General features: G+C 52.0%; 10 protein-coding genes across 27 annotated transcripts; 9 read left to right on the top strand and 1 right to left on the bottom strand.

Annotated features, from left to right (window-relative positions):
- Window positions 1-458: 458 nt before the first annotated feature.
- On the bottom strand, window positions 459-5,053 carry LOC111940106 (acrosin-like). 5 transcript variants are annotated; one of them, XM_086864000.1, is made up of 8 exons: window positions 4,873-5,053; window positions 4,347-4,782; window positions 3,763-3,842; window positions 3,456-3,548; window positions 3,094-3,306; window positions 2,042-2,307; window positions 1,621-1,766; window positions 459-1,205 (listed from the first exon to the last, which is right to left on the bottom strand). In XM_086864000.1, the coding sequence occupies exons 4-8, from the start codon at window positions 3,539-3,541 to the stop codon at window positions 648-650; spliced, it is 1,269 nt and encodes a 422-aa protein (XP_086720126.1). In that variant the 5' UTR covers window positions 3,542-3,548; window positions 3,763-3,842; window positions 4,347-4,782; window positions 4,873-5,053; the 3' UTR covers window positions 459-647. The 5 variants fall into 5 exon arrangements, with proteins under 5 accessions (XP_086720126.1, XP_086720128.1, XP_086720125.1 ...); XM_086864002.1 differs by having other exon boundaries at window positions 4,347-4,505; window positions 4,967-5,030; XM_086863999.1 differs by lacking the exon at window positions 4,873-5,053 and adding an exon at window positions 3,948-4,110 and having other exon boundaries at window positions 4,347-4,838.
- A 1,520-nt stretch (window positions 5,054-6,573) lies between these two features.
- Window positions 6,574-13,508, top strand: LOC147649175 (ubiquitin carboxyl-terminal hydrolase 42-like). Its single transcript, XM_086863983.1, has 13 exons — window positions 6,574-6,825; window positions 7,470-7,523; window positions 8,092-8,292; window positions 8,729-8,839; window positions 8,916-9,018; window positions 9,165-9,232; window positions 9,391-9,461; window positions 10,024-10,106; window positions 10,354-10,465; window positions 10,844-10,984; window positions 11,208-11,308; window positions 11,690-11,828; window positions 12,132-13,508. The coding sequence occupies exons 2-13, from the start codon at window positions 7,499-7,501 to the stop codon at window positions 13,065-13,067; spliced, it is 2,091 nt and encodes a 696-aa protein (XP_086720109.1). The 5' UTR covers window positions 6,574-6,825; window positions 7,470-7,498; the 3' UTR covers window positions 13,068-13,508.
- LOC111942799 (ubiquitin carboxyl-terminal hydrolase 17-like protein 6) lies at window positions 13,377-18,513 on the top strand. The gene is made up of 11 exons (XM_023945882.2): window positions 13,377-13,647; window positions 14,069-14,179; window positions 14,256-14,358; window positions 14,505-14,572; window positions 14,731-14,801; window positions 15,364-15,446; window positions 15,694-15,805; window positions 16,184-16,324; window positions 16,548-16,648; window positions 17,030-17,168; window positions 17,472-18,513. The coding sequence occupies exons 1-11, from the start codon at window positions 13,377-13,379 to the stop codon at window positions 17,973-17,975; spliced, it is 1,704 nt and encodes a 567-aa protein (XP_023801650.2). The 3' UTR covers window positions 17,976-18,513.
- Window positions 18,514-21,923: 3,410 nt separating this feature from the next.
- LOC111943958 (ubiquitin carboxyl-terminal hydrolase 17-like protein 6) lies at window positions 21,924-33,897 on the top strand. 4 transcript variants are annotated; one of them, XM_086863979.1, is made up of 23 exons: window positions 21,924-22,222; window positions 22,867-22,920; window positions 23,489-23,689; window positions 24,126-24,236; window positions 24,313-24,415; window positions 24,562-24,629; window positions 24,788-24,858; window positions 25,421-25,503; window positions 25,751-25,862; window positions 26,241-26,381; window positions 26,605-26,705; window positions 27,087-27,225; window positions 27,529-29,044; window positions 29,466-29,576; window positions 29,653-29,755; window positions 29,902-29,969; window positions 30,128-30,198; window positions 30,744-30,826; window positions 31,074-31,185; window positions 31,564-31,704; window positions 31,932-32,032; window positions 32,414-32,552; window positions 32,856-33,897. In XM_086863979.1, the coding sequence occupies exons 2-13, from the start codon at window positions 22,896-22,898 to the stop codon at window positions 28,462-28,464; spliced, it is 2,091 nt and encodes a 696-aa protein (XP_086720105.1). In that variant the 5' UTR covers window positions 21,924-22,222; window positions 22,867-22,895; the 3' UTR covers window positions 28,465-29,044; window positions 29,466-29,576; window positions 29,653-29,755; window positions 29,902-29,969; window positions 30,128-30,198; window positions 30,744-30,826; window positions 31,074-31,185; window positions 31,564-31,704; window positions 31,932-32,032; window positions 32,414-32,552; window positions 32,856-33,897. The 4 variants fall into 4 exon arrangements, with proteins under 4 accessions (XP_086720105.1, XP_086720107.1, XP_086720108.1 ...); XM_086863980.1 differs by having other exon boundaries at window positions 21,948-22,222; window positions 22,784-22,920; XM_086863981.1 differs by lacking the exon at window positions 31,564-31,704 and having other exon boundaries at window positions 21,932-22,222.
- Window positions 33,898-37,321: 3,424 nt separating this feature from the next.
- Window positions 37,322-43,959, top strand: LOC147649174 (ubiquitin carboxyl-terminal hydrolase 17-like protein 6). Of its 2 annotated transcripts, XM_086863936.1 has the most exons (13): window positions 37,322-37,611; window positions 38,256-38,309; window positions 38,878-39,078; window positions 39,515-39,625; window positions 39,702-39,804; window positions 39,951-40,018; window positions 40,177-40,247; window positions 40,810-40,892; window positions 41,140-41,251; window positions 41,630-41,770; window positions 41,994-42,094; window positions 42,476-42,614; window positions 42,918-43,959. In XM_086863936.1, exons 2-13 carry the CDS (start codon window positions 38,285-38,287, stop codon window positions 43,419-43,421), a joined length of 1,659 nt encoding a protein of 552 aa, XP_086720062.1. In that variant the 5' UTR covers window positions 37,322-37,611; window positions 38,256-38,284; the 3' UTR covers window positions 43,422-43,959. The 2 variants fall into 2 exon arrangements, with proteins under 2 accessions (XP_086720062.1, XP_086720063.1); XM_086863937.1 differs by lacking the exon at window positions 37,322-37,611 and having other exon boundaries at window positions 38,173-38,309.
- A 3,458-nt stretch (window positions 43,960-47,417) lies between these two features.
- On the top strand, window positions 47,418-54,360 carry LOC147649173 (ubiquitin carboxyl-terminal hydrolase 42-like). Its single transcript, XM_086863935.1, has 13 exons — window positions 47,418-47,669; window positions 48,314-48,367; window positions 48,936-49,136; window positions 49,573-49,683; window positions 49,760-49,862; window positions 50,009-50,076; window positions 50,235-50,305; window positions 50,868-50,950; window positions 51,198-51,309; window positions 51,688-51,828; window positions 52,052-52,152; window positions 52,534-52,672; window positions 52,976-54,360. Exons 2-13 carry the CDS (start codon window positions 48,343-48,345, stop codon window positions 53,909-53,911), a joined length of 2,091 nt encoding a protein of 696 aa, XP_086720061.1. The 5' UTR covers window positions 47,418-47,669; window positions 48,314-48,342; the 3' UTR covers window positions 53,912-54,360.
- On the top strand, window positions 54,300-59,358 carry LOC111943963 (ubiquitin carboxyl-terminal hydrolase 17-like protein 6). The gene is made up of 11 exons (XM_086863939.1): window positions 54,300-54,495; window positions 54,914-55,024; window positions 55,101-55,203; window positions 55,350-55,417; window positions 55,576-55,646; window positions 56,209-56,291; window positions 56,539-56,650; window positions 57,029-57,169; window positions 57,393-57,493; window positions 57,875-58,013; window positions 58,317-59,358. Exons 1-11 carry the CDS (start codon window positions 54,393-54,395, stop codon window positions 58,818-58,820), a joined length of 1,536 nt encoding a protein of 511 aa, XP_086720065.1. The 5' UTR covers window positions 54,300-54,392; the 3' UTR covers window positions 58,821-59,358.
- Window positions 59,359-62,815: 3,457 nt separating this feature from the next.
- LOC147649172 (ubiquitin carboxyl-terminal hydrolase 17-like protein 6) lies at window positions 62,816-74,739 on the top strand. 2 transcript variants are annotated; one of them, XM_086863934.1, is made up of 23 exons: window positions 62,816-63,067; window positions 63,712-63,765; window positions 64,334-64,534; window positions 64,971-65,081; window positions 65,158-65,260; window positions 65,407-65,474; window positions 65,633-65,703; window positions 66,266-66,348; window positions 66,596-66,707; window positions 67,086-67,226; window positions 67,450-67,550; window positions 67,932-68,070; window positions 68,374-69,095; window positions 70,312-70,422; window positions 70,499-70,601; window positions 70,748-70,815; window positions 70,974-71,044; window positions 71,590-71,672; window positions 71,920-72,031; window positions 72,410-72,550; window positions 72,774-72,874; window positions 73,256-73,394; window positions 73,698-74,739. In XM_086863934.1, the coding sequence occupies exons 2-14, from the start codon at window positions 63,741-63,743 to the stop codon at window positions 70,358-70,360; spliced, it is 1,926 nt and encodes a 641-aa protein (XP_086720060.1). In that variant the 5' UTR covers window positions 62,816-63,067; window positions 63,712-63,740; the 3' UTR covers window positions 70,361-70,422; window positions 70,499-70,601; window positions 70,748-70,815; window positions 70,974-71,044; window positions 71,590-71,672; window positions 71,920-72,031; window positions 72,410-72,550; window positions 72,774-72,874; window positions 73,256-73,394; window positions 73,698-74,739. The 2 variants fall into 2 exon arrangements, with proteins under 2 accessions (XP_086720060.1, XP_086720059.1); XM_086863933.1 differs by lacking the exons at window positions 70,312-70,422; window positions 70,499-70,601; window positions 70,748-70,815; ... (5 more) ...; window positions 73,256-73,394; window positions 73,698-74,739 and having other exon boundaries at window positions 68,374-69,770.
- A 3,419-nt stretch (window positions 74,740-78,158) lies between these two features.
- LOC111946111 (ubiquitin carboxyl-terminal hydrolase 17-like protein 6) lies at window positions 78,159-90,124 on the top strand. Of its 6 annotated transcripts, XM_086863929.1 has the most exons (23): window positions 78,188-78,448; window positions 79,093-79,146; window positions 79,715-79,915; window positions 80,352-80,462; window positions 80,539-80,641; window positions 80,788-80,855; window positions 81,014-81,084; window positions 81,647-81,729; window positions 81,977-82,088; window positions 82,467-82,607; window positions 82,835-82,935; window positions 83,317-83,455; window positions 83,759-84,480; window positions 85,697-85,807; window positions 85,884-85,986; window positions 86,133-86,200; window positions 86,359-86,429; window positions 86,975-87,057; window positions 87,305-87,416; window positions 87,795-87,935; window positions 88,159-88,259; window positions 88,641-88,779; window positions 89,083-90,124. In XM_086863929.1, exons 2-14 carry the CDS (start codon window positions 79,122-79,124, stop codon window positions 85,743-85,745), a joined length of 1,926 nt encoding a protein of 641 aa, XP_086720055.1. In that variant the 5' UTR covers window positions 78,188-78,448; window positions 79,093-79,121; the 3' UTR covers window positions 85,746-85,807; window positions 85,884-85,986; window positions 86,133-86,200; window positions 86,359-86,429; window positions 86,975-87,057; window positions 87,305-87,416; window positions 87,795-87,935; window positions 88,159-88,259; window positions 88,641-88,779; window positions 89,083-90,124. The 6 variants fall into 6 exon arrangements, with proteins under 6 accessions (XP_086720056.1, XP_086720057.1, XP_086720055.1 ...); XM_086863930.1 differs by lacking the exons at window positions 82,467-82,607; window positions 82,835-82,935; window positions 83,317-83,455; ... (5 more) ...; window positions 86,975-87,057; window positions 87,305-87,416 and having other exon boundaries at window positions 78,159-78,448; XM_086863931.1 differs by lacking the exons at window positions 80,539-80,641; window positions 80,788-80,855; window positions 81,014-81,084; ... (5 more) ...; window positions 83,759-84,480; window positions 85,697-85,807 and having other exon boundaries at window positions 78,163-78,448.
- Window positions 90,125-93,543: 3,419 nt separating this feature from the next.
- LOC147649171 (ubiquitin carboxyl-terminal hydrolase 17-like protein 6) lies at window positions 93,544-105,485 on the top strand. Of its 4 annotated transcripts, XM_086863917.1 has the most exons (23): window positions 93,544-93,833; window positions 94,478-94,531; window positions 95,100-95,300; window positions 95,734-95,844; window positions 95,921-96,023; window positions 96,170-96,237; window positions 96,396-96,466; window positions 97,029-97,111; window positions 97,359-97,470; window positions 97,849-97,989; window positions 98,213-98,313; window positions 98,695-98,833; window positions 99,137-100,652; window positions 101,071-101,181; window positions 101,258-101,360; window positions 101,507-101,574; window positions 101,733-101,803; window positions 102,349-102,431; window positions 102,679-102,790; window positions 103,169-103,309; window positions 103,533-103,633; window positions 104,015-104,153; window positions 104,457-105,485. In XM_086863917.1, the coding sequence occupies exons 2-13, from the start codon at window positions 94,507-94,509 to the stop codon at window positions 100,070-100,072; spliced, it is 2,091 nt and encodes a 696-aa protein (XP_086720043.1). In that variant the 5' UTR covers window positions 93,544-93,833; window positions 94,478-94,506; the 3' UTR covers window positions 100,073-100,652; window positions 101,071-101,181; window positions 101,258-101,360; window positions 101,507-101,574; window positions 101,733-101,803; window positions 102,349-102,431; window positions 102,679-102,790; window positions 103,169-103,309; window positions 103,533-103,633; window positions 104,015-104,153; window positions 104,457-105,485. The 4 variants fall into 4 exon arrangements, with proteins under 4 accessions (XP_086720043.1, XP_086720044.1, XP_086720046.1 ...); XM_086863918.1 differs by lacking the exon at window positions 103,169-103,309; XM_086863920.1 differs by lacking the exons at window positions 97,849-97,989; window positions 103,169-103,309.
- Window positions 105,486-108,563: the final 3,078 nt, after the last annotated feature.

The raw sequence follows: 108,563 nt of genomic DNA, 5'->3' as shown, positions 1-108,563 counted from the left end.
TTTGCCAAAATATTCATTATGTGTTTGAGAGATGTGGAGTCAGTGCCAGCAGTCTCTGCGGGGAAGCTGCAGACAGTTCAGGATGGATCACAATATGGGAGGTGCCACAATGCTCTTCTGTCTCCCCACTGCTCAGAACTCCTTGCTCCTGGCTGTGGAACTCCTGCTGTGGAACTCCTCCTCAGCCTGTATCTGGCCAATCTTCAACCTTGAGTCTTTCTAGGATGGTGTCTCCTGAGTCATGAGAGAGTCCATTTTCAAGTCCCACACCTAGGGATCCCACTTACGAGTAGCATACAACAATGTTCCCAACTGTCCTCAAGAGCTGTAGCCCCCCATGACCTGTGTTCCCTTCTCCCATCATGGCTTCGTTTTGCTGGTGCCCGGCTTGGGACTCCTTGCCTTGCACAGGAGACTGAACTGGACTGCTAACACATGCTAACAGTGTTACAGGCAACTTAGTTAATAGGCAACTTTATTTCCACAACTAAATCAATTTCAGCATTTGTGTTCATGCAGAGGAGGACAATGGGCAGGACAAAGGACACCTTTGACCCTGAGATTGCCTTTGGATCAGCAGGCACTGCCCCACTATGAAATGGTCACTGTTCATTGCAGCCTGCTCTGGATCCTGTTCATCCTGCTGCTCATGGCTTTTTTCCCATGAGTTCCTGCAGCATCTGGTGCACCTGAGTTAAGAATTCCACCAGTATGTGGTATGGTCGTTGAGCAGGCAAGAGATATTGCGTTGGCATTGGCTGTTCAGAGGGGGTTGAGGTCAAGGCTGGCTCTGGTGCTGGTGTGGCTTTCACAGTTGGGTGAAGAGTGGGTGTAGAGCAGCCTGACTCTGTTGGTGTTGGCTCTGGCTGCTTAGAGGGAGTTGAGCTGAAGGTTGGCTGTGGCGTTGGAGTGGCTGTTACAGTTGTCTGTGGATGTGGAGTGGGAGTAGAGCAGCCTGAGTGTGTTGGTGTTGGCTCTGGCTGCTCCAAAGGGGTTGAGATGCAGGTTGACTCTGGTGCTGGAGTGGCTTTTACAGCTGGGCACAGGCCCATCTGGACCAGAATCCAGTTGTAGAAGTGCTGAGTGGAGGTGTAGACTCCTGGCCGTTTTGCTCTGGCACAGCCTTTTCCCCAGCTGGTCACTCCAACAAGCCAGAAGTGGCTGTCACTGTTATCTTTGCAGACCAGAGGCCCTCCACTGTCACCCTGCAGAAGAGAAAAGAGGATTAGGGTGCTGTTGAGTGGCTGCTGTCAACACAAGAGGCTTGCTTCTCTCTTGCAGCCCCTGCCACAGCTGTGTTCCTGGCACAAAACGGCTCTGCTCAGGTGCTGGAGTCTCCAGTACCTTAGCTGGGAACAGGGTGGGTGTCTATGAAGGCCCCCTCTTGTATCTGCACAGTAATCCTGGATGGGCAAAGCATGGATGATCCAGAATCTGGACCTCTGGGCTGCTGAGAGCACTGGATGGGCTTTCTGGGCAGAGGGGGAGGCCTGGGGAACATGGGCACTTGGCAAGGAAACTCCACCAGAGGAGGGTACCCAGGGGTGGAAAAGTGATTTGCCAGGAAAAGCATGTGGTGATGGGGTACCTTTACTGCTGGGCTGCTCCCAGCACTCCTACCTGGCAGGTATCCATGCCACCCCGTGGGTAGCCAGCACACAGGTTGTGGGTGTGGATGGCCCCAGCATACCAGCGGCTGCTGTTAACGAGATGGACATCCAGGAGACGGACCTTGGCTTCCTGCAGGACATCACTCACACGCTGGGCTGTGAGCACAGCAAGGAATAAGCTCCCAGCAGCTCATTTACAGTTCCACTCCCCTGTATGGGGCTGAAGTCCCTCCCTAGGACTTGGCTTTGCTTCTGGAGCAGCTGTTGAAGTGCTGTGTCCTTTCTGTCTGCCTTTGGGGAGCAGGCCAAGCCCAACTCTCCAGAGGCATACATCCTACACCTGACTTTGGCCTCTGCTGTCAGGAAGCCCAGCCCATTTCTCTGGTGTGGCCAGCTCACCCTCAGGGCACAGGCCCTTTTTGGGAACTCACCTTTAGCACTGGCAGAACCCCAGCCAGCAACATAACAGGTTTTTAGCTCTGACACTGTGAGGGAGGCATTGGGCACACAGGCAAGCTGGATGTAGTCACTGCACTCCACAGGCTCGTCCAGCTCCAGCAAGGCAATGTCGTTCTGCTGCGAATCAGCCGTGTAGTGCTGGTGAGCCAGGAGCCGCTTGACGTGGCGCACCTGGGCCTCGGGGCCCAGATGGGTCAGCTGGGTGGCTCCAATCAGCACACGCCACATGGTGACATTCCTGCAAGGCACAGAGAGAGGTGAGAGGGAGCAGAGCCCCTCTGACATCATGTGCTATTGATGCCTTAGGATTTTAGCTTTTATATTCTTCATATATTTGTAATCCTGCGATTCTTTAGTGTGTAACTCTAAACTCCATATACAATGTTAGCTGCTTATTTCCCATTTTGGTCAGACAAAACAATTCCTCTTTAGGCCTGGGAATCAAGGACACCTCACTGCCTCAGGCCCTGAGAGATGGAAACGAGTGACTTGAGTGGTAAGCAAATTTGGGGTAAATGATTTCATTACCTGAAGCTGTAAATGAAGATTAACCCCCAATATGCAACTGGACCAAACTTATAGAAGTATGAAAATCTGTGACTCATCGTCCACTTTTTGGTGTAGTCCCTGGGGGCGGGGCTTTGTCTGGCTGAAATATAACTGAAGGCCCTTCAATAAACAGAACTGCTTTTTATTCCCTTGATTTTGTCTGGCCTCTGTTTTTACATTGTCCCAAATGGCATCACTGTAGCAGCTCAGCACTTCCCTGCCCTCTGCTTCCCAAGGCAGAGAGGAAAGCAGAGCAGTGAGGATTATGACTGCCCTAGCATGCCTTAGGCTCCAGAAATGCCACATGGAGGCTGCTGGGCCGCAGTGGCATGAGCCCAGCCTTCTGAGCAGTGTCTCAGTTGGGCTCTGCAGTGCCAAGACACTGGGCACACTGCAAGGAAACAGGAGGGGAGCAGCATGTGGTGCTGAAGGCTGGGCAACTGTTTGTGTGGTGTCATTCCTTGCTCCCCCTTACCTGGCCTGGAGGAAGCAGTGGGCTGCTGTGAGGACCCACTGTGGGCTGATGAGGGACCCTCCACACGTATGGCCAGTGCCTATTTTCCTGGGATCCTGGATGCTGACAATCCAGGGCCAGGCACCCGGCTGGGCACCTGTGCCAGCCATGATTCTGTAGTCAGCAGCTATGGAGTCGTAGTCAGAAGCCATGGGCCGTTGCCCACAGGTCCCTCTGGAAGCAGAGAGTCATTACTGCCCTGCCCAACAGCTGCTGCTGCTTACACTGGCTCCTCAGCACCTGGGTGCTGGCAAGGAGGCTCCCACACGGGGTTTGGGGTGTGGAATGGGGGAAAAGCACCCTCCCTGAGCCTGGGGCCATACCGGCAGGTGTCCCAGGTGGCATGTGCAGGCCTGTACACAGCCAGCAGGATGAAGAAGTACAGCAGATTCATCACTGCCAGCAGCATCTGTCAGCTGAAAAAAACAAACTCTTGTTTCTTCCACTGTAGACACCGACCCAAGTGCCTGCAGCAGCTGCATTGCCTGTGGCATCTGCAGCCCTGGGGCTGATGTCACAGAGTGGGTGGTTCCATGTTCTGGGCATGGTGTTCTCATGTGGCAGGGAAAGCCACAGCCTCAGAGAACCCCAGAATGGTTTGGGTTGGAAGGGGCAAAAGGGGTCCCATACCTGGCACCTGCAAAACGACACCATGGGCAGACAAATCTGACACAAAGACAAAGTCACTCCAAAGGCAGTGCATGTTTTCCCTTGAATTATAAGAGACAACAAGAAAGAAATGCAAAACTAAAAAAACCAAACACATGATAGGAGAGGCAGGTGAGCATCTCTGGCTCAGGAATTACAAAACGTACTCAACTGCAGATTGTAGAAAATGATCCTGGCATGTACCAGCAGCCAGCACTGCCACCTGAACCCAGCATCCCCTACTCACTGCCCCACAAGTTTACAGGACCAAAGCACCAGTGACCAGCTATCCAACTAGCTAACTTAGAACCTACTCCTGGGTTATGCAGCCTGTGAAGAAAAATAAATTCGCTCACTAGAAAATGAACCAGATCTGAGCTGGGCTTACTCAAAGCACACTAAAGGCAGAGGTGGGTTTCTCCGTGCTCCTTGGGAAGCGGCATGTGAACCACAAGGGAACCAAAGAGAGATTCTCAATTCCAGAGGCACTGCTGAGCACAGCCCCTCATGACTCCAGCCCCCTGAGGTGACCTGTGCTTCCAACCAGAGGGGCCAGAGCCTCTGACCTGCATTGAGCAGGCCTGCCACAGCTCCGTGTCACACTGAGCACTGTAGTGTCCAGCCTTCCCCTGCTGCAGCCAGTCCCTTCCCAGGCTGTTCCAATCTCCACCTCCACCTTCCAGGAGCATCGAACGCTGCTGAGCACATCCAGTGCTCCCTCTGACCTGCAGGGAGAGGAAGACTCCCTCATTTGCTGTTGTGGCCAGTGGCTCCTGTCTGTGACAGATTTTGTGGCCTGCTCGGTGCCCCCCTGCACTGGCCAGGCTGGCTCCGTGCTGCTGGGCCTCGTGCAGTGCCTCTGAGCAAGGCTACAGGCAAGCCTTCAAAACAGCCCCAATTCCCCAAAAGAGCATCCCCTGATGCTCCTGCGTTTCCCCCGAGAGGGCTGAAGGGCCCCGGTGCCAGCCTGGACAGGTTCCCCTAAGGGGGCAGAGGGGACCCCTGGTGCCAGCCCGCGCAGGTTCCCCTGAGGGAGTAGGTGGGCCGCAGGGCCAGCCTGGCCAGATTCCCCTCAGGGGGTAGGCGGGCCGCGGTGCCAGCCTGGGCAGGTTCCCCTGATGAGGGGGCAGGCGGGCCTCTTGAGGGGCCCTGTACGCTGTTGTGTAGAGGTTTGTAAATCTCAGACTTGTTCCCTGTGGCGAGAGGGCAGCCGTGTTCCGGGCAAGAGGGCTCGGGGCCATGCAGGAGCTGGAGCCGTTCCCACAGGAGCCCCGCCTTGCAGCGCCGGCGGGCACAGCTGTGTCACAGCTGAAGTGACATTGCCCACACAGGTTTTTGGATCCTCACGTGAGGCTGCCGTGGGGCTTGCAGGGAAAAAGGGCAGTTGTTGCCTGTTTGGAAGTGAGGCTGAAAACATAATTCCTAAATTAACATCAATGCAAATGAAATAAATCGTTCCATTGCTGCCTTGGTGGTTCTGGTCCCTCCTGCCTGTGCCTCAGGCTCTCCCCAGCAGGAGAGTGTTTGGTGGGCCCTGATCTCCAAAAATCCATCTTTGCTGTTGCAGTGTATCTCTGCCTTGTGACAGAACTTGGTGAAACTTGGTGGCTCAGGCTGGGCAGGGGCCAAAGCAGCCAGTTCAAACAGGGGTGATGCCTTTTGGAACTATGTAAAAACAGAGGCCAGACAAAATCAAGGGAATACAAAACAGTTCTGTTTATTGAAGGGCCTTCAGGTCCATTTCAGGCAGACAAAGCACCCCCAGGAGCTACACCCAAAACTGCTTAATCTTCATTTATAGCTTCAGGTAATGAGGTAATTTACCCGCTGTTTGTTCTCCCCAACTCACTTTTGTTTCCATCTCTCAGGGCCTGAGGCAGTGAGGTTTCCTTGATTCCCAGGCCTAGAGAGGAATTGTTTTTTCTGACCAAAATGGGAAAGCATCAGCTGACACTGTATATGGAGTTTAGAGTTATACACTGAAGAATCTCAGGATTACAAATACACAAAAAATAGAAAAGCTAAAATCCTAAGGCATCAGGGGTGAATAGCAACCAGCTGCAACCTTGGAGCACGAGGATCACCAAGTGCCTGACTGCTCAGAGGCTGCTCAGAACTGCAGGCGTCCAGAGCATAGCCCCAAACCACGTGGGTCAGGTGCAGCAGGAACAAAACTGCCTCCAGCAACCTTGAGTGGCAATCTGGCTAAAGCTTTGTCTGCTCAAACCTAGCCTAAGCAAGGTTTAGGAGGATGAAGTAAATGTGAAGCTGCTAAAAAGCTGCCCAGGAGAGGCAGCAGCTATGTGGGGGCCTGGCAGCCGAGGTTCACCCAGCGCAGCCTTTAGAGGGTTTGTCTGGTGGTACCAGTCCAGGGTCAGCCTGTGGGTGTATCTTGAGGGCAGATAAAATTCACTGGAAATGACCCTGTGAGAGCTGGTGTGCTTTGCCACATGAGTCTCAGAGGCACAGGATTGTGCCTGGGAGGAGTGGATCAGAATTCCCCAGCAGCCTGTGTGGCAGACAGAAGTGTGAGCAGGCTTGTGACAGCTGTGGGCAGGCCTGTACTCATTGGGCTCTGTGCTTTGGGGAAGGAGTGGCAGCTCTGCAGGCAGTGAACCCCTCTTCATCAGTGGCACAGGGGGAGTTCCGGTGACTTCCACCTGTGTGAGGAGCCATGTGGGTTCCTGTGGCCAAGAGCCATGTGGTTCTGTGACCTCAAGGGGACACATAGCTGTGTGGCCCCCATGTCACAGAGGGGCAGAGATGTGGCACCTCTGCAGTGACAGTGAACTCACCCGCCCAATGCTCGGTGGGCTGAAAGCAGGCTAGGGAAGGAGCTGGTCTTCAGGATCAGTCAGCTGCTTCCTTTGCTGCTCTTTTGTGCTTGTCTTTTAGACAAGTATTTAGAACGTAGTTAGACAAGTAGTTAGATAAGTAGTTAGACTAGTATTTAGACAAGTAGTTAGACAAGTAGTTAGATAAGTAGTTAGACAAATAGTTAGACAGTATTGTATAGTGTCCTCTTCAGCTTTCATCCTCTCAGAGGTAAGGATGATTTGACTACGCCTTCCTAGTTGAAGGCTGAGCTCCTACACAGTTGTAGGCTGCCCAGATACAGGCTAGGCCAGAGTTCTTACTGGCTGATTCCCTTTCCTTTACTATAACCTGGGATACCTAAGTAGTCTGTAGAAAGTCTGTAGTAAGTAGGTAAGTAGTGACTGTAGTCTAAGGGGCTGGGCTCGGCCCAGAGTGGCAAGAAGCCCACGTTGGCTGCCACAGGAGGAAGCCAGATGGAAAAAGGAGAAAGCAAAGTCTGTAGTTAAGTTAGTGGCTGAAAGCTGGTCACTGCTGTGGAGGAGGTGGGAAAGCCAGAGAGCTCTGCTGCTGATGCAGTGACAGCAGCAGCAGCAGCAGCAGCAGGAGGGCCTCTTTATAGAAGGTACCATGGACTGGAGCACTTCAGAAGGACCTTTGACACTCCTGTGAACTGGGGCTCTGTCACTGGTCACGAAGATGGGAGCCTGCAGTTCGGCAGCACTGAAACTGTTGATGGCAAATGCTGTTCTCTAGGTTTTATTTATTTGGAGTTTTTATACTTTTGGTCAGCTAGGGTAAATTCTTTGCAATCATGTGATGGGATTGACACTGGTCTCTTTCTGGAGAATGTCCTGATGTCCTTGGTCTTCCAGAGCTTTGCCCTCTGTTCCTGAGAGACGCAATGGCCACAAGAGGGAACGATTTTTGTGAGTAACAACTTCATGTCAGGTTTGGACCTTGTGAATCCCCAGACAAGTGACATGACTGGTGGTCAGATCCCAGAATGATGTGCTCAGAACCCAGAGTGAACTCTGGGATGTTTCCTGAGAGCAGGCAGACTGACCCAGGTGTTTATGTTTAGTGACAGGAAAGCACTTTTTGTCTCTCCTTTCTTAGTACGCACAAGAAACAGGATTGTTTGTAGAGAGGTCTGACATCCTTGAGTTACCCTTTTTTTTCAGTACTTGCCTTTTTTCAACAAGTTACAATCAGTTACGACCAGGGAAAACTTGACTTGGTAAATCCAGTCTCCAGCTCTGGTGAGAAAGGAAGATACCCCGAGGCCCAGAAATCAGAGCTGGGGTCTGTTAGACTCTTGGCAAAGCAAGCAGGGGAACAGACTTTTCCAACCCAGTAAATTTCAATGGCAGCTCTAGGCACCCCCTGACACGGAGTTGAAGGTTTGAGCTGGTTGTCCTGACTGCTCATGTAGAAAACTCCAAGTTTAAATCCGCTTCTGTACCTGGTGTCTTTTCAAATGGGATTTCTCTGCAGTCATTGCTGAGGGAATAGCTGCCCCAAAAAGGATCCTCTTTCCACCGGAGAAGATCTGCATGGTCTGGCAGCAGCAGCAGAGTGCTGGAGCGGGGCTCTTCAATGTGGGCAACACGTGCTTTCTCAACGCTGTCCTGCAGTGTTTGACTTACACCCCGCCACTGGCCAACTACCTGCTGTCCCGAGAGCACAGCAAGGCCTGTGAGTGCTTTTGGGAACCCCTCCTGAATATGTGTTAATCCAATACCAAAAATTCCCAGAACCTGGAATTAGATTTAGGAGAACAGCAGCCCTTTGTCAGCCCCATGAATTGATGTTCTTTGAACACTCAAGTCTCTATAGAAGCCACTTGTCCTTGCCAGCTGTCTTACCATTCCTGAAGACACCTCTTTCTAGCTCCAAGTCTTTATTCTGGCAAGTTAAAGCCTCCTGCAATAATAAGCTCTGGCTTATTGCACAGAAAACTGTTGGTCCGGCATCCCTGTTAAGAACATTTTCCACACACTAAAATGTCCTGGGATCGTTGGGTCATTGGGAGGAGTGGAGTATTGCGCTGGAGTGGAAGAGGAGGAGGAGGAGGATCGCACTGCTGTGGATACCTGGCTAACCTAAAGACTTTCCCTGTGTCTCTGTTCAGGTCAGCAGCAAGGTTTCTGCATGATGTGCACCATGGAAGCACACGTTAACAAGGTCTTGCATTCCCCTGTCAGTGCCATCGTGCCTTGGACTGTCCTCAAGGTTTTTGGACGTAAGTCATGGCAGGTGCTTTTGACAGCTTTTCTTCCCTTTGTGTATGAGAAAAGGACAAACTTCTTCTTTCTTAGGCATAGGAGAACATTTTCAGCTTGGTATGCAGGAAGATGCCCATGACTTCTTGTGCTGTACGGTCAATGCCATGCAGAGAGCTTGTCTGAGCGCCAGCAGCGAGTAAGCACAAGGCAATCACCCTCACAAAGCTCGGAGCCCTTTGGACTGCTTGATGTGCCACCATCAAGGGAAACCTAAACCCTGGGCTTTCAGGCCAAGCAAAACTCATGGAGGAGATAACGCTGTGTCTTATCACTTGTTTCCAGCTTGGACCTCTCTTCTGAATCCACTACCATTGTCCATCAAATATTTGGGGGCTTTCTGAGATCCAGAGGTGCGTTTCCACAGCTATTACTCTCCTTGACATTGCCCGTGCCCTTCTGTCTGCCTGTGCTCGACACTTGGTCCTGGGACTAGTGGGACAGGTGCAATGTGTAAATGGGCAATGCCAGTCAGCTTGCCATTGCTGAGCATTTGGATTTTCCCTTCCAGTCACCTGCTTCAGCTGCAAAGCCATTTCTGACTCCTACGAGGCCTTCCTGGATGTTCCTTTGGATATCAATGTAAGAGGCTTTGCAGTTGTGCTACAAGACATCCCAAGGCCCTGCAGCTGCTTCCCAAAGTCAACACATTTGTCTTAAAAATATAGCCTGTGAACACAAGAGGTCTAGGTGGTGGGTGGGAAGGGCAATGGATAGCGTCCCCCTGCAGAGGCTGTGGCACTGGGCTCTCTGCAGGTGCTCTTTTTAAGCTGGACAAACAGCAATTATCCTCTCTGCACCCTTGATACATCGTCATCCTTCTTCTCTTTGCCTGCCCTCCCGTAACACCTGTCTGGCTCCCAGGCTGAAGGGTTGTTTGCTTTGTAGTTTGCACCACTGATGCCCCTGCACACTGTCATTAGTTGAACTGAGCGGGGGCACAGGGACAGAGCTTTTGACAGCTCCAGGAGCTGCTGGGAGACGGGGAGGTGTTCAGCGTCGCACTCTCTTTCTGCCTCCTTCTGGATAGGTTCATGGTGGGTCTCTTCAGCGTCAGCTATGGGGCTTTTCTGGTCAGCTTCTGGGAAATGCTTGGGTGAGGGCATTTCCTGCAGCTCAGCGTGCCCATTTCTCACTCCTCCAGGCAGCCTCGTCCCTCACTGCAGCTCTGGAAGCCTTTGTGACACCTGAGCAGCTGGATGGTGAAAACTGCTTTAAATGCAACAAGTGAGATGATTACTAAGAACATCCAGAGTAAGACGGGATGCTGTTGGAGGGGGCTGCATGTCATTGAAGAGAAGTCATCTTCCTGTGCAGGTTTACTGCACGCAGATGAGATGCAGCTTTTGGCAAATATGGCAGTGAAGAGCCTTAGAATAACAAAAGCTGTGTGAGACAGGAGAGGTTGCCTGGCCAGCTTGGGGGAAGATTGGGTGCATTTCAGCACTGGGCTGTGTCTGTGCTTGCTTTCAAGGTGTACGGAGAACGTTGCTGCCTCCAAGAGGTTCACAATCCACTGTGCACCCAAGGTTCTGACCGTGTGTCTGAAACGGTTTGACTGTTTCACCGGCGGGAAGATCAACAAGGTGTGTACACAAGTGGTGTGCAGCTTTCTTTCCCTAGAGTAGATTTCCTAGAGCTTGTCACAAGCCACTCGTTAGTGATGTTAGTTGTTGGGTAGTAGTTGTCTGTAGGTACAGGTAGTGGTATGTGGTTGGGTTCGTTGTGCTCTCTCCTTGGGAGAAATGAATTCCCATGGGAAGACAGGCCAGCGCTCTTCTCCCACAGCGCTGCTTTGGCCAAGAGCAGTTTCCTGCCACCCAAGGCATTACACCTTGCTACACGAAAAAGCAGCTGCTCATGGGCCCCAAGGATGTATTTCCACACCTCTGGACCCTGGATGTGGCAGGCTATTCTCTGTCCCAGGTCAGGGTCACCTCTGAGCCCTCCTGGTGTCTCTGTAGGCTGTGGAGTACCCCGAGTTCCTGGATCTCCGCCCGTACATGTCCGAGGGCGATGGAGAGCCCCTCTATTACTCCCTGTATGCTGTCCTGGTGCACAGTGGCTACAGCTGCCATGAAGGACACTATTTCTGCTACACAAAGGTAAACAGCAACTTCCTTCCTTCCTTCCTTCCTTCCCAACGAGGAGAAGGCGTGCTGGAGAAGAGGAACTTTCCTGTGGGTATTACCGACGGCCAAGGTTGTGGGCCAGAAGGTCTCCTTAGGGGCTGCACTGGATTTCTTTTGGCACACTCTTTGTTAGGTAGTTTTCTGCCCGTGTTTTTGGTGAGAAGCCATGCAGAGATCCTTGCCTTTTTTTTCACAGGCCAGCAACGGGCTGTGGTACCAGATGGATGATGAGTCTGTGGAGGTTCGTAGCATTGACACAGCTCTCGGGCAGCAAGCCTACCTGCTGTTTTATGCCAGGTGAGACAATGGAACAGGCTGCCCAAAGAAGCTGTGGGTGCCCCATCCCTGGAAGAGTTCAAGGCCAGGTTGGATGGGGCTTGGAGGATCCAGGTCTATTGTAAGGTATTCCTGGCCATGAGCGGGAGTGGAACAAAAGGAGCTTTAAGGTCCCTTCCAAGGCAAACAAGTGTGTGAATTTATGGAATGGAGGCTGTAGAAGGTAGAAAGATGAGGTTTTGCTGGGACAGAAGCAGGCCGGGTGGGAATACTCTGGTTGACCTTTTCATTTGTGACCTTGGCTAAGTTGCTCTGTCATAGAAACCTCTCCAAGAAAATGAATGAAGCCCAGAGGAGGCTGCAACAACAGCCCTAAAGTGAGATCACTGTTTTTTTCTGCAGATGCTCTGATCTGAGGCTTGGAGAAGAGGCTTCTTCCTCGCTGGCACCATCATATGCGCCATCCGTCCTCAGTCAGTGGGCAGCCTGCAGCAAGCAGGTGGCTTCTGTAGTCCCACAGGTTTTGCCTGACAGGACAAAGGTAACTGGGGAGGAGAGTCAGGGCACCACAGGAGCTGTGGATTTCTTTCTAGGATCTCAGCATTTCTCCCTTTTCCCCTGGCACCCTGGCAGCATTCTTCACAGCCACAATGCTGCTTCCTGTCAAAGCATGCCTCCTGCATCCATGCCATTTGTGTGCCTTTGGCCCTTTGGCCTTGGCAGCCCTCCAGAAGGGCCTTTGGGAGGCTCTGAAATGTGCCCTCCCAGAGCTTCTGGGGCTTCCCCACTGACTCTGGTCCTTTCAGGAGAGAAGGGCAGGAACTCTGCACAGCTCTTTTTCCAGGATGTGGTGCTGAGTGTGGAAGACCCTGGCCAGGACGAGGTGCAGAGCGGATCCCCACTGTGGAGCAAGGAAGCCTGCAGCTTTGTTACGGACACCACCGGCTGTGATGACGCCACAGGGCCTCCTCCAAGTTGCGGCCACGATCCCATAGATGATGCTGCTTCAGGGCCTTCCAACAGGAGCTTGGAGTTGGCCTGTGGACCTGGGGATGCTTGTCAGGAAACCCTGCTGATGCAGGAAGAGACAAGCAGTTCCGTGTGGAGCGGCTACGACCTCCGCAGCCGCTTTGTGCAGCACACAGGCTTCAACTCTTCATCAAGGAAGAGGAAAAGGGAGACAAGGAATTCTCCCTGTTGTGACAAAACTCCTGTTGATGATGCAGTTCCAGGGCCCTCCAGCACCAGCCTGAAGCAGGCTGTCATGCTTTGGGCTGGTCCAGAGCAAACCCAACTGTGGTGGAACGAGCAGAGAAGATCCCCAGAGCAGGGCTGTGACCTCCATGGCCTCTCTGTGCAGTGCACAGACCAGCAGCCCTCTGTGACCAAGAGGAGGAGAACAAATCCTCCAGGATGGGACAAAGCCCCAGTGGATAATGCAGCTTCAGGGCCCTCCAACATCAGCTTCCAGCAGGCTTGTGTGCTCAGGGCAGCTTGGGAGCAAATCCAACTGAGGCTGAGGGAGCAGAGAAGCTGCCCACAGCTGGGCTACGATTTCTGCTGCCGGTTCGTGCGTTTTTCAGCCCACCACCGTTCAGTGAGGAAAAGGAGGGTTTGTGTGCCCCAGAGACGCAGGTCAGGGAAGCACTCGAGGCACTCTAGGAGTGCTGGTGGCAGATGGTGGCGCTGGCTGAAGCAGAATGGGAAATTAGCACTGCATTTTTTAGCAGAGCTGTCCATGTTTTCTACACCCATTCCCAAAGAAGAGGGAACAATTTAGTTTTATGGCTGATGATGCCAACGACTAGTCTAGAAGGTTTTAATTAGTCTAGTCTAAAAGGCTTAGTAATTCCCAGGAGGAAGTGATCACAGAGAAAGGAGACCAGCAAAGGCAGTAGTTAAGTTAGTGGGTGAACGCTGGTCATTCCTGTGGAAGAGGTGGGAAAACTAGAGAGCTCTGCTGCTGATGCGGTGACAGCAGCAGCAGCAGGTACAGCAGAGCCTCTTCAGAGAAAGTACCATGGACTGGAGCACTTCAGAATGACCTTTGATGCTCCTGTGAACTGGGGCACTGTCACTGATCACAAAGATGGGAGACTGCAGTTCAGCAGCTGGTACAAGCAGTACCTCGACTCTTTTCAAATGGAATTTCTCTGCAGTCATTGCTGAGGGAATAGCTCCCCCAAAAAGGATCCTCTTTCCACTGGAGAAGATTTACATGGTCTGGCAGCAGCAGCAGAGTGCTGGAGCGGGGCTCTTCAATGTGGGCAACACGTGCTTCCTCAACGCTGTCCTGCAGTGTTTGACCTACACCCCGCCACTGGCCAACTACCTGCTGTCCCGAGAGCACAGCAAGGCCTGTGAGTGCTTTTGGGAACCCCTCCTGAATATGTGTTAATCCAATACCAAAGATTCCCAGAACCTGGAATTAGATTTAGGAGAACAGCAGCCCTTTATCAGCCCCATGAATTGATGTTCTTTGAACACTCAAGTCTCTATAGAAGCCACTTGTCCTTGCCAGCTGTCTTACCCTTCCTGAAGACACCTCTTTCTAGCTCCAAGTCTTTATTCCGGCAAGTTAAAGCCTCCTGGCTTATTGCACAGAAAACTGTTGGTCCGGCATCCCTGTTAAGAACATTTTCCACACACTAAAATGTCCTGGGATCGTTGGGTCATTGGGAGGAGTGGAGTATTGCGCTGGAGTGGAAGAGGAGGAGGAGGAGGATCGCACTGCTGTGGATACCTGGCTAACCTAAAGACTTTCCCTGTGTCTCTGTTCAGGTCAGCAGCAAGGTTTCTGCATGATGTGCACCATGGAAGCACACGTTAACAAGGTCTTGCATTCCCCTGTCAGTGCCATCGTGCCTTGGACTGTCCTCAAGGTTTTTGGACGTAAGTCATGGCAGGTGCTTTTGACAGCTTTTCTTCCCTTTGTGTATGAGAAAAGGACAAACTTCTTCTTTCTTAGGCATAGGAGAACATTTTCAGCTTGGTATGCAGGAAGATGCCCATGACTTCTTGTGCTGTACGGTCAATGCCATGCAGAGAGCTTGTCTGAGCGCCAGCAGCGAGTAAGCACAAGGCAATCACCCTCACAAAGCTCGGAGCCCTTTGGACTGCTTGATGTGCCACCATCAAGGGAAACCTAAACCCTGGGCTTTCAGGCCAAGCAAAACTCATGGAGGAGATAACGCTGTGTCTTATCACTTGTTTCCAGCTTGGACCTCTCTTCTGAATCCACTACCATTGTCCATCAAATATTTGGGGGCTTTCTGAGATCCAGAGGTGCGTTTCCACAGCTATTACTCTCCTTGACATTGCCCGTGCCCTTCTGTCTGCCTGTGCTCGACACTTGGTCCTGGGACTAGTGGGACAGGTGCAATGTGTAAATGGGCAATGCCAGTCAGCTTGCCATTGCTGAGCATTTGGATTTTCCCTTCCAGTCACCTGCTTCAGCTGCAAAGCCATTTCTGACTCCTACGAGGCCTTCCTGGATGTTCCTTTGGATATCAATGTAAGAGGCTTTGCAGTTGTGCTACAAGACATCCCAAGGCCCTGCAGCTGCTTCCCAAAGTCAACACATTTGTCTTAAAAATATAGCCTGTGAACACAAGAGGTCTAGGTGGTGGGTGGGAAGGGCAATGGATAGCGTCCCCCTGCAGAGGCTGTGGCACTGGGCTCTCTGCAGGTGCTCTTTTTAAGCTGGACAAACAGCAATTATCCTCTCTGCACCCTTGATACATCGTCATCCTTCTTCTCTTTGCCTGCCCTCCCGTAACACCTGTCTGGCTCCCAGGCTGAAGGGTTGTTTGCTTTGTAGTTTGCACCACTGATGCCCCTGCACACTGTCATTAGTTGAACTGAGCGGGGGCACAGGGACAGAGCTCTTGACAGCTCCAGGAGCTGCTGGGAGACGGGGAGGTGTTCAGCGTCGCACTCTCTTTCTGCCTCCTTCTGGACAGGTTCATGGTGGGTCTCTTCAGCGTCAGCTATGGGGCTTTTCTGGTCAGCTTCTGGGAAATGCTTGGGTGAGGGCATTTCCTGCAGCTCAGCGTGCCCATTTCTCACTCCTCCAGGCAGCCTCGTCCCTCACTGCAGCTCTGGAAGCCTTTGTGACACCTGAGCAGCTGGATGGTGAAAACTGCTTTAAATGCAACAAGTGAGATGATTACTAAGAACATCCAGAGTAAGACGGGATGCTGTTGGAGGGGGCTGCATGTCATTGAAGAGAAGTCATCTTCCTGTGCAGGTTTACTGCACGCAGATGAGATGCAGCTTTTGGCAAATATGGCAGTGAAGAACCTTAGAATAACAAAAGCTGTGTGAGACAGGAGAGGTTGCCTGGCCAGCTTGGGGGAAGATTGGGTGCATTTCAGCACTGGGCTGTGTCTGTGCTTGCTTTCAAGGTGTACGGAGAACGTTGCTGCCTCCAAGAGGTTCACAATCCACTGTGCACCCAAGGTTCTGACCGTGTGTCTGAAACGGTTTGACTGTTTCACCGGCGGGAAGATCAACAAGGTGTGTACACAAGTGGTGTGCAGCTTTCTTTCCCTAGAGTAGATTTCCTAGAGCTTGTCACAAGCCACTCGTTAGTGATGTTAGTTGTTGGGTAGTAGTTGTCTGTAGGTACAGGTAGTGGTATGTGGTTGGGTTCGTTGTGCTCTCTCCTTGGGAGAAATGAATTCCCATGGGAAGACAGGCCAGCGCTCTTCTCCCACAGCGCTGCTTTGGCCAAGAGCAGTTTCCTGCCACCCAAGGCATTACACCTTGCTACACGAAAAAGCAGCTGCTCATGGGCCCCAAGGATGTATTTCCACACCTCTGGACCCTGGATGTGGCAGGCTATTCTCTGTCCCAGGTCAGGGTCACCTCTGAGCCCTCCTGGTGTCTCTGTAGGCTGTGGAGTACCCCGAGTTCCTGGATCTCCGCCCGTACATGTCCGAGGGCGATGGAGAGCCCCTCTATTACTCCCTGTATGCTGTCCTGGTGCACAGTGGCTACAGCTGCCATGAAGGACACTATTTCTGCTACACAAAGGTAAACAGCAACTTCCTTCCTTCCTTCCTTCCTTCCCAACGAGGAGAAGGCGTGCTGGAGAAGAGGAACTTTCCTGTGGGTATTACCGACGGCCAAGGTTGTGGGCCAGAAGGTCTCCTTAGGGGCTGCACTGGATTTCTTTTGGCACACTCTTTGTTAGGTAGTTTTCTGCCCGTGTTTTTGGTGAGAAGCCATGCAGAGATCCTTGCCTTTTTTTTCACAGGCCAGCAACGGGCTGTGGTACCAGATGGATGATGAGTCTGTGGAGGTTCGTAGCATTGACACAGCTCTCGGGCAGCAAGCCTACCTGCTGTTTTATGCCAGGTGAGACAATGGAACAGGCTGCCCAAAGAAGCTGTGGGTGCCCCATCCCTGGAAGAGTTCAAGGCCAGGTTGGATGGGGCTTGGAGGATCCAGGTCTATTGTAAGGTATTCCTGGCCATGAGCGGGAGTGGAACAAAAGGAGCTTTAAGGTCCCTTCCAAGGCAAACAAGTGTGTGAATTTATGGAATGGAGGCTGTAGAAGGTAGAAAGATGAGGTTTTGCTGGGACAGAAGCAGGCCGGGTGGGAATACTCTGGTTGACCTTTTCATTTGTGACCTTGGCTAAGTTGCTCTGTCATAGAAACCTCTCCAAGAAAATGAATGAAGCCCAGAGGAGGCTGCAACAACAGCCCTAAAGTGAGATCACTGTTTTTTTCTGCAGATGCTCTGATCTGAGGCTTGGAGAAGAGGCTTCTTCCTCGCTGGCACCATCATATGCGCCATCCGTCCTCAGTCAGTGGGCAGCCTGCAGCAAGCAGGTGGCTTCTGTAGTCCCACAGGTTTTGCCTGACAGGACAAAGGTAACTGGGGAGGAGAGTCAGGGCACCACAGGAGCTGTGGATTTCTTTCTAGGATCTCAGCATTTCTCCCTTTTCCCCTGGCACCCTGGCAGCATTCTTCACAGCCACAATGCTGCTTCCTGTCAAAGCATGCCTCCTGCATCCATGCCATTTGTGTGCCTTTGGCCCTTTGGCCTTGGCAGCCCTCCAGAAGGGCCTTTGGGAGGCTCTGAAATGTGCCCTCCCAGAGCTTCTGGGGCTTCCCCACTGACTCTGGCCCTTTCAGGTGAGAAGGGCAGGAACTCTGCACAGCTCTCTTTCCAGGATATGGTGCTGAGTGTGGAAGACCCTGGCCAGGAGGAGGCACAGAGCGCATCCCCACTGTGGAGCAGGGACGGCTACAGCTGTTTTTTGGGCAACGCAGACTGTGATGATGCTACAGGGAGGAACACGGGCCCTCCAAGTTGTGGCCATGATGCCAAGGATGATGCAGCTTCAGGACCTTCCAACAGGAGCTTGGAGTCAGCCTGTGGACCTGGGGATGCTTGGGAGGAAACCCTGCTGAGGCAGAAAGAGACAAGCAGATCCGCGTGGAGCGGCTACGACCTCCACAGCAGAAAACAAATTCTCCCTGTTGTGACCACACCTCCTGTTGACAGTGCAGTTCGCGGGCCCTCCTGCCGCAGCTTGAAGCAGGCTCCCATGCTTAAGGCTGGTCAAGAGGAAATCCAACCACGGTGGAGAGAGCAGAGAAGATCCCCAGAGCATGGCTGTGACCTCCAGGGCCGCTCTGGGCAGTGCACAGACCATCCCCGCTCTCTGAGCTAGAGGAGGAGAACAAATCCTCCAGGATGTGACAAAGCTCCAGGGGACAGTGCAGCTTCAGGGTTGTAGTTCATTTATTTAGTTTGGTTAAGGATTTGTTGAAGCTTGTTAGGACGTTCTTGTTCCCCCTGTTGATTGTATTGGTTAGGCCCCAGTTGTCAGTTATGTAAACCCCTCCTATTTTACCTAAATGTTCCCTGCCAATCACCTTAGCCGTGCCCCTACCCTCCTATCCATCATAGTAAACCCCATCCCTTCTTCCAGAGCCTTCTGTATCAATCAATTATACCTCGAGGCCCCACTGGTTGCTGTATCTTGCTCCCTCCCTCTGTGAACCCCTATTAGTCCGGAAGGTGTGATCCTCTCCCCTTACTCCTCCTCTCAAGATTCCCCATTGGTCTATAGTTTGTACCCTCCCCTGGGGGTCGGGCCATACTTAACTCCTTGCACAGCAATGCTCAGGGCTCTCTTAGACCTGGATCCCTTCCAGCGTGGACGCCTCGTTTCCTCGACCGAATAAAACCATTGCTGGGAACTACAATCCAAGAGAGACTCCTCTGCTTTCTTGTCTCCACACCTGACGCTGTGCACCACAGAGCTTAGAGTGGCCCAAGACTCTGGAGGGGTCACTGAGGGAAAAGCCTACTCCCCAGTGATTCCCCACTCCTGGCGATCGCCGGAGCCGGAGTGCAAAGACCACCGTAGAGCCAGCCGGAGCTCCGGTGCAGTACAGCGTCACTTCAGGGCCCTCCAACACCAGCTTCCAGCAGGCTCGTGTGTTCAGGGCTGCTCGGGAGCAATTCCGACCGAGGCTGAGGGAGCAGAGAAGCTGCCCACAGCTGGGCTATGATTTCTGCTGCTGGTGGTGTGTTTCACCACCACTGAGTGAGGAAAAGGAGGGTTTGTGTGCCCCAGAGACGCACGTCAGGGAAGCACTCAGGGCACTCTAGGAGTGCTGCCGGCAGATTATGGCACTGGCTGAAGCAGAATGGAAAATTAGCATTGTGTTTTTTAGCAAAGGTGTCCTCGTTTTCTACACCCCTTCCCAAAGATGAGGGAACAATTTAGTTTAATGCCTGATTATGCTAAAGAGTAGTCTAGAAGACTTTAATTATTTTAGACTAAAAAGCTTAATAATTCTTTCTTCCTTTTTTATTATTTATTCCTTTATTCATCTTCCACAGTGTAACCAGTTGTTGCTACTATTGTAGCACAGTATTTGGAAGCCATAGTGAAGCAATTTTATTAAAGCTAGAAAGACAAAAGTTGAGACAGATATTGCTTGTCCTTGCCAAGGGCCCTGAATAAGTCTGTTTTTCTCCATCTCAAGGTAAAACCTCGCTGGGTGTCCGCAGTGAAGGGAGGAATCTCCCACCACACTCTGAGAAGGGGAATGCTAGAAGTGTGTCGTGTTAAAGAGCAGGACAGGGCTTTTACAGTCTGAAGCCATGGGCTGTGAGTCAGGGGGTGCTCAGGGAGCTGCGCCAGCTGGAGCAGAACACTGTGCCTGGGCAGGGATTGAGCAGCTCTGGCCGTGTCCTGTTTTACTCCTCACCAGGAATGGCTTGAGCAAGGAGGGTCTCCTGTTTTTAGTGTTAAAGAAAGCACACTAAAGGCAGAGGTGGCTTTCTCCGTGCTCTTTGGGAATTGGCATGTGAACCACAAGGGAACCAAAGAGAGATTCTCAATTCCAGAGGCACTGCTGAGCACAGCCTCTCGTGACTCCACCCCCTGAGGTGACCTGTGCTTCCAACCAGAGGGGCCAGAGCCTCTGACCTGCATTGAGCAGGCCTGCCACAGCTCCGTGTCACACTGAGCACTGTAGTGTCCAGCCTTCCCCTGCTGCAGCCAGTCCCTTCCCAGGCTGTTCCAATCTCCACCTCCACCTTCCAGGAGCATCGAACGCTGCTGAGCACATCCAGTGCTCCCTCTGACCTGCAGGGAGAGGAAGACTCCCTCATTTGCTGTTGTGGCCAGTGGCTCCTGTCTGTGACAGATTTTGTGGCCTGCTCGGTGCCCCCCTGCACTGGCCAGGCTGGCTCCGTGCTGCTGGGCCTCGTGCAGTGCCTCTGAGCAAGGCTACAGGCAAGCCTTCAAAACAGCCCCAATTCCCCAAAAGAGCCTGATGCTCCTGCGTTTCCCCCGAGAGGGCTGAAGGGCCCCGGTGCCAGCCTGGACAGGTTCCCCTAAGGGGGCAGAGGGGACCCCTGGTGCCAGCCCGCGCAGGTTCCCCTGAGGGAGTAGGTGGGCCGCAGGGCCAGCCTGGCCAGATTCCCCTCAGGGGGTAGGCGGGCCGCGGTGCCAGCCTGGGCAGGTTCCCCTGATGAGGGGGCAGGCGGGCCTCTTGAGGGGCCCTGTACGCTGTTGGGTAGAGGTTTGTAAATCTCAGACTTGTTCCCTGTGGCGAGAGGGCAGCCGTGTTCCGGGCAAGAGGGCTCGGGGCCATGCAGGAGCTGGAGCCGTTCCCACAGGAGCCCCGCCTTGCAGCGCCGGCGGGCACAGCTGTGTCACAGCTGAATTGACATTGCCCACACAGGTTTTTGGATCCTCACGTGAGGCTGCCGTGGGGCTTGCAGGGAAAAAGGGCAGTTGTTGCCTGTTTGGAAGTGAGGCTGAAAACATAATTCCTAAATTAACATCAATGCAAATGAAATAAATCGTTCCATTGCTGCCTTGGTGGTTCTGGTCCCTCCTGCCTGTGCCTCAGGCTCTCCCCAGCAGGAGAGTGTTTGGTGGGCCCTGATCTCCAAAAATCCATCTTTGCTGTTGCAGTGTATCTCTGCCTTGTGACAGAACTTGGTGAAACTTGGTGGCTCAGGCTGGGCAGGGGCCAAAGCAGCCAGTTCAAACAGGGGTGATGCCTTTTGGAACTATGTAAAAACAGAGGCCAGACAAAATCAAGGGAATACAAAACAGTTCTGTTTATTGAAGGGCCTTCAGGTCCATTTCAGGCAGACAAAGCACCCCCAGGAGCTACACCCAAAACTGCTTAATCTTCATTTATAGCTTCAGGTAATGAGGTAATTTACCCGCTGTTTGTTCTCCCCAACTCACTTTTGTTTCCATCTCTCAGGGCCTGAGGCAGTGAGGTTTCCTTGATTCCCAGGCCTAGAGAGGAATTGTTTTTTCTGACCAAAATGGGAAAGCATCAGCTGACACTGTATATGGAGTTTAGAGTTATACACTGAAGAATCTCAGGATTACAAATACACAAAAAATAGAAAAGCTAAAATCCTAAGGCATCAGGGGTGAATAGCAACCAGCTGCAACCTTGGAGCACGAGGATCACCAAGTGCCTGACTGCTCAGAGGCTGCTCAGAACTGCAGGCGTCCAGAGCATAGCCCCAAACCACGTGGGTCAAGTGCAGCAGGAACAAAACTGCCTCCAGCAACCTTGAGTGGCAATCTGGCTAAAGCTTTGTCTGCTCAAACCTAGCCTAAGCAAGGTTTAGGAGGATGAAGTAAATGTGAAGCTGCTAAAAAGCTGCCCAGGAGAGGCAGCAGCTATGTGGGGGCCTGGCAGCCGAGGTTCACCCAGCGCAGCCTTTAGAGGGTTTGTCTGGTGGTACCAGTCCAGGGTCAGCCTGTGGGTGTATCTTGAGGGCAGATAAAATTCACTGGAAATGACCCTGTGAGAGCTGGTGTGCTTTGCCACATGAGTCTCAGAGGCACAGGATTGTGCCTGGGAGGAGTGGATCAGAATTCCCCAGCAGCCTGTGTGGCAGACAGAAGTGTGAGCAGGCTTGTGACAGCTGTGGGCAGGCCTGTACTCATTGGGCTCTGTGCTTTGGGGAAGGAGTGGCAGCTCTGCAGGCAGTGAACCCCTCTTCATCAGTGGCACAGGGGGAGTTCCGGTGACTTCCACCTGTGTGAGGAGCCATGTGGGTTCCTGTGGCCAAGAGCCATGTGGTTCTGTGACCTCAAGGGGACACATAGCTGTGTGGCCCCCATGTCACAGAGGGGCAGAGATGTGGCACCTCTGCAGTGACAGTGAACTCACCCGCCCAATGCTCGGTGGGCTGAAAGCAGGCTAGGGAAGGAGCTGGTCTTCAGGATCAGTCAGCTGCTTCCTTTGCTGCTCTTTTGTGCTTGTCTTTTAGACAAGTATTTAGAACGTAGTTAGACAAGTAGTTAGATAAGTAGTTAGACTAGTATTTAGACAAGTAGTTAGACAAGTAGTTAGATAAGTAGTTAGACAAATAGTTAGACAGTATTGTATAGTGTCCTCTTCAGCTTTCATCCTCTCAGAGGTAAGGATGATTTGACTACGCCTTCCTAGTTGAAGGCTGAGCTCCTACACAGTTGTAGGCTGCCCAGATACAGGCTAGGCCAGAGTTCTTACTGGCTGATTCCCTTTCCTTTACTATAACCTGGGATACCTAAGTAGTCTGTAGAAAGTCTGTAGTAAGTAGGTAAGTAGTGACTGTAGTCTAAGGGGCTGGGCTCGGCCCAGAGTGGCAAGAAGCCCACGTTGGCTGCCACAGGAGGAAGCCAGATGGAAAAAGGAGAAAGCAAAGTCTGTAGTTAAGTTAGTGGCTGAAAGCTGGTCACTGCTGTGGAGGAGGTGGGAAAGCCAGAGAGCTCTGCTGCTGATGCAGTGACAGCAGCAGCAGCAGCAGCAGCAGGAGGGCCTCTTTATAGAAGGTACCATGGACTGGAGCACTTCAGAAGGACCTTTGACACTCCTGTGAACTGGGGCTCTGTCACTGGTCACGAAGATGGGAGCCTGCAGTTCGGCAGCACTGAAACTGTTGATGGCAAATGCTGTTCTCTAGGTTTTATTTATTTGGAGTTTTTATACTTTTGGTCAGCTAGGGTAAATTCTTTGCAATCATGTGATGGGATTGACACTGGTCTCTTTCTGGAGAATGTCCTGATGTCCTTGGTCTTCCAGAGCTTTGCCCTCTGTTCCTGAGAGACGCAATGGCCACAAGAGGGAACGATTTCTGTGAGTAACAACTTCATGTCAGGTTTGGACCTTGTGAATCCCCAGACAAGTGACATGACTGGTGGTCAGATCCCAGAATGATGTGCTCAGAACCCAGAGTGAACTCTGGGATGTTTCCTGAGAGCAGGCAGACTGACCCAGGTGTTTATGTTTAGTGACAGGAAAGCACTTTTTGTCTCTCCTTTCTTAGTACGCACAAGAAACAGGATTGTTTATAGAGAGGTCTGACATCCTTGAGTTACCCTTTTTTTTCAGTACTTGCCTTTTTTCAACAAGTTACAATCAGTTACGACCAGGGAAAACTTGACTTGGTAAATCCAGTCTCCAGCTCTGGTGAGAAAGGAAGATACCCCGAGGCCCAGAAATCAGAGCTGGGGTCTGTTAGACTCTTGACAAAGCAAGCAGGGGAACAGACTTTTCCAACCCAGTAAATTTCAATGGCAGCTCTAGGCACCCCCTGACACGGAGTTGAAGGTTTGAGCTGGTTGTCCTGACTGCTCATGTAGAAAACTCCAAGTTTAAATCCGCTTCTGTACCTGGTGTCTTTTCAAATGGGATTTCTCTGCAGTCATTGCTGAGGGAATAGCTGCCCCAAAAAGGATCCTCTTTCCACCGGAGAAGATCTGCATGGTCTGGCAGCAGCAGCAGAGTGCTGGAGCGGGGCTCTTCAATGTGGGCAACACGTGCTTCCTCAACGCTGTCCTGCAGTGTTTGACTTACACCCCGCCACTGGCCAACTACCTGCTGTCCCGAGAGCACAGCAAGGCCTGTGAGTGCTTTTGGGAACCCCTCCTGAATATGTGTTAATCCAATACCAAAGATTCCCAGAACCTGGAATTAGATTTAGGAGAACAGCAGCCCTTTGTCAGCCCCATGAATTGATGTTCTTTGAACACTCAAGTCTCTATAGAAGCCACTTGTCCTTGCCAGCTGTCTTACCCTTCCTGAAGACACCTCTTTCTAGCTCCAAGTCTTTATTCTGGCAAGTTAAAGCCTCCTGCAATAATAAGCTCTGGCTTATTGCACAGAAAACTGTTGGTCCGGCATCCCTGTTAAGAACATTTTCCACACACTAAAATGTCCTGGGATCGTTGGGTCATTGGGAGGAGTGGAGTATTGCGCTGGAGTGGAAGAGGAGGAGGAGGAGGATCGCACTGCTGTGGATACCTGGCTAACCTAAAGACTTTCCCTGTGTCTCTGTTCAGGTCAGCAGCAAGGTTTCTGCATGATGTGCACCATGGAAGCACACGTTAACAAGGTCTTGCATTCCCCTGTCAGTGCCATCGTGCCTTGGACTGTCCTCAAGGTTTTTGGACGTAAGTCATGGCAGGTGCTTTTGACAGCTTTTCTTCCCTTTGTGTATGAGAAAAGGACAAACTTCTTCTTTCTTAGGCATAGGAGAACATTTTCAGCTTGGTATGCAGGAAGATGCCCATGACTTCTTGTGCTGTACGGTCAATGCCATGCAGAGAGCTTGTCTGAGCGCCAGCAGCGAGTAAGCACAAGGCAATCACCCTCACAAAGCTCGGAGCCCTTTGGACTGCTTGATGTGCCACCATCAAGGGAAACCTAAACCCTGGGCTTTCAGGCCAAGCAAAACTCATGGAGGAGATAACGCTGTGTCTTATCACTTGTTTCCAGCTTGGACCTCTCTTCTGAATCCACTACCATTGTCCATCAAATATTTGGGGGCTTTCTGAGATCCAGAGGTGCGTTTCCACAGCTATTACTCTCCTTGACATTGCCCGTGCCCTTCTGTCTGCCTGTGCTCGACACTTGGTCCTGGGACTAGTGGGACAGGTGCAATGTGTAAATGGGCAATGCCAGTCAGCTTGCCATTGCTGAGCATTTGGATTTTCCCTTCCAGTCACCTGCTTCAGCTGCAAAGCCATTTCTGACTCCTACGAGGCCTTCCTGGATGTTCCTTTGGATATCAATGTAAGAGGCTTTGCAGTTGTGCTACAAGACATCCCAAGGCCCTGCAGCTGCTTCCCAAAGTCAACACATTTGTCTTAAAAATATAGCCTGTGAACACAAGAGGTCTAGGTGGTGGGTGGGAAGGGCAATGGATAGCGTCCCCCTGCAGAGGCTGTGGCACTGGGCTCTCTGCAGGTGCTCTTTTTAAGCTGGACAAACAGCAATTATCCTCTCTGCACCCTTGATACATCGTCATCCTTCTTCTCTTTGCCTGCCCTCCCGTAACACCTGTCTGGCTCCCAGGCTGAAGGGTTGTTTGCTTTGTAGTTTGCACCACTGATGCCCCTGCACACTGTCATTAGTTGAACTGAGCGGGGGCACAGGGACAGAGCTCTTGACAGCTCCAGGAGCTGCTGGGAGACGGGGAGGTGTTCAGCGTCGCACTCTCTTTCTGCCTCCTTCTGGACAGGTTCATGGTGGGTCTCTTCAGCGTCAGCTATGGGGCTTTTCTGGTCAGCTTCTGGGAAATGCTTGGGTGAGGGCATTTCCTGCAGCTCAGCGTGCCCATTTCTCACTCCTCCAGGCAGCCTCGTCCCTCACTGCAGCTCTGGAAGCCTTTGTGACACCTGAGCAGCTGGATGGTGAAAACTGCTTTAAATGCAACAAGTGAGATGATTACTAAGAACATCCAGAGTAAGACGGGATGCTGTTGGAGGGGGCTGCATGTCATTGAAGAGAAGTCATCTTCCTGTGCAGGTTTACTGCACGCAGATGAGATGCAGCTTTTGGCAAATATGGCAGTGAAGAACCTTAGAATAACAAAAGCTGTGTGAGACAGGAGAGGTTGCCTGGCCAGCTTGGGGGAAGATTGGGTGCATTTCAGCACTGGGCTGTGTCTGTGCTTGCTTTCAAGGTGTACGGAGAACGTTGCTGCCTCCAAGAGGTTCACAATCCACTGTGCACCCAAGGTTCTGACCGTGTGTCTGAAACGGTTTGACTGTTTCACCGGCGGGAAGATCAACAAGGTGTGTACACAAGTGGTGTGCAGCTTTCTTTCCCTAGAGTAGATTTCCTAGAGCTTGTCACAAGCCACTCGTTAGTGATGTTAGTTGTTGGGTAGTAGTTGTCTGTAGGTACAGGTAGTGGTATGTGGTTGGGTTCGTTGTGCTCTCTCCTTGGGAGAAATGAATTCCCATGGGAAGACAGGCCAGCGCTCTTCTCCCACAGCGCTGCTTTGGCCAAGAGCAGTTTCCTGCCACCCAAGGCATTACACCTTGCTACACGAAAAAGCAGCTGCTCATGGGCCCCAAGGATGTATTTCCACACCTCTGGACCCTGGATGTGGCAGGCTATTCTCTGTCCCAGGTCAGGGTCACCTCTGAGCCCTCCTGGTGTCTCTGTAGGCTGTGGAGTACCCCGAGTTCCTGGATCTCCGCCCGTACATGTCCGAGGGCGATGGAGAGCCCCTCTATTACTCCCTGTATGCTGTCCTGGTGCACAGTGGCTACAGCTGCCATGAAGGACACTATTTCTGCTACACAAAGGTAAACAGCAACTTCCTTCCTTCCTTCCTTCCTTCCCAACGAGGAGAAGGCGTGCTGGAGAAGAGGAACTTTCCTGTGGGTATTACCGACGGCCAAGGTTGTGGGCCAGAAGGTCTCCTTAGGGGCTGCACTGGATTTCTTTTGGCACACTCTTTGTTAGGTAGTTTTCTGCCCGTGTTTTTGGTGAGAAGCCATGCAGAGATCCTTGCCTTTTTTTTCACAGGCCAGCAACGGGCTGTGGTACCAGATGGATGATGAGTCTGTGGAGGTTCGTAGCATTGACACAGCTCTCGGGCAGCAAGCCTACCTGCTGTTTTATGCCAGGTGAGACAATGGAACAGGCTGCCCAAAGAAGCTGTGGGTGCCCCATCCCTGGAAGAGTTCAAGGCCAGGTTGGATGGGGCTTGGAGGATCCAGGTCTATTGTAAGGTATTCCTGGCCATGAGCGGGAGTGGAACAAAAGGAGCTTTAAGGTCCCTTCCAAGGCAAACAAGTGTGTGAATTTATGGAATGGAGGCTGTAGAAGGTAGAAAGATGAGGTTTTGCTGGGACAGAAGCAGGCCGGGTGGGAATACTCTAGTTGACCTTTTCATTTGTGACCTTGGCTAAGTTGCTCTGTCATAGAAACCTCTCCAAGAAAATGAATGAAGCCCAGAGGAGGCTGCAACAACAGCCCTAAAGTGAGATCACTGTTTTTTTCTGCAGATGCTCTGATCTGAGGCTTGGAGAAGAGGCTTCTTCCTCGCTGGCACCATCATATGCGCCATCCGTCCTCAGTCAGTGGGCAGCCTGCAGCAAGCAGGTGGCTTCTGTAGTCCCACAGGTTTTGCCTGACAGGACAAAGGTAACTGGGGAGGAGAGTCAGGGCACCACAGGAGCTGTGGATTTCTTTCTAGGATCTCAGCATTTCTCCCTTTTCCCCTGGCACCCTGGCAGCATTCTTCACAGCCACAATGCTGCTTCCTGTCAAAGCATGCCACCTGCATCCATGCCATTTGTGTGCCTTTGGCCCTTTGGCCTTGGCAGCCCTCCAGAAGGGCCTTTGGGAGGCTCTGAAATGTGCCCTCCCAGAGCTTCTGGGGCTTCCCCACTGACTCTGGTCCTTTCAGGAGAGAAGGGCAGGAACTCTGCACAGCTCTTTTTCCAGGATGTGGTGCTGAGTGTGGAAGACCCTGGCCAGGACGAGGTGCAGAGCGGATCCCCACTGTGGAGCAAGGAAGCCTGCAGCTTTGTTACGGACACCACCGGCTGTGATGACGCCACAGGGCCTCCTCCAAGTTGCGGCCACGATCCCATAGATGATGCTGCTTCAGGGCCTTCCAACAGGAGCTTGGAGTTGGCCTGTGGACCTGGGGATGCTTGTCAGGAAACCCTGCTGATGCAGGAAGAGACAAGCAGTTCCGTGTGGAGCGGCTACGACCTCCGCAGCCGCTTTGTGCAGCACACAGGCTTCAACTCTTCATCAAGGAAGAGGAAAAGGGAGACAAGGAATTCTCCCTGTTGTGACAAAACTCCTGTTGATGATGCAGTTCCAGGGCCCTCCAGCACCAGCCTGAAGCAGGCTGTCATGCTTTGGGCTGGTCCAGAGCAAACCCAACTGTGGTGGAACGAGCAGAGAAGATCCCCAGAGCAGGGCTGTGACCTCCATGGCCTCTCTGTGCAGTGCACAGACCAGCAGCCCTCTGTGACCAAGAGGAGGAGAACAAATCCTCCAGGATGGGACAAAGCCCCAGTGGATAATGCAGCTTCAGGGCCCTCCAACATCAGCTTCCAGCAGGCTTGTGTGCTCAGGGCAGCTTGGGAGCAAATCCAACTGAGGCTGAGGGAGCAGAGAAGCTGCCCACAGCTGGGCTACGATTTCTGCTGCCGGTTCGTGCGTTTTTCAGCCCACCACCGTTCAGTGAGGAAAAGGAGGGTTTGTGTGCCCCAGAGACGCAGGTCAGGGAAGCACTCGAGGCACTCTAGGAGTGCTGGTGGCAGATGGTGGCGCTGGCTGAAGCAGAATGGGAAATTAGCACTGCATTTTTTGGCAGAGCTGTCCATGTTTTCTACACCCATTCCCAAAGAAGAGGGAACAATTTAGTTTTATGGCTGATGATGCCAACGACTAGTCTAGAAGGTTTTAATTAGTCTAGTCTAAAAGGCTTAGTAATTCCCAGGAGGAAGTGATCACAGAGAAAGGAGACCAGCAAAGGCAGTAGTTAAGTTAGTGGGTGAACGCTGGTCATTCCTGTGGAAGAGGTGGGAAAACTAGAGAGCTCTGCTGCTGATGCGGTGACAGCAGCAGCAGCAGGTACAGCAGAGCCTCTTCAGAGAAAGTACCATGGACTGGAGCACTTCAGAATGACCTTTGATGCTCCTGTGAACTGGGGCACTGTCACTGATCACAAAGATGGGAGACTGCAGTTCAGCAGCTGGTACAAGCAGTACCTTGACTCTTTTCAAATGGAATTTCTCTGCAGTCATTGCTGAGGGAATAGCTCCCCCAAAAAGGATCCTCTTTCCACTGGAGAAGATTTACATGGTCTGGCAGCAGCAGCAGAGTGCTGGAGCGGGGCTCTTCAATGTGGGCAACACGTGCTTTCTCAACGCTGTCCTGCAGTGTTTGACCTACACCCCGCCACTGGCCAACTACCTGCTGTCCCGAGAGCACAGCAAGGCCTGTGAGTGCTTTTGGGAACCCCTCCTGAATATGTGTTAATCCAATACCAAAGATTCCCAGAACCTGGAATTAGATTTAGGAGAACAGCAGCCCTTTATCAGCCCCATGAATTGATGTTCTTTGAACACTCAAGTCTCTATAGAAGCCACTTGTCCTTGCCAGCTGTCTTACCCTTCCTGAAGACACCTCTTTCTAGCTCCAAGTCTTTATTCCGGCAAGTTAAAGCCTCCTGGCTTATTGCACAGAAAACTGTTGGTCCGGCATCCCTGTTAAGAACATTTTCCACACACTAAAATGTCCTGGGATCGTTGGGTCATTGGGAGGAGTGGAGTATTGCGCTGGAGTGGAAGAGGAGGAGGAGGAGGATCGCACTGCTGTGGATACCTGGCTAACCTAAAGACTTTCCCTGTGTCTCTGTTCAGGTCAGCAGCAAGGTTTCTGCATGATGTGCACCATGGAAGCACACGTTAACAAGGTCTTGCATTCCCCTGTCAGTGCCATCGTGCCTTGGACTGTCCTCAAGGTTTTTGGACGTAAGTCATGGCAGGTGCTTTTGACAGCTTTTCTTCCCTTTGTGTATGAGAAAAGGACAAACTTCTTCTTTCTTAGGCATAGGAGAACATTTTCAGCTTGGTATGCAGGAAGATGCCCATGACTTCTTGTGCTGTACGGTCAATGCCATGCAGAGAGCTTGTCTGAGCGCAAGCAGCGAGTAAGCACAAGGCAATCACCCTCACAAAGCTCGGAGCCCTTTGGACTGCTTGATGTGCCACCATCAAGGGAAACCTAAACCCTGGGCTTTCAGGCCAAGCAAAACTCATGGAGGAGGTAACGCTGTGTCTTATCACTTGTTTCCAGCTTGGACCTCTCTTCTGAATCCACTACCATTGTCCATCAAATATTTGGGGGCTTTCTGAGATCCAGAGGTGCGTTTCCACAGCTATTACTCTCCTTGACATTGCCCGTGCCCTTCTGTCTGCCTGTGCTTGACACTTGGTCCTGGGACTGGTGGGACAGGTGCAATGTGTAAATGGGCAATGCCAGTCAGCTTGCCATTGCTGAGCATTTGGATTTTCCCTTCCAGTCACCTGCTGCAGCTGCAAAGCCGTTTCTGACTCCTACGAGGCCTTCCTGGATGTTCCTTTGGATATCAATGTAAGAGGCTTTGCAGTTGTGCTACAAGACATCCCAAGGCCCTGCAACACATTTGTCTTAAAAATATAGCCTGTGAACACAAGAGGTCTTGGTGGTGGGTGGGAAGGGCAATGGATAGCGTCCCCCTGCAGAGGCTGTGGCACTGGGCTCTCTGCAGGTGATGTTTTTAACCTGGACAAACAGCAATTATCCTCTCTGCACCCTTGATACATCGTCATCCTTCTTCTCTTTGCCTGCCCTCCCGTAACACCTGTCTGGCTCCCAGGCTGAAGGGTTGTTTGCATTGTAGTTTGCACCACTGATGCCCCTGCACACTGTCATTAGTTGAACTGAGCGGGGGCACAGGGACAGAGCTCTTGACAGCTCCAGGAGCTGCTGGGAGACGGGGAGGTGTTCAGCGTCACACTCTCTTTCTGCCTCCTTCTGGATAGGTTCATGGTGGGTCTCTTCAGCGTCAGCTATGGGGCTTTTCTGGTCAGCTTCTGGGAAATGCTTGGGTGAGGGCATTTCCTGCAGCTCAGCGTGCCCATTTCTCACTCCTCCAGGCAGCCTCGTCCCTCACTGCAGCTCTGGAAGCCTTTGTGACACCTGAGCAGCTGGATGGTGAAAACTGCTTTAAATGCAACAAGTGAGATGATTACTAAGACATCCAGAGTAAGACGGGATGCTGTTGGAGGGGGCTGCATGTCATTGAAGAGAAGTCATCTTCCTGTGCAGATTTACTGCGCGCAGGATGAGATGCAGCTTTTGGCAAATATGGCAGTGAAGAGCCTTAGAATAACAAAAGCTGTGTGAGACAGGAGAGGTTGCCTGGCCAGCTTGGGGGAAGATTGGGTGCATTTCAGCACTGGGCTGTGTCTGTGCTTGCTTTCAAGGTGTACGGAGAATGTTGCTGCCTCCAAGAGGTTCACAATCCACTGTGCACCCAAGGTTCTGACCGTGTGTCTGAAACGGTTTGACTGTTTCACCGGCGGGAAGATCAACAAGGTGTGTACACAAGTGGTGTGCAGCTTTCTTTCCCTAGAGTAGATTTCCTAGAGCTTGTCACAAGCCACTCGTTAGTGATGTTAGTTGTTGGGTAGTAGTTGTCTGTAGGTACAGGTAGTGGTATGTGGTTGGGTTCGTTGTGCTCTCTCCTTGGGAGAAATGAATTCCCATGGGAAGACAGGCCAGCGCTCTTCTCCCACAGCGCTGCTTTGGCCAAGAGCAGTTTCCTGCCACCCAAGGCATTACACCTTGCTACACGAAAAAGCAGCTGCTCATGGGCCCCAAGGATGTATTTCCACACCTCTGGCCCCTGGATGTGGCAGGCTATTCTCTGTCCCAGGTCAGGGTCACCTCTGAGCCCTCCTGGTGTCTCTGTAGGCTGTGGAGTACCCCGAGTTCCTGGATCTCCGCCCGTACATGTCCGAGGGCGATGGAGAGCCCCTCTATTACTCCCTGTATGCTGTCCTGGTGCACAGTGGCTACAGCTGCCATGAAGGACACTATTTCTGCTACACAAAGGTAAACAGCAACTTCCTTCCTTCCTTCCTTCCTTCCTTCCCAACGAGGAGAAGGCGTGCTGGAGAAGAGGAACTTTCCTGTGGGTATTACCGACGGCCAAGGTTGTGGGCCAGAAGGTCTCCTTAGGGGCTGCACTGGATTTCTTTTGGCACACTCTTTGTTAGGTAGTTTTCTGCCCGTGTTTTTGGTGAGAAGCCATGCAGAGATCCTTGCCTTTTTTTTCACAGGCCAGCAACGGGCTGTGGTACCAGATGGATGATGAGTCTGTGGAGGTTCGTAGCATTGACACAGCTCTCGGGCAGCAAGCCTACCTGCTGTTTTATGCCAGGTGAGACAATGGAACAGGCTGCCCAAAGAAGCTGTGGGTGCCCCATCCCTGGAAGAGTTCAAGGCCAGGTTGGATGGGGCTTGGAGGATCCAGGTCTATTGTAAGGTATTCCTGGCCATGAGCGGGAGTGGAACAAAAGGAGCTTTAAGGTCCCTTCCAAGGCAAACAAGTGTGTGAATTTATGGAATGGAGGCTGTAGAAGGTAGAAAGATGAGGTTTTGCTGGGACAGAAGCAGGCCGGGTGGGAATACTCTGGTTGACCTTTTCATTTGTGACCTTGGCTAAGTTGCTCTGTCATAGAAACCTCTCCAAGAAAATGAATGAAGCCCAGAGGAGGCTGCAACAACAGCCCTAAAGTGAGATCACTGTTTTTTTCTGCAGATGCTCTGATCTGAGGCTTGGAGAAAAGGCTTCTTCCTCGCTGGCACCATCATATGCGCCATCCGTCCTCAGTCAGTGGGCAGCCTGCAGCAAGCAGGTGGCTTCTGTAGTCCCACAGGTTTTGCCTGACAGGACAAAGGTAACTGGGGAGGAGAGTCAGGGCACCACAGGAGCTGTGGATTTCTTTCTAGGATCTCAGCATTTCTCCCTTTTCCCCTGGCACCCTGGCAGCATTCTTCACAGCCACAATGCTGCTTCCTGTCAAAGCATGCCTCCTGCATCCATGCCATTTGTGTGCCTTTGGCCCTTTGGCCTTGGCAGCCCTCCAGAAGGGCCTTTGGGAGGCTCTGAAATGTGCCCTCCCAGAGCTTCTGGGGCTTCCCCACTGACTCTGGCCCTTTCAGGTGAGAAGGGCAGGAACTCTGCACAGCTCTCTTTCCAGGATATGGTGCTGAGTGTGGAAGACCCTGGCCAGGAGGAGGCACAGAGCGCATCCCCACTGTGGAGCAGGGACGGCTACAGCTGTTTTTTGGGCAACGCAGACTGTGATGATGCTACAGGGAGGAACACGGGCCCTCCAAGTTGTGGCCATGATGCCAAGGATGATGCAGCTTCAGGACCTTCCAACAGGAGCTTGGAGTCAGCCTGTGGACCTGGGGATGCTTGGGAGGAAACCCTGCTGAGGCAGAAAGAGACAAGCAGATCCGCGTGGAGCGGCTACGACCTCCACAGCAGAAAACAAATTCTCCCTGTTGTGACCACACCTCCTGTTGACAGTGCAGTTCGCGGGCCCTCCTGCCGCAGCTTGAAGCAGGCTCCCATGCTTAAGGCTGGTCAAGAGGAAATCCAACCACGGTGGAGAGAGCAGAGAAGATCCCCAGAGCATGGCTGTGACCTCCAGGGCCGCTCTGGGCAGTGCACAGACCATCCCCGCTCTCTGAGCTAGAGGAGGAGAACAAATCCTCCAGGATGTGACAAAGCTCCAGGGGACAGTGCAGCTTCAGGGTTGTAGTTCATTTATTTAGTTTGGTTAAGGATTTGTTGAAGCTTGTTAGGACGTTCTTGTTCCCCCTGTTGATTGTATTGGTTAGGCCCCAGTTGTCAGTTATGTAAACCCCTCCTATTTTACCTAAATGTTCCCTGCCAATCACCTTAGCCGTGCCCCTACCCTCCTATCCATCATAGTAAACCCCATCCCTTCTTCCAGAGCCTTCTGTATCAATCAATTATACCTCGAGGCCCCACTGGTTGCTGTATCTTGCTCCCTCCCTCTGTGAACCCCTATTAGTCCGGAAGGTGTGATCCTCTCCCCTTACTCCTCCTCTCAAGATTCCCCATTGGTCTATAGTTTGTACCCTCCCCTGGGGGTCGGGCCATACTTAACTCCTTGCACAGCAATGCTCAGGGCTCTCTTAGACCTGGATCCCTTCCAGCGTGGACGCCTCGTTTCCTCGACCGAATAAAACCATTGCTGGGAACTACAATCCAAGAGAGACTCCTCTGCTTTCTTGTCTCCACACCTGACGCTGTGCACCACAGAGCTTAGAGTGGCCCAAGACTCTGGAGGGGTCACTGAGGGAAAAGCCTACTCCCCAGTGATTCCCCACTCCTGGCGATCGCCGGAGCCGGAGTGCAAAGACCACTGTAGAGCCAGCCGGAGCTCCGGTGCAGTACAGCGTCACTTCAGGGCCCTCCAACACCAGCTTCCAGCAGGCTCGTGTGTTCAGGGCTGCTCGGGAGCAATTCCGACCGAGGCTGAGGGAGCAGAGAAGCTGCCCACAGCTGGGCTATGATTTCTGCTGCTGGTGGTGTGTTTCACCACCACTGAGTGAGGAAAAGGAGGGTTTGTGTGCCCCAGAGACGCACGTCAGGGAAGCACTCAGGGCACTCTAGGAGTGCTGCCGGCAGATTATGGCACTGGCTGAAGCAGAATGGAAAATTAGCATTGTGTTTTTTAGCAAAGGTGTCCTCGTTTTCTACACCCCTTCCCAAAGATGAGGGAACAATTTAGTTTAATGCCTGATTATGCTAAAGAGTAGTCTAGAAGACTTTAATTATTTTAGACTAAAAAGCTTAATAATTCTTTCTTCCTTTTTTATTATTTATTCCTTTATTCATCTTCCACAGTGTAACCAGTTGTTGCTACTATTGTAGCACAGTATTTGGAAGCCATAGTGAAGCAATTTTATTAAAGCTAGAAAGACAAAAGTTGAGACAGATATTGCTTGTCCTTGCCAAGGGCCCTGAATAAGTCTGTTTTTCTCCATCTCAAGGTAAAACCTCGCTGGGTGTCCGCAGTGAAGGGAGGAATCTCCCACCACACTCTGAGAAGGGGAATGCTAGAAGTGTGTCGTGTTAAAGAGCAGGACAGGGCTTTTACAGTCTGAAGCCATGGGCTGTGAGTCAGGGGGTGCTCAGGGAGCTGCGCCAGCTGGAGCAGAACACTGTGCCTGGGCAGGGATTGAGCAGCTCTGGCCGTGTCCTGTTTTACTCCTCTCCAGGAATGGCTTGAGCAAGGAGGGTCTCCTGTTTTTAGTGTTAAAGAAAGCACACTAAAGGCAGAGGTGGCTTTCTCCGTGCTCTTTGGGAATTGGCATGTGAACCACAAGGGAACCAAAGAGAGATTCTCAATTCCAGAGGCACTGCTGAGCACAGCCTCTCGTGACTCCACCCCCTGAGGTGACCTGTGCTTCCAACCAGAGGGGCCAGAGCCTCTGACCTGCATTGAGCAGGCCTGCCACAGCTCCGTGTCACACTGAGCACTGTAGTGTCCAGCCTTCCCCTGCTGCAGCCAGTCCCTTCCCAGGCTGTTCCAATCTCCACCTCCACCTTCCAGGAGCATCGAACGCTGCTGAGCACATCCAGTGCTCCCTCTGACCTGCAGGGAGAGGAAGACTCCCTCATTTGCTGTTGTGGCCAGTGGCTCCTGTCTGTGACAGATTTTGTGGCCTGCTCGGTGCCCCCCTGCACTGGCCAGGCTGGCTCCGTGCTGCTGGGCCTCGTGCAGTGCCTCTGAGCAAGGCTACAGGCAAGCCTTCAAAACAGCCCCAATTCCCCAAAAGAGCATCCCCTGATGCTCCTGCGTTTCCCCCGAGAGGGCTGAAGGGCCCCGGTGCCAGCCTGGACAGGTTCCCCTAAGGGGGCAGAGGGGACCCCTGGTGCCAGCCCGCGCAGGTTCCCCTGAGGGAGTAGGTGGGCCGCAGGGCCAGCCTGGCCAGATTCCCCTCAGGGGGTAGGCGGGCCGCGGTGCCAGCCTGGGCAGGTTCCCCTGATGAGGGGGCAGGCGGGCCTCTTGAGGGGCCCTGTACGCTGTTGTGTAGAGGTTTGTAAATCTCAGACTTGTTCCCTGTGGCGAGAGGGCAGCCGTGTTCCGGGCAAGAGGGCTCGGGGCCATGCAGGAGCTGGAGCCGTTCCCACAGGAGCCCCGCCTTGCAGCGCCGGCGGGCACAGCTGTGTCACAGCTGAAGTGACATTGCCCACACAGGTTTTTGGATCCTCACGTGAGGCTGCCGTGGGGCTTGCAGGGAAAAAGGGCAGTTGTTGCCTGTTTGGAAGTGAGGCTGAAAACATAATTCCTAAATTAACATCAATGCAAATGAAATAAATCGTTCCATTGCTGCCTTGGTGGTTCTGGTCCCTCCTGCCTGTGCCTCAGGCTCTCCCCAGCAGGAGAGTGTTTGGTGGGCCCTGATCTCCAAAAATCCATCTTTGCTGTTGCAGTGTATCTCTGCCTTGTGACAGAACTTGGTGAAACTTGGTGGCTCAGGCTGGGCAGGGGCCAAAGCAGCCAGTTCAAACAGGGGTGATGCCTTTTGGAACTATGTAAAAACAGAGGCCAGACAAAATCAAGGGAATACAAAACAGTTCTGTTTATTGAAGGGCCTTCAGGTCCATTTCAGGCAGACAAAGCACCCCCAGGAGCTACACCCAAAACTGCTTAATCTTCATTTATAGCTTCAGGTAATGAGGTAATTTACCCGCTGTTTGTTCTCCCCAACTCACTTTTGTTTCCATCTCTCAGGGCCTGAGGCAGTGAGGTTTCCTTGATTCCCAGGCCTAGAGAGGAATTGTTTTTTCTGACCAAAATGGGAAAGCATCAGCTGACACTGTATATGGAGTTTAGAGTTATACACTGAAGAATCTCAGGATTACAAATACACAAAAAATAGAAAAGCTAAAATCCTAAGGCATCAGGGGTGAATAGCAACCAGCTGCAACCTTGGAGCACGAGGATCACCAAGTGCCTGACTGCTCAGAGGCTGCTCAGAACTGCAGGCGTCCAGAGCATAGCCCCAAACCACGTGGGTCAAGTGCAGCAGGAACAAAACTGCCTCCAGCAACCTTGAGTGGCAATCTGGCTAAAGCTTTGTCTGCTCAAACCTAGCCTAAGCAAGGTTTAGGAGGATGAAGTAAATGTGAAGCTGCTAAAAAGCTGCCCAGGAGAGGCAGCAGCTATGTGGGGGCCTGGCAGCCGAGGTTCACCCAGCGCAGCCTTTAGAGGGTTTGTCTGGTGGTACCAGTCCAGGGTCAGCCTGTGGGTGTATCTTGAGGGCAGATAAAATTCACTGGAAATGACCCTGTGAGAGCTGGTGTGCTTTGCCACATGAGTCTCAGAGGCACAGGATTGTGCCTGGGAGGAGTGGATCAGAATTCCCCAGCAGCCTGTGTGGCAGACAGAAGTGTGAGCAGGCTTGTGACAGCTGTGGGCAGGCCTGTACTCATTGGGCTCTGTGCTTTGGGGAAGGAGTGGCAGCTCTGCAGGCAGTGAACCCCTCTTCATCAGTGGCACAGGGGGAGTTCCGGTGACTTCCACCTGTGTGAGGAGCCATGTGGGTTCCTGTGGCCAAGAGCCATGTGGTTCTGTGACCTCAAGGGGACACATAGCTGTGTGGCCCCCATGTCACAGAGGGGCAGAGATGTGGCACCTCTGCAGTGACAGTGAACTCACCCGCCCAATGCTCGGTGGGCTGAAAGCAGGCTAGGGAAGGAGCTGGTCTTCAGGATCAGTCAGCTGCTTCCTTTGCTGCTCTTTTGTGCTTGTCTTTTAGACAAGTATTTAGAACGTAGTTAGACAAGTAGTTAGATAAGTAGTTAGACTAGTATTTAGACAAGTAGTTAGACAAGTAGTTAGATAAGTAGTTAGACAAATAGTTAGACAGTATTGTATAGTGTCCTCTTCAGCTTTCATCCTCTCAGAGGTAAGGATGATTTGACTACGCCTTCCTAGTTGAAGGCTGAGCTCCTACACAGTTGTAGGCTGCCCAGATACAGGCTAGGCCAGAGTTCTTACTGGCTGATTCCCTTTCCTTTACTATAACCTGGGATACCTAAGTAGTCTGTAGAAAGTCTGTAGTAAGTAGGTAAGTAGTGACTGTAGTCTAAGGGGCTGGGCTCGGCCCAGAGTGGCAAGAAGCCCACGTTGGCTGCCACAGGAGGAAGCCAGATGGAAAAAGGAGAAAGCAAAGTCTGTAGTTAAGTTAGTGGCTGAAAGCTGGTCACTGCTGTGGAGGAGGTGGGAAAGCCAGAGAGCTCTGCTGCTGATGCAGTGACAGCAGCAGCAGCAGCAGCAGCAGGAGGGCCTCATTATAGAAGGTACCATGGACTGGAGCACTTCAGAAGGACCTTTGACACTCCTGTGAACTGGGGCTCTGTCACTGGTCACGAAGATGGGAGCCTGCAGTTCGGCAGCACTGAAACTGTTGATGGCAAATGCTGTTCTCTAGGTTTTATTTATTTGGAGTTTTTATACTTTTGGTCAGCTAGGGTAAATTCTTTGCAATCATGTGATGGGATTGACACTGGTCTCTTTCTGGAGAATGTCCTGATGTCCTTGGTCTTCCAGAGCTTTGCCCTCTGTTCCTGAGAGACGCAATGGCCACAAGAGGGAACGATTTCTGTGAGTAACAACTTCATGTCAGGTTTGGACCTTGTGAATCCCCAGACAAGTGACATGACTGGTGGTCAGATCCCAGAATGATGTGCTCAGAACCCAGAGTGAACTCTGGGATGTTTCCTGAGAGCAGGCAGACTGACCCAGGTGTTTATGTTTAGTGACAGGAAAGCACTTTTTGTCTCTCCTTTCTTAGTACGCACAAGAAACAGGATTGTTTATAGAGAGGTCTGACATCCTTGAGTTACCCTTTTTTTTCAGTACTTGCCTTTTTTCAACAAGTTACAATCAGTTACGACCAGGGAAAACTTGACTTGGTAAATCCAGTCTCCAGCTCTGGTGAGAAAGGAAGATACCCCGAGGCCCAGAAATCAGAGCTGGGGTCTGTTAGACTCTTGGCAAAGCAAGCAGGGGAACAGACTTTTCCAACCCAGTAAATTTCAATGGCAGCTCTAGGCACCCCCTGACACGGAGTTGAAGGTTTGAGCTGGTTGTCCTGACTGCTCATGTAGAAAACTCCAAGTTTAAATCCGCTTCTGTACCTGGTGTCTTTTCAAATGGGATTTCTCTGCAGTCATTGCTGAGGGAATAGCTGCCCCAAAAAGGATCCTCTTTCCACCGGAGAAGATCTGCATGGTCTGGCAGCAGCAGCAGAGTGCTGGAGCGGGGCTCTTCAATGTGGGCAACACGTGCTTCCTCAACGCTGTCCTGCAGTGTTTGACTTACACCCCGCCACTGGCCAACTACCTGCTGTCCCGAGAGCACAGCAAGGCCTGTGAGTGCTTTTGGGAACCCCTCCTGAATATGTGTTAATCCAATACCAAAAATTCCCAGAACCTGGAATTAGATTTAGGAGAACAGCAGCCCTTTGTCAGCCCCATGAATTGATGTTCTTTGAACACTCAAGTCTCTATAGAAGCCACTTGTCCTTGCCAGCTGTCTTACCCTTCCTGAAGACACCTCTTTCTAGCTCCAAGTCTTTATTCTGGCAAGTTAAAGCCTCCTGCAATAATAAGCTCTGGCTTATTGCACAGAAAACTGTTGGTCCGGCATCCCTGTTAAGAACATTTTCCACACACTAAAATGTCCTGGGATCGTTGGGTCATTGGGAGGAGTGGAGTATTGCGCTGGAGTGGAAGAGGAGGAGGAGGAGGATCGCACTGCTGTGGATACCTGGCTAACCTAAAGACTTTCCCTGTGTCTCTGTTCAGGTCAGCAGCAAGGTTTCTGCATGATGTGCACCATGGAAGCACACGTTAACAAGGTCTTGCATTCCCCTGTCAGTGCCATCGTGCCTTGGACTGTCCTCAAGGTTTTTGGACGTAAGTCATGGCAGGTGCTTTTGACAGCTTTTCTTCCCTTTGTGTATGAGAAAAGGACAAACTTCTTCTTTCTTAGGCATAGGAGAACATTTTCAGCTTGGTATGCAGGAAGATGCCCATGACTTCTTGTGCTGTACGGTCAATGCCATGCAGAGAGCTTGTCTGAGCGCCAGCAGCGAGTAAGCACAAGGCAATCACCCTCACAAAGCTCGGAGCCCTTTGGACTGCTTGATGTGCCACCATCAAGGGAAACCTAAACCCTGGGCTTTCAGGCCAAGCAAAACTCATGGAGGAGATAACGCTGTGTCTTATCACTTGTTTCCAGCTTGGACCTCTCTTCTGAATCCACTACCATTGTCCATCAAATATTTGGGGGCTTTCTGAGATCCAGAGGTGCATTTCCACAGCTATTACTCTCCTTGACATTGCCCGTGCCCTTCTGTCTGCCTGTGCTCGACACTTGGTCCTGGGACTAGTGGGACAGGTGCAATGTGTAAATGGGCAATGCCAGTCAGCTTGCCATTGCTGAGCATTTGGATTTTCCCTTCCAGTCACCTGCTTCAGCTGCAAAGCCATTTCTGACTCCTACGAGGCCTTCCTGGATGTTCCTTTGGATATCAATGTAAGAGGCTTTGCAGTTGTGCTACAAGACATCCCAAGGCCCTGCAGCTGCTTCCCAAAGTCAACACATTTGTCTTAAAAATATAGCCTGTGAACACAAGAGGTCTAGGTGGTGGGTGGGAAGGGCAATGGATAGCGTCCCCCTGCAGAGGCTGTGGCACTGGGCTCTCTGCAGGTGCTCTTTTTAAGCTGGACAAACAGCAATTATCCTCTCTGCACCCTTGATACATCGTCATCCTTCTTCTCTTTGCCTGCCCTCCCGTAACACCTGTCTGGCTCCCAGGCTGAAGGGTTGTTTGCTTTGTAGTTTGCACCACTGATGCCCCTGCACACTGTCATTAGTTGAACTGAGCGGGGGCACAGGGACAGAGCTCTTGACAGCTCCAGGAGCTGCTGGGAGACGGGGAGGTGTTCAGCGTCGCACTCTCTTTCTGCCTCCTTCTGGACAGGTTCATGGTGGGTCTCTTCAGCATCAGCTATGGGGCTTTTCTGGTCAGCTTCTGGGAAATGCTTGGGTGAGGGCATTTCCTGCAGCTCAGCGTGCCCATTTCTCACTCCTCCAGGCAGCCTCGTCCCTCACTGCAGCTCTGGAAGCCTTTGTGACACCTGAGCAGCTGGATGGTGAAAACTGCTTTAAATGCAACAAGTGAGATGATTACTAAGAACATCCAGAGTAAGACGGGATGCTGTTGGAGGGGGCTGCATGTCATTGAAGAGAAGTCATCTTCCTGTGCAGGTTTACTGCACGCAGATGAGATGCAGCTTTTGGCAAATATGGCAGTGAAGAGCCTTAGAATAACAAAAGCTGTGTGAGACAGGAGAGGTTGCCTGGCCAGCTTGGGGGAAGATTGGGTGCATTTCAGCACTGGGCTGTGTCTGTGCTTGCTTTCAAGGTGTACGGAGAACGTTGCTGCCTCCAAGAGGTTCACAATCCACTGTGCACCCAAGGTTCTGACCGTGTGTCTGAAACGGTTTGACTGTTTCACCGGCGGGAAGATCAACAAGGTGTGTACACAAGTGGTGTGCAGCTTTCTTTCCCTAGAGTAGATTTCCTAGAGCTTGTCACAAGCCACTCGTTAGTGATGTTAGTTGTTGGGTAGTAGTTGTCTGTAGGTACAGGTAGTGGTATGTGGTTGGGTTCGTTGTGCTCTCTCCTTGGGAGAAATGAATTCCCATGGGAAGACAGGCCAGCGCTCTTCTCCCACAGCGCTGCTTTGGCCAAGAGCAGTTTCCTGCCACCCAAGGCATTACACCTTGCTACACGAAAAAGCAGCTGCTCATGGGCCCCAAGGATGTATTTCCACACCTCTGGCCCCTGGATGTGGCAGGCTATTCTCTGTCCCAGGTCAGGGTCACCTCTGAGCCCTCCTGGTGTCTCTGTAGGCTGTGGAGTACCCCGAGTTCCTGGATCTCCGCCCGTACATGTCCGAGGGCGATGGAGAGCCCCTCTATTACTCCCTGTATGCTGTCCTGGTGCACAGTGGCTACAGCTGCCATGAAGGACACTATTTCTGCTACACAAAGGTAAACAGCAACTTCCTTCCTTCCTTCCTTCCTTCCCAACGAGGAGAAGGCGTGCTGGAGAAGAGGAACTTTCCTGTGGGTATTACCGACGGCCAAGGTTGTGGGCCAGAAGGTCTCCTTAGGGGCTGCACTGGATTTCTTTTGGCACACTCTTTGTTAGGTAGTTTTCTGCCCGTGTTTTTGGTGAGAAGCCATGCAGAGATCCTTGCCTTTTTTTTCACAGGCCAGCAACGGGCTGTGGTACCAGATGGATGATGAGTCTGTGGAGGTTCGTAGCATTGACACAGCTCTCGGGCAGCAAGCCTACCTGCTGTTTTATGCCAGGTGAGACAATGGAACAGGCTGCCCAAAGAAGCTGTGGGTGCCCCATCCCTGGAAGAGTTCAAGGCCAGGTTGGATGGGGCTTGGAGGATCCAGGTCTATTGTAAGGTATTCCTGGCCATGAGCGGGAGTGGAACAAAAGGAGCTTTAAGGTCCCTTCCAAGGCAAACAAGTGTGTGAATTTATGGAATGGAGGCTGTAGAAGGTAGAAAGATGAGGTTTTGCTGGGACAGAAGCAGGCCGGGTGGGAATACTCTGGTTGACCTTTTCATTTGTGACCTTGGCTAAGTTGCTCTGTCATAGAAACCTCTCCAAGAAAATGAATGAAGCCCAGAGGAGGCTGCAACAACAGCCCTAAAGTGAGATCACTGTTTTTTTCTGCAGATGCTCTGATCTGAGGCTTGGAGAAGAGGCTTCTTCCTCGCTGGCACCATCATATGCGCCATCCGTCCTCAGTCAGTGGGCAGCCTGCAGCAAGCAGGTGGCTTCTGTAGTCCCACAGGTTTTGCCTGACAGGACAAAGGTAACTGGGGAGGAGAGTCAGGGCACCACAGGAGCTGTGGATTTCTTTCTAGGATCTCAGCATTTCTCCCTTTTCCCCTGGCACCCTGGCAGCATTCTTCACAGCCACAATGCTGCTTCCTGTCAAAGCATGCCTCCTGCATCCATGCCATTTGTGTGCCTTTGGCCCTTTGGCCTTGGCAGCCCTCCAGAAGGGCCTTTGGGAGGCTCTGAAATGTGCCCTCCCAGAGCTTCTGGGGCTTCCCCACTGACTCTGGCCCTTTCAGGTGAGAAGGGCAGGAACTCTGCACAGCTCTCTTTCCAGGATATGGTGCTGAGTGTGGAAGACCCTGGCCAGGAGGAGGCACAGAGCGCATCCCCACTGTGGAGCAGGGACGGCTACAGCTGTTTTTTGGGCAACGCAGACTGTGATGATGCTACAGGGAGGAACACGGGCCCTCCAAGTTGTGGCCATGATGCCAAGGATGATGCAGCTTCAGGACCTTCCAACAGGAGCTTGGAGTCAGCCTGTGGACCTGGGGATGCTTGGGAGGAAACCCTGCTGAGGCAGAAAGAGACAAGCAGATCCGCGTGGAGCGGCTACGACCTCCACAGCAGAAAACAAATTCTCCCTGTTGTGACCACACCTCCTGTTGACAGTGCAGTTCGCGGGCCCTCCTGCCGCAGCTTGAAGCAGGCTCCCATGCTTAAGGCTGGTCAAGAGGAAATCCAACCACGGTGGAGAGAGCAGAGAAGATCCCCAGAGCATGGCTGTGACCTCCAGGGCCGCTCTGGGCAGTGCACAGACCATCCCCGCTCTCTGAGCTAGAGGAGGAGAACAAATCCTCCAGGATGTGACAAAGCTCCAGGGGACAGTGCAGCTTCAGGGTTGTAGTTCATTTATTTAGTTTGGTTAAGGATTTGTTGAAGCTTGTTAGGACGTTCTTGTTCCCCCTGTTGATTGTATTGGTTAGGCCCCAGTTGTCAGTTATGTAAACCCCTCCTATTTTACCTAAATGTTCCCTGCCAATCACCTTAGCCGTGCCCCTACCCTCCTATCCATCATAGTAAACCCCATCCCTTCTTCCAGAGCCTTCTGTATCAATCAATTATACCTCGAGGCCCCACTGGTTGCTGTATCTTGCTCCCTCCCTCTGTGAACCCCTATTAGTCCGGAAGGTGTGATCCTCTCCCCTTACTCCTCCTCTCAAGATTCCCCATTGGTCTATAGTTTGTACCCTCCCCTGGGGGTCGGGCCATACTTAACTCCTTGCACAGCAATGCTCAGGGCTCTCTTAGACCTGGATCCCTTCCAGCGTGGACGCCTCGTTTCCTCGACCGAATAAAACCATTGCTGGGAACTACAATCCAAGAGAGACTCCTCTGCTTTCTTGTCTCCACACCTGACGCTGTGCACCACAGAGCTTAGAGTGGCCCAAGACTCTGGAGGGGTCACTGAGGGAAAAGCCTACTCCCCAGTGATTCCCCACTCCTGGCGATCGCCGGAGCCGGAGTGCAAAGACCACCGTAGAGCCAGCCGGAGCTCCGGTGCAGTACAGCGTCACTTCAGGGCCCTCCAACACCAGCTTCCAGCAGGCTCGTGTGTTCAGGGCTGCTCGGGAGCAATTCCGACCGAGGCTGAGGGAGCAGAGAAGCTGCCCACAGCTGGGCTATGATTTCTGCTGCTGGTGGTGTGTTTCACCACCACTGAGTGAGGAAAAGGAGGGTTTGTGTGCCCCAGAGACGCACGTCAGGGAAGCACTCAGGGCACTCTAGGAGTGCTGCCGGCAGATTATGGCACTGGCTGAAGCAGAATGGAAAATTAGCATTGTGTTTTTTAGCAAAGGTGTCCTCGTTTTCTACACCCCTTCCCAAAGATGAGGGAACAATTTAGTTTAATGCCTGATTATGCTAAAGAGTAGTCTAGAAGACTTTAATTATTTTAGACTAAAAAGCTTAATAATTCTTTCTTCCTTTTTTATTATTTATTCCTTTATTCATCTTCCACAGTGTAACCAGTTGTTGCTACTATTGTAGCACAGTATTTGGAAGCCATAGTGAAGCAATTTTATTAAAGCTAGAAAGACAAAAGTTGAGACAGATATTGCTTGTCCTTGCCAAGGGCCCTGAATAAGTCTGTTTTTCTCCATCTCAAGGTAAAACCTCGCTGGGTGTCCGCAGTGAAGGGAGGAATCTCCCACCACACTCTGAGAAGGGGAATGCTAGAAGTGTGTCGTGTTAAAGAGCAGGACAGGGCTTTTACAGTCTGAAGCCATGGGCTGTGAGTCAGGGGGTGCTCAGGGAGCTGCGCCAGCTGGAGCAGAACACTGTGCCTGGGCAGGGATTGAGCAGCTCTGGCCGTGTCCTGTTTTACTCCTCACCAGGAATGGCTTGAGCAAGGAGGGTCTCCTGTTTTTAGTGTTAAAGAAAGCACACTAAAGGCAGAGGTGGCTTTCTCCGTGCTCTTTGGGAATTGGCATGTGAACCACAAGGGAACCAAAGAGAGATTCTCAATTCCAGAGGCACTGCTGAGCACAGCCCCTCATGACTCCAGCCCCCTGAGGTGACCTGTGCTTCCAACCAGAGGGGCCAGAGCCTCTGACCTGCATTGAGCAGGCCTGCCACAGCTCCGTGTCACACTGAGCACTGTAGTGTCCAGCCTTCCCCTGCTGCAGCCAGTCCCTTCCCAGGCTGTTCCAATCTCCACCTCCACCTTCCAGGAGCATCGAACGCTGCTGAGCACATCCAGTGCTCCCTCTGACCTGCAGGGAGAGGAAGACTCCCTCATTTGCTGTTGTGGCCAGTGGCTCCTGTCTGTGACAGATTTTGTGGCCTGCTCGGTGCCCCCCTGCACTGGCCAGGCTGGCTCCGTGCTGCTGGGCCTCGTGCAGTGCCTCTGAGCAAGGCTACAGGCAAGCCTTCAAAACAGCCCCAATTCCCCAAAAGAGCCTGATGCTCCTGCGTTTCCCCCGAGAGGGCTGAAGGGCCCCGGTGCCAGCCTGGACAGGTTCCCCTAAGGGGGCAGAGGGGACCCCTGGTGCCAGCCCGCGCAGGTTCCCCTGAGGGAGTAGGTGGGCCGCAGGGCCAGCCTGGCCAGATTCCCCTCAGGGGGTAGGCGGGCCGCGGTGCCAGCCTGGGCAGGTTCCCCTGATGAGGGGGCAGGCGGGCCTCTTGAGGGGCCCTGTACGCTGTTGTGTAGAGGTTTGTAAATCTCAGACTTGTTCCCTGTGGCGAGAGGGCAGCCGTGTTCCGGGCAAGAGGGCTCGGGGCCATGCAGGAGCTGGAGCCGTTCCCACAGGAGCCCCGCCTTGCAGCGCCGGCGGGCACAGCTGTGTCACAGCTGAAGTGACATTGCCCACACAGGTTTTTGGATCCTCACGTGAGGCTGCCGTGGGGCTTGCAGGGAAAAAGGGCAGTTGTTGCCTGTTTGGAAGTGAGGCTGAAAACATAATTCCTAAATTAACATCAATGCAAATGAAATAAATCGTTCCATTGCTGCCTTGGTGGTTCTGGTCCCTCCTGCCTGTGCCTCAGGCTCTCCCCAGCAGGAGAGTGTTTGGTGGGCCCTGATCTCCAAAAATCCATCTTTGCTGTTGCAGTGTATCTCTGCCTTGTGACAGAACTTGGTGAAACTTGGTGGCTCAGGCTGGGCAGGGGCCAAAGCAGCCAGTTCAAACAGGGGTGATGCCTTTTGGAACTATGTAAAAACAGAGGCCAGACAAAATCAAGGGAATACAAAACAGTTCTGTTTATTGAAGGGCCTTCAGGTCCATTTCAGGCAGACAAAGCACCCCCAGGAGCTACACCCAAAACTGCTTAATCTTCATTTATAGCTTCAGGTAATGAGGTAATTTACCCGCTGTTTGTTCTCCCCAACTCACTTTTGTTTCCATCTCTCAGGGCCTGAGGCAGTGAGGTTTCCTTGATTCCCAGGCCTAGAGAGGAATTGTTTTTTCTGACCAAAATGGGAAAGCATCAGCTGACACTGTATATGGAGTTTAGAGTTATACACTGAAGAATCTCAGGATTACAAATACACAAAAAATAGAAAAGCTAAAATCCTAAGGCATCAGGGGTGAATAGCAACCAGCTGCAACCTTGGAGCACGAGGATCACCAAGTGCCTGACTGCTCAGAGGCTGCTCAGAACTGCAGGCGTCCAGAGCATAGCCCCAAACCACGTGGGTCAAGTGCAGCAGGAACAAAACTGCCTCCAGCAACCTTGAGTGGCAATCTGGCTAAAGCTTTGTCTGCTCAAACCTAGCCTAAGCAAGGTTTAGGAGGATGAAGTAAATGTGAAGCTGCTAAAAAGCTGCCCAGGAGAGGCAGCAGCTATGTGGGGGCCTGGCAGCCGAGGTTCACCCAGCGCAGCCTTTAGAGGGTTTGTCTGGTGGTACCAGTCCAGGGTCAGCCTGTGGGTGTATCTTGAGGGCAGATAAAATTCACTGGAAATGACCCTGTGAGAGCTGGTGTGCTTTGCCACATGAGTCTCAGAGGCACAGGATTGTGCCTGGGAGGAGTGGATCAGAATTCCCCAGCAGCCTGTGTGGCAGACAGAAGTGTGAGCAGGCTTGTGACAGCTGTGGGCAGGCCTGTACTCATTGGGCTCTGTGCTTTGGGGAAGGAGTGGCAGCTCTGCAGGCAGTGAACCCCTCTTCATCAGTGGCACAGGGGGAGTTCCGGTGACTTCCACCTGTGTGAGGAGCCATGTGGGTTCCTGTGGCCAAGAGCCATGTGGTTCTGTGACCTCAAGGGGACACATAGCTGTGTGGCCCCCATGTCACAGAGGGGCAGAGATGTGGCACCTCTGCAGTGACAGTGAACTCACCCGCCCAATGCTCGGTGGGCTGAAAGCAGGCTAGGGAAGGAGCTGGTCTTCAGGATCAGTCAGCTGCTTCCTTTGCTGCTCTTTTGTGCTTGTCTTTTAGACAAGTATTTAGAACGTAGTTAGACAAGTAGTTAGATAAGTAGTTAGACTAGTATTTAGACAAGTAGTTAGACAAGTAGTTAGATAAGTAGTTAGACAAATAGTTAGACAGTATTGTATAGTGTCCTCTTCAGCTTTCATCCTCTCAGAGGTAAGGATGATTTGACTACGCCTTCCTAGTTGAAGGCTGAGCTCCTACACAGTTGTAGGCTGCCCAGATACAGGCTAGGCCAGAGTTCTTACTGGCTGATTCCCTTTCCTTTACTATAACCTGGGATACCTAAGTAGTCTGTAGAAAGTCTGTAGTAAGTAGGTAAGTAGTGACTGTAGTCTAAGGGGCTGGGCTCGGCCCAGAGTGGCAAGAAGCCCACGTTGGCTGCCACAGGAGGAAGCCAGATGGAAAAAGGAGAAAGCAAAGTCTGTAGTTAAGTTAGTGGCTGAAAGCTGGTCACTGCTGTGGAGGAGGTGGGAAAGCCAGAGAGCTCTGCTGCTGATGCAGTGACAGCAGCAGCAGCAGCAGCAGCAGGAGGGCCTCTTTATAGAAGGTACCATGGACTGGAGCACTTCAGAAGGACCTTTGACACTCCTGTGAACTGGGGCTCTGTCACTGGTCACGAAGATGGGAGCCTGCAGTTCGGCAGCACTGAAACTGTTGATGGCAAATGCTGTTCTCTAGGTTTTATTTATTTGGAGTTTTTATACTTTTGGTCAGCTAGGGTAAATTCTTTGCAATCATGTGATGGGATTGACACTGGTCTCTTTCTGGAGAATGTCCTGATGTCCTTGGTCTTCCAGAGCTTTGCCCTCTGTTCCTGAGAGACGCAATGGCCACAAGAGGGAACGATTTCTGTGAGTAACAACTTCATGTCAGGTTTGGACCTTGTGAATCCCCAGACAAGTGACATGACTGGTGGTCAGATCCCAGAATGATGTGCTCAGAACCCAGAGTGAACTCTGGGATGTTTCCTGAGAGCAGGCAGACTGACCCAGGTGTTTATGTTTAGTGACAGGAAAGCACTTTTTGTCTCTCCTTTCTTAGTACGCACAAGAAACAGGATTGTTTATAGAGAGGTCTGACATCCTTGAGTTACCCTTTTTTTTCAGTACTTGCCTTTTTTCAACAAGTTACAATCAGTTACGACCAGGGAAAACTTGACTTGGTAAATCCAGTCTCCAGCTCTGGTGAGAAAGGAAGATACCCCGAGGCCCAGAAATCAGAGCTGGGGTCTGTTAGACTCTTGGCAAAGCAAGCAGGGGAACAGACTTTTCCAACCCAGTAAATTTCAATGGCAGCTCTAGGCACCCCCTGACACGGAGTTGAAGGTTTGAGCTGGTTGTCCTGACTGCTCATGTAGAAAACTCCAAGTTTAAATCCGCTTCTGTACCTGGTGTCTTTTCAAATGGGATTTCTCTGCAGTCATTGCTGAGGGAATAGCTGCCCCAAAAAGGATCCTCTTTCCACCGGAGAAGATCTGCATGGTCTGGCAGCAGCAGCAGAGTGCTGGAGCGGGGCTCTTCAATGTGGGCAACACGTGCTTCCTCAACGCTGTCCTGCAGTGTTTGACTTACACCCCGCCACTGGCCAACTACCTGCTGTCCCGAGAGCACAGCAAGGCCTGTGAGTGCTTTTGGGAACCCCTCCTGAATATGTGTTAATCCAATACCAAAGATTCCCAGAACCTGGAATTAGATTTAGGAGAACAGCAGCCCTTTGTCAGCCCCATGAATTGATGTTCTTTGAACACTCAAGTCTCTATAGAAGCCACTTGTCCTTGCCAGCTGTCTTACCCTTCCTGAAGACACCTCTTTCTAGCTCCAAGTCTTTATTCTGGCAAGTTAAAGCCTCCTGCAATAATAAGCTCTGGCTTATTGCACAGAAAACTGTTGGTCCGGCATCCCTGTTAAGAACATTTTCCACACACTAAAATGTCCTGGGATCGTTGGGTCATTGGGAGGAGTGGAGTATTGCGCTGGAGTGGAAGAGGAGGAGGAGGAGGATCGCACTGCTGTGGATACCTGGCTAACCTAAAGACTTTCCCTGTGTCTCTGTTCAGGTCAGCAGCAAGGTTTCTGCATGATGTGCACCATGGAAGCACACGTTAACAAGGTCTTGCATTCCCCTGTCAGTGCCATCGTGCCTTGGACTGTCCTCAAGGTTTTTGGACGTAAGTCATGGCAGGTGCTTTTGACAGCTTTTCTTCCCTTTGTGTATGAGAAAAGGACAAACTTCTTCTTTCTTAGGCATAGGAGAACATTTTCAGCTTGGTATGCAGGAAGATGCCCATGACTTCTTGTGCTGTACGGTCAATGCCATGCAGAGAGCTTGTCTGAGCGCCAGCAGCGAGTAAGCACAAGGCAATCACCCTCACAAAGCTCGGAGCCCTTTGGACTGCTTGATGTGCCACCATCAAGGGAAACCTAAACCCTGGGCTTTCAGGCCAAGCAAAACTCATGGAGGAGATAACGCTGTGTCTTATCACTTGTTTCCAGCTTGGACCTCTCTTCTGAATCCACTACCATTGTCCATCAAATATTTGGGGGCTTTCTGAGATCCAGAGGTGCGTTTCCACAGCTATTACTCTCCTTGACATTGCCCGTGCCCTTCTGTCTGCCTGTGCTCGACACTTGGTCCTGGGACTAGTGGGACAGGTGCAATGTGTAAATGGGCAATGCCAGTCAGCTTGCCATTGCTGAGCATTTGGATTTTCCCTTCCAGTCACCTGCTTCAGCTGCAAAGCCATTTCTGACTCCTACGAGGCCTTCCTGGATGTTCCTTTGGATATCAATGTAAGAGGCTTTGCAGTTGTGCTACAAGACATCCCAAGGCCCTGCAGCTGCTTCCCAAAGTCAACACATTTGTCTTAAAAATATAGCCTGTGAACACAAGAGGTCTAGGTGGTGGGTGGGAAGGGCAATGGATAGCGTCCCCCTGCAGAGGCTGTGGCACTGGGCTCTCTGCAGGTGCTCTTTTTAAGCTGGACAAACAGCAATTATCCTCTCTGCACCCTTGATACATCGTCATCCTTCTTCTCTTTGCCTGCCCTCCCGTAACACCTGTCTGGCTCCCAGGCTGAAGGGTTGTTTGCTTTGTAGTTTGCACCACTGATGCCCCTGCACACTGTCATTAGTTGAACTGAGCGGGGGCACAGGGACAGAGCTCTTGACAGCTCCAGGAGCTGCTGGGAGACGGGGAGGTGTTCAGCGTCGCACTCTCTTTCTGCCTCCTTCTGGACAGGTTCATGGTGGGTCTCTTCAGCATCAGCTATGGGGCTTTTCTGGTCAGCTTCTGGGAAATGCTTGGGTGAGGGCATTTCCTGCAGCTCAGCGTGCCCATTTCTCACTCCTCCAGGCAGCCTCGTCCCTCACTGCAGCTCTGGAAGCCTTTGTGACACCTGAGCAGCTGGATGGTGAAAACTGCTTTAAATGCAACAAGTGAGATGATTACTAAGAACATCCAGAGTAAGACGGGATGCTGTTGGAGGGGGCTGCATGTCATTGAAGAGAAGTCATCTTCCTGTGCAGGTTTACTGCACGCAGATGAGATGCAGCTTTTGGCAAATATGGCAGTGAAGAGCCTTAGAATAACAAAAGCTGTGTGAGACAGGAGAGGTTGCCTGGCCAGCTTGGGGGAAGATTGGGTGCATTTCAGCACTGGGCTGTGTCTGTGCTTGCTTTCAAGGTGTACGGAGAACGTTGCTGCCTCCAAGAGGTTCACAATCCACTGTGCACCCAAGGTTCTGACCGTGTGTCTGAAACGGTTTGACTGTTTCACCGGCGGGAAGATCAACAAGGTGTGTACACAAGTGGTGTGCAGCTTTCTTTCCCTAGAGTAGATTTCCTAGAGCTTGTCACAAGCCACTCGTTAGTGATGTTAGTTGTTGGGTAGTAGTTGTCTGTAGGTACAGGTAGTGGTATGTGGTTGGGTTCGTTGTGCTCTCTCCTTGGGAGAAATGAATTCCCATGGGAAGACAGGCCAGCGCTCTTCTCCCACAGCGCTGCTTTGGCCAAGAGCAGTTTCCTGCCACCCAAGGCATTACACCTTGCTACACGAAAAAGCAGCTGCTCATGGGCCCCAAGGATGTATTTCCACACCTCTGGCCCCTGGATGTGGCAGGCTATTCTCTGTCCCAGGTCAGGGTCACCTCTGAGCCCTCCTGGTGTCTCTGTAGGCTGTGGAGTACCCCGAGTTCCTGGATCTCCGCCCGTACATGTCCGAGGGCGATGGAGAGCCCCTCTATTACTCCCTGTATGCTGTCCTGGTGCACAGTGGCTACAGCTGCCATGAAGGACACTATTTCTGCTACACAAAGGTAAACAGCAACTTCCTTCCTTCCTTCCTTCCTTCCCAACGAGGAGAAGGCGTGCTGGAGAAGAGGAACTTTCCTGTGGGTATTACCGACGGCCAAGGTTGTGGGCCAGAAGGTCTCCTTAGGGGCTGCACTGGATTTCTTTTGGCACACTCTTTGTTAGGTAGTTTTCTGCCCGTGTTTTTGGTGAGAAGCCATGCAGAGATCCTTGCCTTTTTTTTCACAGGCCAGCAACGGGCTGTGGTACCAGATGGATGATGAGTCTGTGGAGGTTCGTAGCATTGACACAGCTCTCGGGCAGCAAGCCTACCTGCTGTTTTATGCCAGGTGAGACAATGGAACAGGCTGCCCAAAGAAGCTGTGGGTGCCCCATCCCTGGAAGAGTTCAAGGCCAGGTTGGATGGGGCTTGGAGGATCCAGGTCTATTGTAAGGTATTCCTGGCCATGAGCGGGAGTGGAACAAAAGGAGCTTTAAGGTCCCTTCCAAGGCAAACAAGTGTGTGAATTTATGGAATGGAGGCTGTAGAAGGTAGAAAGATGAGGTTTTGCTGGGACAGAAGCAGGCCGGGTGGGAATACTCTGGTTGACCTTTTCATTTGTGACCTTGGCTAAGTTGCTCTGTCATAGAAACCTCTCCAAGAAAATGAATGAAGCCCAGAGGAGGCTGCAACAACAGCCCTAAAGTGAGATCACTGTTTTTTTCTGCAGATGCTCTGATCTGAGGCTTGGAGAAGAGGCTTCTTCCTCGCTGGCACCATCATATGCGCCATCCGTCCTCAGTCAGTGGGCAGCCTGCAGCAAGCAGGTGGCTTCTGTAGTCCCACAGGTTTTGCCTGACAGGACAAAGGTAACTGGGGAGGAGAGTCAGGGCACCACAGGAGCTGTGGATTTCTTTCTAGGATCTCAGCATTTCTCCCTTTTCCCCTGGCACCCTGGCAGCATTCTTCACAGCCACAATGCTGCTTCCTGTCAAAGCATGCCTCCTGCATCCATGCCATTTGTGTGCCTTTGGCCCTTTGGCCTTGGCAGCCCTCCAGAAGGGCCTTTGGGAGGCTCTGAAATGTGCCCTCCCAGAGCTTCTGGGGCTTCCCCACTGACTCTGGTCCTTTCAGGAGAGAAGGGCAGGAACTCTGCACAGCTCTTTTTCCAGGATGTGGTGCTGAGTGTGGAAGACCCTGGCCAGGAGGAGGTGCAGAGCGGATCCCCACTGTGGAGCAAGGAAGCCTGCAGCTTTGTTACGGACACCACCGGCTGTGATGACGCCACAGGGCCTCCTCCAAGTTGCGGCCACGATCCCATAGATGATGCTGCTTCAGGGCCTTCCAACAGGAGCTTGGAGTTGGCCTGTGGACCTGGGGATGCTTGTCAGGAAACCCTGCTGATGCAGGAAGAGACAAGCAGTTCCGTGTGGAGCGGCTACGACCTCCGCAGCCGCTTTGTGCAGCACACAGGCTTCAACTCTTCATCAAGGAAGAGGAAAAGGGAGACAAGGAATTCTCCCTGTTGTGACAAAACTCCTGTTGATGATGCAGTTCCAGGGCCCTCCAGCACCAGCCTGAAGCAGGCTGTCATGCTTTGGGCTGGTCCAGAGCAAACCCAACTGTGGTGGAACGAGCAGAGAAGATCCCCAGAGCAGGGCTGTGACCTCCATGGCCTCTCTGTGCAGTGCACAGACCAGCAGCCCTCTGTGACCAAGAGGAGGAGAACAAATCCTCCAGGATGGGACAAAGCCCCAGTGGATAATGCAGCTTCAGGGCCCTCCAACATCAGCTTCCAGCAGGCTTGTGTGCTCAGGGCAGCTTGGGAGCAAATCCAACTGAGGCTGAGGGAGCAGAGAAGCTGCCCACAGCTGGGCTACGATTTCTGCTGCCGGTTCGTGCGTTTTTCAGCCCACCACCGTTCAGTGAGGAAAAGGAGGGTTTGTGTGCCCCAGAGACGCAGGTCAGGGAAGCACTCGAGGCACTCTAGGAGTGCTGGTGGCAGATGGTGGCGCTGGCTGAAGCAGAATGGGAAATTAGCACTGCATTTTTTAGCAGAGCTGTCCATGTTTTCTACACCCATTCCCAAAGAAGAGGGAACAATTTAGTTTTATGGCTGATGATGCCAACGACTAGTCTAGAAGGTTTTAATTAGTCTAGTCTAAAAGGCTTAGTAATTCCCAGGAGGAAGTGATCACAGAGAAAGGAGACCAGCAAAGGCAGTAGTTAAGTTAGTGGGTGAACGCTGGTCATTCCTGTGGAAGAGGTGGGAAAACTAGAGAGCTCTGCTGCTGATGCGGTGACAGCAGCAGCAGCAGGTACAGCAGAGCCTCTTCAGAGAAAGTACCATGGACTGGAGCACTTCAGAATGACCTTTGATGCTCCTGTGAACTGGGGCACTGTCACTGATCACAAAGATGGGAGACTGCAGTTCAGCAGCTGGTACAAGCAGTACCTCGACTCTTTTCAAATGGAATTTCTCTGCAGTCATTGCTGAGGGAATAGCTCCCCCAAAAAGGATCCTCTTTCCACTGGAGAAGATTTACATGGTCTGGCAGCAGCAGCAGAGTGCTGGAGCGGGGCTCTTCAATGTGGGCAACACGTGCTTCCTCAACGCTGGAAGTCCTGCAGTGTTTGACCTACACCCCGCCACTGGCCAACTACCTGCTGTCCCGAGAGCACAGCAAGGCCTGTGAGTGCTTTTGGGAACCCCTCCTGAATATGTGTTAATCCAATACCAAAGATTCCCAGAACCTGGAATTAGATTTAGGAGAACAGCAGCCCTTTATCAGCCCCATGAATTGATGTTCTTTGAACACTCAAGTCTCTATAGAAGCCACTTGTCCTTGCCAGCTGTCTTACCCTTCCTGAAGACACCTCTTTCTAGCTCCAAGTCTTTATTCCGGCAAGTTAAAGCCTCCTGGCTTATTGCACAGAAAACTGTTGGTCCGGCATCCCTGTTAAGAACATTTTCCACACACTAAAATGTCCTGGGATCGTTGGGTCATTGGGAGGAGTGGAGTATTGCGCTGGAGTGAAAGACGAGGAGGAGGATCGCACTGCTATGGATATTTGGCTAACCTAAAGACTTTCCCTGTGTCTCTGTTCAGGTCAGCAGCAAGGTTTCTGCATGATGTGCACCATGGAAGCACACGTTAACAAGGTCTTGCATTCCCCTGTCAGTGCCATCGTGCCTTGGGCTGTCCTCAAGGTTTTTGGACGTAAGTCATGGCAGGTGCTTTTGACAGCTTTTCTTCCCTTTGTGTATGAGAAAAGGACAAACTTCTTCTTTCTTAGGCATAGGAGAACATTTTCAGCTTGGTATGCAGGAAGATGCCCATGACTTCTTGTGCTGTACGGTCAATGCCATGCAGAGAGCTTGTCTGAGCGCCAGCAGCGAGTAAGCACAAGGCAATCACCCTCACAAAGCTCGGAGCCCTTTGGACTGCTTGATGTGCCACCATCAAGGGAAACCTAAACCCTGGGCTTTCAGGCCAAGCAAAACTCATGGAGGAGGTAACGCTGTGTCTTATCACTTGTTTCCAGCTTGGACCTCTCTTCTGAATCCACTACCATTGTCCATCAAATATTTGGGGGCTTTCTGAGATCCAGAGGTGCGTTTCCACAGCTATTACTCTCCTTGACATTGCCCGTGCCCTTCTGTCTGCCTGTGCTTGACACTTGGTCCTGGGACTGGTGGGACAGGTGCAATGTGTAAATGGGCAATGCCAGTCAGCTTGCCATTGCTGAGCATTTGGATTTTCCCTTCCAGTCACCTGCTTCAGCTGCAAAGCCATTTCTGACTCCTACGAGGCCTTCCTGGATGTTCCTTTGGATATCAATGTAAGAGGCTTTGCAGTTGTGCTACAAGACATCCCAAGGCCCTGCAGCTGCTTCCCAAAGTCAACACATTTGTCTTAAAAATATAGCCTGTGAACACAAGAGGTCTAGGTGGTGGGTGGGAAGGGCAATAGATAGCGTCCCCCTGCAGAGGCTGTGGCACTGGGCTCTCTGCAGGTGCTCTTTTTAAGCTGGACAAACAGCAATTATCCTCTCTGCACCCTTGATACATCGTCATCCTTCTTCTCTTTGCCTGCCCTCCCGTAACACCTGTCTGGCTCCCAGGCTGAAGGGTTGTTTGCTTTGTAGTTTGCACCACTGATGCCCCTGCACACTGTCATTAGTTGAACTGAGCGGGGGCACAGGGACAGAGCTCTTGACAGCTCCAGGAGCTGCTGGGAGACGGGGAGGTGTTCAGCGTCGCACTCTCTTTCTGCCTCCTTCTGGACAGGTTCATGGTGGGTCTCTTCAGCGTCAGCTATGGGGCTTTTCTGGTCAGCTTCTGGGAAATGCTTGGGTGAGGGCATTTCCTGCAGCTCAGCGTGCCCATTTCTCACTCCTCCAGGCAGCCTCGTCCCTCACTGCAGCTCTGGAAGCCTTTGTGACACCTGAGCAGCTGGATGGTGAAAACTGCTTTAAATGCAACAAGTGAGATGATTACTAAGAACATCCAGAGTAAGACGGGATGCTGTTGGAGGGGGCTGCATGTCATTGAAGAGAAGTCATCTTCCTGTGCAGGTTTACTGCACGCAGATGAGATGCAGCTTTTGGCAAATATGGCAGTGAAGAGCCTTAGAATAACAAAAGCTGTGTGAGACAGGAGAGGTTGCCTGGCCAGCTTGGGGGAAGATTGGGTGCATTTCAGCACTGGGCTGTGTCTGTGCTTGCTTTCAAGGTGTACGGAGAACGTTGCTGCCTCCAAGAGGTTCACAATCCACTGTGCACCCAAGGTTCTGACCGTGTGTCTGAAACGGTTTGACTGTTTCACCGGCGGGAAGATCAACAAGGTGTGTACACAAGTGGTGTGCAGCTTTCTTTCCCTAGAGTAGATTTCCTAGAGCTTGTCACAAGCCACTCGTTAGTGATGTTAGTTGTTGGGTAGTAGTTGTCTGTAGGTACAGGTAGTGGTATGTGGTTGGGTTCGTTGTGCTCTCTCCTTGGGAGAAATGAATTCCCATGGGAAGACAGGCCAGCGCTCTTCTCCCACAGCGCTGCTTTGGCCAAGAGCAGTTTCCTGCCACCCAAGGCATTACACCTTGCTACACGAAAAAGCAGCTGCTCATGGGCCCCAAGGATGTATTTCCACACCTCTGGCCCCTGGATGTGGCAGGCTATTCTCTGTCCCAGGTCAGGGTCACCTCTGAGCCCTCCTGGTGTCTCTGTAGGCTGTGGAGTACCCCGAGTTCCTGGATCTCCGCCCGTACATGTCCGAGGGCGATGGAGAGCCCCTCTATTACTCCCTGTATGCTGTCCTGGTGCACAGTGGCTACAGCTGCCATGAAGGACACTATTTCTGCTACACAAAGGTAAACAGCAACTTCCTTCCTTCCTTCCTTCCTTCCCAACGAGGAGAAGGCGTGCTGGAGAAGAGGAACTTTCCTGTGGGTATTACCGACGGCCAAGGTTGTGGGCCAGAAGGTCTCCTTAGGGGCTGCACTGGATTTCTTTTGGCACACTCTTTGTTAGGTAGTTTTCTGCCCGTGTTTTTGGTGAGAAGCCATGCAGAGATCCTTGCCTTTTTTTTCACAGGCCAGCAACGGGCTGTGGTACCAGATGGATGATGAGTCTGTGGAGGTTCGTAGCATTGACACAGCTCTCGGGCAGCAAGCCTACCTGCTGTTTTATGCCAGGTGAGACAATGGAACAGGCTGCCCAAAGAAGCTGTGGGTGCCCCATCCCTGGAAGAGTTCAAGGCCAGGTTGGATGGGGCTTGGAGGATCCAGGTCTATTGTAAGGTATTCCTGGCCATGAGCGGGAGTGGAACAAAAGGAGCTTTAAGGTCCCTTCCAAGGCAAACAAGTGTGTGAATTTATGGAATGGAGGCTGTAGAAGGTAGAAAGATGAGGTTTTGCTGGGACAGAAGCAGGCCGGGTGGGAATACTCTGGTTGACCTTTTCATTTGTGACCTTGGCTAAGTTGCTCTGTCATAGAAACCTCTCCAAGAAAATGAATGAAGCCCAGAGGAGGCTGCAACAACAGCCCTAAAGTGAGATCACTGTTTTTTTCTGCAGATGCTCTGATCTGAGGCTTGGAGAAGAGGCTTCTTCCTCGCTGGCACCATCATATGCGCCATCCGTCCTCAGTCAGTGGGCAGCCTGCAGCAAGCAGGTGGCTTCTGTAGTCCCACAGGTTTTGCCTGACAGGACAAAGGTAACTGGGGAGGAGAGTCAGGGCACCACAGGAGCTGTGGATTTCTTTCTAGGATCTCAGCATTTCTCCCTTTTCCCCTGGCACCCTGGCAGCATTCTTCACAGCCACAATGCTGCTTCCTGTCAAAGCATGCCTCCTGCATCCATGCCATTTGTGTGCCTTTGGCCCTTTGGCCTTGGCAGCCCTCCAGAAGGGCCTTTGGGAGGCTCTGAAATGTGCCCTCCCAGAGCTTCTGGGGCTTCCCCACTGACTCTGGCCCTTTCAGGTGAGAAGGGCAGGAACTCTGCACAGCTCTCTTTCCAGGATATGGTGCTGAGTGTGGAAGACCCTGGCCAGGAGGAGGCACAGAGCGCATCCCCACTGTGGAGCAGGGACGGCTACAGCTGTTTTTTGGGCAACGCAGACTGTGATGATGCTACAGGGAGGAACACGGGCCCTCCAAGTTGTGGCCATGATGCCAAGGATGATGCAGCTTCAGGACCTTCCAACAGGAGCTTGGAGTCAGCCTGTGGACCTGGGGATGCTTGGGAGGAAACCCTGCTGAGGCAGAAAGAGACAAGCAGATCCGCGTGGAGCGGCTACGACCTCCACAGCAGAAAACAAATTCTCCCTGTTGTGACCACACCTCCTGTTGACAGTGCAGTTCGCGGGCCCTCCTGCAGCAGCTTGAAGCAGGCTCCCATGCTTAAGGCTGGTCAAGAGGAAATCCAACCACGGTGGAGAGAGCAGAGAAGATCCCCAGAGCATGGCTGTGACCTCCAGGGCCGCTCTGGGCAGTGCACAGACCATCCCCGCTCTCTGAGCTAGAGGAGGAGAACAAATCCTCCAGGATGTGACAAAGCTCCAGGGGACAGTGCAGCTTCAGGGTTGTAGTTCATTTATTTAGTTTGGTTAAGGATTTGTTGAAGCTTGTTAGGACGTTCTTGTTCCCCCTGTTGATTGTATTGGTTAGGCCCCAGTTGTCAGTTATGTAAACCCCTCCTATTTTACCTAAATGTTCCCTGCCAATCACCTTAGCCGTGCCCCTACCCTCCTATCCATCATAGTAAACCCCATCCCTTCTTCCAGAGCCTTCTGTATCAATCAATTATACCTCGAGGCCCCACTGGTTGCTGTATCTTGCTCCCTCCCTCTGTGAACCCCTATTAGTCCGGAAGGTGTGATCCTCTCCCCTTACTCCTCCTCTCAAGATTCCCCATTGGTCTATAGTTTGTACCCTCCCCTGGGGGTCGGGCCATACTTAACTCCTTGCACAGCAATGCTCAGGGCTCTCTTAGACCTGGATCCCTTCCAGCGTGGACGCCTCGTTTCCTCGACCGAATAAAACCATTGCTGGGAACTACAATCCAAGAGAGACTCCTCTGCTTTCTTGTCTCCACACCTGACGCTGTGCACCACAGAGCTTAGAGTGGCCCAAGACTCTGGAGGGGTCACTGAGGGAAAAGCCTACTCCCCAGTGATTCCCCACTCCTGGCGATCGCCGGAGCCGGAGTGCAAAGACCACCGTAGAGCCAGCCGGAGCTCCGGTGCAGTACAGCGTCACTTCAGGGCCCTCCAACACCAGCTTCCAGCAGGCTCGTGTGTTCAGGGCTGCTCGGGAGCAATTCCGACCGAGGCTGAGGGAGCAGAGAAGCTGCCCACAGCTGGGCTATGATTTCTGCTGCTGGTGGTGTGTTTCACCACCACTGAGTGAGGAAAAGGAGGGTTTGTGTGCCCCAGAGACGCACGTCAGGGAAGCACTCAGGGCACTCTAGGAGTGCTGCCGGCAGATTATGGCACTGGCTGAAGCAGAATGGAAAATTAGCATTGTGTTTTTTAGCAAAGGTGTCCTCGTTTTCTACACCCCTTCCCAAAGATGAGGGAACAATTTAGTTTAATGCCTGATTATGCTAAAGAGTAGTCTAGAAGACTTTAATTATTTTAGACTAAAAAGCTTAATAATTCTTTCTTCCTTTTTTATTATTTATTCCTTTATTCATCTTCCACAGTGTAACCAGTTGTTGCTACTATTGTAGCACAGTATTTGGAAGCCATAGTGAAGCAATTTTATTAAAGCTAGAAAGACAAAAGTTGAGACAGATATTGCTTGTCCTTGCCAAGGGCCCTGAATAAGTCTGTTTTTCTCCATCTCAAGGTAAAACCTCGCTGGGTGTCCGCAGTGAAGGGAGGAATCTCCCACCACACTCTGAGAAGGGGAATGCTAGAAGTGTGTCGTGTTAAAGAGCAGGACAGGGCTTTTACAGTCTGAAGCCATGGGCTGTGAGTCAGGGGGTGCTCAGGGAGCTGCGCCAGCTGGAGCAGAACACTGTGCCTGGGCAGGGATTGAGCAGCTCTGGCCGTGTCCTGTTTTACTCCTCACCAGGAATGGCTTGAGCAAGGAGGGTCTCCTGTTTTTAGTGTTAAAGAAAGCACACTAAAGGCAGAGGTGGCTTTCTCCGTGCTCTTTGGGAATTGGCATGTGAACCACAAGGGAACCAAAGAGAGATTCTCAATTCCAGAGGCACTGCTGAGCACAGCCCCTCCTGACTCCACCCCCTGAGGTGACCTGTGCTTCCAACCAGAGGGGCCAGAGCCTCTGACCTGCATTGAGCAGGCCTGCCACAGCTCCGTGTCACACTGAGCACTGTAGTGTCCAGCCTTCCCCTGCTGCAGCCAGTCCCTTCCCAGGCTGTTCCAATCTCCACCTCCACCTTCCAGGAGCATCGAACGCTGCTGAGCACATCCAGTGCTCCCTCTGACCTGCAGGGAGAGGAAGACTCCCTCATTTGCTGTTGTGGCCAGTGGCTCCTGTCTGTGACAGATTTTGTGGCCTGCTCGGTGCCCCCCTGCACTGGCCAGGCTGGCTCCGTGCTGCTGGGCCTCGTGCAGTGCCTCTGAGCAAGGCTACAGGCAAGCCTTCAAAACAGCCCCAATTCCCCAAAAGAGCCTGATGCTCCTGCGTTTCCCCCGAGAGGGCTGAAGGGCCCCGGTGCCAGCCTGGACAGGTTCCCCTAAGGGGGCAGAGGGGACCCCTGGTGCCAGCCCGCGCAGGTTCCCCTGAGGGAGTAGGTGGGCCGCAGGGCCAGCCTGGCCAGATTCCCCTCAGGGGGTAGGCGGGCCGCGGTGCCAGCCTGGGCAGGTTCCCCTGATGAGGGGGCAGGCGGGCCTCTTGAGGGGCCCTGTACGCTGTTGTGTAGAGGTTTGTAAATCTCAGACTTGTTCCCTGTGGCGAGAGGGCAGCCGTGTTCCGGGCAAGAGGGCTCGGGGCCATGCAGGAGCTGGAGCCGTTCCCACAGGAGCCCCGCCTTGCAGCGCCGGCGGGCACAGCTGTGTCACAGCTGAATTGACATTGCCCACACAGGTTTTTGGATCCTCACGTGAGGCTGCCGTGGGGCTTGCAGGGAAAAAGGGCAGTTGTTGCCTGTTTGGAAGTGAGGCTGAAAACATAATTCCTAAATTAACATCAATGCAAATGAAATAAATCGTTCCATTGCTGCCTTGGTGGTTCTGGTCCCTCCTGCCTGTGCCTCAGGCTCTCCCCAGCAGGAGAGTGTTTGGTGGGCCCTGATCTCCAAAAATCCATCTTTGCTGTTGCAGTGTATCTCTGCCTTGTGACAGAACTTGGTGAAACTTGGTGGCTCAGGCTGGGCAGGGGCCAAAGCAGCCAGTTCAAACAGGGGTGATGCCTTTTGGAACTATGTAAAAACAGAGGCCAGACAAAATCAAGGGAATACAAAACAGTTCTGTTTATTGAAGGGCCTTCAGGTCCATTTCAGGCAGACAAAGCACCCCCAGGAGCTACACCCAAAACTGCTTAATCTTCATTTATAGCTTCAGGTAATGAGGTAATTTACCCGCTGTTTGTTCTCCCCAACTCACTTTTGTTTCCATCTCTCAGGGCCTGAGGCAGTGAGGTTTCCTTGATTCCCAGGCCTAGAGAGGAATTGTTTTTTCTGACCAAAATGGGAAAGCATCAGCTGACACTGTATATGGAGTTTAGAGTTATACACTGAAGAATCTCAGGATTACAAATACACAAAAAATAGAAAAGCTAAAATCCTAAGGCATCAGGGGTGAATAGCAACCAGCTGCAACCTTGGAGCACGAGGATCACCAAGTGCCTGACTGCTCAGAGGCTGCTCAGAACTGCAGGCGTCCAGAGCATAGCCCCAAACCACGTGGGTCAAGTGCAGCAGGAACAAAACTGCCTCCAGCAACCTTGAGTGGCAATCTGGCTAAAGCTTTGTCTGCTCAAACCTAGCCTAAGCAAGGTTTAGGAGGATGAAGTAAATGTGAAGCTGCTAAAAAGCTGCCCAGGAGAGGCAGCAGCTATGTGGGGGCCTGGCAGCCGAGGTTCACCCAGCGCAGCCTTTAGAGGGTTTGTCTGGTGGTACCAGTCCAGGGTCAGCCTGTGGGTGTATCTTGAGGGCAGATAAAATTCACTGGAAATGACCCTGTGAGAGCTGGTGTGCTTTGCCACATGAGTCTCAGAGGCACAGGATTGTGCCTGGGAGGAGTGGATCAGAATTCCCCAGCAGCCTGTGTGGCAGACAGAAGTGTGAGCAGGCTTGTGACAGCTGTGGGCAGGCCTGTACTCATTGGGCTCTGTGCTTTGGGGAAGGAGTGGCAGCTCTGCAGGCAGTGAACCCCTCTTCATCAGTGGCACAGGGGGAGTTCCGGTGACTTCCACCTGTGTGAGGAGCCATGTGGGTTCCTGTGGCCAAGAGCCATGTGGTTCTGTGACCTCAAGGGGACACATAGCTGTGTGGCCCCCATGTCACAGAGGGGCAGAGATGTGGCACCTCTGCAGTGACAGTGAACTCACCCGCCCAATGCTCGGTGGGCTGAAAGCAGGCTAGGGAAGGAGCTGGTCTTCAGGATCAGTCAGCTGCTTCCTTTGCTGCTCTTTTGTGCTTGTCTTTTAGACAAGTATTTAGAACGTAGTTAGACAAGTAGTTAGATAAGTAGTTAGACTAGTATTTAGACAAGTAGTTAGACAAGTAGTTAGATAAGTAGTTAGACAAATAGTTAGACAGTATTGTATAGTGTCCTCTTCAGCTTTCATCCTCTCAGAGGTAAGGATGATTTGACTACGCCTTCCTAGTTGAAGGCTGAGCTCCTACACAGTTGTAGGCTGCCCAGATACAGGCTAGGCCAGAGTTCTTACTGGCTGATTCCCTTTCCTTTACTATAACCTGGGATACCTAAGTAGTCTGTAGAAAGTCTGTAGTAAGTAGGTAAGTAGTGACTGTAGTCTAAGGGGCTGGGCTCGGCCCAGAGTGGCAAGAAGCCCACGTTGGCTGCCACAGGAGGAAGCCAGATGGAAAAAGGAGAAAGCAAAGTCTGTAGTTAAGTTAGTGGCTGAAAGCTGGTCACTGCTGTGGAGGAGGTGGGAAAGCCAGAGAGCTCTGCTGCTGATGCAGTGACAGCAGCAGCAGCAGCAGCAGCAGGAGGGCCTCTTTATAGAAGGTACCATGGACTGGAGCACTTCAGAAGGACCTTTGACACTCCTGTGAACTGGGGCTCTGTCACTGGTCACGAAGATGGGAGCCTGCAGTTCGGCAGCACTGAAACTGTTGATGGCAAATGCTGTTCTCTAGGTTTTATTTATTTGGAGTTTTTATACTTTTGGTCAGCTAGGGTAAATTCTTTGCAATCATGTGATGGGATTGACACTGGTCTCTTTCTGGAGAATGTCCTGATGTCCTTGGTCTTCCAGAGCTTTGCCCTCTGTTCCTGAGAGACGCAATGGCCACAAGAGGGAACGATTTCTGTGAGTAACAACTTCATGTCAGGTTTGGACCTTGTGAATCCCCAGACAAGTGACATGACTGGTGGTCAGATCCCAGAATGATGTGCTCAGAACCCAGAGTGAACTCTGGGATGTTTCCTGAGAGCAGGCAGACTGACCCAGGTGTTTATGTTTAGTGACAGGAAAGCACTTTTTGTCTCTCCTTTCTTAGTACGCACAAGAAACAGGATTGTTTATAGAGAGGTCTGACATCCTTGAGTTACCCTTTTTTTTCAGTACTTGCCTTTTTTCAACAAGTTACAATCAGTTATGACCAGGGAAAACTTGACTTGGTAAATCCAGTCTCCAGCTCTGGTGAGAAAGGAAGATACCCCGAGGCCCAGAAATCAGAGCTGGGGTCTGTTAGACTCTTGGCAAAGCAAGCAGGGGAACAGACTTTTCCAACCCAGTAAATTTCAATGGCAGCTCTAGGCACCCCCTGACACGGAGTTGAAGGTTTGAGCTGGTTGTCCTGACTGCTCATGTAGAAAACTCCAAGTTTAAATCCGCTTCTGTACCTGGTGTCTTTTCAAATGGGATTTCTCTGCAGTCATTGCTGAGGGAATAGCTGCCCCAAAAAGGATCCTCTTTCCACCGGAGAAGATCTGCATGGTCTGGCAGCAGCAGCAGAGTGCTGGAGCGGGGCTCTTCAATGTGGGCAACACGTGCTTCCTCAACGCTGTCCTGCAGTGTTTGACTTACACCCCGCCACTGGCCAACTACCTGCTGTCCCGAGAGCACAGCAAGGCCTGTGAGTGCTTTTGGGAACCCCTCCTGAATATGTGTTAATCCAATACCAAAGATTCCCAGAACCTGGAATTAGATTTAGGAGAACAGCAGCCCTTTGTCAGCCCCATGAATTGATGTTCTTTGAACACTCAAGTCTCTATAGAAGCCACTTGTCCTTGCCAGCTGTCTTACCCTTCCTGAAGACACCTCTTTCTAGCTCCAAGTCTTTATTCTGGCAAGTTAAAGCCTCCTGCAATAATAAGCTCTGGCTTATTGCACAGAAAACTGTTGGTCCGGCATCCCTGTTAAGAACATTTTCCACACACTAAAATGTCCTGGGATCGTTGGGTCATTGGGAGGAGTGGAGTATTGCGCTGGAGTGGAAGAGGAGGAGGAGGAGGATCGCACTGCTGTGGATACCTGGCTAACCTAAAGACTTTCCCTGTGTCTCTGTTCAGGTCAGCAGCAAGGTTTCTGCATGATGTGCACCATGGAAGCACACGTTAACAAGGTCTTGCATTCCCCTGTCAGTGCCATCGTGCCTTGGACTGTCCTCAAGGTTTTTGGACGTAAGTCATGGCAGGTGCTTTTGACAGCTTTTCTTCCCTTTGTGTATGAGAAAAGGACAAACTTCTTCTTTCTTAGGCATAGGAGAACATTTTCAGCTTGGTATGCAGGAAGATGCCCATGACTTCTTGTGCTGTACGGTCAATGCCATGCAGAGAGCTTGTCTGAGCGCCAGCAGCGAGTAAGCACAAGGCAATCACCCTCACAAAGCTCGGAGCCCTTTGGACTGCTTGATGTGCCACCATCAAGGGAAACCTAAACCCTGGGCTTTCAGGCCAAGCAAAACTCATAGAGGAGATAACGCTGTGTCTTATCACTTGTTTCCAGCTTGGACCTCTCTTCTGAATCCACTACCATTGTCCATCAAATATTTGGGGGCTTTCTGAGATCCAGAGGTGCGTTTCCACAGCTATTACTCTCCTTGACATTGCCCGTGCCCTTCTGTCTGCCTGTGCTCGACACTTGGTCCTGGGACTAGTGGGACAGGTGCAATGTGTAAATGGGCAATGCCAGTCAGCTTGCCATTGCTGAGCATTTGGATTTTCCCTTCCAGTCACCTGCTTCAGCTGCAAAGCCATTTCTGACTCCTACGAGGCCTTCCTGGATGTTCCTTTGGATATCAATGTAAGAGGCTTTGCAGTTGTGCTACAAGACATCCCAAGGCCCTGCAGCTGCTTCCCAAAGTCAACACATTTGTCTTAAAAATATAGCCTGTGAACACAAGAGGTCTAGGTGGTGGGTGGGAAGGGCAATGGATAGCGTCCCCCTGCAGAGGCTGTGGCACTGGGCTCTCTGCAGGTGCTCTTTTTAAGCTGGACAAACAGCAATTATCCTCTCTGCACCCTTGATACATCGTCATCCTTCTTCTCTTTGCCTGCCCTCCCGTAACACCTGTCTGGCTCCCAGGCTGAAGGGTTGTTTGCTTTGTAGTTTGCACCACTGATGCCCCTGCACACTGTCATTAGTTGAACTGAGCGGGGGCACAGGGACAGAGCTCTTGACAGCTCCAGGAGCTGCTGGGAGACGGGGAGGTGTTCAGCGTCGCACTCTCTTTCTGCCTCCTTCTGGATAGGTTCATGGTGGGTCTCTTCAGCGTCAGCTATGGGGCTTTTCTGGTCAGCTTCTGGGAAATGCTTGGGTGAGGGCATTTCCTGCAGCTCAGCGTGCCCATTTCTCACTACTCCAGGCAGCCTCGTCCCTCACTGCAGCTCTGGAAGCCTTTGTGACACCTGAGCAGCTGGATGGTGAAAACTGCTTTAAATGCAACAAGTGAGATGATTACTAAGAACATCCAGAGTAAGACGGGATGCTGTTGGAGGGGGCTGCATGTCATTGAAGAGAAGTCATCTTCCTGTGCAGGTTTACTGCACGCAGATGAGATGCAGCTTTTGGCAAATATGGCAGTGAAGAGCCTTAGAATAACAAAAGCTGTGTGAGACAGGAGAGGTTGCCTGGCCAGCTTGGGGGAAGATTGGGTGCATTTCAGCACTGGGCTGTGTCTGTGCTTGCTTTCAAGGTGTACGGAGAACGTTGCTGCCTCCAAGAGGTTCACAATCCACTGTGCACCCAAGGTTCTGACCGTGTGTCTGAAACGGTTTGACTGTTTCACCGGCGGGAAGATCAACAAGGTGTGTACACAAGTGGTGTGCAGCTTTCTTTCCCTAGAGTAGATTTCCTAGAGCTTGTCACAAGCCACTCGTTAGTGATGTTAGTTGTTGGGTAGTAGTTGTCTGTAGGTACAGGTAGTGGTATGTGGTTGGGTTCGTTGTGCTCTCTCCTTGGGAGAAATGAATTCCCATGGGAAGACAGGCCAGCGCTCTTCTCCCACAGCGCTGCTTTGGCCAAGAGCAGTTTCCTGCCACCCAAGGCATTACACCTTGCTACACGAAAAAGCAGCTGCTCATGGGCCCCAAGGATGTATTTCCACACCTCTGGCCCCTGGATGTGGCAGGCTATTCTCTGTCCCAGGTCAGGGTCACCTCTGAGCCCTCCTGGTGTCTCTGTAGGCTGTGGAGTACCCCGAGTTCCTGGATCTCCGCCCGTACATGTCCGAGGGCGATGGAGAGCCCCTCTATTACTCCCTGTATGCTGTCCTGGTGCACAGTGGCTACAGCTGCCATGAAGGACACTATTTCTGCTACACAAAGGTAAACAGCAACTTCCTTCCTTCCTTCCTTCCTTCCCAACGAGGAGAAGGCGTGCTGGAGAAGAGGAACTTTCCTGTGGGTATTACCGACGGCCAAGGTTGTGGGCCAGAAGGTCTCCTTAGGGGCTGCACTGGATTTCTTTTGGCACACTCTTTGTTAGGTAGTTTTCTGCCCGTGTTTTTGGTGAGAAGCCATGCAGAGATCCTTGCCTTTTTTTTCACAGGCCAGCAACGGGCTGTGGTACCAGATGGATGATGAGTCTGTGGAGGTTCGTAGCATTGACACAGCTCTCGGGCAGCAAGCCTACCTGCTGTTTTATGCCAGGTGAGACAATGGAACAGGCTGCCCAAAGAAGCTGTGGGTGCCCCATCCCTGGAAGAGTTCAAGGCCAGGTTGGATGGGGCTTGGAGGATCCAGGTCTATTGTAAGGTATTCCTGGCCATGAGCGGGAGTGGAACAAAAGGAGCTTTAAGGTCCCTTCCAAGGCAAACAAGTGTGTGAATTTATGGAATGGAGGCTGTAGAAGGTAGAAAGATGAGGTTTTGCTGGGACAGAAGCAGGCCGGGTGGGAATACTCTGGTTGACCTTTTCATTTGTGACCTTGGCTAAGTTGCTCTGTCATAGAAACCTCTCCAAGAAAATGAATGAAGCCCAGAGGAGGCTGCAACAACAGCCCTAAAGTGAGATCACTGTTTTTTTCTGCAGATGCTCTGATCTGAGGCTTGGAGAAGAGGCTTCTTCCTCGCTGGCACCATCATATGCGCCATCCGTCCTCAGTCAGTGGGCAGCCTGCAGCAAGCAGGTGGCTTCTGTAGTCCCACAGGTTTTGCCTGACAGGACAAAGGTAACTGGGGAGGAGAGTCAGGGCACCACAGGAGCTGTGGATTTCTTTCTAGGATCTCAGCATTTCTCCCTTTTCCCCTGGCACCCTGGCAGCATTCTTCACAGCCACAATGCTGCTTCCTGTCAAAGCATGCCTCCTGCATCCATGCCATTTGTGTGCCTTTGGCCCTTTGGCCTTGGCAGCCCTCCAGAAGGGCCTTTGGGAGGCTCTGAAATGTGCCCTCCCAGAGCTTCTGGGGCTTCCCCACTGACTCTGGTCCTTTCAGGAGAGAAGGGCAGGAACTCTGCACAGCTCTTTTTCCAGGATGTGGTGCTGAGTGTGGAAGACCCTGGCCAGGAGGAGGTGCAGAGCGGATCCCCACTGTGGAGCAAGGAAGCCTGCAGCTTTGTTACGGACACCACCGGCTGTGATGACGCCACAGGGCCTCCTCCAAGTTGCGGCCACGATCCCATAGATGATGCTGCTTCAGGGCCTTCCAACAGGAGCTTGGAGTTGGCCTGTGGACCTGGGGATGCTTGTCAGGAAACCCTGCTGATGCAGGAAGAGACAAGCAGTTCCGTGTGGAGCGGCTACGACCTCCGCAGCCGCTTTGTGCAGCACACAGGCTTCAACTCTTCATCAAGGAAGAGGAAAAGGGAGACAAGGAATTCTCCCTGTTGTGACAAAACTCCTGTTGATGATGCAGTTCCAGGGCCCTCCAGCACCAGCCTGAAGCAGGCTGTCATGCTTTGGGCTGGTCCAGAGCAAACCCAACTGTGGTGGAACGAGCAGAGAAGATCCCCAGAGCAGGGCTGTGACCTCCATGGCCTCTCTGTGCAGTGCACAGACCAGCAGCCCTCTGTGACCAAGAGGAGGAGAACAAATCCTCCAGGATGGGACAAAGCCCCAGTGGATAATGCAGCTTCAGGGCCCTCCAACATCAGCTTCCAGCAGGCTTGTGTGCTCAGGGCAGCTTGGGAGCAAATCCAACTGAGGCTGAGGGAGCAGAGAAGCTGCCCACAGCTGGGCTACGATTTCTGCTGCCGGTTCGTGCGTTTTTCAGCCCACCACCGTTCAGTGAGGAAAAGGAGGGTTTGTGTGCCCCAGAGACGCAGGTCAGGGAAGCACTCGAGGCACTCTAGGAGTGCTGGTGGCAGATGGTGGCGCTGGCTGAAGCAGAATGGGAAATTAGCACTGCATTTTTTGGCAGAGCTGTCCATGTTTTCTACACCCATTCCCAAAGAAGAGGGAACAATTTAGTTTTATGGCTGATGATGCCAACGACTAGTCTAGAAGGTTTTAATTAGTCTAGTCTAAAAGGCTTAGTAATTCCCAGGAGGAAGTGATCACAGAGAAAGGAGACCAGCAAAGGCAGTAGTTAAGTTAGTGGGTGAACGCTGGTCATTCCTGTGGAAGAGGTGGGAAAACTAGAGAGCTCTGCTGCTGATGCGGTGACAGCAGCAGCAGCAGGTACAGCAGAGCCTCTTCAGAGAAAGTACCATGGACTGGAGCACTTCAGAATGACCTTTGATGCTCCTGTGAACTGGGGCACTGTCACTGATCACAAAGATGGGAGACTGCAGTTCAGCAGCTGGTACAAGCAGTACCTCGACTCTTTTCAAATGGAATTTCTCTGCAGTCATTGCTGAGGGAATAGCTCCCCCAAAAAGGATCCTCTTTCCACTGGAGAAGATTTACATGGTCTGGCAGCAGCAGCAGAGTGCTGGAGCGGGGCTCTTCAATGTGGGCAACACGTGCTTCCTCAACGCTGGAAGTCCTGCAGTGTTTGACCTACACCCCGCCACTGGCCAACTACCTGCTGTCCCGAGAGCACAGCAAGGCCTGTGAGTGCTTTTGGGAACCCCTCCTGAATATGTGTTAATCCAATACCAAAGATTCCCAGAACCTGGAATTAGATTTAGGAGAACAGCAGCCCTTTATCAGCCCCATGAATTGATGTTCTTTGAACACTCAAGTCTCTATAGAAGCCACTTGTCCTTGCCAGCTGTCTTACCCTTCCTGAAGACACCTCTTTCTAGCTCCAAGTCTTTATTCCGGCAAGTTAAAGCCTCCTGGCTTATTGCACAGAAAACTGTTGGTCCGGCATCCCTGTTAAGAACATTTTCCACACACTAAAATGTCCTGGGATCGTTGGGTCATTGGGAGGAGTGGAGTATTGCGCTGGAGTGAAAGACGAGGAGGAGGATCGCACTGCTATGGATATTTGGCTAACCTAAAGACTTTCCCTGTGTCTCTGTTCAGGTCAGCAGCAAGGTTTCTGCATGATGTGCACCATGGAAGCACACGTTAACAAGGTCTTGCATTCCCCTGTCAGTGCCATCGTGCCTTGGGCTGTCCTCAAGGTTTTTGGACGTAAGTCATGGCAGGTGCTTTTGACAGCTTTTCTTCCCTTTGTGTATGAGAAAAGGACAAACTTCTTCTTTCTTAGGCATAGGAGAACATTTTCAGCTTGGTATGCAGGAAGATGCCCATGACTTCTTGTGCTGTACGGTCAATGCCATGCAGAGAGCTTGTCTGAGCGCCAGCAGCGAGTAAGCACAAGGCAATCACCCTCACAAAGCTCGGAGCCCTTTGGACTGCTTGATGTGCCACCATCAAGGGAAACCTAAACCCTGGGCTTTCAGGCCAAGCAAAACTCATGGAGGAGGTAACGCTGTGTCTTATCACTTGTTTCCAGCTTGGACCTCTCTTCTGAATCCACTACCATTGTCCATCAAATATTTGGGGGCTTTCTGAGATCCAGAGGTGCGTTTCCACAGCTATTACTCTCCTTGACATTGCCCGTGCCCTTCTGTCTGCCTGTGCTTGACACTTGGTCCTGGGACTGGTGGGACAGGTGCAATGTGTAAATGGGCAATGCCAGTCAGCTTGCCATTGCTGAGCATTTGGATTTTCCCTTCCAGTCACCTGCTGCAGCTGCAAAGCCGTTTCTGACTCCTACGAGGCCTTCCTGGATGTTCCTTTGGATATCAATGTAAGAGGCTTTGCAGTTGTGCTACAAGACATCCCAAGGCGCTGCAACACATTTGTCTTAAAAATATAGCCTGTGAACACAAGAGGTCTTGGTGGTGGGTGGGAAGGGCAATGGATAGCGTCCCCCTGCAGAGGCTGTGGCACTGGGCTCTCTGCAGGTGATGTTTTTAACCTGGACAAACAGCAATTATCCTCTCTGCACCCTTGATACATCGTCATCCTTCTTCTCTTTGCCTGCCCTCCCGTAACACCTGTCTGGCTCCCAGGCTGAAGGGTTGTTTGCATTGTAGTTTGCACCACTGATGCCCCTGCACACTGTCATTAGTTGAACTGAGCGGGGGCACAGGGACAGAGCTCTTGACAGCTCCAGGAGCTGCTGGGAGACGGGGAGGTGTTCAGCGTCACACTCTCTTTCTGCCTCCTTCTGGATAGGTTCATGGTGGGTCTCTTCAGCGTCAGCTATGGGGCTTTTCTGGTCAGCTTCTGGGAAATGCTTGGGTGAGGGCATTTCCTGCAGCTCAGCGTGCCCATTTCTCACTCCTCCAGGCAGCCTCGTCCCTCACTGCAGCTCTGGAAGCCTTTGTGACACCTGAGCAGCTGGATGGTGAAAACTGCTTTAAATGCAACAAGTGAGATGATTACTAAGACATCCAGAGTAAGACGGGATGCTGTTGGAGGGGGCTGCATGTCATTGAAGAGAAGTCATCTTCCTGTGCAGGTTTACTGCGCGCAGGATGAGATGCAGCTTTTGGCAAATATGGCAGTGAAGAGCCTTAGAATAACAAAAGCTGTGTGAGACAGGAGAGGTTGCCTGGCCAGCTTGGGGGAAGATTGGGTGCATTTCAGCACTGGGCTGTGTCTGTGCTTGCTTTCAAGGTGTACGGAGAATGTTGCTGCCTCCAAGAGGTTCACAATCCACTGTGCACCCAAGGTTCTGACCGTGTGTCTGAAACGGTTTGACTGTTTCACCGGCGGGAAGATCAACAAGGTGTGTACACAAGTGGTGTGCAGCTTTCTTTCCCTAGAGTAGATTTCCTAGAGCTTGTCACAAGCCACTCGTTAGTGATGTTAGTTGTTGGGTAGTAGTTGTCTGTAGGTACAGGTAGTGGTATGTGGTTGGGTTCGTTGTGCTCTCTCCTTGGGAGAAATGAATTCCCATGGGAAGACAGGCCAGCGCTCTTCTCCCACAGCGCTGCTTTGGCCAAGAGCAGTTTCCTGCCACCCAAGGCATTACACCTTGCTACACGAAAAAGCAGCTGCTCATGGGCCCCAAGGATGTATTTCCACACCTCTGGCCCCTGGATGTGGCAGGCTATTCTCTGTCCCAGGTCAGGGTCACCTCTGAGCCCTCCTGGTGTCTCTGTAGGCTGTGGAGTACCCCGAGTTCCTGGATCTCCGCCCGTACATGTCCGAGGGCGATGGAGAGCCCCTCTATTACTCCCTGTATGCTGTCCTGGTGCACAGTGGCTACAGCTGCCATGAAGGACACTATTTCTGCTACACAAAGGTAAACAGCAACTTCCTTCCTTCCTTCCTTCCTTCCCAACGAGGAGAAGGCGTGCTGGAGAAGAGGAACTTTCCTGTGGGTATTACCGACGGCCAAGGTTATGGGCCAGAAGGTCTCCTTAGGGGCTGCACTGGATTTCTTTTGGCACACTCTTTGTTAGGTAGTTTTCTGCCCGTGTTTTTGGTGAGAAGCCATGCAGAGATCCTTGCCTTTTTTTTCACAGGCCAGCAACGGGCTGTGGTACCAGATGGATGATGAGTCTGTGGAGGTTCGTAGCATTGACACAGCTCTCGGGCAGCAAGCCTACCTGCTGTTTTATGCCAGGTGAGACAATGGAACAGGCTGCCCAAAGAAGCTGTGGGTGCCCCATCCCTGGAAGAGTTCAAGGCCAGGTTGGATGGGGCTTGGAGGATCCAGGTCTATTGTAAGGTATTCCTGGCCATGAGCGGGAGTGGAACAAAAGGAGCTTTAAGGTCCCTTCCAAGGCAAACAAGTGTGTGAATTTATGGAATGGAGGCTGTAGAAGGTAGAAAGATGAGGTTTTGCTGGGACAGAAGCAGGCCGGGTGGGAATACTCTGGTTGACCTTTTCATTTGTGACCTTGGCTAAGTTGCTCTGTCATAGAAACCTCTCCAAGAAAATGAATGAAGCCCAGAGGAGGCTGCAACAACAGCCCTAAAGTGAGATCACTGTTTTTTTCTGCAGATGCTCTGATCTGAGGCTTGGAGAAGAGGCTTCTTCCTCGCTGGCACCATCATATGCGCCATCCGTCCTCAGTCAGTGGGCAGCCTGCAGCAAGCAGGTGGCTTCTGTAGTCCCACAGGTTTTGCCTGACAGGACAAAGGTAACTGGGGAGGAGAGTCAGGGCACCACAGGAGCTGTGGATTTCTTTCTAGGATCTCAGCATTTCTCCCTTTTCCCCTGGCACCCTGGCAGCATTCTTCACAGCCACAATGCTGCTTCCTGTCAAAGCATGCCTCCTGCATCCATGCCATTTGTGTGCCTTTGGCCCTTTGGCCTTGGCAGCCCTCCAGAAGGGCCTTTGGGAGGCTCTGAAATGTGCCCTCCCAGAGCTTCTGGGGCTTCCCCACTGACTCTGGCCCTTTCAGGTGAGAAGGGCAGGAACTCTGCACAGCTCTCTTTCCAGGATATGGTGCTGAGTGTGGAAGACCCTGGCCAGGAGGAGGCACAGAGCGCATCCCCACTGTGGAGCAGGGACGGCTACAGCTGTTTTTTGGGCAACGCAGACTGTGATGATGCTACAGGGAGGAACACGGGCCCTCCAAGTTGTGGCCATGATGCCAAGGATGATGCAGCTTCAGGACCTTCCAACAGGAGCTTGGAGTCAGCCTGTGGACCTGGGGATGCTTGGGAGGAAACCCTGCTGAGGCAGAAAGAGACAAGCAGATCCGCGTGGAGCGGCTACGACCTCCACAGCAGAAAACAAATTCTCCCTGTTGTGACCACACCTCCTGTTGACAGTGCAGTTCGCGGGCCCTCCTGCCGCAGCTTGAAGCAGGCTCCCATGCTTAAGGCTGGTCAAGAGGAAATCCAACCACGGTGGAGAGAGCAGAGAAGATCCCCAGAGCATGGCTGTGACCTCCAGGGCCGCTCTGGGCAGTGCACAGACCATCCCCGCTCTCTGAGCTAGAGGAGGAGAACAAATCCTCCAGGATGTGACAAAGCTCCAGGGGACAGTGCAGCTTCAGGGTTGTAGTTCATTTATTTAGTTTGGTTAAGGATTTGTTGAAGCTTGTTAGGACGTTCTTGTTCCCCCTGTTGATTGTATTGGTTAGGCCCCAGTTGTCAGTTATGTAAACCCCTCCTATTTTACCTAAATGTTCCCTGCCAATCACCTTAGCCGTGCCCCTACCCTCCTATCCATCATAGTAAACCCCATCCCTTCTTCCAGAGCCTTCTGTATCAATCAATTATACCTCGAGGCCCCACTGGTTGCTGTATCTTGCTCCCTCCCTCTGTGAACCCCTATTAGTCCGGAAGGTGTGATCCTCTCCCCTTACTCCTCCTCTCAAGATTCCCCATTGGTCTATAGTTTGTACCCTCCCCTGGGGGTCGGGCCATACTTAACTCCTTGCACAGCAATGCTCAGGGCTCTCTTAGACCTGGATCCCTTCCAGCGTGGACGCCTCGTTTCCTCGACCGAATAAAACCATTGCTGGGAACTACAATCCAAGAGAGACTCCTCTGCTTTCTTGTCTCCACACCTGACGCTGTGCACCACAGAGCTTAGAGTGGCCCAAGACTCTGGAGGGGTCACTGAGGGAAAAGCCTACTCCCCAGTGATTCCCCACTCCTGGCGATCGCCGGAGCCGGAGTGCAAAGACCACCGTAGAGCCAGCCGGAGCTCCGGTGCAGTACAGCGTCACTTCAGGGCCCTCCAACACCAGCTTCCAGCAGGCTCGTGTGTTCAGGGCTGCTCGGGAGCAATTCCGACCGAGGCTGAGGGAGCAGAGAAGCTGCCCACAGCTGGGCTATGATTTCTGCTGCTGGTGGTGTGTTTCACCACCACTGAGTGAGGAAAAGGAGGGTTTGTGTGCCCCAGAGACGCACGTCAGGGAAGCACTCAGGGCACTCTAGGAGTGCTGCCGGCAGATTATGGCACTGGCTGAAGCAGAATGGAAAATTAGCATTGTGTTTTTTAGCAAAGGTGTCCTCGTTTTCTACACCCCTTCCCAAAGATGAGGGAACAATTTAGTTTAATGCCTGATTATGTTAAAGAGTAGTCTAGAAGACTTTAATTATTTTAGACTAAAAAGCTTAATAATTCTTTCTTCCTTTTTTATTATTTATTCCTTTATTCATCTTCCACAGTGTAACCAGTTGTTGCTACTATTGTAGCACAGTATTTGGAAGCCATAGTGAAGCAATTTTATTAAAGCTAGAAAGACAAAAGTTGAGACAGATATTGCTTGTCCTTGCCAAGGGCCCTGAATAAGTCTGTTTTTCTCCATCTCAAGGTAAAACCTCGCTGGGTGTCCGCAGTGAAGGGAGGAATCTCCCACCACACTCTGAGAAGGGGAATGCTAGAAGTGTGTCGTGTTAAAGAGCAGGACAGGGCTTTTACAGTCTGAAGCCATGGGCTGTGAGTCAGGGGGTGCTCAGGGAGCTGCGCCAGCTGGAGCAGAACACTGTGCCTGGGCAGGGATTGAGCAGCTCTGGCCGTGTCCTGTTTTACTCCTCACCAGGAATGGCTTGAGCAAGGAGGGTCTCCTGTTTTTAGTGTTAAAGAAAGCACACTAAAGGCAGAGGTGGCTTTCTCCGTGCTCTTTGGGAATTGGCATGTGAACCACAAGGGAACCAAAGAGAGATTCTCAATTCCAGAGGCACTGCTGAGCACAGCCTCTCGTGACTCCACCCCCTGAGGTGACCTGTGCTTCCAACCAGAGGGGCCAGAGCCTCTGACCTGCATTGAGCAGGCCTGCCACAGCTCCGTGTCACACTGAGCACTGTAGTGTCCAGCCTTCCCCTGCTGCAGCCAGTCCCTTCCCAGGCTGTTCCAATCTCCACCTCCACCTTCCAGGAGCATCGAACGCTGCTGAGCACATCCAGTGCTCCCTCTGACCTGCAGGGAGAGGAAGACTCCCTCATTTGCTGTTGTGGCCAGTGGCTCCTGTCTGTGACAGATTTTGTGGCCTGCTCGGTGCCCCCCTGCACTGGCCAGGCTGGCTCCGTGCTGCTGGGCCTCGTGCAGTGCCTCTGAGCAAGGCTACAGGCAAGCCTTCAAAACAGCCCCAATTCCCCAAAAGAGCCTGATGCTCCTGCGTTTCCCCCGAGAGGGCTGAAGGGCCCCGGTGCCAGCCTGGACAGGTTCCCCTAAGGGGGCAGAGGGGACCCCTGGTGCCAGCCCGCGCAGGTTCCCCTGAGGGAGTAGGTGGGCCGCAGGGCCAGCCTGGCCAGATTCCCCTCAGGGGGTAGGCGGGCCGCGGTGCCAGCCTGGGCAGGTTCCCCTGATGAGGGGGCAGGCGGGCCTCTTGAGGGGCCCTGTACGCTGTTGTGTAGAGGTTTGTAAATCTCAGACTTGTTCCCTGTGGCGAGAGGGCAGCCGTGTTCCGGGCAAGAGGGCTCGGGGCCATGCAGGAGCTGGAGCCGTTCCCACAGGAGCCCCGCCTTGCAGCGCCGGCGGGCACAGCTGTGTCACAGCTGAATTGACATTGCCCACACAGGTTTTTGGATCCTCACGTGAGGCTGCCGTGGGGCTTGCAGGGAAAAAGGGCAGTTGTTGCCTGTTTGGAAGTGAGGCTGAAAACATAATTCCTAAATTAACATCAATGCAAATGAAATAAATCGTTCCATTGCTGCCTTGGTGGTTCTGGTCCCTCCTGCCTGTGCCTCAGGCTCTCCCCAGCAGGAGAGTGTTTGGTGGGCCCTGATCTCCAAAAATCCATCTTTGCTGTTGCAGTGTATCTCTGCCTTGTGACAGAACTTGGTGAAACTTGGTGGCTCAGGCTGGGCAGGGGCCAAAGCAGCCAGTTCAAACAGGGGTGATGCCTTTTGGAACTATGTAAAAACAGAGGCCAGACAAAATCAAGGGAATACAAAACAGTTCTGTTTATTGAAGGGCCTTCAGGTCCATTTCAGGCAGACAAAGCACCCCCAGGAGCTACACCCAAAACTGCTTAATCTTCATTTATAGCTTCAGGTAATGAGGTAATTTACCCGCAGTTTGTTCTCCCCAACTCACTTTTGTTTCCATCTCTCAGGGCCTGAGGCAGTGAGGTTTCCTTGATTCCCAGGCCTAGAGAGGAATTGTTTTTTCTGACCAAAATGGGAAAGCATCAGCTGACACTGTATATGGAGTTTAGAGTTATACACTGAAGAATCTCAGGATTACAAATACACAAAAAATAGAAAAGCTAAAATCCTAAGGCATCAGGGGTGAATAGCAACCAGCTGCAACCTTGGAGCACGAGGATCACCAAGTGCCTGACTGCTCAGAGGCTGCTCAGAACTGCAGGCGTCCAGAGCATAGCCCCAAACCACGTGGGTCAAGTGCAGCAGGAACAAAACTGCCTCCAGCAACCTTGAGTGGCAATCTGGCTAAAGCTTTGTCTGCTCAAACCTAGCCTAAGCAAGGTTTAGGAGGATGAAGTAAATGTGAAGCTGCTAAAAAGCTGCCCAGGAGAGGCAGCAGCTATGTGGGGGCCTGGCAGCCGAGGTTCACCCAGCGCAGCCTTTAGAGGGTTTGTCTGGTGGTACCAGTCCAGGGTCAGCCTGTGGGTGTATCTTGAGGGCAGATAAAATTCACTGGAAATGACCCTGTGAGAGCTGGTGTGCTTTGCCACATGAGTCTCAGAGGCACAGGATTGTGCCTGGGAGGAGTGGATCAGAATTCCCCAGCAGCCTGTGTGGCAGACAGAAGTGTGAGCAGGCTTGTGACAGCTGTGGGCAGGCCTGTACTCATTGGGCTCTGTGCTTTGGGGAAGGAGTGGCAGCTCTGCAGGCAGTGAACCCCTCTTCATCAGTGGCACAGGGGGAGTTCCGGTGACTTCCACCTGTGTGAGGAGCCATGTGGGTTCCTGTGGCCAAGAGCCATGTGGTTCTGTGACCTCAAGGGGACACATAGCTGTGTGGCCCCCATGTCACAGAGGGGCAGAGATGTGGCACCTCTGCAGTGACAGTGAACTCACCCGCCCAATGCTCGGTGGGCTGAAAGCAGGCTAGGGAAGGAGCTGGTCTTCAGGATCAGTCAGCTGCTTCCTTTGCTGCTCTTTTGTGCTTGTCTTTTAGACAAGTATTTAGAACGTAGTTAGACAAGTAGTTAGATAAGTAGTTAGACTAGTATTTAGACAAGTAGTTAGACAAGTAGTTAGATAAGTAGTTAGACAAATAGTTAGACAGTATTGTATAGTGTCCTCTTCAGCTTTCATCCTCTCAGAGGTAAGGATGATTTGACTACGCCTTCCTAGTTGAAGGCTGAGCTCCTACACAGTTGTAGGCTGCCCAGATACAGGCTAGGCCAGAGTTCTTACTGGCTGATTCCCTTTCCTTTACTATAACCTGGGATACCTAAGTAGTCTGTAGAAAGTCTGTAGTAAGTAGGTAAGTAGTGACTGTAGTCTAAGGGGCTGGGCTCGGCCCAGAGTGGCAAGAAGCCCACGTTGGCTGCCACAGGAGGAAGCCAGATGGAAAAAGGAGAAAGCAAAGTCTGTAGTTAAGTTAGTGGCTGAAAGCTGGTCACTGCTGTGGAGGAGGTGGGAAAGCCAGAGAGCTCTGCTGCTGATGCAGTGACAGCAGCAGCAGCAGCAGCAGCAGGAGGGCCTCTTTATAGAAGGTACCATGGACTGGAGCACTTCAGAAGGACCTTTGACACTCCTGTGAACTGGGGCTCTGTCACTGGTCACGAAGATGGGAGCCTGCAGTTCGGCAGCACTGAAACTGTTGATGGCAAATGCTGTTCTCTAGGTTTTATTTATTTGGAGTTTTTATACTTTTGGTCAGCTAGGGTAAATTCTTTGCAATCATGTGATGGGATTGACACTGGTCTCTTTCTGGAGAATGTCCTGATGTCCTTGGTCTTCCAGAGCTTTGCCCTCTGTTCCTGAGAGACGCAATGGCCACAAGAGGGAACGATTTCTGTGAGTAACAACTTCATGTCAGGTTTGGACCTTGTGAATCCCCAGACAAGTGACATGACTGGTGGTCAGATCCCAGAATGATGTGCTCAGAACCCAGAGTGAACTCTGGGATGTTTCCTGAGAGCAGGCAGACTGACCCAGGTGTTTATGTTTAGTGACAGGAAAGCACTTTTTGTCTCTCCTTTCTTAGTACGCACAAGAAACAGGATTGTTTATAGAGAGGTCTGACATCCTTGAGTTACCCTTTTTTTTCAGTACTTGCCTTTTTTCAACAAGTTACAATCAGTTACGACCAGGGAAAACTTGACTTGGTAAATCCAGTCTCCAGCTCTGGTGAGAAAGGAAGATACCCCGAGGCCCAGAAATCAGAGCTGGGGTCTGTTAGACTCTTGGCAAAGCAAGCAGGGGAACAGACTTTTCCAACCCAGTAAATTTCAATGGCAGCTCTAGGCACCCCCTGACACGGAGTTGAAGGTTTGAGCTGGTTGTCCTGACTGCTCATGTAGAAAACTCCAAGTTTAAATCCGCTTCTGTACCTGGTGTCTTTTCAAATGGGATTTCTCTGCAGTCATTGCTGAGGGAATAGCTGCCCCAAAAAGGATCCTCTTTCCACCGGAGAAGATCTGCATGGTCTGGCAGCAGCAGCAGAGTGCTGGAGCGGGGCTCTTCAATGTGGGCAACACGTGCTTTCTCAACGCTGTCCTGCAGTGTTTGACTTACACCCCGCCACTGGCCAACTACCTGCTGTCCCGAGAGCACAGCAAGGCCTGTGAGTGCTTTTGGGAACCCCTCCTGAATATGTGTTAATCCAATACCAAAGATTCCCAGAACCTGGAATTAGATTTAGGAGAACAGCAGCCCTTTGTCAGCCCCATGAATTGATGTTCTTTGAACACTCAAGTCTCTATAGAAGCCACTTGTCCTTGCCAGCTGTCTTACCATTCCTGAAGACACCTCTTTCTAGCTCCAAGTCTTTATTCTGGCAAGTTAAAGCCTCCTGCAATAATAAGCTCTGGCTTATTGCACAGAAAACTGTTGGTCCGGCATCCCTGTTAAGAACATTTTCCACACACTAAAATGTCCTGGGATCGTTGGGTCATTGGGAGGAGTGGAGTATTGCGCTGGAATGGAAGAGGAGGAGGAGGAGGATCGCACTGCTGTGGATACCTGGCTAACCTAAAGACTTTCCCTGTGTCTCTGTTCAGGTCAGCAGCAAGGTTTCTGCATGATGTGCACCATGGAAGCACACGTTAACAAGGTCTTGCATTCCCCTGTCAGTGCCATCGTGCCTTGGACTGTCCTCAAGGTTTTTGGACGTAAGTCATGGCAGGTGCTTTTGACAGCTTTTCTTCCCTTTGTGTATGAGAAAAGGACAAACTTCTTCTTTCTTAGGCATAGGAGAACATTTTCAGCTTGGTATGCAGGAAGATGCCCATGACTTCTTGTGCTGTACGGTCAATGCCATGCAGAGAGCTTGTCTGAGCGCCAGCAGCGAGTAAGCACAAGGCAATCACCCTCACAAAGCTCGGAGCCCTTTGGACTGCTTGATGTGCCACCATCAAGGGAAACCTAAACCCTGGGCTTTCAGGCCAAGCAAAACTCATGGAGGAGATAACGCTGTGTCTTATCACTTGTTTCCAGCTTGGACCTCTCTTCTGAATCCACTACCATTGTCCATCAAATATTTGGGGGCTTTCTGAGATCCAGAGGTGCGTTTCCACAGCTATTACTCTCCTTGACATTGCCCGTGCCCTTCTGTCTGCCTGTGCTCGACACTTGGTCCTGGGACTAGTGGGACAGGTGCAATGTGTAAATGGGCAATGCCAGTCAGCTTGCCATTGCTGAGCATTTGGATTTTCCCTTCCAGTCACCTGCTTCAGCTGCAAAGCCATTTCTGACTCCTACGAGGCCTTCCTGGATGTTCCTTTGGATATCAATGTAAGAGGCTTTGCAGTTGTGCTACAAGACATCCCAAGGCCCTGCAGCTGCTTCCCAAAGTCAACACATTTGTCTTAAAAATATAGCCTGTGAACACAAGAGGTCTAGGTGGTGGGTGGGAAGGGCAATGGATAGCGTCCCCCTGCAGAGGCTGTGGCACTGGGCTCTCTGCAGGTGCTCTTTTTAAGCTGGACAAACAGCAATTATCCTCTCTGCACCCTTGATACATCGTCATCCTTCTTCTCTTTGCCTGCCCTCCCGTAACACCTGTCTGGCTCCCAGGCTGAAGGGTTGTTTGCTTTGTAGTTTGCACCACTGATGCCCCTGCACACTGTCATTAGTTGAACTGAGCGGGGGCACAGGGACAGAGCTCTTGACAGCTCCAGGAGCTGCTGGGAGACGGGGAGGTGTTCAGCGTCGCACTCTCTTTCTGCCTCCTTCTGGATAGGTTCATGGTGGGTCTCTTCAGCGTCAGCTATGGGGCTTTTCTGGTCAGCTTCTGGGAAATGCTTGGGTGAGGGCATTTCCTGCAGCTCAGCGTGCCCATTTCTCACTCCTCCAGGCAGCCTCGTCCCTCACTGCAGCTCTGGAAGCCTTTGTGACACCTGAGCAGCTGGATGGTGAAAACTGCTTTAAATGCAACAAGTGAGATGATTACTAAGAACATCCAGAGTAAGACGGGATGCTGTTGGAGGGGGCTGCATGTCATTGAAGAGAAGTCATCTTCCTGTGCAGGTTTACTGCACGCAGATGAGATGCAGCTTTTGGCAAATATGGCAGTGAAGAGCCTTAGAATAACAAAAGCTGTGTGAGACAGGAGAGGTTGCCTGGCCAGCTTGGGGGAAGATTGGGTGCATTTCAGCACTGGGCTGTGTCTGTGCTTGCTTTCAAGGTGTACGGAGAACGTTGCTGCCTCCAAGAGGTTCACAATCCACTGTGCACCCAAGGTTCTGACCGTGTGTCTGAAACGGTTTGACTGTTTCACCGGCGGGAAGATCAACAAGGTGTGTACACAAGTGGTGTGCAGCTTTCTTTCCCTAGAGTAGATTTCCTAGAGCTTGTCACAAGCCACTCGTTAGTGATGTTAGTTGTTGGGTAGTAGTTGTCTGTAGGTACAGGTAGTGGTATGTGGTTGGGTTCGTTGTGCTCTCTCCTTGGGAGAAATGAATTCCCATGGGAAGACAGGCCAGCGCTCTTCTCCCACAGCGCTGCTTTGGCCAAGAGCAGTTTCCTGCCACCCAAGGCATTACACCTTGCTACACGAAAAAGCAGCTGCTCATGGGCCCCAAGGATGTATTTCCACACCTCTGGCCCCTGGATGTGGCAGGCTATTCTCTGTCCCAGGTCAGGGTCACCTCTGAGCCCTCCTGGTGTCTCTGTAGGCTGTGGAGTACCCCGAGTTCCTGGATCTCCGCCCGTACATGTCCGAGGGCGATGGAGAGCCCCTCTATTACTCCCTGTATGCTGTCCTGGTGCACAGTAGCTACAGCTGCCATGAAGGACACTATTTCTGCTACACAAAGGTAAACAGCAACTTCCTTCCTTCCTTCCTTCCTTCCTTCCCAACGAGGAGAAGGCGTGCTGGAGAAGAGGAACTTTCCTGTGGGTATTACCGACGGCCAAGGTTGTGGGCCAGAAGGTCTCCTTAGGGGCTGCACTGGATTTCTTTTGGCACACTCTTTGTTAGGTAGTTTTCTGCCCGTGTTTTTGGTGAGAAGCCATGCAGAGATCCTTGCCTTTTTTTTCACAGGCCAGCAACGGGCTGTGGTACCAGATGGATGATGAGTCTGTGGAGGTTCGTAGCATTGACACAGCTCTCGGGCAGCAGGCCTACCTGCTGTTTTATGCCAGGTGAGACAATGGAACAGGCTGCCCAAAGAAGCTGTGGGTGCCCCATCCCTGGAAGAGTTCAAGGCCAGGTTGGATGGGGCTTGGAGGATCCAGGTCTATTGTAAGGTATTCCTGGCCATGAGCGGGAGTGGAACAAAAGGAGCTTTAAGGTCCCTTCCAAGGCAAACAAGTGTGTGAATTTATGGAATGGAGGCTGTAGAAGGTAGAAAGATGAGGTTTTGCTGGGACAGAAGCAGGCCGGGTTGGAATACTCTGGTTGACCTTTTCATTTGTGACCTTGGCTAAGTTGCTCTGTCATAGAAACCTCTCCAAGAAAATGAATGAAGCCCAGAGGAGGCTGCAACAACAGCCCTAAAGTGAGATCACTGTTTTTTTCTGCAGATGCTCTGATCTGAGGCTTGGAGAAGAGGCTTCTTCCTCGCTGGCACCATCATATGCGCCATCCGTCCTCAGTCAGTGGGCAGCCTGCAGCAAGCAGGTGGCTTCTGTAGTCCCACAGGTTTTGCCTGACAGGACAAAGGTAACTGGGGAGGAGAGTCAGGGCACCACAGGAGCTGTGGATTTCTTTCTAGGATCTCAGCATTTCTCCCTTTTCCCCTGGCACCCTGGCAGCATTCTTCACAGCCACAATGCTGCTTCCTGTCAAAGCATGCCTCCTGCATCCATGCCATTTGTGTGCCTTTGGCCCTTTGGCCTTGGCAGCCCTCCAGAAGGGCCTTTGGGAGGCTCTGAAATGTGCCCTCCCAGAGCTTCTGGGGCTTCCCCACTGACTCTGGTCCTTTCAGGAGAGAAGGGCAGGAACTCTGCACAGCTCTTTTTCCAGGATGTGGTGCTGAGTGTGGAAGACCCTGGCCAGGACGAGGTGCAGAGCGGATCCCCACTGTGGAGCAAGGAAGCCTGCAGCTTTGTTACGGACACCACCGGCTGTGATGACGCCACAGGGCCTCCTCCAAGTTGTGGCCACGATCCCATAGATGATGCTGCTTCAGGGCCTTCCAACAGGAGCTTGGAGTTGGCCTGTGGACCTGGGGATGCTTGTCAGGAAACCCTGCTGATGCAGGAAGAGACAAGCAGTTCCGTGTGGAGCGGCTACGACCTCCGCAGCCGCTTTGTGCAGCACACAGGCTTCAACTCTTCATCAAGGAAGAGGAAAAGGGAGACAAGGAATTCTCCCTGTTGTGACAAAACTCCTGTTGATGATGCAGTTCCAGGGCCCTCCAGCACCAGCCTGAAGCAGGCTGTCATGCTTTGGGCTGGTCCAGAGCAAACCCAACTGTGGTGGAACGAGCAGAGAAGATCCCCAGAGCAGGGCTGTGACCTCCATGGCCTCTCTGTGCAGTGCACAGACCAGCAGCCCTCTGTGACCAAGAGGAGGAGAACAAATCCTCCAGGATGGGACAAAGCCCCAGTGGATAATGCAGCTTCAGGGCCCTCCAACATCAGCTTCCAGCAGGCTTGTGTGCTCAGGGCAGCTTGGGAGCAAATCCAACTGAGGCTGAGGGAGCAGAGAAGCTGCCCACAGCTGGGCTACGATTTCTGCTGCCGGTTCGTGCGTTTTTCAGCCCACCACCGTTCAGTGAGGAAAAGGAGGGTTTGTGTGCCCCAGAGACGCAGGTCAGGGAAGCACTCGAGGCACTCTAGGAGTGCTGGTGGCAGATGGTGGCGCTGGCTGAAGCAGAATGGGAAATTAGCACTGCATTTTTTGGCAGAGCTGTCCATGTTTTCTACACCCATTCCCAAAGAAGAGGGAACAATTTAGTTTTATGGCTGATGATGCCAACGACTAGTCTAGAAGGTTTTAATTAGTCTAGTCTAAAAGGCTTAGTAATTCCCAGGAGGAAGTGATCACAGAGAAAGGAGACCAGCAAAGGCAGTAGTTAAGTTAGTGGGTGAACGCTGGTCATTCCTGTGGAAGAGGTGGGAAAACTAGAGAGCTCTGCTGCTGATGCGGTGACAGCAGCAGCAGCAGGTACAGCAGAGCCTCTTCAGAGAAAGTACCATGGACTGGAGCACTTCAGAATGACCTTTGATGCTCCTGTGAACTGGGGCACTGTCACTGATCACAAAGATGGGAGACTGCAGTTCAGCAGCTGGTACAAGCAGTACCTCGACTCTTTTCAAATGGAATTTCTCTGCAGTCATTGCTGAGGGAATAGCTCCCCCAAAAAGGATCCTCTTTCCACTGGAGAAGATTTACATGGTCTGGCAGCAGCAGCAGAGTGCTGGAGCGGGGCTCTTCAATGTGGGCAACACGTGCTTCCTCAACGCTGGAAGTCCTGCAGTGTTTGACCTACACCCCGCCACTGGCCAACTACCTGCTGTCCCGAGAGCACAGCAAGGCCTGTGAGTGCTTTTGGGAACCCCTCCTGAATATGTGTTAATCCAATACCAAAGATTCCCAGAACCTGGAATTAGATTTAGGAGAACAGCAGCCCTTTATCAGCCCCATGAATTGATGTTCTTTGAACACTCAAGTCTCTATAGAAGCCACTTGTCCTTGCCAGCTGTCTTACCCTTCCTGAAGACACCTCTTTCTAGCTCCAAGTCTTTATTCCGGCAAGTTAAAGCCTCCTGGCTTATTGCACAGAAAACTGTTGGTCCGGCATCCCTGTTAAGAACATTTTCCACACACTAAAATGTCCTGGGATCGTTGGGTCATTGGGAGGAGTGGAGTATTGCGCTGGAGTGAAAGACGAGGAGGAGGATCGCACTGCTATGGATATTTGGCTAACCTAAAGACTTTCCCTGTGTCTCTGTTCAGGTCAGCAGCAAGGTTTCTGCATGATGTGCACCATGGAAGCACACGTTAACAAGGTCTTGCATTCCCCTGTCAGTGCCATCGTGCCTTGGGCTGTCCTCAAGGTTTTTGGACGTAAGTCATGGCAGGTGCTTTTGACAGCTTTTCTTCCCTTTGTGTATGAGAAAAGGACAAACTTCTTCTTTCTTAGGCATAGGAGAACATTTTCAGCTTGGTATGCAGGAAGATGCCCATGACTTCTTGTGCTGTACGGTCAATGCCATGCAGAGAGCTTGTCTGAGCGCCAGCAGCGAGTAAGCACAAGGCAATCACCCTCACAAAGCTCGGAGCCCTTTGGACTGCTTGATGTGCCACCATCAAGGGAAACCTAAACCCTGGGCTTTCAGGCCAAGCAAAACTCATGGAGGAGGTAACGCTGTGTCTTATCACTTGTTTCCAGCTTGGACCTCTCTTCTGAATCCACTACCATTGTCCATCAAATATTTGGGGGCTTTCTGAGATCCAGAGGTGCGTTTCCACAGCTATTACTCTCCTTGACATTGCCCGTGCCCTTCTGTCTGCCTGTGCTTGACACTTGGTCCTGGGACTGGTGGGACAGGTGCAATGTGTAAATGGGCAATGCCAGTCAGCTTGCCATTGCTGAGCATTTGGATTTTCCCTTCCAGTCACCTGCTGCAGCTGCAAAGCCGTTTCTGACTCCTACGAGGCCTTCCTGGATGTTCCTTTGGATATCAATGTAAGAGGCTTTGCAGTTGTGCTACAAGACATCCCAAGGCGCTGCAACACATTTGTCTTAAAAATATAGCCTGTGAACACAAGAGGTCTTGGTGGTGGGTGGGAAGGGCAATGGATAGCGTCCCCCTGCAGAGGCTGTGGCACTGGGCTCTCTGCAGGTGATGTTTTTAACCTGGACAAACAGCAATTATCCTCTCTGCACCCTTGATACATCGTCATCCTTCTTCTCTTTGCCTGCCCTCCCGTAACACCTGTCTGGCTCCCAGGCTGAAGGGTTGTTTGCATTGTAGTTTGCACCACTGATGCCCCTGCACACTGTCATTAGTTGAACTGAGCGGGGGCACAGGGACAGAGCTCTTGACAGCTCCAGGAGCTGCTGGGAGACGGGGAGGTGTTCAGCGTCACACTCTCTTTCTGCCTCCTTCTGGATAGGTTCATGGTGGGTCTCTTCAGCGTCAGCTATGGGGCTTTTCTGGTCAGCTTCTGGGAAATGCTTGGGTGAGGGCATTTCCTGCAGCTCAGCGTGCCCATTTCTCACTACTCCAGGCAGCCTCGTCCCTCACTGCAGCTCTGGAAGCCTTTGTGACACCTGAGCAGCTGGATGGTGAAAACTGCTTTAAATGCAACAAGTGAGATGATTACTAAGACATCCAGAGTAAGACGGGATGCTGTTGGAGGGGGCTGCATGTCATTGAAGAGAAGTCATCTTCCTGTGCAGGTTTACTGCGCGCAGGATGAGATGCAGCTTTTGGCAAATATGGCAGTGAAGAGCCTTAGAATAACAAAAGCTGTGTGAGACAGGAGAGGTTGCCTGGCCAGCTTGGGGGAAGATTGGGTGCATTTCAGCACTGGGCTGTGTCTGTGCTTGCTTTCAAGGTGTACGGAGAATGTTGCTGCCTCCAAGAGGTTCACAATCCACTGTGCACCCAAGGTTCTGACCGTGTGTCTGAAACGGTTTGACTGTTTCACCGGCGGGAAGATCAACAAGGTGTGAACACAAGTGGTGTGCAGCTTTCTTTCCCTAGAGTAGATTTCCTAGAGCTTGTCACAAGCCACTCGTTAGTGATGTTAGTTGTTGGGTAGTAGTTGTCTGTAGGTACAGGTAGTGGTATGTGGTTGGGTTCGTTGTGCTCTCTCCTTGGGAGAAATGAATTCCCATGGGAAGACAGGCCAGCGCTCTTCTCCCACAGCGCTGCTTTGGCCAAGAGCAGTTTCCTGCCACCCAAGGCATTACACCTTGCTACACGAAAAAGCAGCTGCTCATGGGCCCCAAGGATGTATTTCCACACCTCTGGACCCTGGATGTGGCAGGCTATTCTCTGTCCCAGGTCAGGGTCACCTCTGAGCCCTCCTGGTGTCTCTGTAGGCTGTGGAGTACCCCGAGTTCCTGGATCTCCGCCCGTACATGTCCGAGGGCGATGGAGAGCCCCTCTATTACTCCCTGTATGCTGTCCTGGTGCACAGTGGCTACAGCTGCCATGAAGGACACTATTTCTGCTACACAAAGGTAAACAGCAACTTCCTTCCTTCCTTCCTTCCTTCCCAACGAGGAGAAGGCGTGCTGGAGAAGAGGAACTTTCCTGTGGGTATTACCGACGGCCAAGGTTGTGGGCCAGAAGGTCTCCTTAGGGGCTGCACTGGATTTCTTTTGGCACACTCTTTGTTAGGTAGTTTTCTGCCCGTGTTTTTGGTGAGAAGCCATGCAGAGATCCTTGCCTTTTTTTTCACAGGCCAGCAACGGGCTGTGGTACCAGATGGATGATGAGTCTGTGGAGGTTCGTAGCATTGACACAGCTCTCGGGCAGCAAGCCTACCTGCTGTTTTATGCCAGGTGAGACAATGGAACAGGCTGCCCAAAGAAGCTGTGGGTGCCCCATCCCTGGAAGAGTTCAAGGCCAGGTTGGATGGGGCTTGGAGGATCCAGGTCTATTGTAAGGTATTCCTGGCCATGAGCGGGAGTGGAACAAAAGGAGCTTTAAGGTCCCTTCCAAGGCAAACAAGTGTGTGAATTTATGGAATGGAGGCTGTAGAAGGTAGAAAGATGAGGTTTTGCTGGGACAGAAGCAGGCCGGGTGGGAATACTCTGGTTGACCTTTTCATTTGTGACCTTGGCTAAGTTGCTCTGTCATAGAAACCTCTCCAAGAAAATGAATGAAGCCCAGAGGAGGCTGCAACAACAGCCCTAAAGTGAGATCACTGTTTTTTTCTGCAGATGCTCTGATCTGAGGCTTGGAGAAGAGGCTTCTTCCTCGCTGGCACCATCATATGCGCCATCCGTCCTCAGTCAGTGGGCAGCCTGCAGCAAGCAGGTGGCTTCTGTAGTCCCACAGGTTTTGCCTGACAGGACAAAGGTAACTGGGGAGGAGAGTCAGGGCACCACAGGAGCTGTGGATTTCTTTCTAGGATCTCAGCATTTCTCCCTTTTCCCCTGGCACCCTGGCAGCATTCTTCACAGCCACAATGCTGCTTCCTGTCAAAGCATGCCTCCTGCATCCATGCCATTTGTGTGCCTTTGGCCCTTTGGCCTTGGCAGCCCTCCAGAAGGGCCTTTGGGAGGCTCTGAAATGTGCCCTCCCAGAGCTTCTGGGGCTTCCCCACTGACTCTGGTCCTTTCAGGTGAGAAGGGCAGGAACTCTGCACAGCTCTCTTTCCAGGATATGGTGCTGAGTGTGGAAGACCCTGGCCAGGAGGAGGCACAGAGCGCATCCCCACTGTGGAGCAGGGACGGCTACAGCTGTTTTTTGGGCAACGCAGACTGTGATGATGCTACAGGGAGGAACACGGGCCCTCCAAGTTGTGGCCATGATGCCAAGGATGATGCAGCTTCAGGACCTTCCAACAGGAGCTTGGAGTCAGCCTGTGGACCTGGGGATGCTTGGGAGGAAACCCTGCTGAGGCAGAAAGAGACAAGCAGATCCGCGTGGAGCGGCTACGACCTCCACAGCAGAAAACAAATTCTCCCTGTTGTGACCACACCTCCTGTTGACAGTGCAGTTCGCGGGCCCTCCTGCAGCAGCTTGAAGCAGGCTCCCATGCTTAAGGCTGGTCAAGAGGAAATCCAACCACGGTGGAGAGAGCAGAGAAGATCCCCAGAGCATGGCTGTGACCTCCAGGGCCGCTCTGGGCAGTGCACAGACCATCCCCGCTCTCTGAGCTAGAGGAGGAGAACAAATCCTCCAGGATGTGACAAAGCTCCAGGGGACAGTGCAGCTTCAGGGTTGTAGTTCATTTATTTAGTTTGGTTAAGGATTTGTTGAAGCTTGTTAGGACGTTCTTGTTCCCCCTGTTGATTGTATTGGTTAGGCCCCAGTTGTCAGTTATGTAAACCCCTCCTATTTTACCTAAATGTTCCCTGCCAATCACCTTAGCCGTGCCCCTACCCTCCTATCCATCATAGTAAACCCCATCCCTTCTTCCAGAGCCTTCTGTATCAATCAATTATACCTCGAGGCCCCACTGGTTGCTGTATCTTGCTCCCTCCCTCTGTGAACCCCTATTAGTCCGGAAGGTGTGATCCTCTCCCCTTACTCCTCCTCTCAAGATTCCCCATTGGTCTATAGTTTGTACCCTCCCCTGGGGGTCGGGCCATACTTAACTCCTTGCACAGCAATGCTCAGGGCTCTCTTAGACCTGGATCCCTTCCAGCGTGGACGCCTCGTTTCCTCGACCGAATAAAACCATTGCTGGGAACTACAATCCAAGAGAGACTCCTCTGCTTTCTTGTCTCCACACCTGACGCTGTGCACCACAGAGCTTAGAGTGGCCCAAGACTCTGGAGGGGTCACTGAGGGAAAAGCCTACTCCCCAGTGATTCCCCACTCCTGGCGATCGCCGGAGCCGGAGTGCAAAGACCACTGTAGAGCCAGCTGGAGCTCCGGTGCAGTACAGCGTCACTTCAGGGCCCTCCAACACCAGCTTCCAGCAGGCTCGTGTGTTCAGGGCTGCTCGGGAGCAATTCCGACCGAGGCTGAGGGAGCAGAGAAGCTGCCCACAGCTGGGCTATGATTTCTGCTGCTGGTGGTGTGTTTCACCACCACTGAGTGAGGAAAAGGAGGGTTTGTGTGCCCCAGAGACGCACGTCAGGGAAGCACTCAGGGCACTCTAGGAGTGCTGCCGGCAGATTATGGCACTGGCTGAAGCAGAATGGAAAATTAGCATTGTGTTTTTTAGCAAAGGTGTCCTCGTTTTCTACACCCCTTCCCAAAGATGAGGGAACAATTTAGTTTAATGCCTGATTATGCTAAAGAGTAGTCTAGAAGACTTTAATTATTTTAGACTAAAAAGCTTAATAATTCTTTCTTCCTTTTTTATTATTTATTCCTTTATTCATCTTCCACAGTGTAACCAGTTGTTGCTACTATTGTAGCACAGTATTTGGAAGCCATAGTGAAGCAATTTTATTAAAGCTAGAAAGACAAAAGTTGAGACAGATATTGCTTGTCCTTGCCAAGGGCCCTGAATAAGTCTGTTTTTCTCCATCTCAAGGTAAAACCTCGCTGGGTGTCCGCAGTGAAGGGAGGAATCTCCCACCACACTCTGAGAAGGGGAATGCTAGAAGTGTGTCGTGTTAAAGAGCAGGACAGGGCTTTTACAGTCTGAAGCCATGGGCTGTGAGTCAGGGGGTGCTCAGGGAGCTGCGCCAGCTGGAGCAGAACACTGTGCCTGGGCAGGGATTGAGCAGCTCTGGCCGTGTCCTGTTTTACTCCTCACCAGGAATGGCTTGAGCAAGGAGGGTCTCCTGTTTTTAGTGTTAAAGAAAGCACACTAAAGGCAGAGGTGGCTTTCTCCGTGCTCTTTGGGAATTGGCATGTGAACCACAAGGGAACCAAAGAGAGATTCTCAATTCCAGAGGCACTGCTGAGCACAGCCTCTCGTGACTCCACCCCCTGAGGTGACCTGTGCTTCCAACCAGAGGGGCCAGAGCCTCTGACCTGCATTGAGCAGGCCTGCCACAGCTCCGTGTCACACTGAGCACTGTAGTGTCCAGCCTTCCCCTGCTGCAGCCAGTCCCTTCCCAGGCTGTTCCAATCTCCACCTCCACCTTCCAGGAGCATCGAACGCTGCTGAGCACATCCAGTGCTCCCTCTGACCTGCAGGGAGAGGAAGACTCCCTCATTTGCTGTTGTGGCCAGTGGCTCCTGTCTGTGACAGATTTTGTGGCCTGCTCGGTGCCCCCCTGCACTGGCCAGGCTGGCTCCGTGCTGCTGGGCCTCGTGCAGTGCCTCTGAGCAAGGCTACAGGCAAGCCTTCAAAACAGCCCCAATTCCCCAAAAGAGCCTGATGCTCCTGCGTTTCCCCCGAGAGGGCTGAAGGGCCCCGGTGCCAGCCTGGACAGGTTCCCCTAAGGGGGCAGAGGGGACCCCTGGTGCCAGCCCGCGCAGGTTCCCCTGAGGGAGTAGGTGGGCCGCAGGGCCAGCCTGGCCAGATTCCCCTCAGGGGGTAGGCGGGCCGCGGTGCCAGCCTGGGCAGGTTCCCCTGATGAGGGGGCAGGCGGGCCTCTTGAGGGGCCCTGTACGCTGTTGGGTAGAGGTTTGTAAATCTCAGACTTGTTCCCTGTGGCGAGAGGGCAGCCGTGTTCCGGGCAAGAGGGCTCGGGGCCATGCAGGAGCTGGAGCCGTTCCCACAGGAGCCCCGCCTTGCAGCGCCGGCGGGCACAGCTGTGTCACAGCTGAAGTGACATTGCCCACACAGGTTTTTGGATCCTCACGTGAGGCTGCCGTGGGGCTTGCAGGGAAAAAGGGCAGTTGTTGCCTGTTTGGAAGTGAGGCTGAAAACATAATTCCTAAATTAACATCAATGCAAATGAAATAAATCGTTCCATTGCTGCCTTGGTGGTTCTGGTCCCTCCTGCCTGTGCCTCAGGCTCTCCCCAGCAGGAGAGTGTTTGGTGGGCCCTGATCTCCAAAAATCCATCTTTGCTGTTGCAGTGTATCTCTGCCTTGTGACAGAACTTGGTGAAACTTGGTGGCTCAGGCTGGGCAGGGGCCAAAGCAGCCAGTTCAAACAGGGGTGATGCCTTTTGGAACTATGTAAAAACAGAGGCCAGACAAAATCAAGGGAATACAAAACAGTTCTGTTTATTGAAGGGCCTTCAGGTCCATTTCAGGCAGACAAAGCACCCCCAGGAGCTACACCCAAAACTGCTTAATCTTCATTTATAGCTTCAGGTAATGAGGTAATTTACCCGCAGTTTGTTCTCCCCAACTCACTTTTGTTTCCATCTCTCAGGGCCTGAGGCAGTGAGGTTTCCTTGATTCCCAGGCCTAGAGAGGAATTGTTTTTTCTGACCAAAATGGGAAAGCATCAGCTGACACTGTATATGGAGTTTAGAGTTATACACTGAAGAATCTCAGGATTACAAATACACAAAAAATAGAAAAGCTAAAATCCTAAGGCATCAGGGGTGAATAGCAACCAGCTGCAACCTTGGAGCACGAGGATCACCAAGTGCCTGACTGCTCAGAGGCTGCTCAGAACTGCAGGCGTCCAGAGCATAGCCCCAAACCACGTGGGTCAAGTGCAGCAGGAACAAAACTGCCTCCAGCAACCTTGAGTGGCAATCTGGCTAAAGCTTTGTCTGCTCAAACCTAGCCTAAGCAAGGTTTAGGAGGATGAAGTAAATGTGAAGCTGCTAAAAAGCTGCCCAGGAGAGGCAGCAGCTATGTGGGGGCCTGGCAGCCGAGGTTCACCCAGCGCAGCCTTTAGAGGGTTTGTCTGGTGGTACCAGTCCAGGGTCAGCCTGTGGGTGTATCTTGAGGGCAGATAAAATTCACTGGAAATGACCCTGTGAGAGCTGGTGTGCTTTGCCACATGAGTCTCAGAGGCACAGGATTGTGCCTGGGAGGAGTGGATCAGAATTCCCCAGCAGCCTGTGTGGCAGACAGAAGTGTGAGCAGGCTTGTGACAGCTGTGGGCAGGCCTGTACTCATTGGGCTCTGTGCTTTGGGGAAGGAGTGGCAGCTCTGCAGGCAGTGAACCCCTCTTCATCAGTGGCACAGGGGGAGTTCCGGTGACTTCCACCTGTGCGAGGAGCCATGTGGGTTCCTGTGGCCAAGAGCCATGTGGTTCTGTGACCTCAAGGGGACACATAGCTGTGTGGCCCCCATGTCACAGAGGGGCAGAGATGTGGCACCTCTGCAGTGACAGTGAACTCACCCGCCCAATGCTCGGTGGGCTGAAAGCAGGCTAGGGAAGGAGCTGGTCTTCAGGATCAGTCAGCTGCTTCCTTTGCTGCTCTTTTGTGCTTGTCTTTTAGACAAGTATTTAGAACGTAGTTAGACAAGTAGTTAGATAAGTAGTTAGACTAGTATTTAGACAAGTAGTTAGACAAGTAGTTAGATAAGTAGTTAGACAAATAGTTAGACAGTATTGTATAGTGTCCTCTTCAGCTTTCATCCTCTCAGAGGTAAGGATGATTTGACTACGCCTTCCTAGTTGAAGGCTGAGCTCCTACACAGTTGTAGGCTGCCCAGATACAGGCTAGGCCAGAGTTCTTACTGGCTGATTCCCTTTCCTTTACTATAACCTGGGATACCTAAGTAGTCTGTAGAAAGTCTGTAGTAAGTAGGTAAGTAGTGACTGTAGTCTAAGGGGCTGGGCTCGGCCCAGAGTGGCAAGAAGCCCACGTTGGCTGCCACAGGAGGAAGCCAGATGGAAAAAGGAGAAAGCAAAGTCTGTAGTTAAGTTAGTGGCTGAAAGCTGGTCACTGCTGTGGAGGAGGTGGGAAAGCCAGAGAGCTCTGCTGCTGATGCAGTGACAGCAGCAGCAGCAGCAGCAGCAGGAGGGCCTCATTATAGAAGGTACCATGGACTGGAGCACTTCAGAAGGACCTTTGACACTCCTGTGAACTGGGGCTCTGTCACTGGTCACGAAGATGGGAGCCTGCAGTTCGGCAGCACTGAAACTGTTGATGGCAAATGCTGTTCTCTAGGTTTTATTTATTTGGAGTTTTTATACTTTTGGTGAGCTAGGGTAAATTCTTTGCAATCATGTGATGGGATTGACACTGGTCTCTTTCTGGAGAATGTCCTGATGTCCTTGGTCTTCCAGAGCTTTGCCCTCTGTTCCTGAGAGACGCAATGGCCACAAGAGGGAACGATTTCTGTGAGTAACAACTTCATGTCAGGTTTGGACCTTGTGAATCCCCAGACAAGTGACATGACTGGTGGTCAGATCCCAGAATGATGTGCTCAGAACCCAGAGTGAACTCTGGGATGTTTCCTGAGAGCAGGCAGACTGACCCAGGTGTTTATGTTTAGTGACAGGAAAGCACTTTTTGTCTCTCCTTTCTTAGTACGCACAAGAAACAGGATTGTTTATAGAGAGGTCTGACATCCTTGAGTTACCCTTTTTTTTCAGTACTTGCCTTTTTTCAACAAGTTACAATCAGTTACGACCAGGGAAAACTTGACTTGGTAAATCCAGTCTCCAGCTCTGGTGAGAAAGGAAGATACCCCGAGGCCCAGAAATCAGAGCTGGGGTCTGTTAGACTCTTGGCAAAGCAAGCAGGGGAACAGACTTTTCCAACCCAGTAAATTTCAATGGCAGCTCTAGGCACCCCCTGACACGGAGTTGAAGGTTTGAGCTGGTTGTCCTGACTGCTCATGTAGAAAACTCCAAGTTTAAATCCGCTTCTGTACCTGGTGTCTTTTCAAATGGAATTTCTCTGCAGTCATTGCTGAGGGAATAGCTGCCCCAAAAAGGATCCTCTTTCCACCGGAGAAGATCTGCATGGTCTGGCAGCAGCAGCAGAGTGCTGGAGCGGGGCTCTTCAATGTGGGCAACACGTGCTTTCTCAACGCTGTCCTGCAGTGTTTGACTTACACCCCGCCACTGGCCAACTACCTGCTGTCCCGAGAGCACAGCAAGGCCTGTGAGTGCTTTTGGGAACCCCTCCTGAATATGTGTTAATCCAATACCAAAAATTCCCAGAACCTGGAATTAGATTTAGGAGAACAGCAGCCCTTTGTCAGCCCCATGAATTGATGTTCTTTGAACACTCAAGTCTCTATAGAAGCCACTTGTCCTTGCCAGCTGTCTTACCATTCCTGAAGACACCTCTTTCTAGCTCCAAGTCTTTATTCTGGCAAGTTAAAGCCTCCTGCAATAATAAGCTCTGGCTTATTGCACAGAAAACTGTTGGTCCGGCATCCCTGTTAAGAACATTTTCCACACACTAAAATGTCCTGGGATCGTTGGGTCATTGGGAGGAGTGGAGTATTGCGCTGGAGTGGAAGAGGAGGAGGAGGATCGCACTGCTGTGGATACCTGGCTAACCTAAAGACTTTCCCTGTGTCTCTGTTCAGGTCAGCAGCAAGGTTTCTGCATGATGTGCACCATGGAAGCACACGTTAACAAGGTCTTGCATTCCCCTGTCAGTGCCATCGTGCCTTGGACTGTCCTCAAGGTTTTTGGACGTAAGTCATGGCAGGTGCTTTTGACAGCTTTTCTTCCCTTTGTGTATGAGAAAAGGACAAACTTCTTCTTTCTTAGGCATAGGAGAACATTTTCAGCTTGGTATGCAGGAAGATGCCCATGACTTCTTGTGCTGTACGGTCAATGCCATGCAGAGAGCTTGTCTGAGCGCCAGCAGCGAGTAAGCACAAGGCAATCACCCTCACAAAGCTCGGAGCCCTTTGGACTGCTTGATGTGCCACCATCAAGGGAAACCTAAACCCTGGGCTTTCAGGCCAAGCAAAACTCATAGAGGAGATAACGCTGTGTCTTATCACTTGTTTCCAGCTTGGACCTCTCTTCTGAATCCACTACCATTGTCCATCAAATATTTGGGGGCTTTCTGAGATCCAGAGGTGCGTTTCCACAGCTATTACTCTCCTTGACATTGCCCGTGCCCTTCTGTCTGCCTGTGCTCGACACTTGGTCCTGGGACTAGTGGGACAGGTGCAATGTGTAAATGGGCAATGCCAGTCAGCTTGCCATTGCTGAGCATTTGGATTTTCCCTTCCAGTCACCTGCTTCAGCTGCAAAGCCATTTCTGACTCCTACGAGGCCTTCCTGGATGTTCCTTTGGATATCAATGTAAGAGGCTTTGCAGTTGTGCTACAAGACATCCCAAGGCCCTGCAGCTGCTTCCCAAAGTCAACACATTTGTCTTAAAAATATAGCCTGTGAACACAAGAGGTCTAGGTGGTGGGTGGGAAGGGCAATGGATAGCGTCCCCCTGCAGAGGCTGTGGCACTGGGCTCTCTGCAGGTGCTCTTTTTAAGCTGGACAAACAGCAATTATCCTCTCTGCACCCTTGATACATCGTCATCCTTCTTCTCTTTGCCTGCCCTCCCGTAACACCTGTCTGGCTCCCAGGCTGAAGGGTTGTTTGCTTTGTAGTTTGCACCACTGATGCCCCTGCACACTGTCATTAGTTGAACTGAGCGGGGGCACAGGGACAGAGCTCTTGACAGCTCCAGGAGCTGCTGGGAGACGGGGAGGTGTTCAGCGTCGCACTCTCTTTCTGCCTCCTTCTGGACAGGTTCATGGTGGGTCTCTTCAGCGTCAGCTATGGGGCTTTTCTGGTCAGCTTCTGGGAAATGCTTGGGTGAGGGCATTTCCTGCAGCTCAGCGTGCCCATTTCTCACTCCTCCAGGCAGCCTCGTCCCTCACTGCAGCTCTGGAAGCCTTTGTGACACCTGAGCAGCTGGATGGTGAAAACTGCTTTAAATGCAACAAGTGAGATGATTACTAAGAACATCCAGAGTAAGACGGGATGCTGTTGGAGGGGGCTGCATGTCATTGAAGAGAAGTCATCTTCCTGTGCAGGTTTACTGCACGCAGATGAGATGCAGCTTTTGGCAAATATGGCAGTGAAGAGCCTTAGAATAACAAAAGCTGTGTGAGACAGGAGAGGTTGCCTGGCCAGCTTGGGGGAAGATTGGGTGCATTTCAGCACTGGGCTGTGTCTGTGCTTGCTTTTAAGGTGTACGGAGAACGTTGCTGCCTCCAAGAGGTTCACAATCCACTGTGCACCCAAGGTTCTGACCGTGTGTCTGAAACGGTTTGACTGTTTCACCGGCGGGAAGATCAACAAGGTGTGAACACAAGTGGTGTGCAGCTTTCTTTCCCTAGAGTAGATTTCCTAGAGCTTGTCACAAGCCACTCGTTAGTGATGTTAGTTGTTGGGTAGTAGTTGTCTGTAGGTACAGGTAGTGGTATGTGGTTGGGTTCGTTGTGCTCTCTCCTTGGGAGAAATGAATTCCCATGGGAAGACAGGCCAGCGCTCTTCTCCCACAGCGCTGCTTTGGCCAAGAGCAGTTTCCTGCCACCCAAGGCATTACACCTTGCTACACGAAAAAGCAGCTGCTCATGGGCCCCAAGGATGTATTTCCACACCTCTGGCCCCTGGATGTGGCAGGCTATTCTCTGTCCCAGGTCAGGGTCACCTCTGAGCCCTCCTGGTGTCTCTGTAGGCTGTGGAGTACCCCGAGTTCCTGGATCTCTGCCCGTACATGTCCGAGGGCGATGGAGAGCCCCTCTATTACTCCCTGTATGCTGTCCTGGTGCACAGTGGCTACAGCTGCCATGAAGGACACTATTTCTGCTACACAAAGGTAAACAGCAACTTCCTTCCTTCCTTCCTTCCTTCCCAACGAGGAGAAGGCGTGCTGGAGAAGAGGAACTTTCCTGTGGGTATTACCGACGGCCAAGGTTGTGGGCCAGAAGGTCTCCTTAGGGGCTGCACTGGATTTCTTTTGGCACACTCTTTGTTAGGTAGTTTTCTGCCCGTGTTTTTGGTGAGAAGCCATGCAGAGATCCTTGCCTTTTTTTTCACAGGCCAGCAACGGGCTGTGGTACCAGATGGATGATGAGTCTGTGGAGGTTCGTAGCATTGACACAGCTCTCGGGCAGCAAGCCTACCTGCTGTTTTATGCCAGGTGAGACAATGGAACAGGCTGCCCAAAGAAGCTGTGGGTGCCCCATCCCTGGAAGAGTTCAAGGCCAGGTTGGATGGGGCTTGGAGGATCCAGGTCTATTGTAAGGTATTCCTGGCCATGAGCGGGAGTGGAACAAAAGGAGCTTTAAGGTCCCTTCCAAGGCAAACAAGTGTGTGAATTTATGGAATGGAGGCTGTAGAAGGTAGAAAGATGAGGTTTTGCTGGGACAGGAGCAGGCCGGGTGGGAATACTCTGGTTGACCTTTTCATTTGTGACCTTGGCTAAGTTGCTCTGTCATAGAAACCTCTCCAAGAAAATGAATGAAGCCCAGAGGAGGCTGCAACAACAGCCCTAAAGTGAGATCACTGTTTTTTTCTGCAGATGCTCTGATCTGAGGCTTGGAGAAGAGGCTTCTTCCTCGCTGGCACCATCATATGCGCCATCCGTCCTCAGTCAGTGGGCAGCCTGCAGCAAGCAGGTGGCTTCTGTAGTCCCACAGGTTTTGCCTGACAGGACAAAGGTAACTGGGGAGGAGAGTCAGGGCACCACAGGAGCTGTGGATTTCTTTCTAGGATCTCAGCATTTCTCCCTTTTCCCCTGGCACCCTGGCAGCATTCTTCACAGCCACAATGCTGCTTCCTGTCAAAGCATGCCTCCTGCATCCATGCCATTTGTGTGCCTTTGGCCCTTTGGCCTTGGCAGCCCTCCAGAAGGGCCTTTGGGAGGCTCTGAAATGTGCCCTCCCAGAGCTTCTGGGGCTTCCCCACTGACTCTGGTCCTTTCAGGAGAGAAGGGCAGGAACTCTGCACAGCTCTTTTTCCAGGATGTGGTGCTGAGTGTGGAAGACCCTGGCCAGGACGAGGTGCAGAGCGGATCCCCACTGTGGAGCAAGGAAGCCTGCAGCTTTGTTACGGACACCACCGGCTGTGATGACGCCACAGGGCCTCCTCCAAGTTGTGGCCACGATCCCATAGATGATGCTGCTTCAGGGCCTTCCAACAGGAGCTTGGAGTTGGCCTGTGGACCTGGGGATGCTTGTCAGGAAACCCTGCTGATGCAGGAAGAGACAAGCAGTTCCGTGTGGAGCGGCTACGACCTCCGCAGCCGCTTTGTGCAGCACACAGGCTTCAACTCTTCATCAAGGAAGAGGAAAAGGGAGACAAGGAATTCTCCCTGTTGTGACAAAACTCCTGTTGATGATGCAGTTCCAGGGCCCTCCAGCACCAGCCTGAAGCAGGCTGTCATGCTTTGGGCTGGTCCAGAGCAAACCCAACTGTGGTGGAACGAGCAGAGAAGATCCCCAGAGCAGGGCTGTGACCTCCATGGCCTCTCTGTGCAGTGCACAGACCAGCAGCCCTCTGTGACCAAGAGGAGGAGAACAAATCCTCCAGGATGGGACAAAGCCCCAGTGGATAATGCAGCTTCAGGGCCCTCCAACATCAGCTTCCAGCAGGCTTGTGTGCTCAGGGCAGCTTGGGAGCAAATCCAACTGAGGCTGAGGGAGCAGAGAAGCTGCCCACAGCTGGGCTACGATTTCTGCTGCCGGTTCGTGCGTTTTTCAGCCCACCACCGTTCAGTGAGGAAAAGGAGGGTTTGTGTGCCCCAGAGACGCAGGTCAGGGAAGCACTCGAGGCACTCTAGGAGTGCTGGTGGCAGATGGTGGCGCTGGCTGAAGCAGAATGGGAAATTAGCACTGCATTTTTTGGCAGAGCTGTCCATGTTTTCTACACCCATTCCCAAAGAAGAGGGAACAATTTAGTTTTATGGCTGATGATGCCAACGACTAGTCTAGAAGGTTTTAATTAGTCTAGTCTAAAAGGCTTAGTAATTCCCAGGAGGAAGTGATCACAGAGAAAGGAGACCAGCAAAGGCAGTAGTTAAGTTAGTGGGTGAACGCTGGTCATTCCTGTGGAAGAGGTGGGAAAACTAGAGAGCTCTGCTGCTGATGCGGTGACAGCAGCAGCAGCAGGTACAGCAGAGCCTCTTCAGAGAAAGTACCATGGACTGGAGCACTTCAGAATGACCTTTGATGCTCCTGTGAACTGGGGCACTGTCACTGATCACAAAGATGGGAGACTGCAGTTCAGCAGCTGGTACAAGCAGTACCTCGACTCTTTTCAAATGGAATTTCTCTGCAGTCATTGCTGAGGGAATAGCTCCCCCAAAAAGGATCCTCTTTCCACTGGAGAAGATTTACATGGTCTGGCAGCAGCAGCAGAGTGCTGGAGCGGGGCTCTTCAATGTGGGCAACACGTGCTTTCTCAACGCTGTCCTGCAGTGTTTGACCTACACCCCGCCACTGGCCAACTACCTGCTGTCCCGAGAGCACAGCAAGGCCTGTGAGTGCTTTTGGGAACCCCTCCTGAATATGTGTTAATCCAATACCAAAGATTCCCAGAACCTGGAATTAGATTTAGGAGAACAGCAGCCCTTTATCAGCCCCATGAATTGATGTTCTTTGAACACTCAAGTCTCTATAGAAGCCACTTGTCCTTGCCAGCTGTCTTACCCTTCCTGAAGACACCTCTTTCTAGCTCCAAGTCTTTATTCCGGCAAGTTAAAGCCTCCTGGCTTATTGCACAGAAAACTGTTGGTCCGGCATCCCTGTTAAGAACATTTTCCACACACTAAAATGTCCTGGGATCGTTGGGTCATTGGGAGGAGTGGAGTATTGCGCTGGAGTGAAAGACGAGGAGGAGGATCGCACTGCTATGGATATTTGGCTAACCTAAAGACTTTCCCTGTGTCTCTGTTCAGGTCAGCAGCAAGGTTTCTGCATGATGTGCACCATGGAAGCACACGTTAACAAGGTCTTGCATTCCCCTGTCAGTGCCATCGTGCCTTGGGCTGTCCTCAAGGTTTTTGGACGTAAGTCATGGCAGGTGCTTTTGACAGCTTTTCTTCCCTTTGTGTATGAGAAAAGGACAAACTTCTTCTTTCTTAGGCATAGGAGAACATTTTCAGCTTGGTATGCAGGAAGATGCCCATGACTTCTTGTGCTGTACGGTCAATGCCATGCAGAGAGCTTGTCTGAGCGCAAGCAGCGAGTAAGCACAAGGCAATCACCCTCACAAAGCTCGGAGCCCTTTGGACTGCTTGATGTGCCACCATCAAGGGAAACCTAAACCCTGGGCTTTCAGGCCAAGCAAAACTCATGGAGGAGGTAACGCTGTGTCTTATCACTTGTTTCCAGCTTGGACCTCTCTTCTGAATCCACTACCATTGTCCATCAAATATTTGGGGGCTTTCTGAGATCCAGAGGTGCGTTTCCACAGCTATTACTCTCCTTGACATTGCCCGTGCCCTTCTGTCTGCCTGTGCTTGACACTTGGTCCTGGGACTGGTGGGACAGGTGCAATGTGTAAATGGGCAATGCCAGTCAGCTTGCCATTGCTGAGCATTTGGATTTTCCCTTCCAGTCACCTGCTGCAGCTGCAAAGCCGTTTCTGACTCCTACGAGGCCTTCCTGGATGTTCCTTTGGATATCAATGTAAGAGGCTTTGCAGTTGTGCTACAAGACATCCCAAGGCCCTGCAACACATTTGTCTTAAAAATATAGCCTGTGAACACAAGAGTTCTTGGTGGTGGGTGGGAAGGGCAATGGATAGCGTCCCCCTGCAGAGGCTGTGGCACTGGGCTCTCTGCAGGTGCTGTTTTTAACCTGGACAAACAGCAATTATCCTCTCTGCACCCTTGATACATCGTCATCCTTCTTCTCTTTGCCTGCCCTCCCGTAACACCTGTCTGGCTCCCAGGCTGAAGGGTTGTTTGCATTGTAGTTTGCACCACTGATGCCCCTGCACACTGTCATTAGTTGAACTGAGCGGGGGCACAGGGACAGAGCTCTTGACAGCTCCAGGAGCTGCTGGGAGACGGGGAGGTGTTCAGCGTCACACTCTCTTTCTGCCTCCTTCTGGATAGGTTCATGGTGGGTCTCTTCAGCGTCAGCTATGGGGCTTTTCTGGTCAGCTTCTGGGAAATGCTTGGGTGAGGGCATTTCCTGCAGCTCAGCGTGCCCATTTCTCACTCCTCCAGGCAGCCTCGTCCCTCACTGCAGCTCTGGAAGCCTTTGTGACACCTGAGCAGCTGGATGGTGAAAACTGCTTTAAATGCAACAAGTGAGATGATTACTAAGACATCCAGAGTAAGACGGGATGCTGTTGGAGGGGGCTGCATGTCATTGAAGAGAAGTCATCTTCCTGTGCAGATTTACTGCGCGCAGGATGAGATGCAGCTTTTTGCAAATATGGCAGTGAAGAGCCTTAGAATAACAAAAGCTGTGTGAGACAGGAGAGGTTGCCTGGCCAGCTTGGGGGAAGATTGGGTGCATTTCAGCACTGGGCTGTGTCTGTGCTTGCTTTCAAGGTGTACGGAGAATGTTGCTGCCTCCAAGAGGTTCACAATCCACTGTGCACCCAAGGTTCTGACCGTGTGTCTGAAACGGTTTGACTGTTTCACCGGCGGGAAGATCAACAAGGTGTGTACACAAGTGGTGTGCAGCTTTCTTTTCCTAGAGTAGATTTCCTAGAGCTTGTCACAAGCCACTCGTTAGTGATGTTAGTTGTTGGGTAGTAGTTGTCTGTAGGTACAGGTAGTGGTATGTGGTTGGGTTCGTTGTGCTCTCTCCTTGGGAGAAATGAATTCCCATGGGAAGACAGGCCAGCGCTCTTCTCCCACAGCGCTGCTTTGGCCAAGAGCAGTTTCCTGCCACCCAAGGCATTACACCTTGCTATACGAAAAAGCAGCTGCTCATGGGCCCCAAGGATGTATTTCCACACCTCTGGCCCCTGGATGTGGCAGGCTATTCTCTGTCCCAGGTCTGGGTCACCTCTGAGCCCTCCTGGTGTCTCTGTAGGCTGTGGAGTACCCCGAGTTCCTGGATCTCCGCCCGTACATGTCCGAGGGCGATGGAGAGCCCCTCTATTACTCCCTGTATGCTGTCCTGGTGCACAGTGGCTACAGCTGCCATGAAGGACACTATTTCTGCTACACAAAGGTAAACAGCAACTTCCTTCCTTCCTTCCTTCCTTCCCAACGAGGAGAAGGCGTGCTGGAGAAGAGGAACTTTCCTGTGGGTATTACCGACGGCCAAGGTTGTGGGCCAGAAGGTCTCCTTAGGGGCTGCACTGGATTTCTTTTGGCACACTCTTTGTTAGGTAGTTTTCTGCCCGTGTTTTTGGTGAGAAGCCATGCAGAGATCCTTGCCTTTTTTTTCACAGGCCAGCAACGGGCTGTGGTACCAGATGGATGATGAGTCTGTGGAGGTTCGTAGCATTGACACAGCTCTCGGGCAGCAAGCCTACCTGCTGTTTTATGCCAGGTGAGACAATGGAACAGGCTGCCCAAAGAAGCTGTGGGTGCCCCATCCCTGGAAGAGTTCAAGGCCAGGTTGGATGGGGCTTGGAGGATCCAGGTCTATTGTAAGGTATTCCTGGCCATGAGCGGGAGTGGAACAAAAGGAGCTTTAAGGTCCCTTCCAAGGCAAACAAGTGTGTGAATTTATGGAATGGAGGCTGTAGAAGGTAGAAAGATGAGGTTTTGCTGGGACAGGAGCAGGCCGGGTGGGAATACTCTGGTTGACCTTTTCATTTGTGACCTTGGCTAAGTTGCTCTGTCATAGAAACCTCTCCAAGAAAATGAATGAAGCCCAGAGGAGGCTGCAACAACAGCCCTAAAGTGAGATCACTGTTTTTTTCTGCAGATGCTCTGATCTGAGGCTTGGAGAAGAGGCTTCTTCCTCGCTGGCACCATCATATGCGCCATCCGTCCTCAGTCAGTGGGCAGCCTGCAGCAAGCAGGTGGCTTCTGTAGTCCCACAGGTTTTGCCTGACAGGACAAAGGTAACTGGGGAGGAGAGTCAGGGCACCACAGGAGCTGTGGATTTCTTTCTAGGATCTCAGCATTTCTCCCTTTTCCCCTGGCACCCTGGCAGCATTCTTCACAGCCACAATGCTGCTTCCTGTCAAAGCATGCCTCCTGCATCCATGCCATTTGTGTGCCTTTGGCCCTTTGGCCTTGGCAGCCCTCCAGAAGGGCCTTTGGGAGGCTCTGAAATGTGCCCTCCCAGAGCTTCTGGGGCTTCCCCACTGACTCTGGCCCTTTCAGGTGAGAAGGGCAGGAACTCTGCACAGCTCTCTTTCCAGGATATGGTGCTGAGTGTGGAAGACCCTGGCCAGGAGGAGGCACAGAGCGCATCCCCACTGTGGAGCAGGGACGGCTACAGCTGTTTTTTGGGCAACGCAGACTGTGATGATGCTACAGGGAGGAACACGGGCCCTCCAAGTTGTGGCCATGATGCCAAGGATGATGCAGCTTCAGGACCTTCCAACAGGAGCTTGGAGTCAGCCTGTGGACCTGGGGATGCTTGGGAGGAAACCCTGCTGAGGCAGAAAGAGACAAGCAGATCCGCGTGGAGCGGCTACGACCTCCACAGCAGAAAACAAATTCTCCCTGTTGTGACCACACCTCCTGTTGACAGTGCAGTTCGCGGGCCCTCCTGCCGCAGCTTGAAGCAGGCTCCCATGCTTAAGGCTGGTCAAGAGGAAATCCAACCACGGTGGAGAGAGCAGAGAAGATCCCCAGAGCATGGCTGTGACCTCCAGGGCCGCTCTGGGCAGTGCACAGACCATCCCCGCTCTCTGAGCTAGAGGAGGAGAACAAATCCTCCAGGATGTGACAAAGCTCCAGGGGACAGTGCAGCTTCAGGGTTGTAGTTCATTTATTTAGTTTGGTTAAGGATTTGTTGAAGCTTGTTAGGACGTTCTTGTTCCCCCTGTTGATTGTATTGGTTAGGCCCCAGTTGTCAGTTATGTAAACCCCTCCTATTTTACCTAAATGTTCCCTGCCAATCACCTTAGCCGTGCTCCTACCCTCCTATCCATCATAGTAAACCCCATGCCTTCTGTATCAATCAATTATACCTCGAGGCCCCACTGGTTGCTGTATCTTGCTCCCTCCCTCTGTGAACCCCTATTAGTCCGGAAGGTGTGATCCTCTCCCCTTACTCCTCCTCTCAAGATTCCCCATTGGTCTATAGTTTGTACCCTCCCCTGGGGGTCGGGCCATACTTAACTCCTTGCACAGCAATGCTCAGGGCTCTCTTAGACCTGGATCCCTTCCAGCGTGGACGCCTCGTTTCCTCGACCGAATAAAACCATTGCTGGGAACTACAATCCAAGAGAGACTCCTCTGCTTTCTTGTCTCCACACCTGACGCTGTGCACCACAGAGCTTAGAGTGGCCCAAGACTCTGGAGGGGTCACTGAGGGAAAAGCCTACTCCCCAGTGATTCCCCACTCCTGGCGATCGCCGGAGCCGGAGTGCAAAGACCACCGTAGAGCCAGCCGGAGCTCCGGTGCAGTACAGCGTCACTTCAGGGCCCTCCAACACCAGCTTCCAGCAGGCTCGTGTGTTCAGGGCTGCTCGGGAGCAATTCCGACCGAGGCTGAGGGAGCAGAGAAGCTGCCCACAGCTGGGCTATGATTTCTGCTGCTGGTGGTGTGTTTCACCACCACTGAGTGAGGAAAAGGAGGGTTTGTGTGCCCCAGAGACGCACGTCGGGGAAGCACTCAGGGCACTCTAGGAGTGCTGCCGGCAGATTATGGCACTGGCTGAAGCAGAATGGAAAATTAGCATTGTGTTTTTTAGCAAAGGTGTCCTCGTTTTCTACACCCCTTCCCAAAGAAGAGGGAACAATTTAGTTTAATGCCTGATTATGCTAAAGAGTAGTCTAGAAGACTTTAATTATTTTAGACTAAAAAGCTTAATAATTCTTTCTTCCTTTTTTATTATTTATTCCTTTATTCATCTTCCACAGTGTAACCAGTTGTTGCTACTATTGTAGCACAGTATTTGGAAGCCATAGTGAAGCAATTTTATTAAAGCTAGAAAGACAAAAGTTGAGACAGATATTGCTTGTCCTTGCCAAGGGCCCTGAATAAGTCTGTTTTTCTCCATCTCAAGGTAAAACCTCGCTGGGTGTCCGCAGTGAAGGGAGGAATCTCCCACCACACTCTGAGAAGGGGAATGCTAGAAGTGTGTCGTGTTAAAGAGCAGGACAGGGCTTTTACAGTCTGAAGCCATGGGCTGTGAGTCAGGGGGTGCTCAGGGAGCTGCGCCAGCTGGAGCAGAACACTGTGCCTGGGCAGGGATTGAGCAGCTCTGGCCGTGTCCTGTTTTACTCCTCACCAGGAATGGCTTGAGCAAGGAGGGTCTCCTGTTTTTAGTGTTAAAGAAAGCACACTAAAGGCAGAGGTGGCTTTCTCCGTGCTCCTTGGGAATTGGCATGTGAACCACAAGGGAACCAAAGAGAGATTCTCAATTCCAGGTGCACTGCTGAGCACAGCCCCTCATGACTCCAGCCCCCCTGAGGTGACCTGTGCTTCCAACCAGAGGGGCCAGAGCCTCTGACCTGCATTGAGCAGGCCTGCCACAGCTCCGTGTCACACTGAGCACTGTAGTGTCCAGCCTTCCCCTGCTGCAGCCAGTCCCTTCCCAGGCTGTTCCAATCTCCACCTCCACCTTCCAGGAGCATCGAACGCTGCTGAGCACATCCAGTGCTCCCTCTGACCTGCAGGGAGAGGAAGACTCCCTCATTTGCTGTTGTGGCCAGTGGCTCCTGTCTGTGACAGATTTTGTGGCCTGCTCGGTGCCCCCCTGCACTGGCCAGGCTGGCTCCGTGCTGCTGGGCCTCGTGCAGTGCCTCTGAGCAAGGCTACAGGCAAGCCTTCAAAACAGCCCCAATTCCCCAAAAGAGCCTGATGCTCCTGCGTTTCCCCCGAGAGGGCTGAAGGGCCCCGGTGCCAGCCTGGACAGGTTCCCCTAAGGGGGCAGAGGGAACCCGGTGTCAGCCTGGCCATGTCTCCCTGAGGGGAGAGAAGGGACCCCTGGTGCCAGCCCGCGCAGGTTCCCCTGAGGGAGTAGGTGGGCCGCAGGGCCAGCCTGGCCAGATTCCCCTCAGGGGGTAGGCGGGCCGCGGTGCCAGCCTGGGCAGGTTCCCCTGATGAGGGGGCAGGCGGGCCTCTTGAGGGGCCCTGTACGCTGTTGTGTAGAGGTTTGTAAATCTCAGACTTGTTCCCTGTGGCGAGAGGGCAGCCGTGTTCCGGGCAAGAGGGCTCGGGGCCATGCAGGAGCTGGAGCCGTTCCCACAGGAGCCCCGCCTTGCAGCGCTGTGTCACAGCTGAAGTGACATTGCCCACACAGGTTTTTGGATCCTCACGTGAGGCTGCCGTGGGGCTTGCAGGGAAAAAGGGCAGTTGTTGCCTGTTTGGAAGTGAGGCTGAAAACATAATTCCTAAATTAACATCAATGCAAATGAAATCAATCGCTCCATTGCTGCCTTGGTGGTTCTGGTCCCTCCTGCCTGTGCCTCAGGCTCTCCCCAGCAGGAGAGTGTTTGGTGGGCCCTGATCTCCAAAAATCCATCTTGTGTGTCTCTGCCTTGTGACAGAACTTGGTGAAACTTGGTGGCTCAGGCTGGGCAGGGGCCAAAGCAGCCAGTTCAAACAGGGGTGATGCCTTTTGGGACTATGTAAAAACAGAGGCCAGACCAAATCAAGGGAATACAAAGCAGATCTGTTTACTGAAGGGCCTTCAGGTCCATTTCAGGCAGACAAAGCACCCCCAGGAGCTACACCCAAAACTGCTTAATCTTCATTTATAGCTTCAGGTAATGAGGTCATTTACCCGCAGTTTGTTCTCCCCAACTCACTTTTGTTTCCATCTCTCAGGGCCTGAGGCAGTGAGGTTTCCTTGATTCCCAGGCCTAGAGAGGAATTGTTTTTTCTGACCAAAATGGGAAAGCATCAGCTGACACTGTATATGGAGTTTAGAGTTATACACTGAAGAATCTCAGGATTACAAATACACAAAAAATAGAAAAGCTAAAATCCTAAGGCATCAGGGGTGAATAGCAACCAGCTGCAACCTTGGAGCACGAGGATCACCAAGTGCCTGACTGCTCAGAGGCTGCTCAGAACTGCAGGCGTCCAGAGCATAGCCCCAAACCACGTGGGTCAGGTGCAGCAGGAACAAAACTGCCTCCAGCAACCTTGAGTGGCAATCTGGCTAAAGCTTTGTCTGCTCAAACCTAGCCTAAGCAAGGTTTAGGAGGAAGAAGTAAATGTGAAGCTGCTAAAAAGCTGCCCAGGAGAGGCAGCAGCTGTGTGGGGGCCTGGCAGCCGAGGTTCACCCAGCGCAGCCTTTAGAGGGTTTGTCTGGTGGTACCAGTCCAGGGTCAGCCTGTGGGTGTAT

This window comes from Cyanistes caeruleus, chromosome 27 (assembly GCF_971803275.1).
Source record: "Cyanistes caeruleus chromosome 27, bCyaCae1.hap1.1, whole genome shotgun sequence".
NCBI classification, from domain to species: Eukaryota; Metazoa; Chordata; class Aves; order Passeriformes; family Paridae; genus Cyanistes; species Cyanistes caeruleus.
The sequence above is the reverse complement of the archived record's forward strand: the minus strand, read 5'-3'. Positions and strand labels throughout refer to the sequence as shown.

Excerpts from the sequence above, each read along its gene's own strand:
- LOC147649174 (XM_086863936.1), top strand. The coding sequence starts at position 38,285 with ATGGCCACAAGAGGGAACGATTTCT. Across the intron at positions 39,626-39,701 it reads TGTCCTCAAGGTTTTTGGAC|GCATAGGAGAACATTTTCAG; the intron begins GTAAGTCATGGC and ends CTTCTTTCTTAG. Across the intron at positions 41,252-41,629 it reads CCGGCGGGAAGATCAACAAG|GCTGTGGAGTACCCCGAGTT; the intron begins GTGTGTACACAA and ends GTGTCTCTGTAG.
- LOC111943958 (XM_086863979.1), top strand. The coding sequence starts at position 22,896 with ATGGCCACAAGAGGGAACGATTTCT. Across the intron at positions 22,921-23,488 it reads CACAAGAGGGAACGATTTCT|TCATTGCTGAGGGAATAGCT; the intron begins GTGAGTAACAAC and ends ATTTCTCTGCAG. Across the intron at positions 27,226-27,528 it reads TTTTGCCTGACAGGACAAAG|GATGTGGTGCTGAGTGTGGA; the intron begins GTAACTGGGGAG and ends CTCTTTTTCCAG.
- LOC111943963 (XM_086863939.1), top strand. The coding sequence starts at position 54,393 with ATGTGGGCAACACGTGCTTCCTCAACGCTGGAAGTCCTGCAGTGTTTG. Across the intron at positions 54,496-54,913 it reads CCGAGAGCACAGCAAGGCCT|GTCAGCAGCAAGGTTTCTGC; the intron begins GTGAGTGCTTTT and ends GTCTCTGTTCAG. Across the intron at positions 55,025-55,100 it reads TGTCCTCAAGGTTTTTGGAC|GCATAGGAGAACATTTTCAG; the intron begins GTAAGTCATGGC and ends CTTCTTTCTTAG.
- LOC111942799 (XM_023945882.2), top strand. The coding sequence starts at position 13,377 with ATGGGAGACTGCAGTTCAGCAGCTGGTACAAGCAGTACCTCGACTCTT. Across the intron at positions 14,802-15,363 it reads ATGTTCCTTTGGATATCAAT|GCAGCCTCGTCCCTCACTGC; the intron begins GTAAGAGGCTTT and ends TCACTCCTCCAG. Across the intron at positions 15,447-15,693 it reads AACTGCTTTAAATGCAACAA|GTGTACGGAGAACGTTGCTG; the intron begins GTGAGATGATTA and ends CTTGCTTTCAAG.
- LOC147649171 (XM_086863918.1), top strand. The coding sequence starts at position 94,507 with ATGGCCACAAGAGGGAACGATTTCT. Across the intron at positions 96,238-96,395 it reads GGGCTTTCTGAGATCCAGAG|TCACCTGCTTCAGCTGCAAA; the intron begins GTGCGTTTCCAC and ends TTTCCCTTCCAG. Across the intron at positions 98,314-98,694 it reads TACCTGCTGTTTTATGCCAG|ATGCTCTGATCTGAGGCTTG; the intron begins GTGAGACAATGG and ends TTTTTTCTGCAG.
- LOC111940106 (XM_086864000.1), bottom strand. The coding sequence starts at position 3,541 with ATGCTGCTGGCAGTGATGAATCTGCTGTACTTCTTCATCCTGCTGGCT. Across the intron at positions 2,308-3,093 it reads CACTGCTTCCTCCAGGCCAG|GAATGTCACCATGTGGCGTG; the intron begins GTAAGGGGGAGC and ends TGTGCCTTGCAG. Across the intron at positions 1,206-1,620 it reads GTGGCATGGATACCTGCCAG|GGTGACAGTGGAGGGCCTCT; the intron begins GTAGGAGTGCTG and ends TCTCTTCTGCAG.
- LOC111946111 (XM_086863926.1), top strand. The coding sequence starts at position 79,122 with ATGGCCACAAGAGGGAACGATTTCT. Across the intron at positions 79,147-79,714 it reads CACAAGAGGGAACGATTTCT|TCATTGCTGAGGGAATAGCT; the intron begins GTGAGTAACAAC and ends ATTTCTCTGCAG. Across the intron at positions 80,642-80,787 it reads TGTCTGAGCGCCAGCAGCGA|CTTGGACCTCTCTTCTGAAT; the intron begins GTAAGCACAAGG and ends ACTTGTTTCCAG.
- LOC147649175 (XM_086863983.1), top strand. The coding sequence starts at position 7,499 with ATGGCCACAAGAGGGAACGATTTTT. Across the intron at positions 9,019-9,164 it reads TGTCTGAGCGCCAGCAGCGA|CTTGGACCTCTCTTCTGAAT; the intron begins GTAAGCACAAGG and ends ACTTGTTTCCAG. Across the intron at positions 9,462-10,023 it reads ATGTTCCTTTGGATATCAAT|GCAGCCTCGTCCCTCACTGC; the intron begins GTAAGAGGCTTT and ends TCACTCCTCCAG.
- LOC147649172 (XM_086863933.1), top strand. The coding sequence starts at position 63,741 with ATGGCCACAAGAGGGAACGATTTCT. Across the intron at positions 63,766-64,333 it reads CACAAGAGGGAACGATTTCT|TCATTGCTGAGGGAATAGCT; the intron begins GTGAGTAACAAC and ends ATTTCTCTGCAG. Across the intron at positions 65,082-65,157 it reads TGTCCTCAAGGTTTTTGGAC|GCATAGGAGAACATTTTCAG; the intron begins GTAAGTCATGGC and ends CTTCTTTCTTAG.
- LOC147649173 (XM_086863935.1), top strand. The coding sequence starts at position 48,343 with ATGGCCACAAGAGGGAACGATTTCT. Across the intron at positions 48,368-48,935 it reads CACAAGAGGGAACGATTTCT|TCATTGCTGAGGGAATAGCT; the intron begins GTGAGTAACAAC and ends ATTTCTCTGCAG. Across the intron at positions 50,077-50,234 it reads GGGCTTTCTGAGATCCAGAG|TCACCTGCTTCAGCTGCAAA; the intron begins GTGCGTTTCCAC and ends TTTCCCTTCCAG.